Here is a 130,046-nt window from a genome sequence, read left to right on the forward strand (position 1 = left end):
CGTCCCCTTTGGAAGGAAACTTGGTCGTTTTTCACAGTATAAACTGATCAATTGAATGGGACATCAAAAAATGAAATTTGAAGAAGCAATTTTTTTGCTCTTATCCATCTTTGAAATACCACAGTAATAGCAACAAAGTGGTTTTTCCTCAAAAATGCAGTTTCTGCTGATCAAATCAGGATTTCAGGGCAACACATTTGAGAGTATGAACGACAGGACCCATCAGACTTAAGTGAATTATGACCCTGTTAAACCAGGTTTTAGTGCCATCCAAAGCAGACACATTTTCCAGCCTTTTCCTGTAATTTTTGAAAGCCTTTTTGCTGTAATAAAATATCACTTTTTCCAGCATTTATGCATTAAACGCCCATCGTCCTCGTGTCTCTGCTCCGATGATAATCAGATTGCATCTCGCTTCCTTTTCTACGCCTCTCTCGGATCACTCTCGATAAAGATGACACGAGGGCCTGCAAACTGGACCAAACTGACCTCGGTGTCTTTCTCTCGCTTCAGTTTTTCCTGCAGTCGTTCGTGTTATGATTACATCATCTAAAGAAACACTGAGGTGCTTGTGTGCCTGTCACCAAGGGCTCTAATGCCCCATCATGTAGTTCTTTACCCATAATGCCTTGGGACCAAGTTCCACACATATTCACCGCTCGGTAACTTGGTACACATCCAGCTATTACAGCACATCGGCACGTCACCAATGGCCGTGTTTACAAAATCCTGATGTCCCCAACAGGTCCTTTTACTGTGAGAGTGAAACACTTTCAGTTTTATTTATTTCTCTATTTCCCTCTTATTTCACTGTGGAAATATGATCACTGGTGATGTGGTAACTCATTGAGAACCATTGAAACCCAGCTGTGGATATTGGCAATTAAGTCAGGCATAATTGTTTGGAAATGAGAATAGGAGGCGATAAAACAGGATGGAAGAACTGACGATCACTCTCTAAATAATTCTGCTCACTTCAGTCTGCGATGAGATGGCTCACAACAGGTTTGATTCTGCATTACTGATTTGGGTTGTTCAGTTCACGTTAACAATAGTGCGCCCCTTGCCTCAGGTAGGCCTACTGCAATTCTGAGAGCGCTCAGGACCAGAGGCAATGATAGGTACCCATCCATAACCAACAAAGCTCAGCACCTGCTGTAGCTTCCGGCATCCATTTATTCTCGCAGCATGATGTCACTGCAGATTTGGCTGTCGTGAAATACATTGCAGTTAGGATTTAATTCGTCTCGGCCTCTGATGGCACACTCACCGTCCATTCTGTGACCGTTTGATCTATGTAGCACACAACAATTGTTGGCAACTGGCAGGAGTCTAGTAACAAAGAAATCTGCAAGGTACTGGGTTGATACAGAAGCACATTTAAAAAGGAACTACACTGAAAATATTTGGTGTTGGATTACCTTTAAAACAATTTTCACTCAAAAAGTGCCAGTAAATCAGTGTTATCTTTTGAATTTGAATGTAAGGACATAAAGTGAACAGAAAATCAAATAACTATCATATAAGTTACAAAGACAGACAGATAGATAGATAGATAGATAGATAGATAGATAGATAGATAGATAGATAGATAGATAGATAGATAGATAGATAGATAGATAGATAGATAGATAGATAGATACTGGGGGAAAAAAATGTATTTCTGTCTTGTTTTACGGTACAAATATCTATACATTCTTGAATCAAGATGCATTTACTTGAGAAGCAAAATTAAATTGTTTTCTTAAAACTAATAATAAAATGCTTAAAACAGAAAAAAAATTGACAACAAGGTAAGAAAACTATTTTTTCTCTTTGGAATTAAGTTTATTCGTGCGTGTGTGTGTGTGTGTGTGTGTGTGTGTGTGTGTTAAACATCTTTTTTTCAGGAAACGAGTTTTTGCAGTGTAAGGTGCTTTGAAGCAAATATCCACAAATATAACTGTATACTGTTTATTTAAAGTTATGTATGAGAAGAAAAAAAATCTACACAATAAATTCATTGATTATTGTGGCATCAACTTTTTTAAATAAACTTAAGAAAAAATCAACTGTGTGTGTTGTTGAACAATGGTAATTAACAGTCAAGCTTGTTATTTAGGGTAGCTATTATTGTTTTAGCTTGAACAAAAAAAAATGGAATTGAAAAAAAGTAAGAAATCTAGATTTTGAAAATGAACAGAAGCTGGGAGAGAGTTGCCAAAAGGATGAATGAATGACTAGACAGTTGATTTATTATGTTGCTGACAGTACATGCTGGCGAACCCATGACAGCTTTCCCTGATGGCATCCTCAACATATCAAACACCGCAGCACTCTTCCATTTCCTCACAATAGGCACTGTGTCAATCTTAAAGGACAGGCGGTACTGTCAGCGGTGGCTAGGTTGGATTAAAGACAGGCAGTAAATAAAAATATGCCACATCACCGTCACAAAGCTTCTCTGGGGATCAATACATCTGTCAATCACTGACTGCTGTCTGCCTGGGCCAAATGGAAATACATGCATAAGAAAACGTGTGATTTTAATAAGTCGAAGGCAAATATACTTTTACATGAAACATGAGTATAGCTGTCACTTTAAAAAGAAATGTGAAAAAGATTATTTGTATAGCTACAGAATGCATTATGTTCCTTCAACTCGTTGCTGAAAGATTAAAGCCATAAGAACCATATAAATGTTTGTTCTGAACACACCATTACATTTTTAACATGCCGTACTGCAAATATTTATTGTTCCATGCTATTCATTTGACTATATATACATTTTTAAACAGCAAACAATTCCTCTGAAACCTCTTATCTGTCGTATCCTCCTAGTTATTGATACAACAGATTTTAAAAGGGAAGGACATCAAAAAGGGCTGATCTGATGTGTTTTCAGAGGCAAATGTGAGCGTCTGTAACACTGTGGTTGATTCTTGAGGCTGTGCATGGCTGGCATTGTACATTTATCTGCATATAATAGTGTCTTCTGTGACGGTTTGTTTGTGTGAAAGCTGATCTGAGAAAAGTGCCATAGACGAGCTGCATCCACAGACTCCGAGGCCCTGAACTCAGAACAAGCTGAGATGGAAAAATACCTGCATGTTTACTACTTACCGTAGTAATCAAATCCTGCTTTCACAGGAAAAAGCTAAGTGAAAGAGTAGGTCTCTAGAGAGCAAAATAGAAGGGTTAAATGATACATTCCTGCAAATGGAAGTCCATGTCTACATCACTGGATTTCGTTTATAAGAATAAAGATTTAAATAAGATTGAAACTGTAAACTCTATTAGGGCTCTGCTTGCTCCTGCATTTGGATAAAGTAATGTTTTTAAAAACTATATCAACTAACACAACTAACAGGGAAGCCGGGGCTAGTTGTCACAGCAGCCATATCTCAACTAGTTTGAGTCAAAAGTAAAAAATGCTCCAGTTTTCTCTGGCAGTGGTTTTGGGTGTTGGTTTTAAACCACTTCTGCTGACCATTTGTGATGTTTAATGAATTATTTTAATGTTTTTTTTTATTATTCCTTATAACGTGACTGCTGGGTCAAGGTGTTTAAACCTTTGCAGGCCTACAATAAATAGGCCTATCTATCATTAAAAAAAAAGTATTTAGTTAAGTAAAAAAATGCACCCGGTCTCCCCTGAAGAGTAAATATTGTTTGTTTTACTCACCTATTGTTGTTCTTGAAGGCCTACAAGAAAAGCTATCAAAATAAAGCATTTTGATTTCATGCCACTATTTTGTAATAGTGGCATGAAATCAAAATGCTTTATTATTAATATTCCCTCTATGCGCAGCCCATGTGGTTATTTCATATTGGCCAGTCTATGAGCAGCTGGTTGTGAAAACACCAGTTAAGACTGTGCCACCCAATGCCACTGCAGAAAATGCACGGGCCCCGTTAGTAATTCACCGCCATTTCCAATTAGTGTGACAACAATAACCTTTCTTCCTGTCATTTATCAATTAGAAGAGAGAGAAAAAATCGTCCAGCTGAGCGCTGTGCAATAATGTGCAGCTGTGCTGAAGTATTCCGCGTCCCTTTATTACTTTGCGACAAAGGGGAGACAAAGACATATTTCACTCATTGCGTGACTTAATGAGGCCGCTCACAATCCATCATCTAAATGCCGCCCAACAGCAGACGGAATTCTCGCGAGAGTTCCATCAAAAGCCAACGGGGTTCTCGCGAGAGTTCCAGCGGAGAGCGAATGAGACAGCAGCACGCGCCACCTGATGGTGTTAATGAGGCATTTTCCATGGCTTTTTCCAACTTCATATCGATTCTGAGCTCTTTGATAGTATTAAAGCTTGGGAAATTTGCAATAAACTAACGATTACTGCATGATATTTCGTGGGCGTCGTTCTCCAGACACGAGGACAAGATCTCATTAAGCAAAATGAGGTAAATAGGAAATACAGGAACAACTATAAAATAAATAAAAAATCAAAATCTCGTTCTTGTATTTCTTTCTTTCTTTTTCTTTCTTCCTTTCTAAATATAATATAATACCTTAATTATTTTTTATTTCTAAATATAAATAAATAGGTTATAATTAAATTATAAATATATTATAGAAATATAATAATTAATGAATTAATTGCATGTTTTTAATTAAATTCACTGAATAACTCAAGTTTTTTATTTAGGTTTGATCCTCCAGATATGAATTTCTTTGCTCGGTATGAAATATCAAAATCAGCTGAATATCTGTCAGTAAGCAATTCTTTGCTGGAGTCTGTTTTACTGCAGTCAATATGATCTCTGTTCATCTCTCCTGTGGATATTCATGGTCTTTTTCATCGACCGACACAATATTAAAATGCTTCATTCACTGTCATGACTGCTTCATTAAGTCTAACGTCTTTCCTGCATGTTTCTTTTTTTTTACTTTTATTTCAATTTTCTGTTTTTCAGTTTATATTTTTTGTATGAAATCAATTCAGATGTTTTTTTTCCCCCTGATTTCTTTTAAAAATGTATAATACACAATGTCCAAATAATAGGCTACTGTCTTAATAATTAATATATGCTTATTTCATATTTTAGTGCAGGCTAGTGAAAATTGTGACCACATCCTCTTCTGCTCAATTGAGGTGAGTCTTGTGTTTACACTCTAGTGAAATAATGAGAGATGGAGTGTGTGTGTGTGTGTGTGTGTGTGTGTGTGTCAGATCAGGCTGGGCAACTGGTAACCCGACCCTGCGTTTTATTGAGATGTCCATTAATCCTAGCTCTCTGCCCATGACCTCTGACCTCGCCTGACCCCTGCACATGGTGTTGCCGGCCAGAGGGACTCAGGCACTGCTGCGTCCGGATCGCGTCTCCCGTCCTGACAGCAGCCCACTCTCTCCCATCGGAGAGGGAATCATTAAGCGCAAATCTAAAACAAGGGCCAGGGGAGAGCTTTATCCACACAAATACAGCCATGAGAAAGAGGCTCGGCTCTCATCTCCACAGATAGAGTTACGCTGGAGTGAGAATGATTCAGCTTTTAATTGCATTCTTCTAACTCCATATCACATCTTCATCCATCTCTCCCTCTCTCTCACCCGATCTGTCTCTCCGATTCTCGCTCGCCCAATCGCCTTGCGCGCTCCCCAACAAATGTCTTTTGGAGTACAAATCATTCCAAATTGGAATTCATTTTCAAAGGGCTTTTAAGAAGACGAATATGAGAGCCACTTACTTTAAATGATCCACTTATTTTAACGCTCAAAGTCGTATCGTTTACCTGCTGCCTATAAAAGAAAATCTTCACCTGCCACCAAGAGTCTAAAAATAAAAGCTGTCCTGAAAGCGGGGAGATAAGCTTTCGTTAGGTATCACTGCTTTCTCACCGACGGTCTGAAAGAGAACACCTGATTGGCTCGCTGTCTCTCCTCGAAGCTGTTGTCACCTATCCGAGCTCTGGTGAGAAATTACCTGGCCTGTCGGAATCCAAGCCGAACAGATTGAATTCTGATTGATTTCTGCCCAGGAAAGAGGAGAGAATTTAAAGGTCTTCTTTTTAATTGGGTATTTGGTGTGTGCTGATGTGAGGAACTTGTCTCTCCCCAGGGATCCTTTATGGGGCAATAATGGCGCTGAGAAACAGCCTGGTCTGCTCTCTCCCTGGAAGGCCATAACCCCACATTTGTCCTGAGTGCTTTTCTATTATGCATTGATAGCTAAGCATCAATCAATAGGGGAGGGAAGAGAAAGCCCAGCGAAACCAACTTCTTAAGTGTAAAACGCCTCTTAATACCAGACCTTTCAAACAACTTAACCTGGGTGCTTTTTTTTCTGCTCAGCGTCTTTGAGAAGACAGAAGTGAGGAGAGACACTGCTGATGTTTTATTCAACAACAGGGAATGGGTTTAGGGTAAATGCGTGCCACAGCAGCATCAATGGCCTTATTTTGGCTTTTAGAAAAGTCTGGCATGTGCACTTTTGCATAATAACGTTTGGCAATAACGATTTACCCTAACGGACTCTTAGCAAATATTTCAGATTTTAGATCACAAACAATCAAGCTCTCAATTTGTAAATCAACTATTTAATTAAGTTCTATTTTTGAGTACAAATCTCAAGAGTCAATAGAAATTATTTGGATTTATATACAATGCTCACACTTAAACAAAAACCCTTAAAAGGGCAATTAAAAATTTTGAAGAGTACACATTTTATGCTGAGCTTACATTTCAAACATAATAAAAAAAAAACATCTGTGTTTAAATGCTATCATTTTATAATCTCTGTATGTTACAAATACATATATCCACTCGGCAGGCCTTCGTAATCTTCATCATCGACATTCTCCTCTTCGCCTGATATTCTATAAGCTCTGTTTTCTTTTTGCCGGAACTCTTTGGTGAGCTGAGAACCTGGAAAATATAAAAAGAAAATGTTTGATTAATTGTAGCAATTATTTATGATGCAAAACAAAACAAAAAACTATTTATTTTTATTGTGTTTAATGCACCTTTAAAAATAAATGTTTTAAAAGGGGTTTTCGCAGCACGGAGGAACTATTTTCTGGTTCCCTAAAGAACCTTTCAGTATTTTTTTCTTAGTGTGAAGAGCATTTTAAAAATCTAAAGAACCTTTGTCTGCTATAAAGAAATTTTTGTCGTTAAAGGTTTTTAATGTAACCAGAGATGCCAATAACAAAACTTTATTTTTATTAGCACATACTATAATTAATATAGCCTACTATACTAAAACATTTTAGAAGATTTTTAATTAACAGAATGAAAATGTGGTGAACAGCCATTACCAGCATGCAAATAGGATCTATTTGCACCAATAAATCTAGGATCTAATGCACTAAATAAAGCACAGCACGTTTACTTTTGATCATATTAAGAAACCTCAGCTCAATATTTTTGCCCACAACTTCCTGTAAAAAACACACACTCTTGATATTTTTAAATCTTCTCTTTCTATTTTTCTCTGTAGCCTCTAAACCTATAGGAAAGGGTCTGTGTCCAGAGTCACCTTTCACTACCATCTATCCCAGAGTTCATAGCAGTCGGTACATTCCGGGAAGCGAGGGATGGGGAGGGGGCATTGGTGGTGAAGATAAGGGCCAGCCTACAGGATCAGACCCCCCAGAGAAAGAGATAACAGCCAGACAGTCACAGCAATGACCTGCCACATAATACACAAGCCCTTCCACCCCTTCTCCCTTTCCCTTCCAAATCTCCCCCCATCTAGGACCCTCTCGACCTCCTGTCATCACCAGCCTTTATGTTCCTGCTGGAGAAAGCCCTCGACTGGTGTACGGTTATCGTCAGCTCTGTCGGATTCTTGGAAGGCCAAGTTCACCTTTAGCGATGAGGAGATGATAAGCTTTGATAGTGGCATATGCGAATCGATCAGCTCCCACTGTTGGTGCGTTCGCATGTCTTTTCTGACCACGCCACAGACCGCAGAGAGAACATGAATAACCTACCAGACCTCTCTCTGCAGTGTGGATGGATATTTTTCAATGTTAAAGCAAGACAAATGTTCAAGTTAAACATTTGTTGTTTGCATTAAGTTAAATAGTCTATTAAAAAATGCCTTGCACTGCAACTAGAAGAGGAAATCAACTTGCATGACCGCAAAAGATAAATACTAGTCAACCAATGTACACACTCTTTAATATAATAATCAAATTATTTGTTTTTATCAGATTATGTTGTTTCAATCGCAATAAGATTGATATACTTGTATATATAATTATACATATTTAATGAAATAATAATCATTCAATTATATTTATTTATTAATATTTTAAATGAAAAAAATATTTTCTCCTGGACTGAAAAAAAGTTAAATAAGATAAATAAATTGAGAGCAAATGGAAATCTACGGAAGCGTATTGCATTCACTTGAGGAAAAAAAATCTACTCTGTTTTTCTGAATTAACGAGTTAATTATCTCAGAATTACGAGATAATTTTTCATGAAAAAAAAGTTTTTGCTCTGTTTTTCTGAATTAACGAGTTAATTATCTCAGAATTACGAGATAATTTTTAATGAAAAAAAAAGTTTTTGCTCTGTTTTTCTGAATTAATGACTTAATTATCTCGTAACTCTGATAAAACGTGTGTGTGTGTGTGTGGAAGTAGCCCCAACAATCATGTTTTTTCAGCTTGTTTGACCTCTGACCTTGTTTTCTAATGGCCGTGTCTATGTGTCTATGAATGAGTGTGTTCTCAGACATACCTCCACGTTTAACCTGTAATCTGGCGGAGGCAGACACCTCTCCGAAGGCGTTCCTGGCAGTGCATGTGTACACACCTGCATCGTTTGGCCCAACTCCTTGAATCTGGAGCCAGCCGGTCATTTCAAACCGCCGCGGACCCCCACGGGCCTGTAATTACAGAAACACACACACCATTGCACATTTAACAAAACCAGAACTGTTTCTGAGAATGTGACTGTAAACCTACTGTTTGAGAGGTAATTTGTCTGTTTACACTCTTAAAAATGTAGGTTATTTATTGACATCTATGGTTCCATGAAGAAACTTTAACAGCTATGGAACCTTTCCATTCCACAAAAGCTTCTTAAGATTATTGAAATATTCTTGACTAAGAAAAAATATGATGTTTCTATTGTAAAAAAGAAAAGACAAAAAAAATTGTTTAACTGTGTTTATCTGTTCAAACTTTAATTCTATGGACAATGCAATGAAAAATATTTAAGATTATGTGACTATCTGTGCAGACTGATGCCAGTTTGAATGGTGCTTCCCTGTGTATTTGATAGAATGTCACAGGGGTTGGTTACTACTTTTTTTTTCAATTTTATTGTCCACCATGTACAGATTATTTAATGTACACATACCTGTACAGCTGTGCTTGAATCATCAGCAGGAAAAGAAATAAGGTCTCCTTCTTTACTCCACTGGATGGAGGCCAATGGATACGATGACACCTCACAGGAAAAGATGACATCACTTCCTTTGGTTGTGACGATGTCACGGGGAGCATAAGTGATAACTGGTTCTGTAAAGTTTGCAGAGAATAGACAACTTTGAGCTTTAGAGTAACTGATTATAAAAATAATACATATTTTACGATTAAAAAAAACAAAGCATCCTGAAGCAAATCTTTGCTACTGGATGCTTTTTTCACACCAGCTTCTGTATTTACTGTAGCCATTTGTGCTGTCTTTTGATTAGCTTGGTTAATTATTTTAAGGTGTGAGATTGGACACTTACGAGCTTCTAATCTTAAACATGACGGTAAGGTAAAAACAAACTTAACGGCTGATTATTATTCTCACAGCTGAACAAATGGGTTTTCATTTGGCCTTTTCCATGACAAAACTTTTAAATGTGGTGATTTTGTTGGTACTCAGACTCTATCCATGACAATGGTTCCTCCTGAGACGACATTTACATCTATATATACATTTGCATTTACATTAGCAGATGCATTCATACCAAACTGATGTGGCCATTACTTTAGCTGAGGTCGCTGAGCAAACACATACTAGTCCTAAAGATAAATATCAAATGCCAGTAAGAAAACAGATGCATTACAATTAAAAACATTTTTAATAGCTGAAGGCCATTAGAGGGGTAAATCGCTGTCAGGACCTATCCCAGTCATATTGTCATCACCAAAATAATCATACTTTTAATGATCTTAGAAATAATCATATTTTGTTGAAATAAAAATAAGCTTATTTTAGGATGATTGCAACTGCGACTTTATTTTTATGACAATTAAGCACCCCACCCCAATTGATCAATTTAATATTTAAAGAGATTTACAATATATAAACTGTAAAATGTAATTGTAAAATAAATATATAAATAATATAAATGTAATAATTGTTGAGTGTTTATACATCATTGTAGTATTTGTTGTGCTGCTTTTAATCCATGCAAATTTTTATACTATATGTAATAAATTCAAATGCACTTTAAATAGTTGCAGTAATGAAAATCACGATTGAGGATAACAAGAATTACAATTTATCTTTAATTGTGTATATTAAGATTTAATCATAGTACATTTAGAGATACTCACTTGACTTGCAGGGTCCATGGTGCACCATTGTCAGCATCTGACCTTTGCCTTGCTTGTGTTGGGCCACCTGAAACTGGCATATATTTTTATATGTCTTTCCATCAGAAGCGCAGAGTGCTTCTTGCTTCCTGCACACACAGATGGCTCTGGGTTCACCTGTGGGGTTTCTGCGTGGGTCTCTGCAGCGCAGACCTTCAGCACAGCGCCCGTAAAAAGTAGACCCAGATTGGGGCTCCGGGTCACACAGTTGCCCCTCATCGTTTCCACATTCCCAGCAACACCGGCACTGGTCACGAACCAGCCCGGCTGGACAATCCTGCAGCTGCCTAACATCTGGACAGCTCTCAGGGTGGCACTTTTTAGGGCATCCCTCGTCTGGTCGAATGCTCTTCTGCCACTCAAAGGGACCGAGGTGCTCCAGATGGAAGGACTCAGATACTGAAACTTGGATCAGCACCAGTAAAACTAGTAAATAAACCATTGTCTGTTGAAGTCACCAAAAACAGATGGAAAAAGTACTTGTTTGATAGCAGAAGTAGCTTTTATGTTGATGTAGCAGGCCAACAAACGCAGTCTTGAAGGCTAGAATTCCTGTGATCATCAGCAAAGCCTTTTCTCCCTGCTCAGTCCCTGAAGTATCCTTACAAACTCAACTGTGTTGCAGTGTCACAAAAGTGCAACAGGCTGAATGAGCAAGAAGGTGGGAAAGAAAACACAGAGGTAGCTCTAGGTTTGGTGACCCCCTCTTAAACTGCAGGGTGCCTCCCCCCCATTTGCCCAACAAAAGTGTAAAAAAGGTGTGAGCTGGGGGATGAGCAGCAACCAATCAAAAGACTCAATCCTGAGTCAGGGTGGGGGTGAAACCTGAGTTTGAAATAATGGGTTTTAAACCAAACTGAACACAGAAATGGTCATAAATTAGCCCTCACAAACTTGGTCTCAGGTAGTAAATGTTTTTTTGTTTTTTTTTTGCTTACCCCACCCTCCCCAAGGATGTTTTCCCACATAATATGTGAGTTACAAGATAATAAAACATCAATTTATAAAAATGTTTAAAACAATAATGATTTAAATATAGTGAATATATTTGTTTAACTAGCTTAAAGATCACTGGCAGAATCAGAGCATTCCATTTCACTTAGGAACATTTTTTAGCCAATCACAAGAGTCGTAAATATAATATATTGCCAAAAGTATTGGGTCACCCCCTTCTAATGAACAGGTTTGACTACTTTAGTAAATTCCATGAGTACAAATCTTAATGTTTAAGCATATAATGATATTCTATGGAATTGCATGCTTCTAATTTTATAGCAACAGTTCGGACAGGACCCTTTTCTATTCTAACATGACAGTGTCTCTGTGTATAAGGCACGGTTCAAAAAGACATGATTGATTCAGTCAGTGTGGAAGAACTTGACTGTTCTGCAGAAAGCCAAGTCCTGATCCCAGCTGAACTCCTCTGGTGTGACTTTAAATGCAAACCTTGAGCTAAAAACTCTATCCACCAATGACTTGTACATACACTATATGGACAAAAGTATTGTAACACCCCCTACTTTAGAACAGAAAAAGGCACTTCCAAAACTGTGGAAGCAAAGATGGAAGCATAATTTACGTATTTAAAATTGTATTTCCATCTCTGTTGCAACAGTTTTGAAAGTGTCTAACATGACTGTACCCATATACAAGTCATTGGTGTTTAGAAAGAAAGAAAGAAAGAAAGCAGTTGTTGATATCAGACATGCTGAAGAAGTTCAGTAAGGTATTGCGTGTTTATTTAGACACATTTCTCCAGTCGTTAAGTTATCAAGTTATTTTTATTTTTAGTAGTTATTTATATAAATCCTTTACTGTTGCTCCAGTTCGTTCAACCAGCTATTTGTCATTTTGACCATGTCGATGTGAAATTTGTCTGGATTAAAATGGTTTGGATCTTGTTTGCATCTGAATTTAGTGTAGAATTTGTGCTTGAATTTTTATTTTTCCGTAGTGACACCATGAAATTACTAGTTTTCTTAATTCTATTTCGTATATATGATAGAAATAAGATATACCATGATTTGCTAAATTGCAGGTTGTATGGGGGGATTTACTCTGAATCTAGAGAGCACATATTTATGTGTGTGTGTGTGTGTGCATGTTTATGTGGTTTATGAGGACACAAATTTGTATAATGACATGGGTATGACAGAGGTATTACAATATGAAGGTGGTTTATGAGGACACTGCCTATGTCCCCGTAATTCAAAAGGCTTAAAAAACATACTAAATGGTGTTTTTTTTACATCTAAAAATGCACAAAGTCTCCTGTGAGGGCTAAGTTTAGGTATAGGGTTGGTGTAGGGCAATAGCACACACAGTTTGTTCAGTATAAAAACCATTACGCCTATGGAGAGTCCCCATAAACCACAAAAACCAACATGTGTGCGTGTGTGTGTGTGTGTGTGTGTGTGTGTGTGTGTTTGTGTACATATGTATGCATGTATGTGAATATATACCCTATGTACAAGTATATAGCCTACAAGTGTGAAGACAGATTAAAAGTCGCAAAACTCAACATTTTGATTAAGAGTGGACTAAAACACATTGAGCAGATTTGTTGTTGCAGGCCTACATGAAAAACAAAACGGTCGTCCATTACAAACGAGCTTATCTGTTCTGTGAAAGAAAGTGAGAAGACATTTAGCTCCTCTCTCTCTCACTAATGTCCTTAGTTTATCAGCTGTTCTCACCTCGCCACGTTAAGACAAAACAAACAATTAGGCGGCCATTAAGGGCCCATTGTTAATTGTAAATAATCCATCATTAATATTGATTAGCTGTGGCGAGCAGATCTCATTCACTTCTTACCTCCTAATGAGCGGGTCTTAGTGGGCTAATTGCTTCAGGCTATTTCTATTCAACACTGGAGAGGCTGCAGCGAGCTCTGGAGTGTGCATTGAGTTTTACTATTAACTAACACAGATTGAACGTCCGTGATATGATCAGACCCCACTCCAATTAACTTTCTCTGAGAATCTTTCCCAAGGTTACAATGTGCTTTTCTTATAATTCTCCGAAAAGCACCATAAATGCAGGCCATATGACGGGGGGGGTTGTTTTTTGGACCTTGACAGCTCCAGTGTGTGATGACATTTTCATTGTTTGATTAATCTTTAAGGACTTTAACTGAAAGATACATGTTGTCACTTTAATTAGATAGCCTTCAAAGACGGTATACAGTATTTCTGTAAATGCACTGTTAGAAAGTAATACTCAACCTGAGACTGTAACATCACAAGTTTTTGCTTGAAGGCAAACCAGCTGTCTGTAATTGTGTAAACTCTTGTTGAGGTGACAGCAATTTTCTCCCCATATGTTAGTTAGTGGAGAATGATGTCTGTTGAAGTTTTAAATATGTTGTCAAAGTCAAAAAATGTAAGCAAAAAATCTAAAAATTATCTTAATTTCTTAATATTTCTTAAAATATATGCCCTTTTCTCACAAAAGAAATGTATGTACTTGTCATAAATGTTATATACACATTGCAAATGTTTAAGAAAATAAGAAGGGACATGAAGATTTTTGCACTATTTTTCATGACATTGTGTGTGTGTGTGTGTGTGTGTGTGTGTGTGTGTGTGTGTGCGTGTTTTTGTGACAAATGTGGGCATAAATTTGTATAATGTCATAGGTATTAGAAGGTGAAGGTGACTTATGAGGACATTGACCCATGTCCCCACTTTTCAAAATGCTTATAAATCATACAGAGTGAGTTTTTTGGGGAAAGTTGAAAAGCACAGTCTCCTGTGAGGGCTAAGTTTAGGTGTAGGGTTGGTGTAGGGCAATAGCACATACAGTTTGTACAGTATAAAAACCATTACGCCTATGAGATGTCCCCACTTTTCACAAAAACAAATATGTGTGTGTGTGCGCATGTGTGTGTGCAATTTCCATTATTCTCAATGTTAATTCTTATTATGTCCATTAATGTAATAGAGCATTTCTTAGTATTATTGTATTTTTTAATTATTTAAAAAAAATAAGCCGATTAAAATCAACATATTAAATTCAAGGCACTAGAAAAATATGAATATTTCACCTCAGAATTTATTGTTAATGTACTTTATCATAACACAATAAATGAAAGTTATTCCGAATAAAAGTGAAGTGAAGTGTGAAGTGACATACTGCCAAGTATGGTGACCCGTACTCGGAATTCGTGCTCTGCGTTTAACCCATCCAAAGTGCACACACACAGCAGTGAACACACACACACCGTGAACACACACCCGGAGCAGTGGGCAGCCATTTATGCTGCGGCGCCCGGGGAGCAGTTGGGGGTTCGGTGCCTTGCTCAGGGGCACCTCAGTCATGGTATTGAGGGTGGAGAGAGCGCTGGACATTCACTCCCCCCACCTACAATCCCTGCCGGCCCGAGACTCGAACCCGCAACCTTTGGATTACGAGTCCGACTCTCTAACCATTAGGCCACGACTTCCCCTAAAACAGAAAGAAATGCAAATCTCACCCAAAGAAATGCAAATCTTACCAATCAAATATTCTTTAGAAAACCTTTCATCTCAATTAGAGACCCATGAAAAGAAAACAAAACAAAACTTGATATGTAAATCATTCTTATGCATGTCAATTTCTGTTGTCTGCTTTGCAATGTAATGGGTACTTTGCTCTTGTGATTTATTTTCAAGTGGACAGGCATGTCAGTTTCATGAAGATCAATTGCCTTATCCTGTCTGTCTGTATCTCTCATGTGTCTCACACTCACTAACACGCATGCTGTCTCACAGTCTTCATGGAGCCTCCACAAATTAAATTCCTTTATAACAATGATGTCACCAAGCGGAGGTCACATGTGGAGCAAATGCTTGTAAATCCAAATGGCTATATAGTGTATTAAACAGGGCCAGCAATGGAATTACAGGAGGTGAAGCAGGGGAGAGGTTCAGCTCACCTCAGGGATTAGATATATTGGTTTGTGATAACACTGAAGCCATGAATCAGCGCAGTGTGAGCCCTTACCATGGGCCTTTAAATTATGATCAATAGGATCTTTATTTCACTAATTTACTAATTTAAATGCTGTGGTTTGATAAGTTCCTCTACAAAATTGTGAAATCACCTCACAGCAAAAGCAGTCAGGGATTGTTTAACATTTCATATTAAAGAATTGTGTATTTCTTATTGTTTCTTGAGAATATATGGATGTAGATAGATAGACAGACAGACAGACAGACATATAGACAGACAGGCAGGCAGACAGACAGACAGACAGACAGACAGACAGACAGAAATACAGACAGACAGGCAGGCAGACAGACAGACAGACAGACAAGCAGGTAAACAGACAGACAGGCAGGCAGACAGACAGACAGACAGACAGGCAGACAGACAGACAGACAAGCAGGCAGACAGACAGACAGACAAGCAGGTAAACAGACAGACAGGCAGGCAGACAGACAGACAGACAGACAGACAGGCAGGCAGGCAGGCAGACAGACAGACAGACAGACAGACAGACAGGCAGGCAGGCAGGCAGACAGACAGACAGGCAGGCAGGCAGGCAGGCAGACAGACAGACAGACAGGCAGGCAGACAGACAGGCAGGCAGGCAGACAGACAGACAAGCAGGCAGACAGACAGACAGACAGGCAGGCAGGCAGACAGGCAGGCAGACAGACAGACAGACAGACAGACAGGCAGGCAGGCAGACAGACAGACAGACAGACAGACAGGCAGACAGACAGGCAGGCAGGCAGACAGACAGACAGACAGACAGGCAGGCAGGCAGGCAGACAGACAGACAGGCAGGCAGGCAGGCAGACAGACAGACAGACAGACAGACAGGCAGGCAGGCAGACAGACAGACAGACAGGCAGGCAGGCAGGCAGGCAGGGAGAAAGACAGACACAGACAGACAGGCAGACAGATAAAATAATAAAAATAAATCTTGAGGTAATATTTAATATGCCATATTGAGTTGCACATTGTTTTATTTAGAAAAAAAAAGATTGAATAAAACTTTGTATATACACAAAATTTGTATTTTGTGTATATACACTCACAACTTATTTATTCATTCATTCATTCATTTTTTGAGGACCTGAGGGTTGTGAGCCTCAACTTAGAGTTGAATTCAGATTTTTACTAGATGTAGTAAATCAGAATTAAAATTTAAAATTTGATTGGAAGTAGAATAAAAAAAAAACATTTAAATATATATCATAAAGAGATATGTAATCTGAGAAAAACCTGAGAAATTGCTAGTAAATTTCACAAACTGACACACAGAAACAACACACCGAATTAAACATGACATTTTGAACTAGAAAAAAAAAGTTTTATTTATCTTTTAGAGCTGCTTTACAGTAAATCTAAACTGTCTATGGCTATTTTTCTATCACTGTAAAAATAATACAATGTAAAGTACTAAGGAAATATCATGACTTTATTTACTACACTAAAATATATATTTTTTACAGTGTATATTCATATAGGTCTACCATATATACATCTAAGGTAGTTGTTTTTGTCATGGTGCTCTTGCTAAGCACATTTTCATAACTCTCTTGTTTGTTCTCCCATATAAAGATGCATTTCCTTGAGAAAGCAATATAAATCCCATTCAGCACATCACCTGCTGTGAAATCACAGTACGATGTTTTGTCAGGCTGGGTACGCATGCTGTGTTGAAGGTATTGAGTTTAGCGTAATGGATTTTGGAAAATATTTCCGTTGACATTTTTGCATTGTGTCTTAATTCACTTGCATCGTGTAGCCTGTTAGCGAAGGAAACAAGAATATTAAACAAAACAAGTCAAATACATCAGCGCAATCATTTTCTCCAGCCCATCTTTGCAAAATGCACCAATCCACTTTTATGGCACTTTTATTATCCATTATTTCCCATATTATGAAACACCTTATAACCTGTCAAGTCTTTTATCTCACCAGGCAGGTACTTAACTTCAGCGTTATTAACACAATCCAACTGCCGTAGACTCACCGCAGGATGCTTTTCCTGCAAAGTGCACCCCTTGATTTCTTTTTAAATTGTTTTAAAGTGCCTTTATTTTCCTTCGACAGACATTAGCCTCACAGCGTTAGCCACGACTTGAGGACTTGGCACGCTAGGACATCGAAACGGTCAATCAGAGCAAGTAATATTGGTCAAGGTGGTTGATTCAGTCTCTTTGCAATCTTCCAGTCCGTATGAATTGCTGAGACGGACCATTTAAGCAGCATAATTCCATCATTTTAATCGTTTTAATGCTCAACAGGTACACAGATCTGGGCAGCGTTTGCTGTGTTTCCCAAAAATCACACCCTGTGCCAAGCTGGACTTGAATAATTGAAGTGCACTCATTCATCTGAAGTGCTCTCTCATAAGTCTTTCTCCAGAGACGGATTTGAGCGGGAAAAGGCAGCTCTGTTCCTGCATTAATGAGAAGCTCTTTGCTGCATCCCAACTGGACTCTGTAAAGAATGGCTGTAAGACCCAACATTACACCATTTTTACAGCCATTTATCACATCAACCACAACTGACATACGTGTGTGAGTGTACACATTTTGATATCCAAAGAGGTTTTTTGGATTTATTTCACAGAAAGCTGTGGATTTGAACATTTAGGCTATCAACATTTTTCTTCATTGACGTAAACATTCAGTTTTCCCACTCCTCTATGACAATGAAAAGAACACAACTTAGATGCTTAGAAATGCATTTCATGGCTTTGGTGCATTAAGGAAAGTGTGTTTAAAGAGACTTAATTTACTAAAAGGACCTAATATGGCCACCATACTCATAAATATGCTCATAAAATGGATGTTATATAGTCAGGAAAACATAACCTCATATTAAGGCCTATAAATACAGAGGATGTCTGATGAAAGCCTTAAAGCTGGCTGAAAAATTTGATTTTTTTAAACAAAACTAGGTTTACTGAAGTTGTTTACCTATTGTTTACTTTAAGATGAAATAGTGAATATGATGTGTAAAGAAAATAGATATAAATCAAGGTATATATCACTTGTGGACATACTATTTCAAATTGGCTATTTTATTTTTTTACCAATAAACCTGTAAAAAGTGTACAGAATAAATAAAGTAATGGTTATGAAATTAACCTAGGCCAGACAAGTGAGTCTGTCATTTTGTTCCACCACATAATGCTATTAAACACAACATCTTAAAACATCAACTGAGATGGTAGTGGAAATAATGCTGGGTTCAATACAACCCAGCACTGGTTAAAATATGGACGAACCAGGTTATTGTCGGTTGGGTTATTGCCCAGAAGGTTAGGTTGAACATTTAACCCAACTGTTGGTTGAAAACAACCCAGCATGTGTTCTGTCCAATATTTACCCAGCACTGGGTTCTATTTAACCCAGCATTTTTTAGAGTGTGAGAAAAGTGTATGTGTGAACACCTGTTCGCCCCTCGTCAGCTGCACTATTTAAAGTCATCTTTTCTGTTCAGTTTTGTCGGTGATAGTTTATGTTAACAGTGTTTCTGTATATTTGCGAGTGATCATTAAAGTTCTTGTGGAATATATTCATCATTGCTGTCATCCTTAGAGGACATATATATATATATATATATATATATATTAGTGCAGGATATATATTAGTGCTGGGCAACAATTAATCGCATCCAAAATAAAAGTTTTTAAGTATTAAAAAAGTATTTAATATATAAACACAATATATATATATATATATATATATATATATATATATATATATACATATATATAAACATATATATATACACATACATATATATATATATATATATATATATAGGCACTGAAATGGACACCCGACAAACACAGAAGACATACTGACACACCCCAGCACCAGAACTTCTACTGTTACACAAACTTTGCTTTCGCCCCCTCTAAATCAAACCCCTTTACCAGCATCTGCCATCTGTTCCAGGAGAATCTGTTTCACTCCTCGAGCCAAGCAAGGCCGTTATTGGTCCTAATGGCGCTATCAGCTAAGCCGCTAAACCCAATTACTGCTTAAAAAGGGAGGCCACCCCAGCTAATCATGGCCGCCTAACCTGATTTGGCTGTGATGAAGAGATGGGATAAAGATCAGTTAATGCAGGGAGAATGATCTCACAAATACAAAAAACTCAATTCATTTCTCTGGGAGGCCAATCTGTCCGATTCAGCGCTAATGGAGTGGAGTTTCATTAGACTCGAGGCGTGCTGCTCGCTCTTATCAGCCTGATGACAAATAATATCAAATAATGGTGGTCTTCATTAGGGACATGTGTCTCAAAAAGCTTCGATTTGTGAGAGGTTCAAGCAAAATGTGTTAATATACTGATCGGGACATAATGGTGGTGGAACATGACTAACAAGTTTCTAAAGTGTACTTGTGTCTAAAGGGAATATTTGAACAAAGTCTAGGTTTTATGTTTTAGCATGTATTTGTGCATCACAGACATGAATCATACCTTTAAATAGCTTGTTGAAAAGAGTGAAGTTTTTGAAGAGACTTTCTTTAAAAAATCTTAAAAAAAAAAAAAAAGGACAGATGTGAAAATCATAGAGATTTGGGCCTGGAAGTAACAACCCGCCTGGCAACCTCATAGCAACACATTCAGAACAACAACAACATAGCAACATCTACACATTAATATTTATTATGCTTTTAGTAATAATTCATTTACTTTTACTTGCTACAACAAAAACTGTGCGCACTTACCATGATTTTTTTTTCTAATTAAAGCAAGGGGTTTAGATGCCATAGACCACCAGATATGACCCCATATTAAATTGTGTAAAAAATGCATATAATAATTTTGGAAAATATTTAGTTTTTTATTGGGTTACAATATTATGCATTTTTTTTCTACTCAATATACTGTCCTGTTAGATGTATTGTGGAAAAAATTGATTGATTGATTTTTCGATTTAATTTTTTTTTTATAAATTTGATTTGTGAATTTATAAACCAGGCAGAGAGGTTTTGAGCTTATAGCTTATACATTTTTCTTGTTTAATATTTAATTTAACATTGTGTATGTGTGTGTGTGTGTGTGTGTGTGTGTGTGTGTGTGTGTGTGTGTGTGTGTTTTCCTGTAAACTTTTCCATAGACCCCAGTTGGAAAACCTCTGAAAATCAATCAGGGTCGTAATTTTTTCTAACTTTTTTAACTATATTTCTATTTTTTTCGAATTTATTAAAAACTAGTTTCTAGCCAAACAGAAGCATCCTTGTTTTGCCTTATGATGAACATCTTCAAACGTCAGCTTTTTTCTTGTGTGGTTAAAGTCAAGTCCTCTTAACACACTGTTAACCACACCATCTGTTAATAGGTCTGGTCCGACAGCGAGTGTGCGTGCGTGTTCACCTGAGGCTACAAATTCATTTATTGGTCCGCTCTCATCTGCAGCCCTGCAGTAAGCGTGAGTTGTGCATGAGGCCGCGGGGCTGAAGGGCAGGTCTGGCCTAACAGAGCTGGGCCAGGCCTTACAGACGGACATTAGGCCAAACCGGAGTTAAAATCCTATTAGTTTCAGCTGGGAATCAGATTATCGTCGTCGAGAATCACTCGTCTGGCAACTAGGGTCTAATTTATGCCAATCAACAGCAATTATTGAGGGGAAGGGGAGCATCTATTAGGGAAGCTCATCCACTTAGCCTAATGAATGGGGCAGATTCAATCTCTTACTGAAGAGACATATTCGGGAACTGCAGCTGGGGCGAATGCACTGCATTCAAGGGGCACCACTGTTATCTGACTCTGTTTGTGTGTGTCTGTGTTTGTGGACTACATTCATTCATATAGTTAGTTTTATTATAGATGGCAGCCGTATAGATCAGACGTTTCAGTTTTTAGGATTGTGTAGTATATTGCCTTTGCAGTATACTTGGATCAATATATGACAAACTGCATTATTTGTTTTGTCAATATACTGTCAAACTGTTCATGAGAGAGATGTGGTTTACTGCAGTTAATGTACCCTGCTCCGACTTATTACCTAGAAGGAGAAAAAGTAGGAATAATAAAGCATTTTGCCTTTTATTGTTTTATTAATTAATTTAATGGTTTTAACTTATCAAATAATATGGCTAACAAAAAGTCATTGATGGGACATAACAGCCGAAGTTCTGTTTTGAGAGTTGGAGAGTTGGAAAGATAAAATTGGGAAATAAGAAGGATTGTTCTGCCCTCTATTGTTAGAAACCCGCAAGTGTTTGTTGCACAAAATTAATTTCTTACAAAAAATAATAGCCTATAGGATTTTGTACACAATGCAAAGATGTTTTTCCCCTTCAGGAAGATTTGTAATTATTATTATTTAATAATTATTAACATCCATATCTATCCATATCTAACATTTTTAACTTTTCTGACAGAACTGCAATAAAAATAGTGACATTTGTGCGATAAACCCAGGATTATGAGCTAATAAATCGCACCCTTTTATTTTTATTATTTTTTTTTAGAATAAAAAACTTCGATACTAGAGTCCTAATACTGTAATAAAAATGTAAATAAATAAATAAAACGTAAATAAGTAGTAAGTTCGTCTTATAACAATACATATTTTTCAATAAGTATTTTTTTGTGTGTGTTAGTTTAATGAAGGCTGTTAAAGGTTGTCGGACTGTATCGTAGTTCATATTCCATAACGCAAGATGTCAGCCTTTAACTAAAAAATGCGCCTAGAAAAGCAAGTGAATAAGATGAAGATGAAAGGCGAGTGTCCTTTGAAAACTAAGAGGAACATAGAAGCTATACTTACCAGCTCGTCCACTCTTCACTAAATAGTAGCCGTTATCAAATAAGCAATGAGGACGCTGAACTTTTACTCTAGGGTTTATTACTGAAATGGTTCATACATAACAGTAATTAAGACACTTATTTTGCAAAATAACACGTAGATAAGTATTTATAGTATTTATATTAACTATCGGTTACGTTGTATTAATGAAAACACTTCTGTATGCAACAATAGCTATTTATAATGTATTTGTAGATAATTGTACTCCTCCTATATTTATTATTTGGAGGTGTGCATTATTAAATATTGACTAATATAATTCTTGCGTAAGGTAAAATCCAGTAAATCGATCCTCAACATCTAGGAACCAATCAGAAGTGCTACTGCGAAGCATGTGACCTAACACGGAAATAGCTCCAGAGTGTCTAATCTCTCGTCAAGTTCTTTGTTCCCCATCTAGAAACATCAGCAGAGTCTCAACATGGCGAATAACAGCACAGGCTAATAACGAGCTAGCGCTTTTCCCCTCTCACCTCACCTACCGTTAAAATCTGAAGAATTAGTATGCATCAGCCTTTGAATATATCCCAGAAAGAGTTTAAATAATGGAAACGCGAGGGATTGAGCAGATGTTCGACTTCCAGCGGTAACTTACTCACATTCCAAGCTTGAAATGATAACTATTGCGGAGCTAATGTAATTAGCCGTAGCATGTTCAACATCAAACTCACAAAAACATAAGCGTATAAAGTCTGTTAGAGATTGTTGAATGATCTTCAGATACATGCATATGAGAATTGATAGCCAATGAATGTTTTCTGGTTCTTTTGGCACTTATGTAATTTAATACACCATATTTGCCATAAAGGTTATTCGAATAGTGCTAACGTTATCTGGTGTATGAGAGTGATGCAGTAACGTTACATAAGTCCAGCTGTGTTTATATTTCATTAAAATATGTTGCATAATAACACAGTTAGTCTTAATATTTGTGGTTATGTCAAAAGTAAGGCCTGTTGCATAAAATGATCTAATTAAAAATAATAATGCATGATCGTATATTAGCTGATTTTCCCACAAAAACCCAGATGTTCCCCCATAACACATGTTTCTTAGATTTGTCTTGCTGATCTCTTTAAGTAGCTCAAACATGACAGCAGAAATGAAGCTCTGGTTAGTAAACATGATTTGAAATGTGTGCACTGCTCAGGTTTCTGACATGGAGAGATGGATGTTAGTTTTTGGCCAACGGCTCTTGTCATAAATAGATCCTGAAGCTGGTTGCTATTCCTGTCGTCTATTTCCACAGGTTACCAAATGATCGCTTCATCCTGCTGTTATTGTTGCTGTACTCCCCTGTTGGCGTGTGTTTGATGCTACTGCGAATATTTATTGGTGTCCATGTGTTTCTAGTGAGTTGTGCACTACCTGACAGTATTGTCAGAAGGTAAGAATGCCACACAGAATGCCACACTGGAGCATTAATAGTAAAATTCAGAACAGCTAAAGACTAAATTTTAGCATTTTTATTATGTGTTTTTTTATTTTATTAGTTTTGAGTGTTATAAAACATTTCTGGTTAGCTTTAAGTAATTTTTTTTTACTTTTTATGTACTGTTTTTTTTATTTCTGATTTTTAAGTTAACAACAACAACACTGCTGCAGTGTGACATTCTCAAGCTTTTTTTGAACAGCATTCATATATAATTATCACACATGTAGATTTTTATTTTTTTTTACTTTTAAAATGTAATTTGTCTCAGACAAATTAAAGGAACACTCCACTTTTTTTGGAAGTAGGCTCGTTTTACAACTCCACTAAAAAAACAGTTAAACAGTTGAGTTTTACCGTTTTTGAATCCATTCAGCCGATCTCCGGGTCTGGCGGTAGCACTTTTAGCTTCGCTTAGCATAGATCATTGAATCGGATTAGACCATTAGCATTTGGTCATCAAAAATGACCAAAGAGTTTCAATATTTTTTCTATTTAAAGCTTGACTCTTCTGTAGTTACATCATGTACTAAGTAATAATCGTAATAATCAAGGAACTTTGCTGCCGTACCATGGGTGCTGCAGGCGCAATGATATTAAGGCAGCACCTGAAAGTAGTCCCCAGCTATATCATAACTAGTTACCCAGCAGGGGACTACTTTCAGGCGCTGCGTAATTTCATTACACCTGCAGCACCCATGGTACGGCTGCAAAGTTCCTTGATTATTACGCCGGAATGAGAGTATAGTTCCTAGCCATATCGGCCTACAAAACTTTTCGCAGCTTTTCATTTTCCGTCGGTCTTAGTACACGATGTAACTACAGAAGAGTCAAGCTTTATATAGGAAAAATATCGAAACTCTTTGGTCATTTTCGAGCAAGCTGCTAATGGTCTAATCCGATTCAATGATCTATGCTAAACTAAGGTAAAAGTGCTACCGCCAGACTCGGAGATCGGCTGAATGGATTCAAAAACGGTAAAACTCAACTGTTTAACTCTTGGGGAGTTGGAAAATGAGCCTATTTCAAAAAAAAAAGTGGAGTGTTCCTTTAAGCTTCAAACAAGCTAAAAGGTGGTGAATAACTTGTCCCCTAAAACACAAACTTTTCCTAATGCATGTGTTTAATTTGAGTTACTTTTGGTTTGGCCGATTTTGTTTTTGCGTTTGAATGTGTTTTTAGTATTGTTCATTACACATTTGTCTTTATTGTTATAGGTTCATAGTGAGAATAATGTGTTCAGTGTTGGGTCTGCATATCCGGCAGAACAGTCCACGCTTACGGGACAAAACCGCCAGGCTTTACATCTGCAATCACGTTACACATTTCGACCACAATATTATCAACCTTCTTACTTCCTGTAACACGGTGAGTGTATATGTGCGTCTCAGTGTTTTTTTTACTCTGCCCTTGACCTCTGTGTCTTTTGGTTCTTTCATTTGTTTACTCACACAATGAGGTCTATTTCTCCTTTGGCAGCTGTGCTGATTTAATGTTGGGCCAGAGGCCAGTGAATGTTCTCTGTGTTCTCTCTGTTTGCTTGCTTCAAATTATTCGCTTTGTTTGGTTGCAGGGCAGCAGGAATTACTTAAATTCATTTTTAAACATTAAGTCATGCTTGAATTCCTGTCTGCATGAGTTGACCTAGGATTTAGTTAGAAAATAAATGTATGCATAATATATTTTAAATGTATATTTTGGTTATAATTAATTTATTTTAACTGTGCATTACAATAAACATAAAATTGAAGATTCACAGTTAGTGTTAAATTACTAGTTAGTGTTAATTATCATTAAATTATTATAAACTTAACCATATAATATATCTAATTTACACAACTATTACAGTTTACATTATATACTCAGTATAGGTAATATGAATTTAATTTAGTACTAGATTCAAGTTTGGGTTCAAAAATATTTTAAATTTTTTCATAATATTTTTATTCTGCAGTTGATCAAAACTGACCAAATTTATAATGTTACAAAAGATTTCCATTTCAATTTGCTGTTTTTTGTTTTTATACTTTCTATTCATTAATGAATCCTGAAAAACTATCACAGATTTCACAAAAATATTAAGCAGCACAACTGTTTTCAGTAGGGATGCACCAATACCATGTTTTCCAGTACTCGTCCAATACAATACTTTTATTTTTGGTACTTGCCGATAACGAGTACCGATACCGATATTTTCATTGCATATGTACATTTTTTTAAATATTGGGTACAGAAACCAAAAGAGTATGTATAATGTTAATTGGTTAACTTAATTTATCAAATAGATAGTCAAACCAAAATTGATTCAGAAAGCTTTAACATTTCTCACATTATCACAGTTTATTTGCTATTGTTTAGAAAATGGTAAAAAATATGACAAGAACTCAGAGTTAAACCGTGTCAGAACAAATTCAGCTTGATAATGTCAGATAACTTTGATAGAAAGGTACATAATGGATTACAATCAACCAAAAATTAGTCACACAGCTGTTAGTATGACTATTTACACAACTATCAATACTCTGTTGGGCCACCCTTAGCCTTAATGACAGCCTGTAGTCTCCTGGGAATGCTGTAAACCAGGTTCATGCAAACCTGAACTTCAGTTTTTTTTCACAGACTCGGTCTGAATAATTTTTTGTCCCAAATTTGTATCAATTTTACTGGTAGTCCACTGTATGAAGAATTTTTGGTTATGTCACAGTTTACTTTATTTTGCTATCCTCACTTAATGAACTGTAGTGTCCTGCACCCACTAAAAAATATAAAAAATGATAACTGGTGTCTGAATAATTTTTGGTTTGACTGTATAATATCTTCGGTTATTTTCACACTTAATTATGCCCATTAAAATGTATTTTACAAGTATTTGTTACTTTCACTGTTAATTTTTTTGCTCTATGGTACATCATCTTTAATTTAATAGCATTAGAGCTGCTCCATTGCAGCGGCTCAGTACTATAATTATGCATTTTTCTGTAATAATGCAGGGAACCACTCGTTATAAATCTCCTAGCTGTGATATTTTCAGAACTAAAAGTTGCTTTTTTTTTTCCACCTGAAACATGCTGCAATTTATATTCCAAAGCCACTCATATAATGCATAATCACTCATGAAGCAAGCAAAACGCGCAACGCGTGCACATATTTGTACTGGTGCGGATTGAGAGGGACAAGTACAGAACGTAGCGCATTTCACACAAGCTGTTAGTTTCACTTTCGCCAGAAAGTCGTGTATGCTTAAGGTTGAAAATAAACGATGGTTTATAGTGAATGCCGCTATAAATTGTCTTATATTTACGATTTAGTATTAAAGCCAAATGATGCGTGTGCCAAGTGAGCGAACATCAATAAAGATCACACAACAGAAATGCACGCTCTCTCTCTCTCTCTCTCTCTCCCTCTCCCTACCGTTAAGTAACTTGTGCATTTGTTTTACTTGTTTTTGACATATCCGACCGAGCTACAAACTATCCAGTGATGTCTGTGAGAAAGGGATATTCACTCGACGAGCTTTCGCATCTGTGCTGCCGCGCACTCAATCCACTCAGCGTGCTTTGCTTAGCCCATCAGCTCGCGCACATCAGCTATACAGGCGTCAATACTGAGTGTTTGACATTAAATTCATTGCATACATGCACTTCGTAGACATCCTTTATCTCTAATAATTCTGCTCTCTGTTGTTCTGTTGTCTTTATTTCTTTGTCTGAATATGGCACTTATCACATGCTGTGTGGTATCAGCGTTTGGTATCGGGCATTTTAACCCAGTATCTGGTATCGGTATCGGTGCATCCCTAGATTTCAGCATTGACAATAAGGGTCATATGACTCTGATGACTGGAGTAATCATGCTAAAAATTCAGCTTTGCATCACAGGATTAAAATAACATTTTGAAATATATTAAAATAGAAAATAGTTATTTTAAATGTTAATAATATTTCTTCGTACCGATTTTACTGTATTTTTGATCAAATAAAATGCAGCCTTGGTGAGCAAAAGAGACTTAAAAACATATAGCTAAATATTTTTCCTGACCACAAACTTTTAGATGGTAGTGTATGCATTGCTTTTAAAATTGTATTTTAAAATGTACTTTTACCTTCACACAATGTTCCCTACTTGATTCAGCTTCTAAAATAAAAGAATAAGACTATATAGCCTTATGTATTTATTTTACACACTTCATTACTGTGGACTTCATGACTAACATCGTGCTATAGCTAATAAGCTACGTGTAACCATGTTTTCCTGTCTGTCTCTTTGTGTTTAGCCACTGCTGGAGGGCCCTGTGGGGTTCCTGTGCTGGGCGAGGGGTTTTTTGGAACTGGGTCAGGGTGTACAGAGCAGGGTGGAGCTGGCGGAGACCCTCCGCAGGTATTGCTCATCTCCTGTCGCTTTACCCCTCCTGCTTTTTCCAGAGGAGGACACCACCAATGGCCGAAATGGCCTCCTCAAGTTCAGGTACTCCAGCATCACACAGCTGCCAACAAAACAATATTCATTTTTTAATTTTGACTATTGTCAAAATAATTTACGTTTTTTTTTTTTTTTTTTTTCAGCTTTTAAAGCAGAAAATCATAATATTATATATTACATCTCATATATTTATATCTTAACTTGATGTTTATAGTCACATTTAGTAGATTGCAAGCAGTCAACTAGCTAATTGCGATATGTATATATGTATGTATGTGTGTGTGTATGTGTATATATATTGGGGCTGTCAACGTTAACGCGTTAACACATGCGATTAATTAAAAACCCTTAAAGGAACACTCCACTTTTTTGAAAATAGGCTCATTTTACAACTTCCCCAGAGTACTTTTAGCTTAGCTTAGCATAGATCATTGAATCGGATTAGACCATTTGCATCTCGCTCAAAAATGATCAAAGAGTTTAGATAATTTTCCTATTTAAAGCTTGACTCTTCTGTGGTTTCATCTTGTACTAAGACCGACGGAAAATGAAAAAAAATTTCTAGGCCAATATGGCTAGGAACTATACTCTCATTCCGGCGTAATAATCAAGGAACTTTGCTGCCGTACCATGGGTGCTGCAGGCGCAATGAAATTACACCTGAAAGTAGTCCCCTACTATGATATACCTGGGGACTACTTTCAGGTGCTGCGTAATATCATTGCGCCTGCTGCATCCATGGTACAGCAGCAAAGTTCCTTTATTGTTACGCCGGAATGAGAGTATAGATGCCGAAAGCTCCGACCGTCATTCCGTTTTTACTTTCACTTTCTGCATTGTGAATTGACTGAGATTAAGATGTTCACTGGTATAACTCTTGTGCAAAGTTTGCACGTTGCTTGTGTGATATCCGTTGGCTTGCCTTCATGGTTTAAAACAGAAATATTTCCAACATTGAGACGTAACCAATTACCACATGAACATGATCTTTACTTAATATCCTAATGATTTTTGGCATTAAAGAAAAATTTATAATTTTGACCCACACAATGTATTTTTGGCTATTGCTACAAATATACCCCAGCGACTTGGTCCAGGGTCACATATAATGTGTGTACAATGTACTAATAGACTATTTGAACTGTCTTTTTAAATGCTTCACTTATATATGTAACAGTAATATTATTAAAAGATATCAAACAAGTCATTCATTTAACCAACCAGCCATTCATTTATAGTGTAAAAATACCCTGAATACTGTTTGTCTCATCTCATCTGGTTTTAAATGTGACCATACTGTGTATAGACAGTCAGGTGCCTGATATAAATAATATTTGGTAAGTAAGGGCCACTTTAATGCGGAGTCTCTGGTGATTAAATGTGGATCTTTTCTGGGAGTGTTGCCAGGTCCTCTCTAAGCTTCCTTGAAGGGTCTAAGATGTGATCAAGGCTTTACTGATCCTCGGGTTTAGCCTTTACTGCCTGTAAATCAGCTGACACACACTTAGCCATTAGATTTAGATGACAACATTTCCTTTCTCTTTAAGAAAGACGCCATTTTTAAAAGACCAACTTCTACTCTCTCCTCAGCTCTTGGCCTTTCGCTGTGTCTGACACCATCCAGCCTGTGGCATTACTGGTGAAGAGGCCTTTCATAGCTGTGGTAATTACATTCAAAACCTCTTTTGTAATCCACTGTTGTCAAATGATTGGTCATTATGGATGTGACCCTTGTGGTTGCCAGGTATTTTTCTTGTAACCCTTTTAAATTCTCAAACATTACAACAAAAAAAAACTGATTGTTCTGAATGTGTATGAAATCCGACCTAGTTTTTTTGTCATTGCTGCTCTTGTCATTTCTGTAAATCGCTTCGCTGTAAAACCTTCCACCCAGGCATGTAAATGTGACTGAACAATCGTGTCTAGTTTCCATATCTTTTTTCATCCTCAAGTTCCTGTTAAAGCACACAAGAGGGTCTTTGTGAGAGTGTGGCTCATCAAGAGGAGATTTATAGCAGCACTGATAATAAGTGATTCACCGTGCAATAGAAAGACGGGCTGTCAAATCTCATAGTGACCTTTTGCTCCCATTACAGCATTGCAAAATGGGTTTAATTATTTTTGGGTGAACATTGGAGTATGTTTACAATCCATTCCCTCAGCTGCTGTATTACATCACAGAGTTTTCAGTCTTTTAGATGCCACATACTTTATGGCCATTTTAAAATTTATGTGTGATCCAATTTATGCAGTGATAAACTAATGTTATACTCATGTGTAACATATTATTTGGAAGATACTTGGTTTCTCTTGTTAGATGCCTACACTCTCTCCTACATTTTAATTATTATTTTATGATTTTTTGTATATTTTTACTGCTGTCAATCGATTTTAAAAAATCCCACATTTCTTTCTGAAATTAATTGCGATTAATCCCACCTAATGTTAAAGTTTTTAAATATACTTTTATAATGCAATAATTGCACATTCAATCTTCAAATTAATGTAGAAACAAAGACAGTATATTTTCTATATTTGTTTAATACCATCTTTTTTATGACTGAAGGCCAGTATCACTGATCCCAATACTACTGATGTCTCTATGAAATTGTTTTTCCCACTAATATTTTACCATTGACTATAGCCACACACCATTATAGTGTAATTGAGAGCTATCAATTTTAACATTTATTAGGCTTTAAAAAATAACAGCTACCTGTTAGGGATGGAACGATACACCTACCTCCCGATTCGATTTTGATTCTACGAGTATTGCGATTCGATATTGCTACATGTTGCAATTTTTTTTTTGTTTTTTTTTGTTTTTAACTCTAGACCATGGGAAAAAGTTGAATGATACACTTAAAGGGTTAGTTCACCCCAAAATGAAAATTCTGTCATTAATTACTCACCCTCATGTCGTTCCAAACCCGTAAGACCTTCGTTCATCTTCGGAACACAAATTAAGATGTTTTTGATTAAATCTGAGAGCTCTCAGAGCCTCCATAGACAGCAACACAACTGAAATGTTCCCAGATCCAGAAACGTAGTAAATACATCAGTAAAACAGTCCATGTAACATCAGTGGCTCAACTTCAGTTTTGCGACGCTACAAGATATTTTTTTTTTTTTTTTTTTAAATGTACAGAAATTGAATAGATTAATTCTTAAAGCTACAAATGTTATTGATATCTTCTTTTTTCTTTTGTTCTTTGAATACAGACATCACAGCAGCTGGGTTATTAGGTTGTTTGGCTGCTGTTACTTTAAGAGCTGCCGCTGCTGAACGTGACGCAGATCTAAAATGTATACTCATAGTTTCATTCACTTTTTAAAATGAAATGAAACGGGCTATAGCACGCTCTGTCGTATTTGTGTGTAACGTTACAGTTGAAGAGGACGCACTACGAGCACAGTATAACGGCTGACGGGACAGAAAAATAGTTTCTGGCCATCACAACATCTCATCTGACTGCAGTTCACTGTTGTTCTACTGAAGCTCCTCATCATCTGTACCGTTTCCACGCTCGTTTGACTACTGCCTTGCACTGAGGCGAAGTAGAGTGCATGTCTAAAAAGTCTCCCGTTTGATGTGGTTGTAAAAATGTACTGCCTTTAAATAAACGCAATTCTTGTCCAGAAAAAAAAAGAGATAGAAGCGGCAGTTGTGAGTAGGATGGCCAACCCTAGCTCTCCACCCTTGCGTTAACTGCATTAAATATTTGTAATGCAGTTAAACTGGAAAAATGAATCGTCTGATCAAAGTCTTTTGATTGGCTTTGTTTGTCATGTCATCGCTTGGTTTTCATGTTATTGTATAGTACAACAGTAGTCATATTCTACAGTTTTTAACTTTTTATTTGTTACCAGGCTTTCTTGCATCGAAGATATTCCTTATTTTAGTTTTGACTGACCATTTTCAACCTGTTTGGCTCTTTAGAGGTTAAACACACTACTGTAGCTTTAAGTCTTATATATGTAAATTACCTCTGTTACGATTTGCTTACCTGTTTGCATGTGAAAACAGCTGGTGCAGCTCGCACTGTCATTTAGGATAGGATGGGGCATGTTGTTCAATACTGTATATAAGTGTTTATGTAAGTGGGGCAGTCATATGTTAATGTATGGTTGTGATGGTAATTCCCAGACAGTTTCTGAATGACCTGATTTTGAAGCTCTGTAAATGATCTCTGTCAAATGGAAAGGGACATTTGCATTGTGAAAGTGAAATTATGTGTATATACTGTATAAGTTTCAAATCATCATCATGCACATAACTGTGTTCTGTTAAACACTAACATCTGGGATGATATAAAAGGTCTTTCTTGGTTTCTTTTTTTTTTCAGAGCACACCAGACTCCTCATGGCTGACAGAGCTGCTATGGACCTTTTTTGTACCATTCACAGTGTACCATGTAAGGTACTACATATTACAGTCTCTCCTTTGTCCAGTGGCAGTATTTTAAATGTACAATCCTCTATTGCTGCTCTCGACAGGCCAGCACTGGTAATACGACAATAATGAAGTTTTTTAGTATTTAATAGCCTCGGGAGTCTTAGACATGCAGCTTATATGATTGACAGTTTCAGTCCTGAATTTTTGTGCATACTTGCCTGTTGCTAAATATATTAACTTCATTACTGTCCCTTTTGAATATTTGGTCAGTAAATACTTTCACACCATTGTAAATATTTTGTTTTATTTAATGTTGACTTTTAAAAATAGATACTAATGTTTAATGACAATGTTTGGTAATGTTGAGTGAATGAAGAATGAATCAGAAGCATTCAGTCTTTCTGAATAGATCTCTGTACAAAAAATGTAAGGTGTAATTGTTTTGAAATGCTCTCAACCAGATGGCTTCCACCACTGTCTAAAGAAGATGGTGAATCCCATCTAGAATTTGCCAGCAAAGTGCAAGAGGTAAAACTCTTTTCTTTCTATCTTTTTGTGTTGCATTCTGTGTTTTTTTTTCTCTGTCAGATGTCGTATGGTGGTAATTTGCCATGATTGTTTTTATTTAAACAAAAAAGTGTTGCAATGTGAAGTGATAGTAGTCCAGGCCAGTTTTAGTCTGATTAACATGTATAAATGCTGGACAAAGCCGAGACTTATAATTCAAACGTTTTGATTTTTTTTTTTAACCTTAATCAAGAATGCATTAAATTGATAAAAAAAAGTGTCATTAAATACATCTGTAATGTTAAAAAATATTTCATTTTTGTTTTTTAAATAAATGCTGTTCTTTAGAACTTTGAACAAAGAATCCTGAAAAAAAGTGTCCACAAAAAATATTACACACATTCCCTATTACACAATGATAATAATAATAAATGTTTCTTGAGCAGCACATCAGCATATTAGAATGATTTTTTTAATGATTATGTGACACTGAAGACTGGAGTAATGATGCTGAAAATTCAACTTTGACATCACAGGAGGAGTAAATGATATTAAAATTCAAGAAAATTTAAAATACATTCAAATTCAAAACATTTATTTTGCATTGTAAAAATATTTCTCAATATTATCGTTTTTACTGTATTTTTGATCAAATAAATGGAGCCTTGGTAAGCATAAGAGACGCTTTCAAAAAACATTTAAAAAAATCTTACTGACCCCAAACTTTTGAATGGTAGTGTAGGTCTGTTATTCCAATTTTACAAAAAACAGACTGGTGTGATTTCAGTTGGACTAAATCGTTCTTATGAGAATTATTGCATTAGTCCTACTGAAACATTTGAAATGCACGTAAATGCATTTACCAATCCTCTGCTTATAGCCTGTTCAAAAATCAGTCATGCTTCTCTAGCAATAAACTCTTTCTGAAATGCCTTGAAATTGAATGGATTTGAAACCATTTTCCAGTAATGTCATACTTAGTCGAATTACCATTAAGAACAAACCATTATCTTATTGTCCGCTTACACAGCTTTTCATCTGTCTAACCTTCAGATCTATATCTTGTCCAGTTCAAAGCTTTGACTTGTTTTGGTGTGTCGTTTGATGTAATGTCCATTGTGTCCCTTCGTCAGCTGCTGGCCACCGAGCTGGGCGTGATCTCCACACAGATCACTAAAGCAGACAAAGCCGAGCACATCAAAAGGAAAAGACACACTGCCGCTCAGACTGCACATTCAAGTAAGAACGGATTCAATGGTGAGAAAGAAATTATGATGTATATATCCATTAACTTAGATCACTGAATCTATGTAGTAGATGTATTTTCTCTTGTAGTGTAACATGAAACTATATTTTTGTCTTCAGATTTGGGTGCCAGACCTCGCACAGTGGCCCAGGGTTTCCTGGGCTCAAATGCAGGAGCTGAAGACTCACGAGTAGCACGTATGGCGCAGCAGGTGAAAGAGGTGCTGCCTGACGTCCCGTTATCGGTCATCACCAGAGACTTGTGTATGTCATCTTCCCATAACTCCTTGCATTAACATGAATTATTATTAGGAGTAAATGACCCATTAAATGAAAATTGCTAAAAATTCACTCATTCTCAGGCCATCCAAGACAGGGCTCGACAATAAGGGTTGCCCGATGGCATGTTCAGGACAGTTGACATATTTGTCACTTGCTATGTTTTCATCCACCTATTTTTATGTGCATTTTGGCATATCGCATAAAAAAAACGATGTATGGAAATGCCAAGATGCACATAAATTCTAAAAATAAAGAAAACATTTGCATAAACTACGATGGAAACACTTTTACTGTGTTTTACTATGTGACTTTGAGATGTGACCGCATAAAATTGGACCAACCAACAGCTCAACCTCATTTCACAGCATCTGAAATGGTAGTTTTGTCATTCTGAATTCCTTGATCAAAAAAAGTCTAGTCAAAGTGCTTCATTATAATTAACTCCCAGGACTGCGTTCCAAAACAGCAGGCTCCAAAAATAAGATAACATGACTGCGTTTAATCTGTGTGCTGTGAAGCTCGTAATTTATTCTATACCAAAAATATTATATTGCAGTGCCTTCTCTTATACTGCAGCAAATGTCATTTTTTTTCATGATATTTAGCGCAAGTCAATCAGGAAGTGACGATTTTGTTCTGTTCAACTGACTGGATGGAAATGGTGCTTTATTCTCAAATGTTTTATGCAATATTCCAGTTTTGCGCAAAAGTTTAATTCGTAACTTTGGATGGAAAAATAACTAGTGGCCTGATCAAGCCACTGCTGTGTGCTCACGAATGTTTATCATTTGCATGTGTTTTTAAGCCTTGCCAATTTAAACATTCAAGTGATTTCATAGCAGTTGAGCACAAGACGACGCAAAAGACGTTCATTCAGTACTCGCGCGCTATGTTCTGTGTGTAAAGTGGCAAACAGAGGCTTGTCTCAGACAACGTGAGAACACCAAACTGAGTTTCTTTCACTTCTTGGATTACATCTGGCCAATTTGAACATTTGAGAGATTTTAAAGCATTCAAGTGCAAGAAGACGTGAATAACAACTCCAGTCAGTGTGTTTTGTGTCCAGTGCACACACAGAGCCGCATCTCAGGCAACGTTTGAGACCCAAATTGAGTTTCTTTCCATGTCGCCTTGCACTTGAATGGACAAATACATACAAAAGTATATCTAAATACCCATCTTAGTGGGTATCATTATATATGGACCACGTATTGTCTCTCAAAGTGACCGCGTCTAATTTACCAGCTGCTCTTGACTGAATAACGGAGCTTTAACAATGATTAATATATATTTAATTTGTTTTTTACATTTGATTATTCAATTTATGTTCCTGAACACCTACAAACCTAAAAAGCTAAAGTATTGTTGAATTTGTATCTTTGTTCTATTTATTTATTTATGCTGTAGCTTGTAATTTATTAATTTGTTCTTATTTACTGACCGTTTGCTTGTCTAGAACTTTTTGTTAGAAAATGAAATTGGTGTTTAAAAATGTATCATATAAGCTTATTTATTACCATACAAGAAAACATGGGCCAAAAACAACAATAACAACTATTTTATATTTTTGTGGGAGGACCAGTGAAAATTTTAACCACTAGCCCGACCGGGCCACTGCAAAAAAATCCTTAGCCTTGAGCCCTGCAAGATGTAGAAGAGTTTGTTTCTTCATCAGAACAGATTTGGAGAGATTTAGCATTCAACACCAGTGGATCCTCTGTAATGAATGGGTGCCGTCAGAATTAGAGTCCAAACAGCTGATAAAAACATCACAATAATACACAAGTAATCCACATGACTGCAGTCCATCAGTTAGCATCTTGTGAAGTGAAAAGCTGCATGTTTGTAAGAAACAAATTCTTCATTAAGATATGTTAACTTCAAACCGTCTGACGGCACCCATTCACTACAGAGGATCAATTGGTGAGCAAGTGATGTAATGATGCGTTTTTCCTAATCTGTTCTGATAAAGAAACAAACTCTTCTTCCTCTTGGGTGACCTAAGGGTGAGTAAATGTTCAGCAACGTTTTTGGATGAACTTTTAATTTAATTCAGACTAGCTTCATTTGCTTCAAAAAGCGCATGATATGCTTCAGTGGCTTCCACATACGCGTACTAATGCAAAGCTGGTTCCTTGGGTTTAAGCCATGCAGTTTCAGCCAGTTTCAGATTTGGTTAAGTAACCCCTTAATATTGTCTCTGTACAGTGCAGACCAACTGTGTGGACACAACCATAACCAACCTTTTGGAGAATACTGACCAGTTCAGCTCCGAGGCAGCTGTTGGCACACCTTCAGGTCCAGCTAAACAAGCTGCTTCTTCCACTGCGTCTGGAACAGCATCCACACCCAATTTGAAGGTACAGCTGACCCTCACATCAACCATTGAAATAAATACAGGAGCAAGACAGACTTTAATCTTGTCCCATACTAACAAAACCATTTTTTACACAAGATTTGCACTATTCTTCATTGCCCCACAAAGAAACAAGCCCTGTGTTTTGGATTTAACCTTATCCTATACGAATAGCACAATGGCCTCCTCCTCGCATGCCCTATATTAGTGAATTTACCTATAAATAGTACAGTCGGAGCCTTTTGTCTGACAGGATATTTATCTAAATATATCTGTGTATTCATCAACAGCCAGCTGCCAAATCTTTTGGGAGGACAACCATAGACAGACACATGTCTCTACATGAAAGAAAAGAAGCCTTATATGAATATGCAAGAAGGTAATTGTTTTAAAATCCTTAATACTTAAAACGTTTTACATTTTAGACATCTGAAATGTTTAGCACAGTAAGCACACAATGGCATTTGTGCTAAACAATCTTTGTGTCTAGGTGTTTGTATAATAAATGTATGTTGCACTCCACTTTTATTTGTTGAATTGAGTAATCTGATTCTTTATTTTCTATTCACCCCACCTGCAGACGATACATTGAAAAACATGGACTGAACAAACAGGACGATCTATGACCGTGGACAAAGACACACCTGAGGAATTGTTTAGGAAAGACAGCTGCATAACACAAAATCCACCTAGACAAAGGAAAAATTATAGAGCTCACCCAGAATTAAACAACATTTGAGTTCACCAAACATGCTGAGAGAAGACTGGATTTTTTCCCCCTTGTTTTTGTTTCTTTGTAAATCTTCTTGCATGGCAATCATGCATGTCTTTTTATTATTTCTCTCTGCAACAGAAAATTATTTTGGTAAACAATTTGTATTAAGACCCAGTGACCTTGGCACACTTCATATTATTTTTATAAGGTCCTTGGGTAGAGAATAGGCGATCAGAAACATGACAGTGAGCTAAAACACAACTTGAGGTTCATTATGTTGTTAAGGATACATGTTGATGCAATATCAGCTTTTAAAGATATTAAAAATCATATAGAAATGCAAAGACTGTTCTCATGGTGTCTGTTAATACATCTTGATGCATCCCCCCCCCCAATGAAAATGTGGTTGTGAAGGATAGATGTACAATTCTGAGCATAAACCAGGCATTTAATTTGTCTAATCTTTAAAACATTTTTTTTTTGGAAAGATTTATTTTCAGGACACCCATATGCATTAAAGGGCCATTGACTGTCGTCATTGTTTACACATTTACACAAGCTTCATAGATAAGCTTTAAACCTATTAGCGATTTTTATTTCTTTATTGCTGCCATATAAAAGAACTAACGTTATCTTTACATTGTCAGTGAATGAGGAGCAAATAGTAAGGTTAAACTGTCAAAATGGCCTCAGCGCTGATTTAAGTGTTGTTTACAAGCAAATACGTTTTGGAAAATATTCCTGCAGCCCCTCCTACTTCACGAAATCATTTGATTATTTTAGGTTTTGAATGTCGAGAGCCGTTATAACAATCCAGCCAATGGCCGTAAAGCCTTTCTAGTGATGCCAGCGCCTGTACGAACCAATCATAGCAATGAGCACACGAGAGCCAATTAGAATGCAGGAGAGGGCGTAGAGCAACCAATGAGAATGAAGGAAATGTAGGTGATTTCTCCAGACTGAGTAAGTAGGAGCACATCTCATTTTATGACCTCATTGTCGAGGGTTTCGAGTTAGAAGGGGTTTGTTTCGGTTACATATTGTGTTGTTAAGCAAGAAAATAATCAACAATGAGGGAGATTGTGCATTTACAGGCTGGACAGTGCGGCAACCAGATTGGTGCTAAGGTAAGAATTGAACAAAATAAATATTTTTACTCGTAGTCTATTAAATACCAATTGGGCTTTTGGGGGTTAAGTTAAATATAACTAATCCGCGGCGTTAGAACAGCAATTTGTTCAATTCTGGTTATGATTTTGGCGTTTCACCATTAAAAGCTACTAAATATAAATCTAAATATGTCTAATTTAATCTAAATATGGCCCCGGATTAATCTCACACGCAACAAGTTTTTAAAAAAGATCTTATTTTTTTATTTCTCCGCTAAAAATAGACAAACTTTAATTTTTTTTTTTTTTTTTTTTAAGTACATATCTTTATAGGTTTGAAAGAAGTAATGGTGAAACAATGCGTTAGTTTTAGGGTGTTGGCCGCGACGGACTGGCATAATATCAGGTTCTTTTTGATGATTTGGTAGAGCCGAGTTGCTCGTTCTCGCTCCTCCACAGCTGTCGCGCGACTGTAGCGAGTGTGACGCAATCGAATCACAAACAGTTCAAAGGAGTCGATTCGCTTGGATGAATCGCGTGTCGTAATGTGGCCGGTTTTATCTGCTTCGGCTCATGAAAAAGTGCGGGAACGCTAATATAATGACGCAGAAACCGTTCTGGCCCCATGCAAAGACTGAATACTGAATAACTCTGTACCGTTGAGCAATAACGAAGCTAATATTCGCCACATCAGTGATACTATGCCTGCGCTGTTTCTTTAAGATCCTGGGTGATGTAAAATGGCTCCGGTGACTTGGCAAACTCCATTTTACAAGGAGCGCGAGTAACGGGAAGCGCTGGCCATTCAATGTTGCCATTCAATTTTTTAATCACTTCTATTGACATTTTATAATGTAGTTCCATTTTAATATTTTTGTCCAAGGTTCAAAAACGTTTTAAATCTAAGCTTTCTTGTTCCTACTTTTGAATCCATCTTGTTTCAGTTCTGGGAAGTCATTAGTGACGAGCATGGAATTGACCCAACAGGCAGTTACCATGGCGACAGTGACCTTCAGCTGGACAGAATTAATGTTTATTATAATGAAGCCTCAGGTGAGCAGAAATCCGATGGCTTTTGTTAGGTTATTTCACATGACAACTTGCATATGCGCTTTACAACATTTGGTTTGACCTAAAATTCTGGTCTGTCTTAAGGTGGAAAGTATGTTCCACGTGCTGTGCTGGTGGATTTGGAGCCTGGTACAATGGACTCCGTGAGGTCCGGTCCATTTGGTCAGATCTTCAGACCAGATAACTTTGTTTTCGGTAAGTTATAATATGCGCCCAAAAGCAAAGTTTGACTGACTGTCAGCTGCTTATTGGGACATTTGACTTGGAAAGAATTGATCCCGCACTGGCTTGGAAAAAAAAATTTGAATGCCAGATTTTGACCTGATATAGATCTCGTTCCCTTTTGCATAGATGTAACTAAACTCCCGACCATTTTTTTTTGTTGTTGCTGATAGGCCAGAGTGGTGCTGGAAACAACTGGGCTAAGGGCCACTACACCGAAGGAGCTGAGCTGGTTGACTCTGTTTTGGATGTGGTTCGGAAGGAGGCGGAGAGCTGTGACTGCCTGCAGGGCTTCCAGCTCACTCACTCCTTGGGTGGAGGCACAGGGTCCGGTATGGGCACCCTCCTCATTAGCAAAATCCGTGAGGAGTATCCTGACCGTATCATGAACACCTTCAGCGTGGTGCCCTCTCCTAAAGTCTCAGACACGGTGGTCGAGCCCTACAACGCCACACTGTCTGTCCATCAGTTGGTGGAAAACACAGACGAAACCTACTGCATTGACAACGAAGCCCTTTACGACATCTGCTTCCGCACTCTCAAACTCACAACACCCACATATGGTGACCTCAACCACCTCGTCTCCGCCACCATGAGCGGCGTCACCACCTGCTTGAGGTTCCCCGGCCAGTTGAACGCAGATCTCCGTAAACTGGCTGTGAACATGGTGCCCTTCCCTCGTCTGCACTTCTTTATGCCTGGCTTCGCTCCTCTGACCAGCAGGGGCAGCCAGCAGTACCGTGCACTGACCGTTCCCGAACTCACACAGCAGATGTTCGATGCCAAGAACATGATGGCTGCCTGTGACCCCCGTCACGGCCGCTACTTGACTGTCGCTGCCGTCTTCCGTGGACGCATGTCCATGAAGGAGGTGGATGAGCAGATGCTCAACGTTCAGAACAAGAACAGCAGCTACTTTGTAGAATGGATCCCCAACAACGTCAAGACTGCCGTCTGCGACATTCCACCTCGTGGGCTCAAAATGGCCGCCACCTTTATTGGCAACAGCACTGCCATCCAGGAGCTGTTCAAGAGAATCTCTGAGCAGTTCACGGCCATGTTCAGGCGTAAGGCTTTCCTGCATTGGTACACAGGAGAGGGCATGGACGAGATGGAGTTCACCGAGGCTGAGAGCAACATGAACGACCTGGTGTCAGAGTACCAGCAGTACCAGGATGCCACCGCTGAGGAGGAAGGAGAGTTTGAGGAGGAGGGCGAAGAGGAGCTTGCTTAAGTTAACCATTCTGTTTTGTGTTCCATGTCTTCCTTTTTCCAAGTCTTGTCACATCATGTCTTCTTGTTTTTCTTACTGCATTTCCTGTCACTTAAAACCTTCGGTTGTACCTTTTCATGTTAATAAAACAAATAAGAACCTGATTGGTTTACAAGTGTTTTCTATTCTAAGGAAGATCTTGAGTATAAATAGATGAAGAATTTTATAAATCAAAAAGCTGAGCCTGAAATGGTCAGGGCTGCCTTTCCCAAAAGCATCGTAAGGTTAAGTAAAACTTAGGCTTACGATGCTTTTGGGAAATGCAGCCCAGGTATGAACCATTTTTCTAGTAACTTGTAGATTTAAGATACGGGTGCCCAATCCTGGTCCTGGAGATCTGCCTACCTGCAGAGTTCAGTTCCAACCCTGATCATACACACCTGTCTGTAATTATCAAGTGCTCTTTCAGATCCTAATTAGTTAGTTCAGGTATGTTTGATCAGGGTTGGAGCTGAACTTTGCAGGAAGGTAGATCTCTTGGAACAGGATTTGATGCCCCTAATTTAAGATGAGACTGGTGAACATGAAAAAAAAACATTTTTGAGTCCCCTAAAACTAATTGGTCAAACATTCAGAAGTACGTTTATGTGAACTGGATTCATGTTGTGGAAAATCCTCTCAGGCTGTTAAATATGCAAGTGTTTGATTCTGAATCAATCACTTTTGGCAATTGTTTTTCAATTATGTATGAATGGAAAATTAAATAATTTTCTTGGCATAAAAGCCAGAACATTCTCAAAGTTATGAGTCATTGTAGAGTGTTCAGTAGCATCTGCTTAAGTCATCTGGCTTTCATTTGAATCCAGTTTTGAGAAACGGTAACATGTTCAAACCTTTTTGCATTTTAGTTTTTTTTAGTTTAGATATGAATGTAGGCAGAGAATATGATTCAGTAACACCAAGAAGGTTTTTAAAGGTGCAGATTTGTATATTTTACAAACATGATTATAGGACATTCCAGAAATATACAAATACATAGCACACACAACTCCTGCATGGGCATACACATAAATGCATGATGAAGTGCAAGAAGCCATCAGCAATCACAGTCTGTAAACGTATATAAAGCATCTTTTATAATTCCCTGATGCATGTTGAAAATTCATTAAAGGAGACTGGTGTTTCACGTGAACATCTGCATCGAGCTGTTCAGCATTTGTACGAGAGGAAGTGTATAGCCACTGTCTTCCTCTAAACCAACCACTTACATTTGCATGGACAAAAGCCCAGGCCACAATCACAGCTCTGTTCTGTCTCCGAGGCCCTTGGCTACATGATGATTTCTGATGACCTAATCTAAACGTAAACTCAGCATGACAACATCTGATTGGACCACAGTAGCAATGGATTCAAAAGAGAATAAATAGTAATGTTAAGTGATTAAAGTTTCTCTTTGTCCAGAGCCATGGTTATTGCAGTTCCCTGGGTTCATTCGCAAAAAATGTTAAGAGATCTTGTTGTTGAGCTGCCCGGGATAATGTTCAAACTCTTTCTCAGCCTCCTCGCTGAATGAATCACCTGGAAGCACAAATAATACAAATTAAGATGAAATTGGCCACCAACAAGAAAACTGAAGGTAAGAGTTCATTTAGTGCTCATCTAAAATATCTGATTAAGCAAGCATGTCATTTCATTCCCATCAAATGTTTAATAGAATCAGGCAGGTCTGAAGGACCCAGAGAACAACAGCCCATCTCACCAAGATGACATTTATGCAACCAGACACGGTTGCCATCGTATTTGCAGTTGCACCGCATAGCGTTGTTGGTGAAGTCGCTCTCAGCTACCTCAAAGTTGGGGTTTATTATGACCTGAGAAAGAAGAAAAAGATAAGACTGATACTGGAAAACCTGGTTGCAGAATTGTACTCAAACTTGATCTAGCTAACAGAGCATAATCAGCAAAGCATGTGGACAAAAGTGGTCTTTTTATTAGTAAATCTTAATCTGGGGGGGTATTTCCCAGTAAAACCTCTACCCTCCCTCTGTGTACTTAAGGTTAATTGCATCATTAATCAAACCAAATCCTATGCCTCTAACCCTTACATTCCTGGACATGATGGTGAGCTCTGTGATGCATCTCCACCACTAGAGAGCAGAACTGCAACAGCCCTTTGACAACTATTTGACTTGCTGAAAAGCCCAAACAATGGGGTCCTACGGGACCAAAGTCTGCTCATGTAACAGTCTTTCCCCTTAGTGTGCTATCTATCTATCTATCTATCTATCTATCTATCTATCTATCTATCTATCTATCTATCTATCTATCTATCAGAAATACATTTCTACCAAAGTACCAAGGTGGTTACTCTTTCTGTAAGGTAGCACCACAACTGAATACCTGTAGAATGTAGTTTCCTGGTTTAACATCCGTAATGTCAATCCACTGGCAGTCAATATCATGTCTGTACACGTCCCAGCAGCCCACTGTGATGCCCTGCTCACCAAAGTTGGCACACTCATAGTGTTTCGAATCACCTGCAACAAGGTAAGCAATACTTCAATGGAGACGCAAGCCACTATTCTTGCTCAAGAACACCTTCAACTAATCAAAGGTGTTGTTCACAAGGAACGTGTTTTTGCCATGGTTTTTGTATTCCACCATGCTTCTTTTCCATTGTTTTTCTATTTAAAGCGTTAGATGGACATCTTTGACCGTTACTCTCTCGCCTTGCGTCCTTTGAAGCATCTCGTGGCTGACAATTGACCATATGCACGGAGCGCCATTTAAAACTTCCGGATAAAGATAAGCCAGCTCTTAATCTTCCGGTGAAGCTCATTTGATATGTGATATATATAGGTGGAGACTCTCACAGAAATATATCCTGCCTCATTCTTATCATAAACTGAGAAATTTTATATGCAGAGTCTGGTAATCCCAGGAAAGTACCCACGTAAGTATAACTGAACATTTAAATGCTGACAAATAAACACTTTCATAACTGTTTAGGCAGTTAGGCTAATCTCTTAAAGGACATTGTAATGGTATTCTCGATAATCAATATTGCACCTTCATAGCACATTTTTAAAATCGTATAAAATTTTAAAGCATTTATTATTTCTCAACTCTGTGCAGTAAAATTCCCATTATTAAAGATTCACTTTTCATTCATGAAGACGACATGAAGAAATGTGCTAAAAACGTATATTGGCAAAAATTAGACTTTTAAGATGAAAATCAAATTACCGTTATAACCAGGAGATAGCAGTAGGCTATAGGATCAATCATTGGCTGCAGCTTCCATTTCAATTTAGTTGAATTTAATAAATATTTTAACAAATTTAGAACTTTGTCGCAATGAAGTATAAAGTATAGCAAGTGCAGGAAGTCGCCTATAATGCTGAATTATTTAAATACCTATATAGTCCGATACAAATTAAATAAATTGGTATAACATAATGCATTCAATATTTTGAAATGCTTAGATTTAATTTAATAACTAGGCTACATTGTTTAAGTTTTATCAAACACAGACCCAGATTTGTTAGTCTGAATTTAGTCTGAATCACTTAATGCACAGCTTTATTTTGACATCGGCTCGTCAGATGATTCATTCCGATTGCGTTGCCACTGTCAATGACTCACGGCATGATTTAACGGATTCCCTCGCGTAAATTTAACATTCGCATTTTGTCATTCCTGAAACGGAATAAGTGGACGTTTGGTCATCTTAGACAAACAAAACTTTTCTCCTTGTGAATGGATTATGTAGAGAAACCGAGCAATGGGCGCTCCTCTTATGGCACAGTACACTTGACCGGAAATGACTGAGCTGGCTTATCTACAACCAGGAAGTAACCGTGCATAAGGTTAATTGCTTTTAAAAAAGCGTTAAAAAAGGTTATACTGCAGCTCAGCTTTGAAAGGCCTAGAGACCTCAAGCATCTTTTTTTTAATAACAGTCAGCGCAGTGGAATTAAAAACCTAATATCGACACTTTTATATTTAGCTTTTTAAATAGTGTTATGAAAACGTGGCACTTTCGAGTGCAATGACCGAAATAGAAAATCCATGGAACCCATTTCCACCACTGAATAAAAACAAAAAAAAACTAAAGATAATTGCGACTTCTCACAATTCTTACATTTTTTCCTCGCAATTGTGAGTTTACATCTCACAATTCTGAATTTTTTCTCAGAATTGCGTTATATAAACTCGCACTTGCAAGAAAAAAACTCAGATTTGCCAGATTTAAACTGGCAACTGCGACAAATAAATGGAGGCCCGTTTCTGCCACTGAATAAAAAATAAACTCGTAATTATGAATTTGTTTCTCAGATTGCGCGCTTAAATCTTGCAATCCTGAGAAAAAAAAATCAGAATTACAATTTTATTTTTTATTTAAATTTATAACTCGCAATTTCGAGTTTATATCATGCAATTCTGAGAAAAAAGTCAGGATTGCAAGAAAAACATTTGCAATTACATTTTTTTATTATTATTCAGTAGCAGAAACAGGCTTCCATAAAAAATAAGTGTTGTAGAAAGCAGAAACATGCTGTTTGAATGGTCTAGTTTAGTCAAAGGATGAACTAAACTGTTTTTAGATAATTGATGACCAACTAAATCAGCTTAGATCAGCTAAGCCCTGCAAACTACCTTTGGTTGGTTTAATGTCTTTCATATTTATTTATTCAAATTAAAAGTACTGTATAACATACAAGATGTATAAAGGTGACAGAGAAGGTTTACAGTAATGGCCATTGTAATGTGACATTATTATAACTGATAAATAAATACTGTCAACGTTAACGCATGCGATTAATCTAAAACTTGTAACGCATTAATATTTTTTAATGCAAATTAATCGTTTGATAAGGTTTGACCCCAATTCTTGCCATCATCGCAGCGCGGAAGGTCTATCATTGCCTGCCTTCCCAATGTGCATATAGGCTATCCATCCTAAATTCTGTGATATTAGTCATTTTCAATACTATTTAGGGCAGATAGGGTGGATAGTATGTACATTGGGACACAGGGATTGTGTGATAATGAGGTACTGGGCTAGACGAAAGTGAAGCGAACGCGGAGAGAGAGAGTATCTGAGAGAGAGAGAGAGAGAGAGAGATGTATACTCATAAGGGTACAGCGAACCAGTTTAAAGCCAGGATTAGGCCATAGTTAGGGCATTTAAGTAGTTTTTATAAACGTACCTTAGAAAGGGTTGGTTGGTTAGATTGGTTTTCATTTTACAGACATGTCCGGCATATGACATTTGACCTCTGTCTTACCTTCATGGCACTCTGTGTCCTCTAGGCAGAAGCTGGCTTTATGTCCATCTGCCACTTTGGTCCCATTTAGAGACAGTAGGTCATAATAGGTGAAGATATCCATACTATGATAGTGCCTGGAGATTATAAACACAGTCTGCTGAAATCTAACCATCCGAAAACCATAAGATATAGTTGAAATATGACTGGCTGTACAGAACAGAATTTTTAAATCAGTATCAGCTTACCAATATGTATGAATACAATAACTGACTTTAAGCTATCCTAGATACATTAAACTAGAAATCTGCCATTTTCATAGACAAAAAGATTTAAATGGCCTCGGAGAGCAGATTCAGTGCTGGGCCTGTAGGAGGGAACTGAAGCCATAGAGAAAACACTAGCTTCTCAGACACTGGCCTCTGTCCCAAACCCAGAAATGTGTGTCCTGTTAGCCTGAGCACATAACAGGTTTCCTCATCATCATTGTGTCAGGCAAATGCATTGGGAAACCTAATGTCTGCTAGGAAGCTTGCAGTGTAAACACAGACCATCACAAAGAGTTAATGGAGACTATTCAGAGCTACATTTATTCAACGCAAAAAGCATGGTGAGGAGAGTATGAAATTCACTATGTAAAAATATATTGGAAAAATAATTTGCTACACCAATGAATGCAGACTTCAAAGTGGTCTATAACAGTGAGCCACAATTTTAAGGGCATAGTTAACACAAAAATTATATTTCTGTTACTATTTACTCACCATCATGTCGTTTTAAATCTCTATGCTTTTCATTTTTCTGTGGATCTCAAAAGTAGAAATTTTGAAGAAGTATATCTTGGGCAGTTCAAATCGAACTCAAGAACCAGTCAGTGAACAAATAATTTGAGTTGGTCCTTGAACTGGTTCATATGCCTTAAAAATCTGTTAAATTCACTTTAGCTGGTAAGTTTAATATGTTTGAAAGGATTTATTTTAAAATATCTAGTTTCTGTTCCACAGAATCATGAGTGAATGATGACAGTTTTCATTTTTAGGTGTACTAACACACTGCTGGTTTTGCCATGAAAATAATTAAGGGTGTTAGTATGACTAATGTAAATCTAGCATTTTAATTATTGTTATGGTAATTTATTTTCCATCAGTTTTTTCACTTGAACTGTCGTGTGGTTGGACAACATCAATAAAACAAACAAAAGTAAATGTAACAGCAAGCAGCAATTACAAGGTAATTTTGAATCCTGTTCCAAATGTTGGAAAGGCATATGGGAGGCCATTAATAATTACTTATCATCATATTCTACAGCTATATGGAGCAAGCATGATATTAGGCCAAAAACCATGTTTTTGAGTATGTTTTACAAACTTTGACCAGTAGGTGGTGCATCCACCACCAAAGAAAAATATAATTATTCAATATGCAGTATGTGGAAATTGTAACTTGTTTGTCACCAGGCTTTTTGGTCCCCAATGATTCTCAGTAAGAGTAAACATTTTATAAGCTGCCATAGAATACCGAATTATAGAAAGCAGAATTATAATTTTTACAGATGCAAGAAGAAATTGTAACCGTGCAGACAGAAATATGAACATTTAAGCGCTTAGCCATGCTTCGCCTCTGTGTAGTTGAATGTTAGAACCATGACAAAACGAAACCACTGTTAGACGGATATAACAAGCCCTGGATCATGTCGGCACACATGTGTTCATTTAAAGCAGAGACCGCTAGCATGAACTTTCATTCACCCTGTAGGTTGTCCAGGGTCTTGAAAGCTTCTGCTCTGGTTTGTAGAAAGAAATTCATATTAGTTTATGACCTTTTGAAATCAGATGTTCAGCCGACATGACCACGAGTGCTCAGCGTTAGTAAAGCCATATGGGTCCTTGGGGCTGCAGCTGGATCAGAACGGAGCAAAAGGAGATACAGCAAGGCTGCCAGACTCTCAAAAGAAAAACACAGTTGATAGATCCCTGTTCAAAACAAGCAAACTGTTTCAAGTGCTCTCTGTGAACAACATTAGCATAAGTGCACATGAATCTATTTATGCATATTTCAGTCTGAGTTCAAGTCTTGATGCTGTCATGTTTAGGCCTGAAACATACTCTTTGCAAATACACAAATGCAGACATGAATGCTTGGCCAGTGCATTGAAACATATTTAAAGGGATAGTTCACCCAAAACAGAAAATTCTGTCATTGATTACTCACTTTCATGTCGTTCCAAACCTGTAAGACCTTTGTTCATCTTTGGAACACAAATTAAGATATTTTTTATGAAATGCGATAGCTTTCTAACCCTGCAAAGACAGCAATGCAACTGACACGTTCAAGACCCTGAAAGGTAGTAAGGACATTGTTAAAATAGTCCATGTGACATCAGTGGTTCAACCTTAATTTCATGAAGATACGAGAATACTTTTTGTGTTCAACTAAACAAAAATAACTTTATTCAACTATTTCTTCTCTTCCATGTTCACTACAGTAGCACGACGCATGCGTGTGCATTCCTCTCTTAGCAAACAAGCCGCAACACATCCGGGTCCTACATCAGAACGTCGGCTCCTGCATCAACAACATCACACACATGCGTTGTGATACTCCCGTGAACGCGCAGCGGAGACTGACACGGAAGAGAAGAATGGTTATTTTTGTTTTCTTTGTATGCAAAAAGTATCCTTAGAACTTCATAAAATCATGGTTGAACCACTGATGTCACATGGACTATTTTAACAATTTCCTTACTACCTTTCTGGGCCTTGAACGTGGTAGTTATATTGCTGTCTATGGAATGTCAGAAAGCTCTCAGATTTAATCAAAAACATCATTTGTGTTTCGAAGATGAACAAAGGTTTTATAGGTTTGAAACAACATGAGAGTGAGTAATCAATGACAGAATTTTCCTTTTTGGGTGAATTATCCCTTTAAGTACATACTTAACATGCATTCTTGCATTGCTGGGCAGTAACAAATCTCAGTACTGGAATGAATTTCAAATGAGGCATTAACTAAGTTTAATTAACTTGTTTATAATTTGTTTATAGCCTAAATTTAGCTTTTACTTCTGGTGACTGAATTTAACCTCATGTTAAGTGAGCGTTTGCATACTTAGTGTGTGTTCTTGGGTGTTAAACACATGCACTACATGCAAGACTGGGCACATAAATGGCCGGTCAAGTATACAAGATCTGAAAATGAGTCACAGCTCCAGCGTTTACCTATGGCATTCGTGCCACACCCAGGAGTGGCGGCTGAGTCGTGGCCGGAAGTCAGCCTTGCCAATGTTGTGTATCTCAGAGGAGAAGCGCAGCAGGCGGCGGTGGCCGTACGGCCAGTTGGCTTGAGCAGCTGATTTGGCCAGGCAGTTCTCCTCTGCTGCGCAGTACAGCAAGTGCAGGGGTCGGTCCTCAATGTAAACCGTCTGCTCCACCAGTGGAGCATTCAGCACAAGGTCCGAAGCCGCTAGGGATTGTGGGAGAAAGGGACCAATATTACACCCAAATATGATGGAATAACATTAGCTATTGCTTTACCCCTTCTCTTGATAACACACTTTTGTTTACAGACTTGCATATGACTTACTGTCTGAGCAAATGACGCCACCGGAGAACTGCGCTCCTGCTCTTTTGCAGCTGACGACAGAATGATGCTGACAGTCGGTCAGAGTCATCTCATCTCCTTTACACTTCACTCCACTCAGAACCATCTCCGTCACATTACTGCTGTCCCAGTACCATGTTTCCTTTATACAGGGGAGAGCTCATCAGTAGATGAATGAATGTAGTAAATTACTGAACACTAAAATGTTTAAAATTACATTCATGAAGTAGAGAAAATATACACTGTTTGACAGCTAATAATAAAAAATAAAAATAAAAAATATATTTTTTTAATATATATTAAAGTATACAGGACACACCTCAATGTTTTACTAACCTTATCTGGACTTTTTTAACTTCTACTGCCAATTTGTCTGTTAAGTAGGAAAATAATTCCACAAAAATGTAGCCTCTAGCTGATTTTTTTTTTTTTCACCGTTCAAAAGTTTGTGGTTTGTAAGATTTCTTTTGTGTTTTTGAAAAAAAAAGTCTCATGTTAAGCAAGGCTGTATTTATTTAATAAAAAATACAGTAAAAACGGTAATATTTTGAAACACTATTACATTATAAATATATAATATTATAAATGTTTTCAGTGTTATTATTTTTTAAAATACAATTTATTCCTGTGATGCAAATGATTTTCAGCATCATTACTCCAGTCTTCAGAGTTACATGATTCTTCAGTAAGCTGATTTGCTGCTCAAGATACATTTCTAATTATTATCAACATTGAAAACAGTTGTGCTGCTTAATATTTTTGTGAAAACAAAATATTCAAGGATTCTTCAATACAGCATTTATTTGAAATAGAAATCTTTTGTGACATTAAAATAGTTTTTACTGCCACCTTTGATCAATTTAATGCACCTTTTCTAAATAAATGTATTTTTTAAAAATCGTATTGACCACAAACATTTGAATCGCAGTACATTAATAATTCACATTTTAGGCTAACATGGGATTTCACAACCGATCAATCTGCAGTGCTTGATTAGCCAGTCCCATAGCGCCTTTCTTACTCACAGTGATAGCATGCAGGCAGTATCTGAGGCCTAACTGTCTGCACGCCACCATGGCTTCTCTTGTGGTCCAATTGTCACTGCATACAGTTCCCCACTTGGACTTGACCTGAACCTCCACGCGCCCCTCGTGATCCGTCCTGCCCCCCACTATACGGATCTGCAGACAGACCCCCACTGCAAGGGCTTAGCATGCAAAGTAGGCTAAATGCAGTGCTAACCAGGTATGAGCCAGCTATGCTAATGCTTCAATTACAAAGTTCTCATACTATCTAGTAGTCATTTTAGTAGATTATTGTGATCATTCTAGAGGCTAAAGAGTATTTTATTTGTAGGTGAATGTACTACAGGGATAAGAGGTGTTAGCATTATTTGAAAATGTATTGAAAATTTGTGTTTTCATGGCATGTCATTAATCCGCAAGTCGGCCATATTGGCAGCACTGAACTCCAGAAAAAACATCTGGAGTGCTATAGACTGTCAGAAGTTAAAACAAATGAAGGAGAAGAGTGCAAAACCTGAGGAAAGAAGGCATTTGTGGCTGACCGCAAAACTGAATATTCGTTTTTGTTCTTATTTCATTTCAGGTAGTAGAAAATTGTTTCAACAAAAAAATACTGAAGAACAGAAATAATTGCTTGCAGTGTATTTTAGCTGTGGCAAACCTGAGCACAGAACTGGGTAGTAACTGATTACATGTACTCTGGATTACGAAATCAGATTCCAAACATTAAGTACCTGTAATTAGATGAAATTACATTTTAAAATACTCAGACTAGACGAATCAGACAGTTACAACAGTTACAGTAATCAAACAGTTACTTTTTTATTGTTTACATGATTACATATTGTTCACACAATAGCAATAAACTAGCAGTAAACAAATAAAATATTAAATTTTTTAGCAAGTGAAAGTTTTTAAGAAGTTTGATTTTGGTTGATGTTATTTTCAAATTCCTTAATTTAATTTAAAATTTTTATGATTTAATTAATTATTAGCTTTTCGAACCCCTTGCAGTTCCTTCACGAACCCCAGTTGGGAAACCCTGATAATATAATGTCTAATGCACTTCATGTTGCAAACATAATATATTGTCTTACTCTTTTTTATATATCAATATGGTACCATATTTTACATTTGGAATCAGTAACGGACTACAATTTATAAGTAATCTAACCAGCTTTGCTTGTGCATGAAAGCATGAAGAAAAACCTTGTCACTGCTAACAGCCACACAACAGATGTGTAAACAATAACTTAATTACACGACACAAAATAGTATTCATGGATAAGCCTACCTTCCTTTATTACTTTCAAAAAGTAACCTTTTCTGTTCAGATGCAAAGCTCATTCAACAATCTTGTGAATTCAAAGTCTGCACAGAATTTGCGCCCACAGAAAGTTCAGCAGATTTGTTCCAGATTTTCCCACATAATCAACACAGAAAATGTGGAAAGCATGCAGATTCTGTCTGGGTCTACTTATTACTAATACACTGCAGGTTAAAAACTGTTCCAAAACATGCTTTCACCACTTGATCTGTTGGAACTGCCTAAAAACATCATTTTCAGATTTTGAAAACCCTTGCAACAAATTGTCTGTCTAGCTATCTCTTTATGGTGACACATTTCAACCTTCTGATTGCTCTGTCGCTATTACTCTGACTTTTGTAAATACAGATTTTCATATTGTGCTTGAGGTGCGGTTTCTGTGCAACCCCCCAAAATTCATGCTATATTCACCAGAACTCTTTATCTACCATATGTGTGTGCATATGTTTATGTTGTACAGCGGTTATCTTACTCTCAGACCACTGCTGGCATGTCCCAACCCCAGTTGTCTGCAAACTACCATGGCCTCCCGAGACGTCCATCCGTCCCCGCAGACCAAACCCCAGTCCCTCACCCCACTGCCTGTAGAGAGCAGTAGCTCAACCCTCCCTTCCAACCGCGTTCGACCCCCTGTCAGGCGGATCTGTGATGGGTTACAGAGCAAGCATTAGAAAGAATTAAAAGACTTAAGGACCTTGACTTTGATCATTTAACCTGAGAAGGAGTACTGATCTAGGGCTGTGAAAACTTGATTTTACCATCCATTGCATCACCTATTTGAATAAAAGCATGCTCCTTTTAAGCGACTTTACAGATTTTTGGTGGTGCAATGCTGTAGTTTGGAACAGCCTTGAATAGCATTGTTAGTTTTCATAGATGAGCTAGGAAAAACGTTTGAACAATGCACAAAAATGCATTACGTTAGTTGCAAATGAAGGCACTTTGATGAGAGCCTTAAAGGTTTTCTGTGTGTGGACTCGTACATCAGAGACAATTCTGGTTAAATATATTAATTGTTAAATGTTGAATAAAAGCCGATTTGAGGCAGTTTTTTTTCTCCAAACACATTATAGTTTACTTTAGCAGTGGAATCATGTATGTGTCTGACCGATTTCTCAAAGCCCATGTAGGGAATGTTGCAGATGACTGAGGCATCCTCCATGTGTCTGCAGTCTTCAGCAGTGATGCTCTTATGAGGACAGTCCCACAGGCTCTTCTCATCACCACGACACTGAACTTCATTCATGTAAATGGGACCCATACCTATGGACAACAGATCATAACAGTTTTTGAATGGGGAGCATATTTGTATGGATCATGGATAAACTATGATCGGCTGAACTCCTACTATCTATTAGTTATATGGAAGCCCACCTTGACCCATTCGTGCTCCGGTCAGAGCCTCTTTAGCAGTGCCGAAGCCCAGCTCTCTACACACCACACTGGCGGACTGCAGGTTCCAGTGGTCATCACACACCGTACCCCACTCACTCCCGTTTAGGACCTCCACACGACCCTCACCTGTCTTTGCCCCGCCCTTCAGACGCACCTGAGACTGGAGAATGAGAAGAAGCATGGTCACTGGAAGCCATAATGCAGGTGTTCTTTGTTATACTGTTGTTATTACCTTCATAAATCTTAATAATTAAAAATTAGTTATTAAAATGAGTTTTATCTGATCACCATTGGATTCAGCTTGATTCTGCGAGCTCTGCCCTGTGTGAACAGCGGCCCGGGCACACAGCTCACTACAGCAGCTCCTCCATCGGGACAGGAGGCGCTAGAGTTTGCCTTGCTGAACTCCATAGAGCATGCTGAAAGATGGGCCTCATTTCCTGTGCAGGCCACTGAGTGGATCCTATACACAGTCTGGAGACTGAACAGAAACACAATTGATCAAATGAACAAAAACATAGGCTGTATCCCAAAACAGTAGGAAGAAATCCTGCTGAAAGAATAATGACAATGACAGCAATTTATGTACCACATTCAGTGTAATACACCAGAAGATGTCTTTGAAAACTGAACGTTGCAGTGCTCAGAAAAGAAACCCGAACAGACAGCATGACAGATTTCTTACATTCTATCAGCTTGCTGAGAAATAGTAACTGGTCCAGCGTGAGCAAATAGGGCATGCTGACGTGGCTTTTCCACTGAAGGCCTTGTTTAATTAACCCTTAGAACAAAAGTTGGGAATAATTATAATATTTCAGTGTTTTTGAAAGATGTCTCTTATGCTCAAGAAGGATGCATTTATTTCAAAAATCACTAAATGAAAATAAAGTAGATTCAAATACAGTAAAAACAGAAATATTATTATAATTTATAATAACTATTTTCTGTTTGAATATAGTTTAAATGTATTTTATTAATGTGATGCAAAGCTGACTTTTCAGCATTACTGCTCCAGTCTTCAGTGTCACATGATCCTTTAGAAATCATTTTAATATGCTTATTTGCTGCTCAAGAAACATTTCTTATTATTATTCTTATTCTTATTATAAGTGTTCAAATCAGTTGTGCTGCCTAATATTTTTGTGAAAACTGAGATACGTGTTCAAAAAAAAAAAAAAATTATTTAGTGCATACATACACATACATACAAAGTTCTGTCATGAAACTCTACAGCACAGGAGGATAGGTCTAACTCAGTCTGACATTAATTATATCATTACTCACATGGCGCAGCTGATTGGTTTCTTTTGCATCAGCAGCCAAAGAGCATGTTTCTCAACATTCAAATACTCAGCTAGTGTTTGCTGTAGCAGACAACCCTCCACCTTCCCCGGCTCCACCTGTCTAGATTTGCTATTGGGTGATTAATGTATGTTACATATAGGGGTTATTTTATATATGTTATATGTGCAGCAGCAGTTTTTCTTACATGCTCACAGGAGCATGTCTGTGGATGTATTAGCAGTAGTAAGTCTTGGTACTTGCTCTGCAGCAGCAGCAGCGTAGCAGATGTATTACGCCAAAAAGGTTAATTTTCTTGTAAAAGATAATATCTTATTTCTTTCTATGATCTGAAGAAATATGACCCAGACATGTTCTTGACAGCTTTCCAATGATTCACCCACAGCATGTCTAGCTCACACTGCAGTATTTGCTTTATGAAAGGCTAGACTTTTACATTGATTTATGACATGTACTAGACTCTCACGCAGGCAAAGACATGACCATAAGAAATCTGGTGTGGAGTAATATTACTGTAGTAAGTGCCGGTATGAGGTTGAGTCACTAAGGTTTTAACACACTCCTGAGAGAGAGGATACTTTCCGTTCACGTGTGTGTGTGTGTGTGTGTGTGTGTGTGTTACATATTCATTCCAGCGCAAAGCAATCTGTCAAATTAAATGATCGAATAAAAAATCAAATAAAATATTGGAGAATAAGATCTATATACATTGGCCCCAAAAAGTATTTACACACTTACAAATGTCTGAATATCATTGCATAACATAATATAAAACCAAGTAAGCAAACAAATAATTTCACTGCAAAATTTCACTTTTTCAAACTGAATTTCTCATCTGAGAAGTGTAAGATATCCACAGTCTTCTGAATGTGTAGAGTGAGCTATTTCTGAAGTGTATCTAGCCAAGCACTTATGGCACAAACCTGATATGAATGTCATAATTACAAAGATGAAGAGAAGTACAGTATTTTACACATTTCCTTTCAGTAAATTGTCTGAGCCCACAATCATTTAAAAGCAATGGAAAAGATGAATGGCATCTTTTTCATCCACTGAAGATTACTTGTGTTTAGTCAGCTGGTAGACTTTAATATTAAGCAACATTAAGTGTAAATAAAATGGCCTTCTGTCAAGAGAGGATTTTTCATCAGTCAGAATGAAAAACAGCCAGCGGGAGTGTGTTTTTGGAGCTTAACTACAGCACTGCTGAGGACTTGAGCTCATTCAGTTTAATACACACGCAGAGAGCTCATTGGTTGAAATCATAGCTATTCTCTCAAACAATCAGGATGCACACGTGAATTCTCAGATGCTTGCTTGTTTTTCTGTCCCTTCACACACTGCTTACATTTCACCATCTGCTGTGAATCGGAGTAAGTGTCTCAGAGTTCAGATGTGGATGATTGTTCCAATGTAGATAGAGGAGAGAAGCCAGACAAGCAAAGCAATGCAATTACAACCTTATTATGGAATCATCAAAAACTTGCCGCCACAAGCTGGGGCGTTGTGGGTGGTTGCCAGAGCATTGCCTCTAGGTGTTCAGAGTGGTATTAAGCATGTTTCTATGCAGTTGCTTTGGCGTTGCTAAGTGTTTGGTCTTTTTGTTTAAAGAAATTAAACAATTAAATGGATTTAGGAATAAAGAAAAGACAAACAATAAAACATCTTTTTTGTAATCTGCTTGAACTATTTGCAAAAAATATTAAATATTTTAAGCATATAAGTAAGTGTGAATTTGGGAATAATGTGCATGTCGAAAACGCAAAATGATCCTTGATTTTTCACATTCAGTTATGAATTACATGAAACGTAAATGATGCATCCTATATTTTCAATTCAAAATGGAAAAATCTGTCAAAAAAGTCGAGCTGTTTGGTCATTTAAATTTCTATTGTAAAACAGTTGTCAACTATTAAATAATTTACGTATTACCTAACACTTTTCACAGTTAAAAACTGTCATTTTCAGAATTTATTTTTTCAATTGTGCTTATGCTATCTTTGTTTATATTAAATATCACTTACTTCATATTTAGTTTTATAATGCAGTGGTCCAAGTAGTTTTAGATAAACATAAATATGTATTTTAACAGTTAAAGCCACTTTGTGATCAAAACAGCCTTTTAAAAGCATCATGATCTGTTTGGAAGCCCTACATTTTGTTTACAACTTTTTGGCATCCTAATAACAAACAGCAGGAATTTGGCCATTTATAATCATATATAATATAATGGTTACAGCCTAGTTTGCAGTAAAAATGGTGCAGGATCAGATCAAATTAACATAACATTTGGTACATACCACTATATTATGATATTAAATCAGAATCAATCAGAGAGACAAAAACAAACACCGCAGCTCAGTATGAAATTCCCATCAGGGCCTCACTAATCCATATGGTACATTCTTCACTGGCACAGTGATAAAACTTCCACATCCCTCACACAGTTAAAAACACGTTGGCCAGCAGCCCAGTGGCCATATGGGATTGATTTCACTTTTTTCAGGGCTTTGTAAACATTCGTCATTACTTCATGTGACAATGCACAGAAACTGCTGTACAGACGGCCAGCAGAACAACATCACCTATATGACCCCACGAAACACTGGGGTCTGCAATAATGGATCATTCTCTGACACTTAATATATCCATCCAGATTTGTATGTGTGTGCTCACATATGCTGCCAGGTTTCATAACTACATATTCTGACTTGCATAAGCAGATTCTTACAAAAGTCTTTTTGGCTATAAGTGTATGATAATCTATAATGATTAATTGGCTGAGGTTCATGAAACAGAGACATTTTTCATCATTTTAAGAGTGCCTGAACACATGCAGTAACTATACATCTTCTTAATGGTGTATATGAGCTCTTCATTTCAATTATTTGAAGAAAAACTATCTATAAGCCTTTGCAGTAAAAAAGACAAAAATGCATTTGAAAAGATCTTTTGAATCTCTGGATGCTCTGGTTAAAATGCAAACACTAAAAATAGGTTTCAAATAACATATACATAAAAAATGCACAATAACGTCCCCTAAGAATCCAAAATAGTCTAGATTACACAGACAAATGATAATTTAGAGGAAGCCAGTCAGCCGCAAATTAGACAGTCATCTTCAAGGAATTCCAAACAGACCAGGATGTTTTTAAAAGGCTGTTTTGATCACAAAGTGGCTTCAACTGCAAAATACAATATTCATTTTGGTTTAAAGTTATAAAATACCTGAAACTGCCCCATAAACCACTGCATTATATAACAAAATATCAAGCCAAGTGGTATGTAACATAAAGAAAGATACCATAAGCACCCTTTTTGAATAAAACATTTCACAAAAGAGACGCCTATAAGTGATAAGGTTTTCCGTTCAAAAGTAATGTGCCAATTTGTGGTTGTCAAACATTAGTGGATCTCCTGTTCATTAATGTAATGAACAAAACCTGCAATTACTCTGCGAGGACATCTATGTGAGCTTGAGGATAAATTATATCATACATCCAATAAAAATCACCAGGTGAATTTGGTACTCTGGGTCTAGCCACCTATTTTTTTATATGCATTTTTTATTATTGGCATCAATGGTTCCATGAAGAACCTTAAACGGCTATAGAACTTTTCCATTGCTCAAAAGTTTGCACATAAAGTTGAAAACAGTTATTTAGATTATTAAAATGTTCTTCACACCTAAGAAAGTAAAGGTTCTTTTAAAGACTGCTCCATGAAAGGTTCTTTGGAGAACCAAAAATGGTTCTTCTACATTGTAAAAAAAAATCATAATTTTCATTTAAAATTAAGGTGATAATTAAAAATAGTGTGCATATTTTATTTTTAAAAAATGTGGTTCAGTGTTGTATTGCAAATATTGAGAAAATTTCACTAATAAAACCAAGAGATATGTTTTCCTAATTTTTAAGGAAACTTGAGCATGAAGCTTGAATTAAGGAACTGATTAAGCTGAAAAATTAAGGAAAGAATGCTACCTATTTATTTTAAGATAATTAGCTCAATTGTGCAGTTTTATTTTGGCGATGATTGTAAGTTCCCAGCATGCTTTGCATATGGCTGGATATGGAGGGTAAATATTGAAATTAACTGCTATTTTATGTGTTTTTGAGTGAAGGGAAGCATCTGTTAATGTTTAATGTTCAGTTATGTTTGACATTTGAAAGAGTTTCTGTTGAAGTTTCTGTCGATACCATTGTGCAGACGAGAGCTTATGGCTAGCTTGTGGATACAGTACCGCCGCTCTCTATACTCATAGTAGGGCCCAAACTCCCAGGGGGGGCACCATCCCAGATGCTCAAAAAAAAATAAAAAACCGTGACGCTGCATTCGCGCATCCGCAACCGCTCGCACCTCATGTTTTGCGGCTGAATGCAAATGATCATAATTGATGGACAACTATGCCCGTGAAAAGACATCAGCAGTCCGGCGCCAAGAAAAAATATGAAAACGAAGCCCGTGCGTCACTTTCAGGTAGGCTACATTAATAAAATCATAATCCTTTGAAACTTTTTTGGGTGTTGAGGTTAATAATGTGTGTCGGCAGCCATATCTCCCTGCAGCCCAAGACTGGTTGCCCACTGAAGCTAAGCAGGGTTGAGCCTGGTCAGTACCTGGATGTGAGACCTCCTGGGAAAACTAGGTTGCTGTTGGAAGAGGTGTTATTGATGCCAGCAGGGGGTGCTCACCCTGTGGTCTGTGTGGGTCCTAATACCCCAGTATAGTGACGGGGACACTATACTGTAAAAAGCACCGTCCTTTGGATGAGACGTTAAACCGAGGTCCTGACTCTCTGTGGTCATTAAAAATCCCATGGCACTTCTGGTAAAGAGTAGGGGTGTAACCCCGGTGTCCTGGCCAAATTCCCACCACTGGCCCTTGTCAGTCATGGCCTCCTAATAATCCCCATCCACTGAATTGGCTCTATCTCTCTCTCCTCTCCACCTGTAGCTGGTGTGTGGTGAGCGCACTGGCGCCGTGGTCCTGTGGCTGCCGTCGCATCATCCAAGTGGATGCTGCACACTGGTGGTGGTTTGAGGAGAGACCCCCCCGACATGATTGTAAAGCACTTTGGGTGTACAGCAATACACAATAAAGCGCTATATAAATGCATCATTCATTCATTCATTCATTCATTCATTTTAATGTCAGTAATAATTTCACAACCACCAACGCATCTAATATTCTCTCCGAGTTTCATGTTCACTTATAAAAAGCCATGGTTTTAACATGAATAAAACCAAAAATAAAAATAAATCATGGTTGTTGTATCCATGGTAACCACAAATTAACCTTGGTTTTGTTACTTCAAATAATAATATACAAAGAAGTATTAAGACAATATATTTTTGTGGTTATAAAAACAAACCTAAGCCAACAACAGTCTTTAAACACTGCTGAAAAACAAACAAAAAAACAATAGAACCATCACAGAAAATTCTAATTTCAAACCATCAACTTTTAGGGGCAGTCATGGCCTAATGGTGTATGCCCACTGCTCCGGGTGTATGTTCACTGCTGTGTGTACACTTGGATGGGTTAAATGCAGAGCACAAATTCCGAGTATGGGTCACCATACTTGGCCACACACCACTTCCCTTTCCCTTTAATCATTAAAACCATTAAAAAACAATGGATCTCTTCTGGTCATATTCCATTAGGATTTATTGGTTTTAAAAAGCCACCAATAGAAGGTGACCAGTAGAGACCAACAGGGTCCATTATGTTTCCATTAAAACCAGTACAAGTCCCATTATAACAAGTAAAACCATTACAAATCTTGGGATGGTTTTACTTGTTACTTGTGATGTTTTTTCTTTCAACATTACATGTTATAAATGCCTGTAAAGGGCGCCAAAGGCCTGGTAATTGCTATTGTTACTTACAGGATGAACATATCCTTGTTTAATAGGCTATTGACCAAACATTTAATTCAAATATCTACTTAATCTTTAATTTTTGGCCACCTTTTTGCTATAGATGACACAGCTTCTATAATTTCTTCAACAAAATACATGTGGACATCACAACACCTACAAAAATTAACCATGGTTTTATCGTAGTAAAACTACTTAATTTTATTTTGCGTGATTTCTGAATGCTTGAGACTTTAAAATCAATCAGACAACTGTATTCATAAAATAATAGCCAGGTAACTGTCTAGAGCTACAATTGCAATTTATAAATAATAAAATTTAATTACAATTTATTTATTCATTTACTTTTATATTTTATTAAAGTTCTATTTTGACCCTTATAGTAGTTTTTTGTTTGTTTGTTTGTTTGTTTTTTTACTTTAATATTTGAGGGAGGGGGGGCACAACAATACAACTTAAAATAAATGAGCACATTTCACTAACAATATTAAATTGTGTCATAGATTTAAAAATGTAGGAATGATTTATTCAGGTAGATTCGATTAAATAAATCAAGCCTTAAAAACTACTCAAAAATATTATGTGTAATATTGTTACCATACATTTTATGGTAACAATATTACAATAGTACATAGCACATAACATTTTTACAGTGTATGGCATCACTGTGAAAAACAACAATAACATAACAGTGCTTTCAAATATGTTTTCAAATATCACTAAAGACTACTTTTGTACTAATCCAATAGAGTTACAAACATTTGATAAAGAGTTTTTTTGGATAAGCTTACAATCTGACCTTTGAATTCTTTAAACGTCCTTTACCTGCTTGGCTTCTTCCCCATAGTTCTCTGCGAAGGGAATCCCAACATGCCACACACCACACGAGAGTTTTTGGTGGTCCAGCCAGTGTTGCAGATATGACCCCATCCTTCCTTAAACTTCACCTCTATCACTCCCTCCGTCACAGGCATACGGCCGGCCTGGGCACCAGAGAGGGGACGCAGACGAATCTTCTCCATTCGGTTTTCATCAACCTGCATCTAAAACATATGCAGAACAGGTAAATTGGATGTAGGGCATATACAGGCTTTGAGCTTACAGTTTTTCATGTATGTGCATGGTTGTGGTGAAGAAGTCTTCCAGTATGTTTTTCAGATGGTTATAATATGCCTTGGATATGTTTAACTAGTCAGCTACAATCTCCTATTCCATGAGTTTTTCATGAACGAGTCTGTCTCTTTGGCTCATACACGACACAAGTCATCTCACATGAGGGTTTTGGATCTTTAACGGCCAAACCACACCGTAACTGTGCAATGGCTAGAACACAAACTCTCTCCACCATTTACACAAGCACTTCGAAATGTCTGGCCAGAACAGTCCACAATGTCTGCTGAGCACCTTGCCATGAGACCATCAACTGAAATCTGATTTTGGAACCCAAGTTGTAACCTGAGGCTGAACTGCAAGGCAAAGAAGTAGCAAACCACATCTATACCAGTCAGCCTTCTCATGCAATGCATTGTGAGTTTAATAGAGTTTCCAGAAAGCTTGCTGGAAAAGCTCTTGATTTTTCTATTATTTTTGGACCTTTGACCTCTCAGATGATTTTGTCAGAGAGAAGTTATGGTGAAGACATTTATAATGTCTGAAAGATTTCTATTTCAAACAAATACTGTTCTTCTGAACTTTATATTATCCAGAAATCCTGAAAAAATGTGTCACACTTTCCACACAAATATTAAGCATCAAAAAAGATTTATTGAGCACCAAATCAGCATATTAGAATGATTTTTGAAGGATCATGTGACACTGAAGACTGGAGCAATGATGCTGATTTTTAGAGGGAATATGCTAATGATTTTTCTTAAAGTTAGTCAAACACAACTTTTAAATATAGTACAAACATGAATCATACCTCAAATCATGCAGCCTTTTTATGGAGAGGTGTGTTAGTACTTCTATAAGCTATTAAACATGATTTTTGACTCACATATGATAAAATGAGTTCTATACGTATACATAAGTCATATCTAGAGAAAAGAATATCAGTAAACAACAAAAAACCTTAACTGCATACTAATATGCTAAATAAAAAACAGGTTGTGAGTTTTGCATGCACAAGCACCACTCACCATTTAATATTTCAGAAAATGTAGTCATTTTTGCTGTCAAACTAAAATGCCAAGTTAAAATCCATTTTATAAACTTCTGCACATGTGAATACTCATCATACAAACGTTCAGGCAATTGAAACAATGCCAAAGACTGAATGTCATATAGTGAGTCTGGTGCTCAGATATTTCTTTTGTTTATTTGTCTGCAATGTTTTGGCTGTGTGTGTGTGTGTGTGTGTGTGTGTGTGTGTGTGTGTGTGTGTGTGTGTGTGTGTGTGTGTGTGTGTGTGTGTGTGTGTGTGTGTGGTTATGTCACAAGTCTACACCAGGAGTTAGGTAACTGACATCCAAAAGCAGCAGAAAACAAAACAAAATGACATTCAGTTTCAAACGAAATTGCATTTCTTTTAATCAAATAGAGTGCAAGTTATAATTAAGTTGGGAAGGTCTTTGGAAAGAACATTCTTCTTGTCAGTGTGTTTTGAAAAACATTTGTAAATTTGGATGTGAAATCAGTCATTTGCACCATTCCAGAAAACTCTGACACATCTGTAGTGTAACACAAACTGCAGAGTTTGCCAGAGGTTTGTCTGACACCAACTCATGTTCTCTGTGTTCCTTCTGCCTTCCGGACCAGAACACAGAGAAACTTGGCATGTAAACTGAGCAACGGCCCTTCCATCTCTTCACTTCTCTTCTGCTGTTCAGTCTCTAATTCTCCAAGCTCTCATATCTCTACATCTGTCTCTCTTTCTCTGGTGTGGTTCCAGCACACAAGCAGATCATCAGAGACTAATTTACAACAGAGCAAAGACTTTCAGTCAAAGCAGAGTGACATTTGCTGTGGACTTTCATTCTTTGTAAATGAAAGAGAAAAGGGGCAGTCAAATGGAGAGAGAGAAGATGAAAAATTAAGTAGGATAACACAGCTCAAGAGATAAAAGGAGTGCATAAACAGAAAGTAAATGCATTTTAAACAAGGTGTCATACAATTCTGGGTTGTGCAAGGTGGTTGCTTATTTATCCAGGACACAAAAACTCTTGCTTTGAAAAGTAACAGCCCACCTCTCCTGAAGATATTTAAAACAAAAACACATTTGAAATGTAACCCCCCACCCCCCCCCCCCCCCACCCCCCAAAAAAACATAATGGACAGCAAATCAAGTATGTTGAATCTATAAGCATCACTCCAAAACACCATCTCAATAAGCATTTTCATATTTATCAAAAGAGGAACAATTGTTTTGAGAAAAACCACAGGCTAACACAACATCATCAATAAAAAACAGTAAAAATGTGCTTTTGATTCTAAATGACTTGCATGTAGACTGAGAGAGCTTTGTTATTTGATATGCACTTCTCAATCAGCTTTACGGCACTGCACATACAGGACACTCTGTTAACCCTCTGGTATTGTTCATTTGGGGATCACAAGTGTGTTGTTCGTGGTCAAAACTGACCGAACACCTGAAATGTAACTTTTTCATTTTCAGTTAAATTGATGTAACACTTTTTTCTTTTGTATTTTGAGAGAATTTCATGGTACTCAATATGTATGCAATAATTATGATCAGTATTTTCCCATTGAAAATAATAATAGAAATACATTTCTATGATTTTGATATTACTTTTCAATTATGGCAGTATTTCGTGTTAAAATCGATCTATATAAAAGGCTTATAAACTCTCTAGTGGTTTTTAGGCATAAAGATATTTTTATTAAGTTGTGGATCTGGATATATATTTAGGTTTATGTTTAGATTTTTTTTGTTTGAAATTTTGGTTCGAAAAGTTTTTGCATTAACCCTTGTGCACCCTTATGGATATTTTTTGTCCATTTTAGTTTAGTTTTTTTGATAATATTGCCTGTGTTAATGCTAACTTCATAAGTTTTGGCTCAGGTGTGTATTTTTATTGGAATTTTAATATTCCACCCTCATTTCCTTTAATAAATCTATTTTACACTAGGTACAAAAAAGTGAAACACTCAGCACCGTTTGGACAAAAATGTCCCCATTGAAACCCATTAAAACTGCTATTTTTAATAGCAGTGCCGTTTAACTGTAAAATTGTGCAATTTTTGTTAATAGGCTTTCATTCTGTTGGCAAGGCTTCAAAATTATTATTTTTTTTTAAAAATTTTACCAGATAGTGCCATTTTTTCAGGTTTGGTCTATAAAGGGTCTATAAAACAAATACTCGCTTTATTCCTGTTTTCTGCTTCTGCATGTTATAGAGCCAATTTGATAAATAATTTTGTTACACATCACATCAAAATTCAACAAAAAATGTAACAAAAAATGAACAGGAATGCTTTATCAGAGATTAATCAATCTGATGTCAGCCTCTTATTTGAGTCTTCTGGCTCAATTTTGCCATACAGCCACACCAGTTCATTTGTGTGTATAATAGTGTGTTGTGTGTGTGCGTCTGTGAATGTGTGTGTGTCTGTTTTGTACTCTTGATGTTTTAGTGTGTAACCCCTTCCTTGGTGTCTGTGTTTTGACTGCATTTTTAGCCGAATTATTGATTTTATTTCATTCATTTGCAGAAACATGCTTTGTGTTACAGTCAAACTAATTCATATATGTGTGTCTGTGGGGGTGGCCGGAGTGTGTCTATTTTGCACTCTTGATATTGTGAATGATTTGTAGATTGTACACACAAAACATTCCCTGTATTTTCGTATTTTTGCGTATTTCCTATTCATTTCCAATGGCGGTCATTTTTGACCGCGAACAACACAAGTGTGACTATTTTTTTTAACGGCCATTTAGCTTTTTCAAATCAAGTCCACAATTTTTAATTTTTTTTTTGTGGTCACATAGCGACTGCCATAAAAGTCACCAAGTTTCATACCATTCTGATAAAGTAGCGATTTTTTTATTTTCCAGTCTAAAATGTTGCAAGACCTTGCAAACTATTTTTTTAAATCAAGACTAAAAGAGTCGTCAGGGGATAATGGTTGTGATGTCATTTATAGCCTACATTTAGCTTTTTACTTCTGGCAATTGAATTTAGGCTTCAAAATTAATAAAAGTTGTGTTCTTTCGTGAAGATTTTTATGATAAACAAATCATGAACTTTTTTTGGTCACATAACCTTATTTTTTGCAATAGTCCAAAAGTCAATGGAAAACTCCTATTGGGTTTTTACTGAGGGACCCAGGGCGATGCTAAATATTATTTTTTCTCTGTTTGCCAGAATCAGTGGAATTGCATTGGATGAAAGTGATCATTTACCTCAATGATGTTGGAATCTGCAAATCCTGGAAGTCTCTCATCTTTACAAACCACCCCTGCGTCCTCCTGGTGTGTACAGTCACTGTTCCCCCAGCCACGGGACACACATTTCTCTATGCTATTTTCCGATCCTCCACACATGACATTATCCAGCCAGATTTTACCTGCAGATTTTTGACCAGCCAGGTTAGCTCACAACAACTTTTCTACCTTTTTCTGAGAGTGTATAAAGAAAGATGACTTTCAGATGTAAAAAATACCTAAGCTGCACTAAAATGAAAATCACCTTTTGCTAATAAGATTAATTTTTAACTCACCAGTACCCGGTCCATACTTGGCACTATGTGACCAGCTTAGTGCCTCCACAAACCCTAGATGGCGACAGAGAACATGAGCATTGGCCAAGGTGAAATCGTCATCACAAATAGTGCCCCACTCTCCGTTGTAAAACACTTCCACTCTTCCTTCGTTGTGCTTGCGAGGGTATCCGGCCAGGCGAAACTTTATTTTTCCATCCTGAGAGGGTGAGGTGGTCTGGCCAAGACAGGAGGGCAGCCAGAAGCCCCATAGCACCATGGCAATCACCATATCCCACAATCCTCCTCTTAGCATTGCTTGAAAGTGTGAGAGATGAAGAGAGCAAGAAAAACTGAAAGAGAGAGTGTGCATTCATTTGCAAGGTTTTAAAATGTGCATTTTATTACAATAAAATGAAGCAAATCTCACTTTAATCTTCAATGTTTCCTGTTTCCATGAAACAGGAGAGGGCGGTAATAATATCAAACAATGTTTATATTAGGAAATGTAGAAATTAAATTCAAAATATTATCATCAGTGTCAAAATATATCAGATTGAGAAGTGACATCTTCAAATATCACTCATTGTTTATATTTGTATGCATTTTGATACAGAAGTTATGTTTTCGTATTCTTAGAAACTTAAAATGTGCAATAGTTAATTCTGTATTTCCAAAGGAATGACAAAATATATCAGGGCAAGGAATGAAATGAAATCGCTAAATTTTACTCATACTATCATGTTTACATGTATTTTATGTAATTTTCATAAACTTAGAAACTTAAAATGTGCACAAGAATGACAGAATTTAGAGCACATATTTCAGTTATGCGATTTAAACAAATTCCTGACCACAAGTTGGATCTAACACTGTAGCTACTAAAGCAAATCCTTCTTCAGATCTTTGAATATCATCTTAACTGAGTCATGTTTAAGATGACAACACTCAATTAACAAGTGAATTATAACCAGAAGTCCACAATAAAGTGAAGTTTAATGTTTACTATATCCCATATAGGAATATTGCATGCAACTATTGTAGTACTCTTTTTAAATAAAAAGAAAATGTTAATTTGAAATTAAAATTTTAGAATAATTGCATTTTTATATTTTAAAATAAATGTATTTAAACAAAAAAATTATCTAATTTCTATAGTGTCCATGCTCTACTTACGTGAATGCAGGAGACAGAAAGTTGCACAGATTTTCTAATAAGTCAATTGGTTGTGGGGTCAGTTGAGATCTGATCACAGTTTGATCAGTCAGTGGAAGCCCAGAACATCAAGAGAAATCACAGGACCCTGTTGCTGTATGCAAACAAAGAGAGAGAAAAAGAGCTGGTGGGATGCAGGGGTTGAGCTGGGACTGCCGTGTAACTGCCCAGTTCACAGGTTTATGAGGAGGCAGGTCTTATGTAGAGGTCTCTCTCAGAGTCACTGAATGGAAATGTCACGTCATGTCCTCTCCATTTCTGGCAGATCTGTTTTTGCATAATCTGGAAAAGACGCTCTGAAGATGCACGTGTGCAAGGAGTAGGAGGGATGATCCAGCATTTCTCCACTCTCTCCTTTTAATTTTCTGTTTTCTATTTCACATGCATTCATATCATTCTTGCATAACTTTTAAGCAATTTAAAGGTCACCAGTTTTAGACAGCATCTTCTAGGTTTGAAATTAAACATCTCACCTGTGTAGTAATTCTCACCTCCATCTCAAGGCATCTGACAGCTCCATCTCTTGGTCAATAGCGCATAGTACATTGAAGTTAATGCTCTAAAGAGCAAACATGGTTTGATATCATGATATTAATATTAAAAAGAGACATTAAGTCAGGACAAAATTAATATTTTATATTAAGTATTTATACAGGAGACCATGGTTGTTTGTTTACTACTGGTTTCAACAGTCAATGACTTCCAAACTGTATAATTGATTGAAAAAGTTTCAACTCAAGCCAATCTTTCGAATCAATTAGCTAGAGAGGTTTGTAAAAACGTTTCAGCCAGTCACAGTATGCTCCAATATTACCTAATATATATCTTCTCGAATCAGTTTTGAATCATTCTCGCGACAAAACGAGAAACGTTTCAAAACAAACAAACAAATCGCGGAATAAAGTGGAATTTACCTTCAATCTGACCAAACTTGCCAATACTTTGCACGGCTATCAGCGATAAAGAAGATTAAATTCAACCCCTGCATGTGAAGCTTGTGAACGACTGAGGTAACATAAACACTGTCATAAAGACTGTCAGTACTCTAAAATACCAGTTATATTAGAGTACCTTGATATTACCTTGACTTGGACACACACACAGCACAAGAGTATATAGCATTTCTACGAATTATATTGACTGTTTTTAATATTTCATAAAAACAGAAAATATCTAATGTACCAACATTGCTACGAATAACTTGTTCTGACATTTAAATTCGTCTACAAACAAAAGAAAATACAGTAGCCTACTTTTACATAGTAAAAATGTGTGTGTGTGTGTGTGTGTGTATGTGGTTTATGAGGACACAAATTTGTATAATGACATGGGTATGACAGAGATATTACAATATGAAGGTGGTTTATGAGGACACTGCCTATGTCCCCGTAATTCAAAAGGCTTAAAAAACATACTAAATTGTGTTTTTTTGAAAATCTAAAAATGCACAAAGTCTCCTGTGAGGGCTAAGTTTAGGTGTAGGGTTGGTGTAGGGCAATAGCACACACAGTTTGTTCAGTATAAAAACCATTACGCCTATGGAGAGTCCCCATAAACCACAAAAACCAACATGTGTGTGTGTGTGTGTGTGTGTGTGTGTGTGTGTATAGTACTGAATAATTGCCATGCAGATTAATATTTACATGGTACTCCAACCCATGGCTACCAAGTTAAGAAAATGTCTACCAAGAATCTGAACATTTCTTTCAAATTATTCTTGGCTGCACCTTACATTTTTGCCCTTTCTAAAAAATTAGGGATTGAGACAGTTTGATATGATTGACACCTGTTAAAGGCCTTAAACTAAGGCTAGCTCACACTGAATTACCTGCCCTTTTTCAAATGTGTTCTCTCATACTGCCTCAAACCTTTTAAATCAGCTTGACAAGTCATGCTGATGACAGCTTTCCTCTTCATTCATCTCAATGTGAAGTGTTGACTGCTGGTCTACAGGAAACGGGTGGGTACCCCCCCTGATCGGCTTGTCTTCATTCCCCTCACACCACCACAGGAAAAACAAGGCTGCAGCAAAAATCTGTCATTTGCTGCTGTCAGTCACTGTTCAGGTTTGTATACAGACCTCTTCAGGCCCAGAGATTTTTCAACCTCTGTTCTTCAGTGTTTTTTGACATTTTATTGAAAGTGATTGTAACAATTAGTTTGAGCTGCTACATAAAAATCTCTTGTGCTGAATAATTGTGTTATGGAACAGAGCCGAGAGGACAAATAGTAAACAGCTTAAGACAGCTAGATTCTTACATCATTTTTAAACCAATGTAAGTCTATGGACTTACTTTTTTATCATTCAGCAGGAATGTTATTTTGGTAATATATTATTATAATGTTTAATAATATTTTGCATTTGCTTTTATTTTTATATTTTCAGTTTTAGTACCTTTGCTATGTATATAATATTTTTTTATATATATATTTAAATATTTAAACATTTTAGTACTAACATTTACATTTAGTCATTTAGCAGACACTTTTATCCATAGCGACTTAAAAATGAGGACAATAGAAGCAATCAAAACCAACAAAAGAGCAATAATATGCAAGCGCTATGACAAGTTTCAGTTAGCCTAACGCAGTACAGTAGCAAGGTTTTAAATACATATGCATGCATACAACAACAACAAAAACAAGTAGATAGAATAGAAAAAGTATAGAGAAAGCTAGTGTTAGAGGCCTTTTTTTATAAGACAACAAGCAGTAAGAAAATGAATGTTAGAGTCAAGTTTTTGTTTTTTTTTTAATAAAAAAAGAAAACAAATTGATAAAATAGAATTAGAATAGATAGTGCTAGCTTTAAAGGGTCAAATAAAGATAAAAAATTTAAATTTAGGTTTTTCGTGTAATATTTATGTTTTAATTTATTTAAACTTTATTTAAAATACCTGAAATTTATATGAATAATTGTACTGCTTTTAATTGTTTTACTTTGCTTGAGTTAATAACACTACCATCCAGCATGCAGGCAAAAATGGGTTCCTTAATAGCACACCTCTATTCAACAAGCTGCATAATTTGAGACATCAATTATGTCCATTGCTCTAATGATGTGTAACGAGTTACATGCCAAAGCACTTAGTGTAAGAGGTTTGATATTGTGTAGTCATGTCAAACACTGAGTGATTTCATAGGCTTGTGTTTGGTTGCATTTGATTGATGAGAACTGTTAAAATTCTGCATGTATTTGTAGTCAGTATCATATTAAATATGTTGTGCTATCATAAAATCGTGATTTAAAACATTATATTTCAGTGTACGTACAGAAACCCCATTTTTTAAAGAAACCAGAGCAGTAAAATGTCATTATTCAAGCATATCTACATGTAAATGTTTGACGGTGGTGTTCTTTCTCTGGTTGATAAAGCTGCAAGTGCCAAATGTGACATTCAGTATGTCATTCACATGCACTGTGCTGCATACTTAACAGGCAGTTTACCTCAAGAGCGATTATTTCAGAAGGAAGGTCAATGTCACTTCTCTGCCTTCCACCATAAAATCAGCCACGCATGTTGTCTTAAGTGGCTGATGAACAGCTCTGTGTGCAGGTCTGACTGGTGTCTGTCGGAGTGTAATCATGGAGGGAAGTGTGGCTTTGGAGTCTCAGCGGAGTGTGATGGGCCGATGGAGTCGAAATTAAAAAAAGAGGATGAACAGTGTCATGGAGCGCCATTGAATCACCTGACGGGAGGAGATAAGGTGAAATCACACAAGGAGAGACCTTTTCTGAAAAAAAGGTGAGTGGTGATTATATGCAGTTGTTCTAAGTAGTTTTAATGTGTTGCTATGTGGTTGCTAGGGTGTTTTGAATGGTTGAAGAACCATTCAAAAGGGCCTAGTTTCTGTGATGTTCTGATCTCTAGATAGATGGCTAGGGTCCTTTCAATGTAAGTGTATGGGTTTTTTGCCCGTTTTATCATCCGCCAAGCCTGCTGAGAAAAGTAATAATGTCATAATTATGCTTTCTTGAACATATTCCAAAGAAAAAAGGGAGATGAAAAGGCTGAATGAGGAAGAGAAAAAGGAAAACTGTGTGTAATATCCACCGCTGTTATGCCCACATCCAGTGTTTTTTGTTGAAAGATCTGTGATTTTCAGCTTACCATACAATTACACAGATAGAGGCCAGTTACAGCATTATAATTTTCACTGCTGTGCTCCAATTACCTTCCTTCGCTCTGTTTGAATGTGGGTATTTGTCTGTGTACGGGTAAATCACTCACCATACATTGTCAAAAATAGGCCTTAACATGGGAATCACATGCAAATGCTGAATAAGAATGTAGATCAATCGGTCTATTCATCAACAGCGAGTAGTATTTAGACATCGCCAAGGCTACAGTCTTCAGGATCGCAGTAATTACTCATTGTCAGCTCTCAGCCAGGGGATTATCACCGAAAAACAATGGCCCTGCTTTTCTGTTTTTCCCTCGAGGAAGCCTATTGTTCCTCAGGAGGGACAGTGTACCTAGAATGACAGAGATAAATAGTAATGCATTGACATTATCGTCATCCAGATCTCCTGAAAAGCCACATAGGCTGTTGTCCTTCAAGAAAATGTCACCTCATAGTTGGATATGTTTTGATTCTTTTGATAAGTTTCTAGGCTCTAGAACAGGCATGGGCAAGGGTTGGAGCTAAACTCTGCAGGGACACCGGCCCTCCAGGACTTTTGCCCATGACTGCTCTGTAATCTACTGTCTTTCCAAAGATTTGACATCTTTTAAAATTTCAACACACAACCTGTAGCTTAAAAGCCTCATGCAACTTTTTTAATGAACATATCGTGGCTCAAACTTTCACTTTTCACACAAATTGTCATTCAAGTTTTGAATCTGGGTCTCTAACCAACCAATAAAAATTAATCTTAAGCAGATAACCATGTGGCTCCCTTTAAACATTACGTTCACTTGCTTTTTTTGATAGTCGATGTGTTATTCTATATCACATTGTGACTGGATTGCTAAAAAGCATCTGGAAGTGGTCTGTGATTTTGAACACATTTACAACGTCAATGCCATCTCATTTCCCTCTTTCCTAAGAAAGTGCTTTAAAACGTTTTCCCTCATTTTCTTCACTTTCAGTCCCTGTTACTTTCTTTACAGAGGTGTTCTTAAAGAGAGGAAATGCAAGAAATGACAGAAAGCATGTTCAATTATCCATCAGTGTTTTTTTCAAATTCTGTAAATGAATGAAATGTGTCAGTTAACAGAACCTCTCTATTAATATGTAAATGGTGATTTGCATTTTGGGGGGGTAAGTGCAGTCAGTTCACACTTGACACACATTAGAATAAAGGTGTACCAATGCATGCAGCTAAAAATATTCAGATACTATCCTGATATAAAATCCATCTTAATGCCAGATATAAAAGGTTGCTACCATTTGGAATGTGTTCCATTTGCTAGTTAATTTTAGATCTGATCTGGTTATCAATTTCAATCATACTAATCTATACAATTAGGAAAATATGAATCAGTCACAACCAAATGCAATGGGGAAATGTTCCAGATAAGCTTGTAATTACTCTCCATCCAGCATTTATTTCAGTATCCACAATGTTATTAAATCTATCAAGAAATTGTTTTAAAATCTCACTCTTATTTGCAATGAGATTGTTCACTCTGTTGTTCATTCAGAAATTGAAATACATTTTAACAGAACTGGTTATTGTTTTACTGCTTATCATTTCACTTTCAATGACAACCCTGACCAAATACACGTACATATGGCCCCTAGGTGGCGATATAGTCTACTGGGTGATTAATAAAGCACCCCTCTCTGTCTCTCTTTTTCGCCCTCCGTTTTAATGGTTTGGCAGAGATAATGTGAGAGTTACAGCTAATCTGTGTTTATTCCCATGAGACAATCACATTGTGTGCCTGTTCATTATTCACTGTGCCACAACATGCAGACATTTGAGTCCAACTCAATTACACCAGATAGTCATTTAGAGAGATCATTATTCTACTCAACAGCATACACATGCACATAACTACAAGAACAACCCAAAAATGCATCCCTCGTTTTCTTTTTCTATGGGTTTATAACTTATCCTTTGATCGTAATTATTTTTTTGGCTGCATGCTTTTATGTTAAATATTGTGCCGCTGTCTCTTTAAAAGGCAGGACTGTGCGGCTACACCTCCACTCCCTCTCTCATTCTGTTGATGATGTCACTGTGGCTTCCCTTAGACCTTGGACAAATGATGTGGGTCTCTGTTTGGCGTTCCTCCTCTTTCCCACCCCTCTCTCTCTCTCTCCCCCAGTGTCTCCATCTCATACTCCACTGCTCTCTTCACCAACAGAGGGACAGCAGCTGAGGAAACTTGATAGCACTCCATCCCCTTCTCTTCTCCTCTTCCCTTTTTCTTAATCTCCCTCTCTTCATCTCTCTATCCATCTCATTCTCCAGCAGCGATGTAGTTCTCTCTCAAACTTTAACAGCTGTTTGGCATTGAAGTCTTGACTGAGATCCATCACGCCTGGACCTCTATGGATTCGTTCCCTGCTTCTTTTTGAGATCTTTCCAGAGTCGCCTCTCTCTTCACTCTGTCTTCTGTTTACATTGTCGTGTCGGTGGGTTTGGACCATGGCCATGAAGGAAACCATACTCCCTATTAGCGAGGTGTCGAGTCCGTACCCAGAGGTCGTGGAACTCAACGTCGGCGGCCAGGTGTACGTCACCAAGCGCTCCACCCTGGTCAGCGTACCTGACACCACCCTCCACACTATGTTCACGCGGTGCAGCCCGCAAGAGTTGCCCCGCGACAGCCGAGGGCGCTTCTTCATCGACCGCGACGGGTTCTTGTTCCGATACGTGCTGGACTTCCTACGGGATCGCCAGCTTGTCCTACCGGATCACTTCCCGGAGCGGGAACGTCTTCAGCGTGAGGCCGAGCACTTCCAGCTGGGGGAACTGCTTAGACTTTTGGGCCCACGTATTGCCAAGCAAGGCTCGCTCAATGACGAAGGCTGTCAGAGTGACATTGAGGAAAGTTCGCAGAGTAGCGAGTTGGTGACTCGAACTGGAAACTGCGCCACCAACTATGCGACTTCCTCCCTGGACAAGAGGTCTGGGTTTATTACGATAGGTTATCGAGGATCCTACACAATGGTGAGGGATAACCAAGCTGATGCCAAGTTTCGCCGTGTGGCACGGATCATGGTCTGCGGGCGTATCGCCCTGGCGAAGGAAGTGTTCGGAGACACTCTAAATGAAAGTCGAGATCCAGACCGTCCGCCAGAGAAGTACACCTCCCGCTTCTACCTGAAGTTCACCTACCTGGAGCAAGCATTCGACAGGTTGAGTGAGGCTGGGTTCCAGATGGTGGCCTGCAACTCAACAGGAACAGCTGCATTCGTTAACCAGTACAGGGACGACAAGATCTGGAGCAGCTACACGGAGTACATCTTCTTTAGTAAGTGACAGAGCAGCTCTCGCAAACCTGCCTGTGCTGTACTTTAATTTCCTTTTCATGTAGCCAACCTTGTTCACAAGGGACATGTCATACATTTCACAACCCAACATATAGCCTTTTACCCACCAAAAAAGAAAGCATGCACTTTTATTTTGTGTGCATGCATGCATTTTATTTTGTGGCTTATGTAGAACAGGTGTGACTTGTGTACATTTCACTTTCTGCTCACTGCGTGCAGATTAAATCGAAGCATACTTTTAAGCACCCAACGTCTGTGGATAGTCAAATTATTTTTAATCTTTAATGAGGAAACGCAAACATTGCAAGACCTTCAAGAAGGAGTAATCAGCTTTAAATCATTGCACACTTGATAATTTGATCAATTTACAAGATTTTATAAGGAAAGAACATGGACATGTCTTTTTGACTGAACCAGCTGTTTTGGGTTTTTTTTTCATTTGCCAAAAGTTATTTTTGCATGCAACTAGAAAAAGGCTGATATTTTTGTTTAGACTACTTTATAACAGCTAATAGTTTTCTCTAAAATCAAGCGCAGTCGATGACCCTTGGATAGCTCTGATCTTTTTTTCTTTTCATTTGCAGTCTTGTTTTTTGCTATTCATCTGCAATCCCATTTCGCACCTTTAGCATGTCTCCCAATCACACTCTTTTTTTTCTCTTTTGAACACCTAACTACCCACACATGCTCTTTCTCCTGCTAGCTCCTCTTCAATATGTTGCGACTTTGATGCTGTAATTCATTGCAGTGCATGTAAATGTGTGTCATAACTGGGACAGCTAGTGCCTCGGGCCTGACATACTGAATAGAGAAGATAGTAAGGCACACTAGGCAATCCCACGTACCACTTGTGTCCAATCATAAAGAAGTCAAATGGATCAAAGCCTCCTCAGCCAATGTAAATCAGAGTTGTATTAAACGATTGCTGCTTAATTCTTATTGGTTGCCTCAGGTTAGTCATTCTTAAATTGTACAGACTAGTGCTAATCCACTGCAGGCTGATGCTTTCACACTGCAGTGACTGTGAGTTCACTTTTTTACAAGGTCTCAACCAAAATGCAGTGCAGCGTGAGGTCTCTGACTGAGCTGATGTGATTGTGGTGGGCCGAACCACAAGCTGGTTTGATTGATTTGTGATTGATTGGTAGATGGTTAATGGTGTTTTTTAACCCGTCTTTCATTGAATTTGTATGCTCTTGAAACTGCTTGAATCATTTAAGCATGTTTTAGCGGGTTCTGTGCATGTGCACGTTTAAGTTGAGATAAGGCATAGCTGCGTGGACAGGTATAGAAGTGTGAAAACATGCTGATAAGGAAAAGAAGGACTGTCTAGGAGGAAGAAAAATCTCACTTTGGTAGACTTAGGCGAGGTAATGGAACTTCAAGAGCTAATCCTACCACTGCATGTCGCAGATAATGAGGCTGTGTGTGTGTGTGTGTGTGTGTGTGTGTGAGTGAGTGAGTGAGTGAGTGAGTGAATGACTGTCTATATTTGTCTTTTAAAAGACTGTCTATATTTTAGGTTTTAAAAGATAATTGATGAAGATAAGCTGTCCGCTCTGTGAAGCTGCCAAATTTATTGACATAGTTGTTTAAAGATGATGTGTGCAATTATTCTGATGTTAAATTCTTTATTCTATTCCAACTCCAACATATTCTGAATATTTAAGTGTTTTTTTTTTCGTGACAGTTCTTTTAAGTTATGCAATTTTTACATTCGTTTCCCTCAAATTTGGAACATTGTTATGTAATTTTGCAGAGACAAATACAAGTAATATTTTTTTAGACTAGGCTGCACATGCACCCCAGTGGTGATGAGATCCTCCAAAACTATAAAGTGGCATAAGTGTGGAAAAAATCTCAGTTGAATCAGCAAGGAACAGAAGTGAGACGTAGTTTTCCGAACTTTACTTTTACCTTATGTATAATATTAAGTGCTCATCGGGTGTTGGTGAACTGATCAACAAACATACCAAACAACTATCCAGACTGGCTGTGTATCTCTAGTACATTTTACGGCATTCAGACTTTTGGACTGACTTATGTTTAAAATTGTATTTTGAAATCAAACTACAATTACATACACATTTAAATTGGTTTTATGTGTTTATCAAACTTCAGTGTATTATTTGAATGTTTTTGTTGTGTGTACTCTTTTACAGTTGTATTCTTGTATTTGTGTGTGTGTGTGTGTGTGTGTGTGTGTGTGTGTATCAGGGTTTCCACAGGGTCTTAAAAAGTCTTAAATTTAGTTGTATCAAATTTAAGGCCTTAAAAAGACTTAAATTGTACAAGAAGGTCTTAATTATGATTTCAAGAAATATTAAATTTGGAGACGGAAAAATAGGAATTGCAATATGGCTGAATGTGACGATTAAACTTCAAAAGGCTATGATTTCATTAAATAAACATGAGCGCTGCAAGTTCAAAGTCTGGAGCTGAGCTGTTCTGTGTTCTGTCTTTACCGGGAAAACCGTTCTATTTCTGCCAAAGGCAACACCTGCTGGCAGAGAATGAATCAGTTAACATTGGTTAAACTAGTGTGCGTATGAGTTTCACTGCACGATTCAGTCTATTAAAATACATTTAGAATGATCACATAATTTAAGATGGGGGCAGAAAATGTACAGCCTATATTTATATCATTTCATACTTATATCGCTTCATTCCTGAATGAATCAAACGTTTTAAGGATTCCGTTAAATCGCAATGACTCCCTTATTAACGCTGACTTGCTCAGACTCATTTCTATCGCTGCTTTGAACTGAATACAGAGAAAATTCAGGAGTCAGCTGTCCATGGTAATCTTTAAGATACCAGCACAATAACACACTCAACAAAATATCGTCTAATTATCATTATCAATAAAATCCCAGAAAATATCAAGATATAATTTTTCTAACATCTCTGTTAGAAATCTTATAATGGGCCAATAATCCAAACAGACAATAATCCAAACACAAACCTCAAAAACAACACAAAAATGAGTCACTGGGCACAAAACCAAGCTTCTGCTATGGCCATTTCAGTCCTCTGACCTGAACCCTGTAGAAAATGAGTGAGGTGAACTGAAGAGAAGAAGCACCAACCTGGAGCTGTGAATCTAAAGGATCTGGAGAGATTCTGGATGAAGGAATGGTCTCTGATCTCTTGTCAGGTGTTCTCTAACCTCATCAGGCATTATAGGAGGAAATTTAGAGCTGTTAAACTGGCAAATGGAGGTTTTTAAAAAATGTTGAATAAAAGGGTGCCGTTAATTGTGGCCAATGTGTATTAGAGAAAAACATTTATTACATAATGATATTTCCCCCCATTTTAAATTCTTATTATACAATGAAAAGTTAGATTTTTGTGATTTTTTTAAAATAAAAGATCAAAAGGATTAACAATGCAGATTAATTTTCACAGCCTTCTTTGATCATATTTACCAAGGGAGCCGATATTTTTGGCCATGACTGTGTATATGTATATATATATATATATATATATATATATATATATGTATGTATATATATATATATATATATATATATATGTATATATATACATATATATATATATATATATATGTATATATATATATATATATATATATATATATATACATACAGTGGTGTGAAAAAGTGTTGGTCCCCTTCCTGATTTTTTTGCATGTTTGTCACACTTTAATGTTTCAGATCATCAAAAAATTTAAATATGAATCAAAGATAGCACAAGTAAACACAACATGCAGTTTTGAATAAAGTTTTTTATTATGAAGGGAAAACAAAATCCAAACCCACATGGCCCTGTGTGAAAAAGTGCTTGCCCCCTAAACCTAATAACTGGTTGGGCCACCCTTAGCAGCAACAACTGCAATCAAGCGTTTGCGATAACTTGCAATGAGTCTGTTACAGCGCTGTGGAGGAATTTTGGCCGATTCATCTTAGCAGAATTGTTGTAATTCAGCCACATTGGAGGGTTTGAGCATGAACCGCCTTTTTAAGGTCATGCCACAGCATCTCAATAGGATTCAGGTCAGGACTTTGACTAGGCCACTCCAAAGTCTTCATTTTGTTTTTCTTCAGCCATTCAGAGGTGGATTTGCTGGTATGTTTTGGATCATTGTCCTGCTGCAGAACCCAAGTTCGCTTCAGCTTGAGGTCACGAACAGATGGCCGGACATTGTCCTTCAGGATTTTTTGGTAGACAGCTGAATTCATGGTTCCATTGATCACAGCAAGTCTTCCAGGTCCTGAAGCAGCAAAACAGCCCCAGACCATCACACTACCACCACCATATTTTACTGTTGGTATGATGTTCTTTTTCTGAAATGCTGTGTTACTTTTACTCCAGATGTAATGGGACACACACCTTCCAAAAAGTTCAACTTTTGTCTCGTCAGTCCACAGAGTATTTTCCCAAAAGTCTTGGGGAACATCAAGATGTTTTCTGGCAAAACTGAGACGAGCCTTTATGTTCTTTTTGCTCAGCAGCGGTTTTCGTCTTGGAACTCTGCCATGCAGGCAATTTTTGCCCAGTCTCTTTCTTATGGTGGAGTTATGAACACTGACCTTAACTGAGGCAAGTGAGGCCTGCAGTTCTTTAGATGAAGAGATAGAAAAGAAACACTTTTTCACCATGTGGCCATGTGGGTTTGGATTTTGTTTTCCCTTCATAATAAAAAACTTTATTTAAAAACTGCATGTTGTGTTTACTTGTGTTATCTTTGATTCATATTTAAATTTGTTTGATGATCTGAAACATTAAAGTGTGACAAACATGCAAAAAAAATAAAAAATCAGGAAGGGGGCCAACACTTTTTCACACCACTGTATATACACACACACACACACTTACACATACATACAGTGGTGGACAAAATTGTTAGAACACTAGTATTTTCACCAGCTTAAAAAAAATGGTTTTAAGTCAGTTATTTCTATCTTGTGCTGTAGTGTGTAACTAGGAAATAACAGTTTACATTTCCAAACATTAATTTTGCCTTTAATTGTAATAATCCAGTGAGATTTTTGTTTGCAGAAGGAGTCTGACAACAGCCAGTGCTTCACACAGAGATCTGATCTCATCATCATTCAGTCTGTCTGGGACGACATGAAGAAACAGAACAAACTGACAGACTAAATCCAGAGGAGCTGTGGCAATGTCTCCAAGATGATTTAAGAAACCTACCTGCAAAGCCACAGTACTTTTAAAAGTTTTAAGCACTTGTGTAAAATGCTGTAAATGAGGATGCTTACAAAAATAATGTCATAAATATATTTTATTTATCAATTAACTTCTATTAACTAAATTAAATCAACATTTGGTATGACCATCCTTTGCGTTTAAAGCAGCTTTTGCCCTTGATGCACTTGCGCATAGTTTTTCAGGTAGCTTTGCAGGTAGGTTTCTTGAAGCATTTTGGAGACTTTGCCACAGTTCTTCTGCATTCAGTCTGTCTCCGTTTGTTCTGTTTCTTCATTTCATTCCACACAGACTGAATGATGAAGAGATCAGATCTCTGTGTGAAGCAGTTGTAACAGGCTATTTTATGATAGGAAAAAACCTGTAGCATCTATTTTAAAATGCACCTATTAACATCAAACCTTACCTGCACCATTGCATTTGACATTTGTCTTACAATTTAGGATACACTTGAGGTTTGAGTTTGTTTTTGAAGTATTTGTCTCATTTTATTTGTAGTTTAAAATTGTTTATGATGGAGAAGGCGTCTCCCTCTCTATCTGTCTGTCTCTCCACCACACCCCTGTCAGTTTATATTGTACCAATTTGCGTATGTGATTGCAGAGGCAGAAGTGACGGAGAGCCTGAAGAAAGGAGGCCAGAAGTAATAAGTGAGAGAGAAAATGAGGGACGCAGTGTGTGTTGGGGCTGAGGGGGTGGAACAGTCACCAACGGTCCCGATTGTAGCGGGGCTGTCGTTCAAGCTTAGCGTGATGTGTGTCCGCCCCGCAGGAGCATCAACACTGGCTCCTTATCTCTGTCAGGATGCTAATCACAGCTCTGGAGGCTCAGAGGAAGAATCCGGACATGCCTCAACGTGCCAGAGGGGCTTACAGTGCAATAGTTACTACTTAACAATAGCAGCCCCCCCCCCCCCCCCCCCCCCCCCACCCCACCCTCGCACAACTATACAAGAGCCTAACATTTGTCATCCAGGGACAGTAACACAATAATTAGTAGTGTTTACTAAGATAAGCATCAATAGTAGGCCTACTATTGCTCATACTTAGTTAGAGATTAAACAACCTATTAACACTTTAGTATTAAACTTTGGTGTGTAACAAACATGAATGATTTTGTTTTGTTTTGTTTGTTGTTGTTTTTTTTTGAGGATATGAGTACTGTTACGTTAATAACTTAAGTGACTTGAAATTTATACCTGATGGACAGGTGAAACTATCTAGACTTCCATTGAATGAGGGATGAGGCATCCGAGTGATATATAGACTGGTACATTTACTTTATGAAATAATGTATATGTTATTCAAATTGTTTGGTTTTTTCATTACTCTGTTTTAGTAATGCATCCTTCATTACATTATTTATCTTCTATTTTCTATTTCCAGTAACTAACAACAGAAAATGTATATGCAGTATCGTTCAAAAGTTTGGAATAATTGCATTGTTTTCATGATTTTTGAAAGAAGTCTCTCATGTTCACCAAGGCTGCATTTATTTATCTAAAACTACAGTAAGAAACAGTAATATTGTAAAATGTTATTCAAATTTTAAGTGTTATCTGTTTAAATATATTTTAAAATATGTTTTATTCCTGATATGGCAAAGCTGAATTTTCAGCATCATTACATCCACTCTTCAGAGTCACATGATCTTTCAGAAATCATTCTAATTCTAATTTGCTGCTCAAGAAACATTTCTTATCATTATCAATGATAAGAAATGTTATGCAAACAGTTGTGTTGCTTAATGCTTAACACTACCATTCAAAAGCATTGACATTTTCAGCATTGATAAAAATAAGAATCATTTAACAACTGATTTTCAGTAATAATTAGTAATAATTGAGCAATAAATCATCATATTAGAATGATTTCTTAAGGATCATGTGACACTGAAGACTGGAGTAATGATGCTGAAACTTTTAAAATTGTATTCTTATATTCATAATTCAGTCATATTTTAAAATATATTCAAATTAGGGGTGTCTCCAACTAAGGTCGAATCGGAATTTTCAAATCTTGCCGATATTCGATTGATAATCATATGACAGTTATTAATGTTCTGCATTTCTGTTTTGTGTTGCGCGTGCTCAAGATGGCCGGTAGAATGAAGCTTTTGATAGCAGGTTTTTAATCAATGGGATTTAACTCATCATTTATCTCATATAGAATACGCTTCGTTATTTATACAACATAACGTTATATTACGACTTATAGGCTATCTGCACAAAATGCCCCAAATGCATAAGTGAACATGTCTGTGCGGCTCTAGTCTCAGCCTCAGACGTGCCCACGGACCGCTGGCTAAACGTCTGATGCATATGGCACACTTTTCTGGAAGCACTTCAGGAATGTCTGTATCCGAAATCGCCCCCTATACCTTCATTCACTATCCCCTACATTAGTCCACTCATACAGTTCACTTGAAGGAGTGAATGAAAACGAATGAGTGAATTCGGACACTGAGTGCACCGGAAGGACTGCCGCTTTTGCATAGTTTGCTTGCTGTTAAATAATCATTTGAAACGGGCAGCTTCAATAGTAAGATTGAAGTATATATCTTGAACTCTGTCACGGAAATTATGTATAAACCCTAATAGTCAATTTACAACTAATTTTGTACCTGTGTTGTATTACGTCGTGGACGAGTGCTTCTAAAATCAATGAATGGATGATTCACATATTGGTCTAATAAATTTCCTAATGCATTTGTCATTCTAGGAGGAGACTTTAATGTGTCATTTGATACAAATTCTAAATTCTTTTAGTACAAATTGAGAGCTTTTTAAGTTTGAGACAGGTGTTTATTTAAGAAAAGTTGGAACACTTTTAGCCAAAAAAAGAAGGGTTCTTGAAGACAACCTAATCATTAAATTATCTCGGTCTAATAATTTTGATTGCATGTCTCTAGAGGAAAAATCTGAAATTGCAGATTTGCAAATGAAATTGGATGAATTGTACTTATCAAAGGCTAGGGGTGCTTATATAAGATCCAGGAAAAAATGGCTCGAAGAGGGAGAACTCATTTCCGCATATTTTTTTAAGCTAGAAAAGCATAATTTTACCCTTTCAACAATTGAACAACTTTGTGCTGATGGCAAAATTGTTAAAGATCCAAAGGAAATAGCAAACTACAGTGCTAATTTTTATAAGAATCTTTATAGTTGAAGGTATTCAGAGCAGACAACATCCTTATTTCTAGACTCGGTTAATTATGTTAAGGTTATATCTGAAAGTGATGGATTTTTTTGTGATAGCATTGTTACTCCTGAGGAAGTACAAAGAGCAATTAAGAGTTTGAAAAACAGGGTGTGATGGACTTACAGCTGAGCTGTACAAATTATTTGCTGATGAACTTACTCCCTTTTTAACTCAGGTTTTTAGAGAAAGTATTGAAAAAGAGGCTTTACCTCCTACATTGATGCAAGGTATCATAACTTTAATTCCTAAACCTAAGAAAGATCTTACCAATTTAGACAACTGGCGACCCATCACACTCATTAACAATGGCTATCAAATTTTCGCCATAATATTTGCTAAAAGACTTAAAGATTGTTATAGATGAGACTCAGCCTGGATTTATGAGGGACCGACATATAATGAATAATATTAGATTAGTTTTAGACTTACTGGATTATAGTGATTTGCTGGAACATAATAGTTTTATTCTTTTCCTGGATTTTTATAAAGCTTTTGATTCAGCTGAACATAAATTTATATTTAAATCAGTGGAAAAATTTGGTTTTGGTGAATATTTTTGTAAGGCGGTAAGAACTCTATTTTACTGTAGTAGCACAATTAAATTAAAATATGGTACTTCTCCTAGACTTTACTGGTCACGTGGTATTAGGCAAGGGTGTCCATTATCCCCTTATTTATTTTTACTAGTTTCCCAGATATTTGCTTCTTATATTTCTAATAGTGGTCTTCATGGTATCTCTATTGCTGTCAAACAGATACTCATCAGTCAGCTGGCTGATGATACCACTCTTTTTTTGCAAAATGCTAATCAAGGTCCTTTAGCATTAAAGTATATCCAGCAATTCTCCAAAGCATCAGGCCTGTTCTTGAACCTCTCAAAGTGTGAACTGATGTCCATCAAAGAATGTAATTTGTCAGAAATTTGTAATATTCAAATCAAAGATCAAATATCTTATTTAGGTGTTATTATAACAAAAAATGAATTAGAAAGATGCTCCTTAAATTTTAATCCATTAATTGAGAGTACTCAGAAAAATCTGAATATGTGGCTCCAGCGTGATGATCTCTCATTGAAGGGAGGAATCTTACTAGCTAAAGCTGAAGGTTTGTCAAGGTTAACATATGCTGCTTTCTCTTTGAATGTTGACACTGCCATTCTTAAAAAAATTGATACAATGCTTCTCAACTTTGTTTGGAAGAATAAAACTCATTTTATTAGAAAATCTGTATTTATGAACACCATTGAGAAAGGGGGTTTAAACTTTCTTGATTTCACCACTTTAAACAACACCTTTTAAATAAATTGGATTAAAAAACTGTATCAATAAGCCCTCATGTATATGGAATCTGATCCCAAATGTTGTTTTTTCCAAACTAGGTGGTTTAAGTTTCTTATTAATCTGTAACTATAACATCATGAAAATCCCTGTCAAATTATCTCTTTTTCATAGGCAAATGGTATTAGCTTGGTCCCTCATTTTTAAACACAATTTTACACCTCACTCATATCTAATCTGGAATAACAAGAATCTACTGTATAAACACAAATCTATTTATTTTTTTAAATTGGTTTAAAAATGATATTATTTTTGTGTCTCAACTTTTCAATCAAAATGGTTCAATCTGTCTGAGTTTTTAGCTAAGCATGGAATTCCTGTTAGTCCAAAAGAGTTTGCAATTGTTGCTGATGCAGTGCCACATGGGGTTCTCATGCTTTTTAGAGGTCTTTCTTTACCAATCTCATGTCACTCAGTGGATCTTTGTAAAACATTTGTTGGAAAACAGTGCCTTTCATCATCTTAGTAAAAAAACAATAAGAAAATTAGAGTTTTGTTTCAGATGGAGTCTATTTCTGTGCCTTATGCAATCTCTTATTGGAATGGTTTAGTAAGTGATATTCCCTGGAAGAAAGTTTGGTCATTACCTCACAAATATTTAATTACTAACAAAATGAGGGACTTTATTTTTAATCAAATTAATGCAGCCTTGATGAGCATAAAAGACTTGAAAGATGAAAAAAAGTCTTATTTATTTGGAATGATTGTCTGGTAGTGTATTTTGGGGGTAAATTGGATTGTGACAAGTGGCTGTTACATAGGCTACCAAGAATTGCACTTGTGAGTTAGCTAAAGCAATGCCTAAAATAGTTGTTTGGCTGTTAGTTAACCATATACTATAAACACACCAGCAGGACACAAAAGTTGTTACAGAGGAAGAGCAAGTTGCTGCATTTTAATGAAAGATTATGTAAGCAAATATTTTTTCTTTGGAATAACATGCACAGATGAATCATTGACAATAAGACTAGGAACAAAGTAAACAATGTCGAGTTTGATTTCAAGTTGACTTTAAGTGAAAGACATTCACTGTGTCTGTGGATAATTGTGTGTGATCTATATTTTAATATAGTGTTGAGATTAGCTGTGGGCAGAATGTTTGTGTGTGGGTGTGTTGTGAATGTGCGTGTTTCTCCAGACATCCTCATGCGGTGCTGCTGTTGAGATGCGATGGTGATGAGTATGCGGATGGTTCTCACTCTGTCCGAGGACAAATCAAACCTCTGATTGCGAAGCCACAATGGCCTTAACTCACTCAGAGGACACAAGTAAATCTCTGTCATCTGTCCAACGTCGATCTCTTGGTGTCCTCCAAACCTCTTGATGAAGGAGCTGGAGCCAGTCAGTCATCTCTTGAACCACTGCTTTCAAGCAAAGTAAACAAGCTTGGAAGAAAATTGCTTTGTCTGTTTACATCTTTCTCTTTGATTTTTCATTATGTCCGAACTCCCCAGGCCGACAAAGCAAACTGAAATGTAAAATTTCCAATTTGGTGCCTCGGCACAGGAAATTACTGTAATTTTGACAGTGTTGTGGATGCTGAGTTACATCTCAGCGTTAACTGACCCCCCTTTTTTAAACTAGGAACAGCGTAACTGTTAGATCACTGCCTGTCTGTGTTAGTGAGGGAAGAATGAGCAGGTCAAGGTTGAGTATATGCATCAGACCCGCAGGAATATTTATACAAATTGATTCACATATTCAGCAAATATTAGCAAGAGTTTAAACAGCTATCACAGAGATTGTGGGAGACATATAGAGTGAAACCAGAGATGGGATGGATTAACTAGGGATGTGCCGTTACAGGCTGATGCTCAACAACTACACAATACATTGATAGTCTTGACAGACCACAGATATTTGACACTGACAGTGACAGTTAAACCAAAAATGAAAAATGTCATGTTATTCCAAAACACAATTATACTCTTGGTAGCTCGAGTGACATTGCGGTGACTTTTATGTAGTGAAGTTATTAATGTGGCAACTGGTCACTGTTGTGAACTTTCAGAATCTAAAACAGATTGTATTCATTTCAACTGATGAAAATTAGTACCTGTTAACAAACTATGTGGTGTCCAAACAACATTAGACTCCACTGATTTTCATTGTATTGCACTGAAATCGTGCGTTTTAAAGGGGTCATATGATGCGCTTTCTTGTTTTCCTTTTCTTTAGTGTGTTATGTAGCTGTTTGTGCATGTATATGATCTGCAGAGTTACAAAGCTCAAAGTCTCCCATAAAAGGATTTATTCTATCTAAAAGAGAAGGCTGATCCAGATCGGGATAAAATGCCTCATTAAAATATGCCCCCACATGTTTACGTCATGATGTGGATATATTTGCGTAATGCCGCCCAAATGTTCACGCAAAGAAAGAAGGTGTGGTTTCTTTATTTGGCCTTCCGAAAGTAGATGCAATTAGAAATCATTGATTAAGATTTGTTTACAACAGAACAGCACAATACAAATGTTCGAATTTGTGCAACGCATTTTATGGACAACAGTTTCGTGAACCTGGAGAGTAGACCTGCAAGGCTGGCTGTGCACAAAGGCTATTTCTAAAAAAAAAAAAGGGTAAATTCTGACTTTGCTATGACAATCTGGCGCTTCTGAATCAGTGACTGTAAGTATGTTTTGTTATTAGTTTAAGTATTTGCTATTGACTGTTCAAATGCAGAGTTTTGCGTGTTAACGCGTCACGTCGTGTCATGCGACTCACCTTTTGGGCTTGTACTGATGGTAAAACTAACTTGAAATCTGAAGCTTGCGATTATGGTAAGGGGAATTACATTTCCGACGTATTTCATTTCTCTTTAATGTCTTATTGTGCTTAAACTGTCAAATACACACAAGCTTATGTTAAAAACACTCATAAGTTACAAAACTGCAGTCAGATGTGTTTGGGAAAGATATTGCATGTTTATATTAGATCTGTGCATTAAGTGACAGCAGCTTAATATACAGCATACGGCTATTTTCACTGTTAATATGACTCAAACAATAAAATAAAAACAGAAAATTACTCCCTGCTCTGAACTGAGTAACTTCTATAGCTGTAATAAGACATTTCCTACTTAAATACTTCTTAACGCTCAAGCATGAAGATCAACATGGCGGATAGTGTGCAGTTCGCTCAGGGCAGGGTCTCTGCTAATAAGGTAGAGTCCATCAACTGTCGTGGTTCGGGCCTCTGCAAAGTTACATCACATTGTACAGCTTCTGCAAACAACTTGTTCTGAGTCACTGCTTATGATTTATGGAGATTCAAAAAAAGGAGTGGGTGGATGGTTGTGTACACACACTGCCAACAAACATTTATGTTCAAGTGAAAAAGTGAATTTTGCTGTTGGCGCCGACAGCCTTGTGGGCAGTGCGCCAACAAAAAGCACTGTTGTGCTAGGGGTGTCCCAAGTTCGAATCCTGACTCCAGGACGTTTCTCGATCCCGTCCCTATCCCTCTACCACTTAACTTCTTGTCAGTTCTGATCTGTCCTATCGCAATGAAAGTAACAAAAATAAATCTTAAAAAAGTATCTGTTCACTCATTGGGAAAGAAATCTTACAGTTGTTTGTCCAAAAACAATGAGACTAAACTGAGAGCAAATGGTGGCTTTTACTTGAGACACATATGTATCTGCTCTGGAGTTTTAGAGGACATCTCAACAATGTCTCTAAATGTGCAAAGAGATCTCAAGAGAAGCCAGAAATATCCGTGGTCCATTTGACCAAATGATCTGAGCTATCCTATCCACATTTAATGTGTGGTGTACCCTTACTGTATCAATTGTAACTAATGTGTCTTTATTTCGCCAAAAGGAACTTTAGGAAAAATACCTAAAAAGATTTTTACTTTTCATAACTATCAGTTTGTCACGGCTGATGAGGAACAACTTCAGGAAGACGAAGATCAAACAAAAGGTATTTTAATAGGTAAATCCAACAGGCAGGCAATAACTACAACTTACATAGACGAGAACGGACGAAAACTAAGGCCATTGCACACTGAGTCCGAATTTTTTGTCCGAAATTTTCGCACGTTGAAAAATAAATACGACCTCACGTTGTCAATCACGTTTGCACACTGCCTCCGAAATTTTCGTCCGTCGAAAAGAAATTCGGATCGGGTTCGATTTTTTGCGTTTTTCGCATCCGTATAAAGCATTTTGAGATGCTTTGAGAAAGTGTTTTGACAATTCAGAGCCACCGTACAAGCGAAAGCCAAAATAGTGTCAGACAAATTAATACACTTCGTCTTGCAGCACAGCGCACTTTATGACAAACAAATTGCGGAATACAAAGATACAGAATATAAAGAACTGCTGTAGCCTATTTTTATGCCTGGCGCGCACCTTTCCGATGCCGCAGTTCGGTTTGTGTGTGTGTGTGTGTGTGTGTGTGTGTGTCCATACCTCAGACAGTCTCTGTTCAGGATAAATTGGTTCACGGAAATTGGTGGTCTTTTTATTATGTGGATTCAGTATCGCTAGCAAAGTATCAAACTGAGGCACTGACATCCTGAAATAAACTTTGAATCTCTCGAGATAATCCCGCAGGTGGAACTCTCCTTCCTCTCTGCGCAATCTAAGGATTGGATAGACCCAATATTTCCTTTTTATTTTTTAAAAAGAGAGAGGACAACAAAATCATCCTCACTACTTAAAGACATTTTGTATAGTTTTGCGAATTTTTTCGCAACGGATTAATTAAAACGCATCGGACTCAGTGTGCAAGGTCTCTGTGCGTGATGAATTTTTAAGATTGCGAATGCGAAAAAACGCATGCGAAAATTTCGGACTCAGTGTGCAGAGACCTTAAGGGAGAACTGAGGACTTATAAAGCATGAACCAAACAAAGGAGACTAATGAGATCATTAAAACAGGTGAACTGAATGACTGATTAAACAGAATGGGGAAAACTAGGTCACAGGGGAAACAGAAAACCAGACATATAACACAATTCCAACCCAATTTCAATACATTATAACATGAAAGTTTTGTGAAGACATTCATGCATCTTTGTGCACAAAATTAATTTCCAGAATTTAAATGTATGCCTTTAGATCTAAAGGTTGTTAACTTTGCAAGTTTTAATTTTGCACCTTTTTATATGTTTGCGACTTATTGAATATGTCATATTGGTTGATCTGGATAAATGCATCTGCCAAATTAATAATTTGAAATGTAAAGATGTACCCATTTTACTTGTCAAACAGAATTATCTAACAAAATAATCATTTATAATCCCAAAACCTGATTATGTTATGTTTAACAACCATTTAAAAAAATATAAGTCACAATGTCCGTCTTGATTTATAGGCATATAATATAATGTAATTAGAAGCTGAGAAAGCCCACCAGAGCTCCATGACGGCCACTCATTTGTCTTTGTCACAGCGCAGGGTTGTTGTGGTGTGTAAACACTGATGATGTTCTGTCATTATGTTTGGATGGTTTGAATGGTTTTGTCACATCATGTAAACAAATTACTGCTGGGGATGAGAGATTACAGTCACTAAATTACTTGAGCATGAATTGATACTGTGAAAGGACGACAAAGAAAAGAGAAGAATAGCTGCATATTCATTAACAGGATGAGAGTAGTTACATGTATTGTTCTTTGTTTAATTGGTTGTTTTACAGATTTATTCGTTTTATTTATTTATCTATTTAACAATGGAAGCTATTTTCGGCCTCAAATTTAAAAAAGGAAAGTGTGACTATATGTCACCATTATGTAATTTATATATCACAGTTTTTGTGGTTAATACTTTCTCATAATAGTGATTTTATATCTCACAATGTGACTTTATATTTCACGACTTGTAAATTTAGTTTTCTTGTAATTGCTTTTAGTTGCAAATTAATTTTTTACAATAGGACTTTATATCCACTATTTTTTTGTTTGTTTGTATCTCACAATTGGACTTTTATTTAAAAAATGTAATTCTTATTTTAAATGTTCTCAAAATTATATATATATTTTTTTACTCTGAGATGAAAACAGGTTTCCACAGAAAATAGACTTCTAGTAAAGTTTTTACAGTTCAAATCTCGGAGCCTACTAGAGCAGATACTGTCACTTTTATCTAGCAGTTTGAGAAAACCCACTCAAGCTTCATCCATCCTCTGGTCAACTTATAAAAGCTCTCTCCATTTCTAACCCTCAGGGTGAATAAGAATATTCAGAATGAAAGAAATGGAAAAAGAAAGCGCTCTGACAAAAGAGCAGATGATAAGGTAATCCGTGCTGCCCTGCAGGTGAGGAACTGTGTTCTTCTCTCTACGGAGGAGCCATAAATGGCCTAAAAAGAACATTGTGCCATAAAATTCAGCGTTATCTTAATATAATGTAGGTGTTTTTTTTGCACAGTGAGCATTTGTAGTAATTCTTCTGCTGTACTTTAGATCTGGGTTATGATGATATTTCTGCAATATAACGCCATTAAGTGTATGATCCTGAGTATTGTGTCTTTGGAAAAGCCACTATCACTGTGTAAGTAAGGAGTAAAAAGGTTTTCTGACTGCTTTTAAAGGAACACTCCACTTTTTTTTGGAAATAGGCTCATTTTACTCCCCATAGGCTCCCCAAGAGTTAAACAGTTGAGTTTTACCATAAGCATCTTGCTCGAAAATGACCAAAGAGTTTCGATAATTTTCCTATTTAAAGATTGACTCTTCTGCAGTTGCATCGTGTACTAAGACCAACGGAAAATGAAAAGTTGCTGGGGACTACTTTCAGGTGCTGTGTAATATCATTGCGCCTGCTGCACCCATGGTACGGCAGCAAAATTCCTTGATTATTACGCCGGAACGAGAGTATAGTTCTTAGCCATATCAGCCTAGAAAATCACAATTTTTCATTTTCCGTCGGTCTTAGTACACGATGTAACTACAGAAGTGTCAAGTTTTAAAAAGGAAAATGATCGAAACTCTTTGGTCATTTTTGATGAACAAATGCTAATGGTCTAATCCGATTCAAAGTTGAGTTTAAAAAAAAAAAAAAAAAAAAAAAAAAAGTTGTGACGTATTGTCAAGTATGGTGACCCATACTCGAAATTGGTGCTCTGCGTTTAACCCATCCAAGTGCACACACACAGCAGTGAGTAGTGAACAAATCCACACACACACACACACCGTGAACACACACCCGGAGCAGTGGGCAGCCATGCTGCAGCGCCCGGGGAGCAATTGGGGGTTCGGTGCCTTGCTCAAGGGGTATTGAGGGTGGAGAGAGCGCTGGACACTCACTCCCCCCACCTACAATTCCTGCCGGCCGGGGGCTCGAACTCGCAACCTTTCGATTACTAGTCCGACTCTCTAACCATTAGGCCACGACTTCCCCAATGATCCATGCTAAACTAAGCTAAAAGTGCTACCGCCAGACCCGGAGATCGGCTGAATGGATTCAAAAACTGTAAAACTCAACTGTTTAAATCTTAGGGAGTTATAAAATGAGCCTATTTCCCCCCCAAAAAGTGGAGTGTTCCTTTAAGCATTTGGCTGTTACAAATGTTTGCTATGGTGTTTCTAAGGTGTTCTAGGTGGTTTCTTGCTTCTCTAATCTGTTTGATTACTCAGGTCTATAAATATGGAGTTTTTCTGCATTTTTATAATCTGATATGTGAAATCCATTTGTCTTAGTTCGAGAAGAAATAGTATTATTTTTTATAGCACAGACTATGGGATGTTACATATCGAACTTTAATGCTTAGCTGGGTTTCTGCAGGTCTTAATGTCTTAAAAAGTCTTAATTTGCATAAATTAAATCCCTTTAAATGGTCTTAAATTTGAGTAGAATGTCTTAAATTCATGAAGTCATGGCATTAAATGATGCATGCAATAAAGATAAAGTCTGGTTCTGGAGAAATTGAACAAAATTAGCATTTGTCGATTTTCTGAGCCCATCTGCAGATTGATTCTTGTTTTAATCACTTTTCTTTTTTTCATGTTGTCATTTTGTTTCTCAAGTAAATGCATCTTGATTTAAGAATCTTTAGCCATTTGTACTAAAATACTGAGAAACATTTTTGCAGGTAACATCAAAGTTATGGTTATTTCCTTATTCTAGTGGCTGGGAACAGAGGTATTTAAGCCTTAAATTATTCTTTTGTAAAATTAAAAAGTATTGGAGATCTGTTGAAATTAGTGGTTTTAAACTTTCAAGTGTTGCTAATACAACTCATTGTGTGCTCCCTAGACATTTATAACAAGAAAAAATATTGACGTATTGTGTTCCCTTCAATGTATTCCTTAAATTTTCTTTACTACTTAGTCTTAAAAAAAATCATTAAAAAGGTGTTACATTTACCATCATAAAACCTGCATGAACCTTGCTGATGATTAGGGCTTTTGAATAATGCAAGCACCACAAATTTCAGTATAGCTCCTGCTTTGAAATCTGATTTCATGAGCCACATTCCTAGCTATTGTAAAACAGCCAGTATTTTCATTGATATACAGTGTGTGACTGCACATGTTATTTCTGTGTTAATCCGACACATTGCTATACGTTTCTAAATATAAAGTTAATGAACTATATTACTATAGGAGAAAACAAAAATACATGCACAGTGCAAAGTGGCTCAGATGCAGCATTTAAATGTAATCAAAGCCTCAAACCTAATCTTGAACTTTTTATTTGCTCCCTTGCAAGCAGTGATATTTAATTCTGGCAATGCAAATCTTGATATTTACGTCCCGTTTATATTATTTCTGCACAACAAAAAAGTTATGCCTGTTTGTCTTGCACTTCCCCCATCATTGCTACATATAGTCCATCCCCAAACTCACGCCACACGTTACCTTTTGTAACAGGGCGAACAAGACGTGAGGATCTGAGTGCAAGCAGGATCAAAAAACGGCAAACAATATCCAACAGGCAAGGCAGAGAGATAATCCAGGTATACGAGCAGTAGTCCATGTGCAAACAGTCCAAACGGCAAGGCAAAGGGTAAACCCAGGAAACACGGGCAAGAATAAAAAAAACACTAGAAAAACAAACAAGGCAAGACTATGACAAAGTGGGTTCCGTATCACAGCTAAAACTAGGAGAGTTATAATTGCAGAACAATACTGGAACTAAACAGAAAAACACAGAATGGCTCAGTAAGGCAGCAAACACAAGGGGAGTGCTATACGCAGAACAATACTCAGCCAAGAGGAAGAGGAAGTCCATGGTTTAAGTAGGGTGTGTGATTGTGTGATAGTTCTCAGGTGTGAGCGTGATTAGTGCAATCAGCTGTATATGTGTTGTCAGTGCAATGGATGATGGGAATTGTAGTTCGTGGGTGAAGTGCAACAGTAGTGTGGTGCAAGAGTCAATGTGATGGAGGAGTGACCTCTGGTGGTGAGTAAACAGAAGTCCACAGACCAGATTCATGACACCTTTAATATTGGTAACTAAAAATATTTTACACTGTGCATCATGCTTAACAATTGCACTTCAGTGCACAACCTTTTGGAATTTATTTACTAATTATTTCACATTTAACAGCAAACAGTCACAATGACCTTCTTAATTTATAGCCATATAATATAATGTAATTTGAAACTTGATTAGAAAAGCTCCATTATGGATGCAACCCTTTGCAAACTGTAATATGTAATTCTAGCAATGCAAATTAACAAAAGTAATGCCTATTTTCCAGATAGGGGGCTCAGACAAAATATTTTAGCACTATACATCATGCCTGCTGTATGCTTTTGCATACTCAGGACAGAGTATGTTAGAGCAGGTTTGTGTCATGGCCTAATCTCATTCCCCATATCCTCCACTTTCCTGTCTACCTCTACTATCCTTTCAATTATAAGCAAAAGCCCATAAATGACAATGAGAAAAAGGCTTTATAATAAAGGAAAGGCAGCCGAGCTCCTCCCGCAGGTTCTAATTAACAGAACAGAGATAAGAGGCACCGCCTCTCTTTCAGCCCACTGGCTAAATTGCAAAAAGCTTCTAGGCAGCAATAAATTTGCTCAATTGAAGTAATTTGGGAATGAAAAGGAACCTCGCACAGAGCAAAGGACAGTCTTCACCTGCCGTTTAGCTCTAATCTGTTTCACATGTCCACTCCATGAAGTGTTCACAATCACTTCAGTGGTCAAAACGTAGAAACTTTCTCAAAACGATAATGGAATGTCATTCCAGTGGAAAGTTACTGCTGCAAATCTCACAAAGGAAAATTTTCTCTCAGGGTAGAAGATATGGCAGGACCATTGCTCATTTATCTGACTACCACAGGCCTCTATCTCGTCTCTAAGTAAAGAAGAACCAGGCCGTTGAAACATATGTAATGCTTTCAGTATCCTATCTGAGCTGCTAGATAGGGCTGCACTTTCTTTCCCCTGGAAATACTGGATTATTGTATGTTCTTGCCAAGGTGAAGAATGAGATGGAGAGAATCTGTTGCTCCTGCTGTGTATTTCTGATTCATCCAGACCTTGACATTTTTGGGGTGGTTTGTGGATTTGTGCACGCTATCCTGTCATATCACGAGAGAGAGCAAAAGCATGCAAAAGAGCAAAAACAATAAATAATAAACACCAAACTGCTCTGCACAACTCCCCAAGCACAATCTCATCTATGTTTTCATCTTTCTTACCACTCTGTCAGTATAAAACATCTGCAAGCTCTTCCTCCTTGTTACTTGTTGACATATCAAGAATAAACTCTCCTGTCTCTGTGTGCACGGGTTTCTGTATGAGAATGAATTCTGGGTTTGTAGCTTCAGTCAGGGTGGTGTTGTGTTGTATGGCATGTGCTCAGACAAGGCTCAAAAACAAGACACTGTGAGTCTGAGAGTGACGTGCATCAGTCTTGTAGAGGGCACTTGGCTTTAGTGTCAACTTCTCAGCCTGAAACTTCAACTTAGATTTACATGAAAGAAATCTCTGCTATTGCTCAACACTCCCTAATCCCTATCCTCAAACTAACCTGGTTGTGGTCTGCTTGCTCTATTCAAGATCATTTGAAACTGTGTTCGCTGGCATTTTTAAAATATGAAATGTTTCAGGAAACATACACTGGGATCCGAAAGTCTGAAAATGCATTGAAAATCTGAATTTTAAAATCTAGTTTCAACCTTGAAATTATATAATTGATATTAGAAGAGAAGTCAAAATGATTGGACTCCCTGCATGTTTTAAATAATGTAGCAAATGTATATACTGTAAATTAATTATTTTAGCTGTTGACCAAAACATATTCAAGTTACAGTTAGCCTATATAATGAATATGGGCTTAAAGTGCACACTCTGAGCTTTAATTTGAGGGTATTCTCATCACAATTGACCTATCAAATCGGGCCATTTAAAATGGACACAAAAGTTTGCTGGCTCGCTGACTTGCTTGAAAACTTTGGCTTCGTCATTTGATCGCGCTGCGAAGCGCCCTCAGCCATATACCATCTGGCGAGAATCCACACATACCGTCCAAGTTCCGACCAAAGAAACTTTAACATCTGAAGCCATAAGAACTCCAAACAAACTTCCTAAGAGCATTATCACGTCACAGAGAAGCCAACCTACCATTCGGAGGGGCATCCCTTGAAACGCATCACGCAACTACAACTACAGCAGCCAATCAGCAGTCGTGGGGTTCCCTCAACCAGGAAAGGAACGAAACAACTCAGAGCAAGTAACAAACTATCTTAATATCTCACTGAGCTGGTGGTCTTAATCTTTAAAAGTAAAGAGAGTAAGGCTCTCTGCTCGTGATCTGCCCCTGGTAGACCTTTTTGGAAATAGCAAATAGTGCTATACTTTAACTTTCTTCAAATCGCATTCCTGTATATGTGTGTTTTGTGTAGTATTTTATCGTAGATTAGCAAATAAACTTTGATTCATTCATAAAGAAATCTTTTGTCTTCTGTTGTGTAATAGTCAAGTCAAAACTCTGTCCAGAGCTTGCTACCTGCGCTCAGAATTTACCCAACCAATTCTGTATTATTATCGTGGCCACGAAATAAACAGAATTGCTCGTTGGACGAGTCGTTGATGAACTAGAAATCATACGTTTTGATTAATATCAATTAATCAAATCAATATCGAATCTCTAGGATTCGATTTCCTAAAGCTAAAATTAAAAATAAGAGTTAAATCACAGTGCTTTGTTATATGGAGCAGTTTATTAGATCGCGATCTATCTAATTTGTTTGTCTAATGAAGTGCAGATAGATGAATAAAAGTTCACAAGGTGCAAACAAGGCCAGATTAGACTTGGACAAAAAACATCTAAAAAAGCCTGAACACTTCTGCAAAAGCATTCTTTGGATGGCTGAAATTAAGATCTACCTGTACCAGAATGACAGGAAGAAAAAAGTATGGAGAAGGTTTGGAACAGCTCATAATCCAAAGCATAACATCATCTGTGAAACATGGTGGAGCAGTGTGATGGCATAAGCGTCCATGGCTTCCAGTGGCACTGGGTTACTGGTGTTTAGTGATGACGTGATAGAAGACAGAAACAGCCGGAAAAATTCTGAAGTGTATAGGGACATACTTTCTGCACAGATTCAGTCCAATGGAGCAAAGTTGATTGGGCGGTGCTTCATAGTACAAGTGGATCAGGGGTGCCCAATCCTGGTCCTGGAGATCTACCTTCCTGCAGAGTTCAGTTCCAACCCTGATCTAATTAGTTGGATCAATTGTGTTTGATCAGGGTTGGAGTTGAACTTTGCAGGAAGGTAGATCTCCAGGAACAGGATTGGGCACCCGTGAAGTGGACAATGACCCAAAACATACAACAAAAGCAACCCAGGAGTTTTTGAAGATAAAAATGTAGAATATTCTGCAATGGCCAAGTCAATCTCCTGATCTCAACCCGACTGAGCATGCATTTATCTTGCTTAAGACAACACTAAACAAACAAACAAACAACAACTGAAATCAGCTGCAGTAAAGGCCTGGCAAAGCATCACAAAAGAGGAAATCCAGTCTCTGATGATGTCCGTGACTTCCAGACTTAAGGCAGTCATTGCCTGCAAAGGATTCTCAACAAAATATTAAAAATGAACATTTTATTTCATGATTGTATTTATTTGTCCAATTGCCTTGAAAATGGGGTGGGGGGGGGGGGGGTATAGAAATGGTTGTAATTCCTAAGTTTATTATATTATATTTTTGTTCAACCCCTTGAATTAAAGCTTAAAGTCTGCACTTAAATTGCATCTTGATTGTTTGATTTTAATTCTATTCTAGTGGCATAGAGAGCCAAAATTATGAAAATTGCGTCAGTGTCCAAATATATGGACCTAATCGTATTGAATAAAATATAGTTTTTTTCTTTTCTTTTAAAATACTCCTCTATTGCCAAACTCTAACAGACAGGCAATCAGATATGCAGATATTGTTCTGACTTTACATGCAAGACATGTAAGTGGCCATGAAGCATCTGCCCTTTTTCGATACATGCTCCTGGCCTTATTGTGCACAGTTATTACAGACTTCCCCAACAGCAATTTCAAAGTCCTTCTGTTTCATATCTTTACTTTCATTAACTGTTGATTGTAAATTTGCTCTACAGACTCTGTAATGTTGTCCAGATGGCCGTCAATTAGATTTGAGTCCTTGTAAATTCCCTCTTCATTTCTGTGCGAAGCCATGGGGGTGGATCAAATAATGGTGGAGTTGTGTTTCCTGTTTTGTGCCCTGTTTTTCATCTTTCTTGTTTTCAGTCTCCCTTGAAGCTGATATTAAAATGGTTGGCCGCAAGCCTTACAATAAGAAAAATGTTTAGGTTACATATTGATGGTTTATTTATTATATGTGATTATCGTGAGAACTAAGCCTAATATTTCATTAATAATTTACATATATTTACATGCATTGTTTTATGCATTTGGCAGGTGTCTTTATCAACTTTCATTTCTGTTTAGAGAAATGAAAAACAAACTCTAAAAATAATGAACAAAATTTAGTTCAGTAACCGTAAATGTGTTTCTTTATTCAAACAGCACATAATTTACTGTGGGGAAATCAGCAGTATGCTGATATATAGCTATAGTGTGATTGGATGTGTAACGTTTGACATCATCAAAAGGATATGGGGAGCATTTTTTCCTTCCTTGAGGTGGATGACTATTTTTGCATCTTCTCTATGTACAATCATATGGTCAGATGCTTTTTATTATTTGCATTTAGCATTGTTTTTCCCTGCTGTTTGATCAGAAACCGTCTGTGTGCGAGTGAACTGAAATTTCAGCATATTATATTCATTTCTGGCAATAAAGCCACCGCAATGTCCTGTTATAAAAGGAGAGAAAACAAGACACCGTAGTTGTATTATTTACAGTTTGTTCCATCATGCTTAGTGAGGCGGATGAAACTGAAAAGCATAAATCATGGGCATCTGTGTCAACCAAAATATATCGTCAGAAATAAACGCTTCTAAACAATTCCATGCAAATGTCAACCTTTCCATGAAAAAGTTTTTACCAAAAGAACAAAACCCTGTTTGAGTTGTGCATTTAGGTCTGTATTTTACTGATTAAAAATTTTACTAAAACCACCAGTAGGTGGCGGTATGTCACTGATTTTATCACTGAATCATTCATTTAATTGATTCGTTTGAACGGCTGATTCATTCAGGAATGAAGTACGTGACTGTCTTTATGAATGGTTAATTGAATCATTGACTCACTAGATTCATTTAAAAACGCAGTTCATTCATAAATGAAACACCGCTGTGTTTGAATGGAGATGCGCTGCGGCTTGGACTTTGTTTGAAACTATTTTCGTTGATGAAATGGAGCAAAATAAGGCAATAGTGTTGTCGTCAGACAATATAAATCACTTAATATTAACTTCTTGTTTAATGAACTGTTGTATTAAATCAATATTACATTTGCAAACTCCCTTAATAATCATTAAAAGCTGTCACTCATCTTAGTTCATTGCGATCTCACAAAACTCCATTATAATCAACGAAGCTCCTTACACTGCACAATGAATCTCTTATTTACACTCCGTCTACACTTTCTTGTTATAATGAGAGGATGCGTCTGTGATACATTACTCAACGCTGTAAGTAGGCCTACGTTAGAAACCTTTAAAGCTCCCTCAGCACAAACACAAATATGCTGATCGGCCAGTCGCACTGGTGCTCCTAAATATTTGTTCATAGTCGCACGCAGTAGTTTTCAGTCGCAAATGCAACTGAAATGGTCGCACTGTAGATCCCTGTATCCAAGTAAAGTCTACTTTTAAACGAACCAATTCAAAATAAAATCAAATACTCTCTGGTTAGGCTAATCTGTGAATGCATTTCTCTCCGAAGGAGCCTCCAGTGGAGATTTCGTGAATTTCATCTTTGCAGCCGACAAGGACTCAAGAAACATTATAGGCCTATTATTAAATAATTCTGATAAGCTGTCGGACGTGGGCCGGGCTAGGGCCTGAGCGTCTAGGGCCAGGGCCGGGCTAGGGCCTAAATTTGAGGCCTGTGCAGGGCTCTACTGTATAGCCGATGACAGATCGCCAAAACATTTTTTTTTAAATATCATATAGGCCTAATGTTCATTGTCAATATTATCTTATTTAAACCTTTTATGTGTTTCAAATAACTCTTGTTTGCTATCTGTGCTGCATTCATGCGTAGTGCAAGATTTTGTGTGTTCTGTGAGCATGCTGCAGTTAGGCCTATCTTTTTTTTTTAATTATTATTTATTTATTTATTTTTTGTCTAAATATTTTTTTTCATTACAAATCTTGTTTGGTTCAATTTCGTATCATTGTATATAAAAATATTTCACTATATTTCAGATGCAAAACGTGAATCTGCAGTTTTATTCGCAGTCTATTTCATAAATATTTGTACAGTAGGCGGGCCTATTATATATTCAGCATATTTTACTTAACCTGTGTTTTATCTTAGTTATTTAATGCATAAGCAAGTCATTAATACATTTTTTTCAGCGGCATCCTTTTAATCTTGATCAACAACTGATCAGTTGGAGCTGGGTTGGTCTGTTAGATCATTTTAAAATGTCACATAGCCTTCAATTGATAGGTTATAACTGCATCGGTCTCAGATGTAGATTGGTGAAGATTTATTTTAATGTGATTCCAAACTCTAGCGTTAACCTATATAAATGTGCTACATTTTTGTCCCATATTTAAGTGTATGTGATAATGAAACAAATTAAAATCAGTTCGAAACTGATTTTATTTATGTAAATTCATAATGACACACACACACAAAAAAACGTGATTTTGTAAAATAATGAAAACAAACAGGATATGCTTTTTTTCTGTCTGTCACTGAACTGGAGCACGTCTCAAAAAAGAATCAAAACCCTCTCACATAGGCTACTAGAGAAACATAGCTATAGCTTGAAATGTATACTGTTAAACGAACCAATTAAAGACGAAATGAAATACTCCCTGATTATATAATCTGTATGAAGGTTACATTTCTCTCTAAAGGCACATCCAGTAGGCTACTGTGGAGACGAGAGTCAGCACTGGGAATTTCATCTTGCAGCCGAAAAGAAAACATTATTGATAAATAATTAAATTGTCAAATTTTTCTATACATTAATAATCATTAATTTAATCTACTTTTGCTTGCGCTTTGTGGAAACTGTAGGTGTGTGCTTGAGCGGAATATGGATTATAGGTCTATTGATTTAATATAAATGTGTGATTAATTAAATAATGGCTTAAACGAAGGACTAACTAGAAAAATCCTTAGTGGGGGGCAGCCCTACTAAACACCCTCTAGAAGTTTCAGTTAAAGCATTTTATAAGCGTTTCCATAGTCGGATAAATTCCGCTTTCAGAGCGGTCACCTGCGTAACGGAGAGATGTCACGACTCACATTGATTTTTCCTATGAAACGCAAAACACAAACTTAAAATTTATATTTTAGGTTTTATAAATGGCCAACCCTTCCCCATTCTGCAGATATTGTTGCTTCTGGTTTGTGCATTGTAATTCGCAGAAAGTCTACAAAATATGTTATCTCCCAGAAACTTGTGTCTTTTTTGTCACGTCCATAACGCATGTGTATTTCCCTCATTTAAAATATAAAACAGGTTTATAGACTGATACCTTTCTGATATCTGAACTCTATTTTAAGCGGTTTAGAAAACTATAAAGAGATGGTTCAATAAATTGGTAAAGAATACAATTTATGAGAATGTATATTTCAGGTTTTGACTGCGAATGTCACGTCCATAACGCTGCAATTGCTCTTCTCTCCTTTGAGGTTTGCAAGAGAAAATGAGAGTTAGAGTAGAGAGAGGATGGAGTGCTTTCTATGACAGTGGTTGTGGTGGAAACATGAGCACACACAATATGTTTACAAAGTTTTCATGCTAATTATTTCTAGGACACACTTCGACCCCCAGAGAAACCGATGCATGAGAACATCTGCTGTTTCTCTGTACAGGTTATGAAGTTATTTGTAGTAAAGTTTAAGGGCCCATTCACAAAAACTAGAACTATAAAGATAACTATAACAATAGCATCCACACTAACAAATGATAACATTATGTTTATTATGGATGTCAGTGAAAGTCATTCAATGATAGCTTCTCATGGCATAATATTCAGAGTAGTCTTAAAAGTTAGTCATCTAATTTTTTCTGCAAGATTAGTTTTTAAGTCACTTACATAAAAAAACATAGATTGGTCTGATTTGAATGCAAAAATTAAGACTAATTATCACTTGGTTAGCTGCCAGTTCTTAAGACAGTCGTAAATGGCATTAGCAGCTGTGCAAATGTGGCACAAATGTTTGTAAATTTTAGAAGGTTGTTTAAATCCCATACTTTATGCATTTCGTATAGTAATAGTAATATGTATTTGATTTGCCAATATAGTGGAAGAGAGTGGACACTTTTTTGCATGGAATCTTAATTAACATATATTTTTGTAACAGTCCCTCTGGCATTATCAGCTTCGCAATGACATCTAGATAAAGCACTGTTTCCTGCTTCCAGTGGAACACAATCTGATTGGCTCGTTTTATCACAGTCATCACGATTATATCATAACCTATGCCAATCTATTACATTATCTCCGCCTAAACATATTTCTATCAGTGCGAGTCAGTCCTGAAGGTCACTTGCTGTAGTTCTCATGCCCTGCTGTTTGGCCTCCCATCTGACGGCTAGACTCCTGTAATCCTGTGTTTCTCCCTGTGGGATTACGGCCTTATTGAAATCCCTATCAGATTTTTGCTTCTTTTCAATCCTTTTCTATTCCTTCTGCAGAAATGCTCTGCGCATCTCAATGATATCTATCTATAATGATCTCTCACCCCCCCATCGCTTTCTCTCTCCAATAATCCATTCTCCCCAGGCAAAGGTCAGGGTGCGTTCAGTAGTGGCGGCCTGGAACCACTGAGAAATGCTAAACAGATGAGCACAGGGAGGGGCAGAGTTTCATTCCTCGACTCTGAAATCTTCCAGCAATTGCTAAAAGTTTGTGTGGCATCTCTGGAATGCTTTCACATTAGTAATTTTATTATAATTACACACACACACATACATATACATGTGTGTATAGATATATATATATATATATGTGTGTGTATATGTATACACACACACGCACACACACACATTTTATTGCTACAGTATTGAATTATGCAAGTTTTCATTTTTAGCTGCAATATTAAAAATGCCTATATATTGCTAGATTCTGGTGGGACTGTTCTGTTCTTGCCCAGTAATTAAAAAAACATAGAGCAACTTCACTCAACATATTGGAATGTGTGTCCATTATGAGAGCTGAATGAGTCGTCAGAATCCTTCTCAAAAGAAAGGATCCTTCTAAAGCGGCTCGTGTCTCTGCCAAAGCTAATTGGTCTTTATTTCACGAGGGCAGAATGAGGGATAAACCTGTGTCTCTCTGCCAACAGCATTCTGACAGCTGGGAGGATAATTAACATTTTCAGCAGTTATTATCCAACCTTAATGCATGTGGTTTCACATTGTTACAAGAAGCATTTGGCATATTTGTTTCGTTTTTATGATTAATACTATAATATATATAGTATATAGGGGAACCAGGGCTATAGTTGTCACACTTTTTATTCCAATGCAAGTTTCTTGGAGTTTGTTTATTTTTGAAATGCAATTTCTATATGGACACAAACCTTACAGGAGTCATGAACTGAGAAATCAAAATTCCCTTGATCTTTTGACATAAGATGTTGTGCTATAAAAATTGACCATAAAGATATCCTGTAAGTTTCAGAACTCTTTCTCGTAAGTCTAACAACAATGTGGAATGTGCCACTTTATTATGTAGTAGTGACCACCTCTGCAGAAGAAAATCAACGCCTGTTTCTACATCACTGCCTGTTTAGCCCCACCCACTGATTTGCACATGCAGTGTAAATAACGAGAGAGACAAATACAGGTCTATGCAGAAACCAAACGATTAAGATGGCTCAGAAGACAACAAGATGCTGTACAGTGCCAAGTTGTGGTAAAACATAGACTTTGCATTTTCTTCCTTCTTATCCCAACGTTAGGAAAGAGTGGATCAATTTTATTTTTAATGAAGTTTCAGGTCGCATGAATAAGAACTTGGTCCTTTGTTTGCTTCATTTTACTTCAGATTTGTTTACAAACAAGGAACAATTTGACACAGGATTTTCAGAAAGATTGAAACCAAAAGACGATGCTGTGTCGACTGTACTGGTATGTATATATGTATATATGGGCTTTTAGGCTTTTTGAAAGTGTTACCTAAGATTAACTGTGATATGGAAGGTGTCTTAAAACATGTTTATACAAAAAAAAATAAATTAAGTTTTATATGAACTTATTGATCTCAGACCATCATGCTGCATCCTCAAATGACACACTTGTATGTTATGGGACAGCAGTTTTAGTATTTACCTCCTCTTCCATGATTTATCAGTCTGACCTCCATATGTCACAGCTCATGGCCTGGTTTGGAGATGTTTTACAATGCACGTTTTTCTGCCCGTAGAGCCAGTACAGTTATTACCTCTGCTTATTTATGTGTTTTTATGCATTTCATTAACCCAGTGACAGTTTGATATAGACTGTATTTACTCAAAGGAGAGAAGCTATTACTGTTTTCCTTCAGTCGGCACATGTGCGAGGCACAGCAGTAAGAGCTAACGGTTCAAAAAGACATGATTGATTCAGTCAGTGTGGAAGAACTTGACTGGTCTGCAGAAAGCCAAGTCCTGATCCCAGCTGAACTCCTCTGGTGTGACTTTAAATGCAGACCTTGAGCCAAAAACTCATCACCAAACACCAATGACTTGTACATAAGGGTACAGCCATGTTAGACACTTTCAAAACTGTTTCAACAGAGATTGAAATACAATTTTTAAATACACAAACTATGTTTTCATCTTTGTTGCCACAGTTTTGGAAGTGCCTTTTTCTGTTCTAAAGAAGGGGGTGTCCCAATACTTTTGCCCATATAGTGTATGTACAAGTCATTGGTGTTTGGTGATGAGTTTTTGGCTCAAGGTCTACATTTAAAGTCACACCAGAGGAGTTCAGCTGGGATCAGGACTTGGCTTTCTGCAGACCAGTCAAGTTCTTCCACACTGACTCAATCAATCATGTCTTTTTGAACCGTGCCTTATACACAGAGACACTGTCATGTTAGAATAGAAAAGGGTCCTGTCCAAACTGTTGCTATAAAATTAGAAGCATGCAATTCCCCAGAATATCATTAGATGCTTTAACATTAAACACTGTACTCATGGAAATTACTAAAGTAGTCAAACCTGTTCATTAGAAGGGGGTGACCCAATACTTTTGTATATATATATATATATATATATATATATATATACAGTGCCCTCCAAAAGTATTGGAACAGTAAAGACAAAATTGCTCTGTTGGCTGTGGAGTCAAGACATTTGCAAATATGTTTAAAAGATGAATATGAGGCAAAACTACAGAAAGTAACATTTTATTATTAGCCGTTTGAACACATACATGTTTTAACAAATAAAAAGACCAGCACTTTTAGAGTTCATCTCATTCATTGATGTGAGCATAAGTATTGGGACAGTTGAACATAAGGCAGATATAAAAGATTAAAAGCTATTATTTAGTTGCAGATCTCTTGGTCACAATCACAGCAGTGAGTCTGTGACCCATAGACATCACCAGACTCTTGGTCTCATCCTTTGAAATGCTTTTCCCAGCCTTTAATGCAGCCAATTCCAATTGTTGCTTGTTTTGGGGAGTTTCTGCCTTTACTCTCCTCTCCAGCTGGTGAAATTCATGTTCAATCAGATTTAAATCTGGAGATTGACTTGGGAAATCTAAGACTTTCCATTTCTTTGCCCTTATAAATTCCTTGACTGAACTGGCAGGGTGTTTTGGGTCATTGTCCTGATGCAATATGAAGCACTTCCCAATTAATCTGGTGGCGTTTTTTTGAATATTGGTAGGCAAGATGGTTTTGTACCCTTCCAAATTCATTCTGCTACTGTCATCATACATTAAGTCATCAGTAAAGTTGAGAGGGCCTGTTCCAGAGGCAGCCATGCATGCCCATGCCATGACACCACCTCCACCATGCTTTACAGATGAGGATGTATGCCTGGGATCATTTGTAGTTCCCCTTTTTTTCTCCACATTTTTGCTTTCCCATCACTTAGATAAAGGTTCATCTTTGTCTCATCGGTCCATAAACACAGTTCCAAAACTCTTCTGGCTCACCTTTGTGCTTTTTTGCAAACTCTAATCTTGCCTTTCTATTTTTGGTGCTGGTCAGAGGTTTGTATCTTGCTGTGTAGCATCTGTTATTATGTCTCAAAGTCTCCTGAGGACAGTAGATTGTCAGAGCATCACCCCAGCTTTCTGGGAGTTGTTGGTGATTTTACAGACACGTCTTTTAGGATTCATTTTCACAGCTTTTATGATTTGTCTGTCATCAACTATTGTTGTTTTCTTAGCCGATCAGGTAGTTTTTGGTTGCTGGTGTCGCTGGTGGTTTTCCAAACTCTTGATTTCTCCATTCCCTTTGTTTTTGCTATAGCTCTAATTGACTTTCCCTTTTCTTTTAGCATCCAAATTGCTTGCTTTTCTCTCAAAGTCAATTTTTTTCATAAAATTGCTTATATTTATGACATTCTCCTCACTCTCTGATTTCTTTACTCTCCTTCTTTTGATGACCCAGGTTGCTCATTTTAAGTATTTTTTCTCTCTCTCTCTTTCTCAGTTCACTTAGTCTAGTTCACTTACTTTTCTTGTAAGATCTCGCAACAAGTGCACCTTTAAAAATTTTATATTTTTACAATGTTAATTTTCCCACCTCACCTGAATATACAGAGGCAACTATAAGTAATCAATTTGTATGTTGATTTTAAGTATAAATAAAATTTCACAAAATCTCATTACATTTCTGTTCCCTATTCTGTTGCAAATTTACACACCTTTAAGTATTATTTGAGTTGTAAATCTGTCTAAATCATAATTTTTAGGATTTTTTAGCAAAGTTTTTAAATTTGATGCAATTTTACACAGAAAAGGTTAATAACACATTTTTAATGTCTTTTGGCTGTAATATTGAAATAGTATTTCAACATTCAACATTTCGACCTGGATTGATTTTCTTCCATTATAAGTGTCTCACTGTAACCAAGTTTTTTTGCATTTTTTAAGGAAAGAAGGGATGAGTTAAAATGAATTTTTATGGTAATTAACTATATGCCTCAAATGCTGTTGGTTGAGCTTAATTTATACCAAACCCAGAATATTCATGTAAGATGCTATTTGAACTACTTTTAGTTTTGTCAGTGTGAAACACATAGTGTATACATTTCAGTTTTACCATGGTGTGCAGTTGGTTTTACGCCGCTGTGGTCAGTGTCCCAAAGGTCTGTTAATCAGGGATCTGTGTCCAGCCAGTGGTCAGGTGTCCTGTTCCCAGAGGTCCTTCAATGATCTTCGTCCTGAAAAGCGACTGATGGAGTCTTTGTTTTCAGCTACGCCTGCATATCCACATTTAATCACCAATTAGCAGCTCCTCTGCGTCACATTAAGAGACTTGCTGAAGCGTGCAGATACAGCTGGCTCTTGATTCTCTGCAAAAATGTATTATTTCATCATTATGAGCTAATACAGAGATAACAGACAAGAGATAAGATGTAGTTAGTCGAGTTAATTGTGTTGGTCGTTTGTAAAGCTTGATTTTTATTTCAAAATGAGTTACATTTTCTCTTTTGCAGACAGAGAATATAAAAGCTATCTCAAAGAACTCTGAAGCCTGGAGAGCAAAGGACTTCTTAGGGGGGAATTAAGACATTAACTTCAGGACTCGTCTTAATCTGCACAGTGTAAACCACTTTGATATCCTCTGAACATATCTCTTATGTGTGTAATCACCACGGGGCCTTAATATTGCACTAAAATGTAGTCAGATACCATTTATGGACCACATTTCAATGTTTTTAAGCTGGACCCAAGTGCTTTGGTGTTTCGCTTGAAGCTGAATTACATAGCTGAGAACCCCTCTATCTCAGAATACATGCATGGCATCCTCTCACAGACTCCTTAAATGTGTGGTTAAGAGGGAATGCAGTAAGCGTTGTGTTGTGAATTAAAACACAGATATACTGAATCAATCTATTTTTGTGGGTTGATGAAACATAAGCCTGTGTCCTTTTAGTGTACTTCTGAATTAGGATAGCAATCTAGTTTAGGAAGACTTATATTCACAATCCCAACGTGAAGAGTTTTAAAATGTAGGCAGCAAAATTATACAGTTTTTTAAGATAACTTGTTTAACTTAAAGGTATCGTCATGTATTCTTCAATTGGGAATTTTAATGCATGGTTAAAATTTCAATGGAAAAAAAGTTCATTTAAGATAACAGATGAAGAAAATGAATTCAGTCCATACTGAAACATATTAAGAAAAACTGTTTTATTTAGGTCTAAACATGCTTATTTTTTACTCCAAATTTTTGTGTGCTGTGTATTTTTTGCTGGGTCCATTGCAACATGCAAACAGTTTCTCTGTTGAAAATCTGCTGTTATGCCACCTACATAGAATGTTCCAAATTGGTCACTAATGAGGTTACATTTCATCTAGGATGCTATCGATGTAGGCAGTTCACAAGGTATCGAAAGAATCATTTGTTTTTTACGTTATTTAGTTAATTTAGTTTTCTTTAGTTCATTAATTTCTGCTTAAAGTGATAGTTCCCCAAAAAAAAGTATAAAATCTGTCAACATTTAAGCTACTCGTCCTGAAGTTGTTCCAAACCTGTATGATTGTTTTTGTTGTTGTTGGAAAGGAGATATTTTGAACAATGTTGGTCACTAAAAAGTTGGCATAAGTCAGCCACTGACATCCACATAATTTTGTCTATACTATGGAAGTCAGTTGCTACCGCAAATAATTTGGTTACCCACATTCTTCAAAATATATATTGTGCTCAACAGACAAAAAGAAACTCATACAAGTACAACTTCAGGGTGAGTAAATGATGACAAAATTTTCCTTTTTCTGTGAACTGTACATTTAAATAGAATATATGAATTTACTCATTAACTTACATTAACATAACATTAACTTAAGAAGCAAAAAATTAAACATTAAGTTTATATTTTATGCTGTTGGCATTTTTTTCTTGTTGTAAGCTTGAATTTTGTTTGATTTAAAAAGTCCTGATGCAGTTTTTGCTTATCAAGAAAACATCTTTTTTATATTTTTGCGGTGTACGCATAACAAAACTAATGAAAAGAGAAGAAGCAATGGATATTTGGTGATTTATTGCAAACACTAACACAAAGGAGCTAAGCATTTCATCAATTCAGTCTGTGGGACTTTGACATTGGCCTGCAGGGGTTTCTATTGTTTTATCAGCTAATTTTTCTTTATCTATCCACCAGGACCAGCCTGCAAGTCAGCATCCCCCAAACTGGAGCGTGAGGAACCCAAGTCCGAGAAACTGCTGGATAAGGCCAGTGAGAGCGGAGCCTCATTGAACGAGCTCTCCACATCCAGCTCCGAGACACACTCAGAGGCCACGTCCCCCCAGGACGGGGGTCCCATCCTGGTGTCACGCGGTGAGGTTGTGGGGGGCTCGCTGGCCCCGTGTGGCGCCCTGCACTCTGTATCTCGACCGCCGAGCACTCTTACTCTGGGCCGACCGCCCAAGAAAGGTTCCTCGGTGCAGTGGATGGAGCTGCCAGATAAGAGGAGGAACAGTGAGCTGTTCCAGTCCCTCACCAGCGGGGTTGGTCCGCGGGACGGTGGGGGAAGCGGTCTGACTCGGAGGAAGACTCTGGAGAGGCCCAGCGTGGAGGAGGAAATGAAACAGTGTATCCGAGATTTCCGAAATATCAAGATCCCTCCAGCGTTCCCAGAGCGCAAACGGCAGTGGCAGTCAGAACTGCTTCAAAAATACGGCCTTTAAAGGAAACTCAGGATAGGCGACTGATTTAAACTATCCAACCGATTCTCGCACAATAGATTGCCCAACAGACTTTAAAGTCCTCAAAGGCCTTGATTCACACTGAGAAACCAAACAATTGAGTATCAGAAAAGAGAAAGAAGGAACTTGAGCCAATGAAACATGTTCCATTTTGCTCCATTTTTGTTCAGATTGACAGCACCATTCATATATTTGAACTAGACTTTAAAAACCTACCAAAAAGTGGTGATGGAGCACATTTCGATGAAAAGCCATTCCATCTAGTGTCACCTCAATAAACCTTTCCATTGTAAGGTCTGTAAACAGGGCTCATAGTATAAACTACTGGACAGACAGACAGCGTTGGCTATCTTTGGTGATATAGAAAAAGAGGGAGAGGAAGTAAATTTGTGTTGTGTCCAAAAGAGAGATGTCACTGTGCTTTAACTAGTTGTTCAGTTTGGTTCTATACAAATGACGCAGATTTAATGTAAATGCGGTTGTCTCTACCTACCTTTGTTTCAAAGATGAACTTAGTTGTAGAGTAAATGGTCTGTCTTTTGTATACATATATTAGGGCTACCAAACTATTTAAAATGTTAATCAAATTACCATATGCTGATTAATTCATCAAATTGCAATTAATTATATATATATATCAGCATTTGTTAAAGAAAGCCCCCATTTTTCAGTCAAGTCTGTCAATCAGTATGTATTCAATCAGTCTGTCCTAGGCAGACATATGCTCCATTTCTTAATTTTTAGTTTATGTACACAAGTTCCAGATGGGTGTCTTTGGATGTTGCATTATTTCTTATGTCACATCTGTTTTTTTCAGCATGTCACATTCAAAACTGTTTTATGTGTCTTAAGACACTTAAATGAATGTCTTGAACACACAAAAAAACGTCCTTTGTGAGCGATTTTTTAGTCGTTCTGTGCTGCTTGCTCTTGGTTAAGCGTGGTGATTAAATGTGTTCATTTTTGGAATGAATTACACTATACGGATGTTAAATTGACAGCCCTAATATATATAACTCTATACAATATAAATATATATATAAAAAAATAGCTGTATATTTGCTGAGAATCATCAAACTAGAATTGGAAGGTATGATGAATGAGTTATACATGATCTAAAATCTTAACTGGAATATGAGGTTGTTGGAATTTTATATTAGCTATGTATAATGATAAATTATCTACTCATTCCATCCCTTTAATTGACCCAATTGTTGCATTTATATGATGGACTACTATGAACATCTCTGCGTGTGTGTGTGTGCGCGCGCGCAGGTGTGTGTGTGTGTGTGTGTACATTGTCAATGTGTCAGTGTCACCAATTTATTTTTGTGGTGGTTCTGCATTGTGGATTATTTTATTTGACAAATTATAAGAGAGCAGTTTATATGGTTTATACACAAATTTATTGTGTGTGTGTGTGTGCGCGTCTGTCCATAGGCCTATTTGTACACACACTTTTCTTTATGTACTTTTCTGTAGAGTCATTTGTGTAGGAAATTTTGATTTTGAATCACAAAAAAAGAAGGATTGCTACAAATTGCTATTCATAAAAAACTATTGTTGCTCCAGAGCTGATAATGGAGAAGGCAAGGAGTTGATCTCCAATGATGCATGTCCACATTGGTTCCTTTACAGTTTTTCTCAGTGCAAAACCTTGATGTGAAATCATCTTTCAGAATTGATCTTCTTAACACAGATTAATCTAAATTTGAGCCTTGCGAGATTTATTTTTAAATGAAAATAGCCATGGCGTTGAGTCAGTAGCCTAATCCACGTGCTGAAAATGGTTCCAAGATATTGTTTATAGCAGAGCGTCATTCCAGACTCGGGGAATGATCTTTCCATCTGCCGTAGGCTGCGTATCAAATGTCAGTGAGCATTCACTGTGCATTTCCATCTCCATAAAGACTTGTATTTGAGAGATATTAGATGATTGCCTTCTAAATTATGTGTACAGTGTGCACGTTTAAAGCACAACATTCTGTTAATGCTGGCTCAATCCAGGACACAGGTTTGAAAAGCACAAGGCACAGTTGACTCTTATCCTAGAATTACAATGTTTAATGCGTTTAAATCAGGAATTAGTGTTAGTCTACTGTGGAAACCTGAATGCTCCAAAATTTGTGAAGACATTCGTTGTTACATCTGTTGATTTGCCTCAGTGTCCTGTAATAAAGGTGTCATGTTACGATGGGCGATTTGATTGAATTTGTGATTGAATGATTTTTTTAATCTCTTGATAATTTACTAAAATATTCACTTTCTAGCACTTTTATTCTTTGTTATTTGATTTTTCATTTATTTATGCTCATGAGAAGGTCACTACCAGCCTTAGTTGCATTTAATGACTTTTTTTCTAGAATAGTCACTAATTTTGACTTGCTAGTTCTTGGCAGCTGTCAAACCTCCCCCCTCTACATAATGTTTCTCATTTCATTATGTGTTTCTGCCTTTTCCAGAGCCTCCCCACTTAAATGGTGCATAAATACATGCTTTTTCCATTCCTGAGAGGGAATTATGTATTGACTTAGATAGCCAGTTGTCTAAGTTTTGTATATGTAACATTTTATTTATTTTTATTTAAAAAAATTTGAAAATATTTTATTTGCAGGAAGTTATAGTTTAGCTATGTGTGTTTTTTGCACTTTTTTAGTCAAAGTCATTTACTTTCACTAAATTTTCTTGGCAACACTGTGATGGTAAGTTGTTGTTAAAATACATCTCTTTTGTAAGTTTTAAGCTGTGTCTTCTCATTTCAACACAGTCAGAAATTATTTAAAACATCTATAAAATATCAAAGGCAGCCAGGATCCTAAAGATCCTCTTTCCATATTGAACCTCCAACAAGGCCACGCATCCTCTGGTGAGTTTTGTAGGTTCTGATTGGTTTTTTGTTTTTGTTTTGTTTTGTTTCTTAATGGTTTTAAATATTTATGCTTGCTTATATTTTCTGTCACAACTGTATCTCGGCTTTATCGCCCAAAGTGTATTGAAATAGTTTAAGATGTTTTCTCAATTATAACGTAAAATTAAATGCTATATGTTTCAGTGTTTATAAGAAACACAATGAATTGTAAGGAGGCTGCATCAAAGCAACCAGCTAGAAACCAGCTGCCAACTTCCACAACACTTTAAGATGGTTTTGGCTGGATTTTCCAGCAGGGATTGCTTCAACAAAAAGTTAATGGCATTTCACCTGTCTCAGATAGCTGGGAAGTCCTCGAGAGCATAATTATGCTGAGAAGAAGCAGACAGTTTTATTATTCATATAAGTGAAGACTTCATTTAGGCTGAGACTTAACTTTGTCATCCGAGGCTTTTCTCTTCAGCTCGGCCTAATCATTTCAGACATCTGAAATGATGCTTGTCATGGAGGCGCTGATACTTTTAGCCGTGTAATCAGTCAGGCAGATCTCACATAGTTTATTCATACCTGTCAAAATGACGTCTGTCTTATATTTGGGATACAGTATGTAATCAGTGATTTAAAGCGAGTCATCGTCCTTGTCATCCCTGAAGCTCTTTCCTCAAAGTGTTTCTGCAGTTGGGTTTGAGTTCCTGTCAAAAAAGAAAAAGAAAAAAGCTATAAAACTGCTATTTTGCCATGCATAAATTATCTGTAGATGGGTAGTCGATGTGAGGGTTTTTACAGGTTAGCTTGACCTGGTTAGCCCTGCTAGTAGATGGCATAACTACACCATCCAGACCCGAAATGCTTTTTTTCTTTATTGACATCCATTCAAAAATATCAGTTTCTAAATAAATATGTGGCCCTGGACCACAAAGCCAGTAAGATTTATACATCATCTGAAAGCTGAATAAATAAGCTTTCCATTGATTTATGGTTTATTAGGATAGGATAATATTTGCCTAAGATACAACTATTTGATAATCTGGAATCTGAGGGTGCAAAAAAATGTAAATATTGAGAAAATTGCCTTAAAATTTTCCAAATGTTGTTGTCCAAAAAATGTCCAAAAAAGTTGTCCAAATGACGTTCTTAGCATGCATATTACTAATTAAAGATTAAGTTTATATATATAAATATATATATATATATATATACGGTAGGAAATTTACAAAATATCTTCATGGAACATGATCTTTACTTAATTTTGGCATAAAAGAAAAATCAATAATTTTGAACCATAATGTATTTTTGGCTATTGCTACTTATGACTGGTTTTGTGGTCCAGGGCCACATATTATAAAGATTAGTCTTGAGAAGACAAAATCTCGAAAAATATTTCTCAAAATCTTTGGAAATTAAACAGACAAACAAATGACTACCAGCTTTCAAAGAACTAAAACCTTCTGACATGTGTGTGTTAATGGAGAAAAAGCTCTGTTTAAAAAAAATTCAAATGGAAATTAAAAAGACCTATTATTGTGTGGAGTCTGGCATTTTTAAGTGAAAGATAGAGAAACAATTCTGGGAAAGGCTGAGCACTTCTGCTTCCATTATGTACGAGTCAGTGTGAGAGAATGAATAAAATGTTCAGTAGGCCTATGCGAATTAAAGCCGTGACACACATCAATATATATTCCATTTCATCAATATCAGCCGTATACGAGCGCGCAACACCAATCTAAATGCAAACACACGGCGCCTCGAGAAGTAACAGATTTCCTGCTAAACCCTCTCTCGCGGTCCTCTTTCCTCACAAAAGCAAAGCACTTATATTTACAAATGCACGACACGTCATTGAAAGGATGGAACATTTAAATGTATTTGAATAGAAAACAAAAGACGAAGAATTAGCGCCGATTTTTCCCTGATATCTCCATGGCAACCTCGGAGTAAGTGGCTTCCCTCACCTGTTTTAGAAAGCCGATCTCGGGGGGACGCATGCATTACGCCTCCCGGTAAAATGCTCGTATCAGCGCTACCGCCTGTCACGCGCGGCTACGGTAGAGAGAAAATGACACGGCACTCAAAAATCCACTACCTGCGAAACAACCTCTCGTGACTGCTCCACTTGACACTGTAATGCATGAAAAGTGGCATTCCCTATATGAATTACATCTAATCCTATAGTAGGCTATGGATGTGCAAAAGTAGCCTACATATTGTGTCCAGTGACATGAAGAAGTTAAGAAAAGTTCAACGGTTAGCTGCTGTATTTAAGATTAATTTATTCCATGTTGTAAACGATTTATACATGTCACGTAAATTATATATAAAGATTACATATTGGGTTATAGCTGAACTAAAAAAAACATGATAATATATGTTTATATTAAAAAAGTTGTTCGTCTGAGATCACGTTGCTTAGGTTATTATAGCTTATTATAATTTTTTACATGATTGTACATTGTATTAAATTATTAAAATGATGATAGTTAAACTATTTTATTTTAGAAAGTAACATGCCTGGCATCATGTGTTTTATATTACATTAGCCTATATTATATTATATTATTATACATTAATTTTTACATGATTATATATTGTATTGTATTAAATTATTAAAATAATCATGACATGATAATATAAATTATTTTATATTAAAAAGTAACATATCTGAGATCATGTGTTGCATGTTATTATAGCCTATATATTATATTTGTAGGCCTATGCCACTCAATTTTCACATGATTATTGTATTAAATTATTACAACAATCATAATATAACTATTTTTATATTAAAACAAAAACATGTCTGAGATCATGTGTTGCATATTATTGTATGTGTGTATATACTGTATATACTGTATATATATATATTTGATGTGTATTTTATTTCTTTTATTATTATTATTATTAATTCAATCTGTGTGTTCAATCAGATAACCCAGCATATGCACTCTCTAGCCACAAACAAAGAGCTGCTTTGATTCATCTTTGATATGATGCTTGCACATGTTGCAACTTCTAAACCCTTCAAAATCACTCTGAAATGTTCTTTTTTGTTGTGTTTAAACTTATTTGATGTTAAGAAGGAATGACATGGAATGACATCTGAGCTGCAGTGACGTTCACAAGAGTTATTGGTGCAACCAGAGCTAGGTACACCGACTAGTGAACAATGTAAACAGGGGCTCTTCAGATCCTTTCTTGTGTTTGAAAACAGAGCACAACAGGTTAGAACTTAAAAACCCAGTAAAACCCTTTAATTAAACATTGGACTATTTATTTAACGTGATACAGCAAACAACAGCTTTGGCTGGAAGCTCTAAAATCACTGCGGCTGAAGATGTTTGTCTGATGTGCTCAGCTGTAGCTGTGATGCTTTAAATGGGGATGAATTTAAAGATACATGTTTTTCTAGCCTACCAATTAAAGCACAACCGCTAAAAGTATCAAAACTGAAGAAAAAATATAAACCTAGTTGACCATCATGACCCATCCGTATATAGTAAAAAAGCTTAGGCTGCCTTACAGCTGCAACTGTCCATGAGTGCTTTTCAAGAACCAATCTCTCTTTTAGACTCCAATCTTTTATTTGCATGAATATTTTATCCATTTTGTCAAGGATCATTCAAACCACCTTGAGCACCTGCCACGTTTGAACAATGTACAGAAACATCATGAAGACAAGTGTTTGTGTGTGTGTCCCTGTGAGAAATGATTGTTCTGCGCCTTGTTTTTTAATTGCGGTATTTATTATGCTCAAGGACAGAGATGTCACTCTTCTGCTGTTTAACATGGAGTCTGGGAATACGGTGCTCTAATGAGAGCTTTTCGATCAAGAAATTAATTGGCAGATTTTAGGCTTGCAGCACGCTCACACATAGTCTGGGATTCATCTCAGTCTTGGGTCTTCGTCACATGGGACAGTAATAGCTTGCAGGCGATTGTCAGCTGCGTTCAGTGCAAGGGATGTTACTGATAGAGCTATGATTGGAATGACAATGGAGATGCTGTAAAATCATCAATAGCGTCTTTGCCGTCTGATTGGCGGCCGTTCTCTCTCTAGGAACGGTGCGGAGATGCAACTGCGGGGAATTAAAGTGCTCTTTGATTGCAGCTGCAGTCAAATGCTTCAAAAGCACATGTATACACCTGCTAGAGGTAAATCCTTCAATTGAACTTGCTGATTGGTGCATTTCTGTTCCACATTTGCATATGGGAATATGTGCAAATGAAGCACATATGCTTTGTCCTGCACTTCTGACTGCTATTTACACACCTTTCTATTACAGTCAAGCCTGTTGAAATACAATTTACGCCGTTTTGCAACACTGCACCCTAAATAACTGTGCTTAAACACTCGCTCTCGAGGGAATAGCGACATTTCAGATCTGAAGTCCCTGTTCTTAAAGATTTAGCCTCTGATAAAGCGGTACTCCCACAGCCTAATATCCCAGATTGCTTAGAATGGTTTGTAGCTGTTGCTGCTCTGACAGAATATAAGATGAAATAATGATAAAATTCTTTCCTATTCATTCCAGTCTGATGTTTACTTTGGAATTTATAAAAAGCCGAGCAACTTACGAGTTGTGAATCATTTGATCTGGAGGGGAAAACACTGTAAATGTGTCCTCTAACAGACTGTAAATCTTCTAAGGGGGAGTTTTGAAGTAAAACAGCCTCAGCAGTTTTAAGTATTCTGCATCAGTAAGCAATAAAAGGCAGGGAGAAAAAAAAACATGCGTCTTGCTGAATTGATACCCTCCTGCTCAACGAAACTTTAATCAAGAGCTTTTAGGTGCAAGAGTCAGCGCTGTTATCCTGAAATGATGTTTGTTTCATAGGGCCTGTTTATATGGAAATCCAATTGAGAGTTTTGTGGCTTGTCTCTTTGAGGTCATTTATATTCCAGTGTACTCCTAAAAGTTGACACTACACTCTTAGAAGAAAAGGTTCTATATAGAACCTAAAAAGGTTCTATCAGGCGCTTCATATATGGAACCCCTAAAAGGTTCCATAAAGAACCGTATGTTTCTGAAAATGGAGCTAAAAGACTAACTATAGTATTGTTTTTAAATTTATAAGCATTAAATATTAATTTTACATTCAGATAAGCATTTAAACAATAAAAACAAAGGACCCACGACAATTTCAGCACTGGGAAGGGCTAAATAGTGCTGATTGAAATGAACTGAGTGATGGCTTTTGGATGCTCCATACTGAACAAAAAGTAGACAGCAAACAGATACTTCTGGCATCTCTGTGTTATTGGTCAGTGACGCATCCATTTTGATGCTAGGCTTGACATCCTAAGATGCTGATACAAGTCAGAGAAACATTTATTAGACCTATGGAGAGTACAGTACAACAGGAAAAAGAAAGGAATCTCTCACAATTAAATCAAATCTTAAAACTTACTTGAATTAGAGATGAGTGTGTTGTTTTCATCTGAATGTTGATGACCAAACAAATAATTCTGCTCTCCAGAGTCCAGACCTGCAGTGACAGTGCAAAATATGTATTTATTTATCTATCAATCATAAGAACCTGCATCATAAAAGGTGGAAAAAAGAAGAAGAAGAAAAAAGATAAGCAGTAACTTCAGATCAGCTGATCGATGAGTTTCAGTTGGTAACTGTTACTGTGAGGAAAAAGAAATAATGTACCTTTTGTGTTATTGTTTTGCAGCAGGTTGGTCATGTTTCTTCTGACTTCCACTTTTCAACACTCTGATAAGCTGGTGGTAAAACCTTTAAAAATGCTCTCTGAGTTAGATTAACATCTACAACAACCAAATACAGCGTGTTTAGAATAATATACAATTACTTCCGCAAAACAAATAATTATATTTTACTATACTATAAGTGCAAACACCAAATACTCACAGTTATCCACAGAAAAAAATGGAAACATCTCCATCAGCTGCTTCTCTCTTTGTTCTTCTTGGTGTGGATTCAATGTTTATTGATTCAACAGCAGTCTGACAATTTGACCGAAACTTCGTTTCATCTTTTCCTACAACCTGATCTCATAAAAATACGTACCTCTGTGCACTTTCTGTGCGACACCGTTTTACGTACCTTATTGCCCGCAGTTTCAAAGAGAAATGTCCACTGAGTGGCGCTAAAACACAGATTAAATACGTGAACACTGGCACGTTTTTATTATGTTGATATAGGTAGGTACTGCTGTGTTTTTATGTTGCTACAGGTACGTACTGCCGCGGTTCAGAATTCAAATATCTGGGGTCTGTCTCTAAAAATGAATGCCCAATCGTGTTGAAATATGCCCTACACCAAACCCAACCCTAAACCTACCTGATAGTGTTAACAAATGCAAAACTGGTATAAAAACGTGTTTGTTGATGCAACCGTGTCATTTCAACTTCCTTTCATGCAGATTTGAACTGTTTTGTCGAACCGTAGTTACACGGGATTCAAACCGGAGCTCCTCGCCTCCTAAGTACGGCTCCGTACTCCGTGAGCTACCGAACAAACTTACCGTCTATGAAAACCAGCCCGATCTCATGGCAATTCGTACATATTTTACGAGGTGGCTAATTTGTACGAATTCGTATGACCTCACTCGTACAAATTCATACGATTTTTGCTAAGTCATACGTATTTTATGAGTTGCCAATTCGTATGAATTTGTACGAATGACCTACACCTAACCCCGCCCCTAAACCTACCCATCACTGGGGTTTAGACGAATCGTAGTAAATCGTACAAGTGAGGTCGTACGAATTAGCCACCTCGTAAAATACGTACGAATTGCCGTGAGATAGCGTTGATGAAAACCCACAGATACGAGGCTGGATATGTGCGATGCTAACATTCAAAAGCATCAGTTTTCAAATCTCCCAGCATATTAATATTGTTTTGAAGTCGTAACATGATATTCTTAAAGTATTTGTGCGTAAAACTTACGGTTTATTAATCAAAACTCTGTAAATTTGTGTGAAAAGGAGTAAAAGGTGTCGGGAGTTTTACTGCCTCTAGTGTTTGTTTCTTTAGGAAACTGAAACTGCAGTAATATGTAGTTATTGGTACGTATTTCGTGTCTCGCTAAAAAGTGCACCCAGGTACGTAAATGCCATGAGACTAGGTTGTTTTCCTATAACGTTACGTACAGGTCCAATAAAATCTACAGGGCAAATAAATATTATGTTAGGCTATAACATGAACTATCGCCAGCATTATTAATCAATTCACAACTGTTTTTATCAAGATGCTTTAGGGATTCATGTTAAAAATGACAAGCGCAGGCCTGGACCACGCAATAAACCACCTTTCTTCTTTGAGCTTCTTGAAATAAACATGTAACGTTAGGCTAAAAATTACAAGGGTTTAGGTAAAAGTAATTAAAATAAGCTAGAATTAATGAATTTTCTCACTTACCAATGTAATCGTACGTCCTGAACCGTTGAAGTTTAAATTGTGGCGCTCGCGCGCTTTTAAGTGATCACCCTCAGCTGTGCAGACGGGACAAAACTGATCAGCGCATAGACACATGTTCAAGTTGTTTGCCGTTTATCATTTTATGCATCTGTTTGGATGGATGAGTTATAAGAATAGCCTTTTAGAATCTAAATGAAACACTGAAACTTGATATATGAGCATGTTGCTTGTCAATAAAAGAGCTGCACGGCATCTTACATGATATATAGAACTCGCAATCGTGTTAGTATCCTGATTAAATAGAAGACTAGCGTGTACTTATTAATAGATAAAACTAATCAGTTTGTTGGTTTAATAAGGTTGATTCAGTGCAGACCTAATTTTAAGTTTATTTTCTTTGGAATAAAGGTGTGTCAAAGTAGAATTGAAATAAAAACACAAATATAATGTAGTATGATCATTTTAAATAGCCTAATGTGTAAACATACATAAAGCATGGTTTAGCCCAAAGAACCCTTTTGTGCCAAGAAGGGTCTTTCTCCTTATATAGAACTTTTTTGGCTGAAAGTGTTCTTTGGAGTTGAGTAAAGAACCCTAGGGTTCTATTTAGAACCCCAAATAACCTTTTTTTTCTAAGAGTGTATATTTATATCTTTGAAGACAAGTATTAGCATTTATACTACTAGTCAAAAGTTTGGAATCATTAAGATCTTTTAAATGTTTTTGAAAGTTTCTTATGCTCACCGAAGCTACATTTATTTGATAAGAATACATTAAAAACAGCAATACTGTGAAATATTATTACAATTTAAAATAGCTTGTTCTCTATTTTAATATATTCTAAAATGTCATTTATTCCTGTGATGGCAAAGCTGAATTTTCAGTTTTGATATGTCAGAAATCATTCTGATATGCTAATTTGCTTCTCAAGAATGATTTCTGATTATTATTAATGTTGAAAACTGCTTAACATTTTTTGTAAACCAACGATCATTTTTCCCCAGGTTTCTTTAATAAGCAAAGTTCAAAAGAACAGCATTTGTTTGGAATATAAATATTTTGTAACATTTACATGTCTTTATTCTCACTTTTTATCTTTTTTTTATTTTACAACAATGCAATATGAAAAACATTCTGACATTACTTCTAATATATTTCATAGAAACAATAAATCTTTTAATACATTTTGAACATCTTTTTTTATAGATGTATTGTGTCCTTAATTATAATTATTATTATTATTATTCAATCATACATACTCAAATACATACTCAAAACTTAAGCAGCAAAAAGTGTTTTCAACATTGATAATAATAAGAAATATTAATTCATCTATATTAAATTATAATAATTCACAATATTACTTTGTTTTTACTCTATTTTTGATTAAATAAGTGCAGCCTTGATGAGCATAAGAGACATCTTTCAAAACATTAATTCTTAATTCTTCCAACAAACAATTGTATGATTTACAGTCTTTCTTTTCTAGAAAAAAATTACCAAAAATATGGATGACTTTTGAACATTTTATTGTCGTCTTTGTCAGGAAGTAGAAACAAAAGAGAAAGAAATATGAAATGTCTATATTGTAAATTTTATACCAAAATAACTTACACATTATAATTCTGAACCCATAAGTGCAAACTTCCTAGGAGGACTTGAAGGCAGCAATAGTGGGTAAAACGTACCCTACACTATCTTGTTTTGGTGCAGTGAATAGGTGTTCTCTGAATAGACAGCCTTGTGACTCACTAGGATACATTAGCACTTACAAATGCGAAGTGGCCATGTGCATCCCTGAACAGCACCAAAAGTGGTTTGCGTGATTGGATCACAAGATGCATTTGACCCCATTTCTATCTGTATTTATAGCTGACCACTTGTGGTTGGATGATTAGAGACAGATGTTAATACCAGGTGTAAATGGGGCCATACTACTGCATTGTTGGAAAAAGAGAGTTACTATAAAAGAGTAAAACACAGAGAGCCAAAAGTTCAGCTGTGAATGTGGATTAAAAAAGTTCTGCTGCAATTGGTGTGGTGTGGACATTTAATTGAGCTCTGAGGGACAAACTGAGGTTACTTGTCTGGGTGCCATACTTTTAAGAAAATAGTGCACCAAAACAAATTAATTATTTACTCGGCCCCATGCTGTTCTGTATCTGCATGACTTTGAAATTTGACTAAACTTAAAAAAGTATCATAAAAGGTAATTTGTATGACTTGTGCACTATATTTCAATAACTTTTAAGTCACTGTTCACAGACCATCTTCTCCTTGAAGGTTGTTAAAAGAATTGTTTTCCCGAAAAATTTTAATTTGCTGAAAAGCCTCAGGCTATCCAAGATGTACAGTGGGGAAAAAGATTATTTGATCCTCTGCTGATTTTGTACGTTTGCCCACTGACAAAGAAATTATCAGTCTATGATTTTAATGGTGGGTTTATTTGAAAAGAGAGAGACAGAAGAACAACAAAAAAATCCAGAAAAACGTATTTCAAAAAAGTTATAAATTGATTTGCATTTTAATGAGTCAAATAAGTATTTGATCCCCTATCAATCAGCAAGATTTCTGGCTCCTAGGTGTCTTTTATACAGGTAAGGAGCTGAGATTAGGAGCACTCTCTTAAAGGGGGTGCTCCTAATCTCAGTTTGTTACCTGTATAAACAGAAGCAATCAATCAATCAGATTCCAAACTCTCCACCATGGCCAAGACAAAAGAGCTGTCCAAGGATGTCAGGGACAAGATTGTAGACCTACACAAGGCTGGAATGGGCCTTGTGTAGACCATCGCCAAACAGCTTGATGAGAAGGTGACAACAGTTGGTGTGATTATTCGCAAATGGAAGAAACACAAAATAACAGTCAATCTCCCTCAGACTGGAGCTCCATGCAAGATCTCACCTCGGGGAGTTTCAATGATCATGAGAACAGTGAGGAATCAGCCCAGAACTACACGGGAGGATCTTGTCAATGATCTCAAGGCAGCTGGGATCATAGTCACCAAGAAAACAATTGGTAACACACTACACCGTGAAGGACTGAAGTCCTGCAGCGCCCGCAAGGTCCCCCTGCTCAAGAAAGCACATGTGCAGGCCCGTCTGAAGTTTTCCAATGATTCAGAGGAGAACTGGGTGAAAGTGTTGTGGTCAGATGAGACCAAAATCCAGCTCTTTGGCCTCAACTCAACTCGCCGTGTTTGGAGGAGGAGGAATGCTGCCTGTGACCCCAAGAACACCATCCCCAACGTTAAACATGGAGGTGGAAACATTATGCTTTATGGGGTGTTTTTCTGCTGGGACAGGACAACTGTACCGCATCAAAGGGAGGATGGACAGAGCCATGTGCCGTCAGGGCCAGAGCATTGAAAATGGGTAGTGGATGGTTATTCCAGCATGACAATGACCCAAAATACACGGCCAAGGCAACAAAGGAGTGGCTCAAAAAGAAGCACATTAAGGTCCTGGAGTGGCCTAGACAGACCTTAATCCCATAGAAAATCAGTGGAGGGAGCTGAAAGTTTGAGTTGCCAAACATAAGCCTCAAAACCTTAATGACTTGGAGAGGATCTGCAAAGAGGAGCGGGACAAAATCCCTCCTGAGCTGTGTGCAAACCTGGTGGCCAACTACAAGAAACGTCTGACCTCTGTGATTGCCAACAAGGGTTTTGCCACCAAGTACTAAGTCATGTTTTGCAAAGGGGTCAAATACTTATTTGACCTATTAAAATGCAAATCAATTCATAACTTTTTTTAAATGCATTTTTTAAATAAACTGTTTAAATAAACCTACCATTAAAATTATAGACCAATCATTTCTTTGTCAGTGGGCAATCGTACAAAATCAGCAGGGGATCAAATATTGTTTTCCCCCACTGTAGATGAGTTAGTTTTTTTCATCAGAACAGATTTGGACAAATTTATCATTACATCACTTGCTCACCAAAGGATCCTCTGCAGTGAATGGGTGCCGTTATAATGAGACTTTAATCCTTTGATGCACACGCTATGAAACCCCCTTCTAATGCACAACATGTGTCTAAAATGACCCATATTCTATGTTATTTCATGCTTCGTTGGACATTTTTTTTTTCTTTTTAAATCAGTTTATTTCAGCATGATAAAAACATCACAATAATCCACAAGTAATTCACACCACTCCAGTCCATCAATTCATATCCTGTGAAGTGGAAAGCTGCGTGGTTGTAAGAAACAAATCCATCATTCAGGCATTTTAACTTCCAACCAAATTTAGTCTACCAGTGCTTGATCTGTGCATATTTCTCTCCTGATTCAGAAAAGATTTGTTTCTCTTTTTTCAGTGATGAAAGCAGTCATGTGGATTACTTGTGGATTATTGTGATGTTTTTATCAGCTGTTTAAACTCTCATTGTGACGGCACTCATTCACTGTGGAGGATCCATGGTGAGCAAATCATGTAATGCTAAATTTCTCCAGATCTGTTCTAATGAAGAAAGAAACTCCTCTACATATTGGGTGGCCTGAATGCGAAAAAAAAAAAATTGGGTGAACTATTCCTTTAACAAAAGCTAAGGAAGGTGTCAAAATTTTCAGAGATAACAAATTAAATTTCATTATGCTTCTCACATAAACGTGAGATAACGTTCAAAATTATAAACGCAATACTTTTGTTTTTTTCCCCCATTTTTCATGAGCTGAACTCAGAGATCTAAGACTTTTTCTATGTACACAAAAGGCCTATTTCTCTCAAATATTGTTCACAAACCTGTCTAAATCTGTGTTAGTGAGCACTTATCCTTTACCGAGATAATCCATCCACCTCACAGGTGTGGCATATCAAGATGCTGATTAGACAGCATGATTATTGCACAGGTGTGCCTTAGGCTGGCCACAATAAGGCCACTCTAAAATGTGCAGTTTTACTGTATTGGGGGGGTCCGGGGGGGTCCGGAAAACCAGTCAGTATCTGGTGTGACTACCATTTTCCTCACGCAGTGCAACCCATCTCCTTCGTATAGATTTGTTCAGGTTGTCCGCTTCTCTTCAATGGCTGTGTGAAGTTGCTGGATATTGGCAGGAACTGGAACACGCAGTCGAATACGCCGATCCAGAGCATCCCAAACATGCTCAATGGGTGACATGTCCGGTAGTATTGTTTTTGGCGGCCTGTTTTAATTTTAGTTTTAGTCTAGTCTTTGTGTAAAGCTGTCATTTTAGTTTTTATTAGTTTTAGTCACGTTCATACTCTTTTTAGTTTAGTCAAGTTTCAGTCAACTAAAAGTCTGAGCATTTTAGTCTTAGTTTGGTCAGAATTATCCATGACTATTTTCGTCTAGTTTTAGTCAACGAAAACTAATGACATTTAGTCTAGTTTTCATAAATGAAAATTGTATTTTAGTCTCTGTTTAGTAATACAATTCTATTTAACCCAGTCAATATAGTGTAAGAACCTAGTAGTATAGACAAAACCAAAATTTTCTTTTAGCCAAACCCATTTCAAACAAGGTTATCTTATTATATTATTGTTACCTTATAGATTCAAGAATACATCCATTCCAGACACGGAAGACGCTCTGATTTGAATTTAAAACATTTATTTTACCAACCAAACATGTTAGAAGTACACACACACATCTCCCAAAGACGAACCCCCGCTGGCCGACCATCGGTCCCTTTCTCTGTGTCAGATTTAACTTTGTTTGTTGTCATCTTCTAAATAATGCCGCGAGTGGGGCTTGAGGAAACGACGTCGCCTGCATCTGCGCAGTGCGTCCTGATGCAGCCCCTGAAGTGAGACACAGGAAACTGCAAAATAATAATAATAACACGACTACACGAGACAAAATAACGTCATAACATTTAGTTTCTTCTCGTTTTGCTCAACGAAAATGAAGAGACATTTTAGCATAGTTTTTATTTTGTAAACCACATTTAGTCTCGTTTTTATTCGTCAACAATATTGCATTATACATTTAATTATAGTCATCATCACATGACCAGCATTTACGTTGCGTCTCGTCTCGTTATTTAGTCATAATTTTCATAACGAAAGCAACACTAATGTCCGGTGAGTATGCTGGCCATGCAAGAACTGGGATGTTTTCAGCTTCCAGGAATTGTGTGCAGATCCTTGCAACATGGGGCCGTGCATTATCATGCTGCAACATGAGGTGATGGTTGTGGATGAATGGCACAACAATGGGCCTCAGGATCTCGTCACGGTATCTCTGTGCATTCAAAATGCCATCAATAAAATGCACCTGTGTTCGTTGTCCATAACATACGCCTACCCATACCATAACCCCACCGCCACCATGGGCCACTCGATCCACAACGTTGACATCAGCAAACCGCTCACCCACACGACGCCATACACGCTGTCTGCCATCTGCCCTGTACAGTGAAAACCGGGATTCATCCGTGAAGAGAACACCTCTCCAAAGTGCCAGACGCCATCGAATGTGAGCATTTGCCCACTCAAGTCGGTTATGATGACGAACTGCAGTCAGGTCGAGACCGCGATGAGGACAACGAGCATGCAGATGAGCTTTCCTGAGATGGTTTCTGACAGTTTGTGCAGAAATTCTTTAGTTATGCAAACCGATTGTTGCAGCAGCTGTCCGGGTGGCTGGTCTCAGACGATCTTGGAGGTGAAGATGCTGGATGTGGAGGTCCTGGGCTGGTGTGGTTACATGTGGTCTGCAATTGTGAGGCCGGTTGGATGTACTGCCAAATTCTCTGAAATGCCTTTGGAGACGGCTTATGGTAGAGAAATGAACATTCAATTCACGGGCAACAGCTCTGGTGGACATTCCTGCAGTCAGCATGCCAATTGCACGCTCCCTCAAAACTTGAGACATCTGTGGCATTGTGCTGTGTGATAAAGCTGCACATTTTAGAGTGGCCTTTTATTGTGGCCAGCCTAAGGCACACCTGTGCAATAATCATGCTGTCTAATCAGCATCTTGATATGCCACACCTGTGAGGTGGATGGATTATCTCGGTAAAGGATAAGTGCTCACTAACACAGATTTAGACAGATTTGTGAACAATATTTGAGAGAAATAGGCCTTTTGTGTACATAGAAAAAGTCTTAGACCTTTGAGTTCAGCTCATGAAAAATGGGGGAAAAAACAAAAGTGTTGTGTTTATAATTTTGTTCAGTGTATGTATGTAAAGCTTTTTCATTAGTGAAGCAACTGTGATTTAGTTAGTGCTTCCGTTTGTTTGTGAACAACAGAAACAGTGGGAGACGGAGGGAGAAAAAATTGTGAAAATGTTTCTTGCACTCTGCAAGATGTCTAATCTCCATGGCAGTCGATTATGACATCACACGTTGAAAATGAAGTCCACTGCTGGAAACCATCAGGAAACCATCATCTACTCAGTACCCAGAGCGCTGGAGTGTTTGCCAGTATTTAGCCCGAGCATTTACTCAACCAGTCAGTAATCATGCTTACATAACTAATTATAGCCTGGATGTCGCTCCCCTGGAAGACCTTTTCTTTCAGCTGATTGTTTAGGGAAAATGAAGAGACAGCTGATTAGATTCACTACGCTGCTTCAAAGCCACAGTCCATTATTTCACCATGCTCCTGCGCAAGGAAGGACCTGTTAAAAGGCAATCATCCTGATATTCATAAAATCATGGGCTGTAATATCACGATGAATGCATATTTCATTCTATTTACGTCTTTTTGAAGCATTATGGTTGCAGTGATGCAGAGATGTGCGATGCGCCCACACCTGGACCCCAGCATCCTCTTCACTTGATTAGTGCTGTTGATGGTGGGGTTAGTGTGAAAAGAGTCATTGTGTCATTTTGCATCCATTGAACTGATGTGTGAAAATACGCCCCTACAAATATGAACATTTGGTTATCACAGTGTTCCCACACTGATGTGCATTCATTCTGCCACCAGAAAAGAGAAAGAGGTTTGTTGGGCCTGTTTCACACGTACTTTGTCTGCAGGGCCACTAGCGTCACAGCGCAATTTCAATAGTTCCTGTTTTAATATATTTTTAAAAATAATTTATTCTTATTACGTCAAAGCTGAATTTTCAGCATCATTACTCCAGTCTTCAGTGTCACTCTAATATGCTGATTTGCTGCTCAAGAAACATTTCTGATTATTATTCAAATTAGTTGTGCTGCTTTGTATTTTTGTGGAAACCTTTTTTTTTCTTTCAGATTCTGGCAAATAGGAATGAACTAATAACAGACAATTCTGACATATTACTTTTCTTCTCAGAATTGCATATTTATATCTCGTAATTTAGACTTCTCAGAAATTCAAATTGTGAGATATAAACTTACAATTGTAGGAAAGTCTAACTGAGTTTATATATTTTCTATATAAATGAGTTTATATATAGATGTAAACTCAGAATTGCAAGGAAAAAAAGTCTCAATAGAATTTATTTTAATTCCATGGTAGAAATAGGCTACTGTAATACACATGAAAATATTGGATAAAAAAAAACAGCAGATGGCGCTTATGGAACAGCAGCGATAGAACGTTTCCTTGGTTACCGCAAACAAAGCAGTGCCGCGCCATAATTACTATTTTAATATGCATTATACAGAGGTAAAAGGAAAAGAAAATACCATTTATACTCTTCTGAAGACAGTCAGTGCCTCTCAGAGATACCCTTATATAAATTCCTATCCCCAATTGTATCGTGATTCGTTTAACATTACAAGAACTGTAACATATATATTTACCGATTTTTAACCGACTCAAGGTGCATCATTACATCCCTAAATAATTGCATTATAAAGTAATAAGATGTTTTGTACTGCATGAATGAAAGAAAACCATACAGAAAGTTTGGAACACAAGGATGAGTAAAACAAAATGCTGAACTTTTATATATTAAGTGAACTGTTCCTTAAAAAATTAATTTTTGGAAATAGTCTGTATGAAGCTGGTATTTATTTTGGGCAAAAACATACTGGGTATATCACGTCAGCATTACCCATGACACAACCTGCATGTAATACTATTTCAGTGAAGAAAGATGACAAGATATTATGCCCATCTATACTGCAGGTAAACAACAACATGACAAAAACAATAATAGAGGAGATCATAAATCATGAGACATGAGTATTTTCAGGCCATTCACTGCAGTGGTTTGAAAACAGCATGACATGATGGATGCTTTTCAGTTATTGCCGCAAGCAAACAAGTACACAAACCCCCACACACAGCTTCCTATTCCCTCCCCATTTCACTTCCTCTGTTTTATATCAGTCTACATTATTTCTTTACGCCTTGTGC

At 37.0% G+C, this 130,046-nt stretch overlaps 5 protein-coding genes across 10 annotated transcripts; 3 read left to right on the top strand and 2 right to left on the bottom strand.

Annotated features, from left to right (window-relative positions):
- Window positions 1-6,738: 6,738 nt before the first annotated feature.
- LOC306853314 (kazal-type serine protease inhibitor domain-containing protein 1-like) lies at window positions 6,739-10,985 on the bottom strand (the record flags this gene model as incomplete). Its single annotated transcript, XM_079390634.1, has 4 exons — window positions 6,739-6,860; window positions 8,688-8,835; window positions 9,312-9,472; window positions 10,505-10,985. The coding sequence occupies 4 exons, from the start codon at window positions 10,983-10,985 to the stop codon at window positions 6,739-6,741; spliced, it is 912 nt and encodes a 303-aa protein (XP_079246760.1).
- Window positions 10,986-22,699: 11,714 nt separating this feature from the next.
- Window positions 22,700-38,134, top strand: LOC306853261 (lipid droplet-regulating VLDL assembly factor AUP1-like). Of its 6 annotated transcripts, none has more exons than XM_079390542.1 (12): window positions 22,700-22,902; window positions 23,566-23,668; window positions 24,966-25,116; window positions 28,022-28,212; window positions 29,758-29,830; window positions 32,514-32,587; window positions 33,025-33,091; window positions 34,204-34,309; window positions 34,436-34,579; window positions 36,806-36,957; window positions 37,244-37,332; window positions 37,534-38,009. In XM_079390542.1, exons 3-12 carry the CDS (start codon window positions 24,982-24,984, stop codon window positions 37,577-37,579), a joined length of 1,077 nt encoding a protein of 358 aa, XP_079246668.1. In that variant the 5' UTR covers window positions 22,700-22,902; window positions 23,566-23,668; window positions 24,966-24,981; the 3' UTR covers window positions 37,580-38,009. The 6 variants fall into 6 exon arrangements, with proteins under 6 accessions (XP_079246668.1, XP_079246663.1, XP_079246664.1 ...); XM_079390537.1 differs by having other exon boundaries at window positions 22,704-22,902; window positions 23,566-23,703; window positions 34,204-34,327; window positions 37,534-38,010; XM_079390538.1 differs by having other exon boundaries at window positions 22,711-22,902; window positions 23,566-23,703; window positions 37,534-38,134.
- A 289-nt stretch (window positions 38,135-38,423) lies between these two features.
- tubb4b (tubulin, beta 4B class IVb) lies at window positions 38,424-41,447 on the top strand. Its single transcript, XM_079391029.1, has 4 exons — window positions 38,424-38,795; window positions 39,722-39,830; window positions 39,933-40,043; window positions 40,244-41,447. Exons 1-4 carry the CDS (start codon window positions 38,739-38,741, stop codon window positions 41,302-41,304), a joined length of 1,338 nt encoding a protein of 445 aa, XP_079247155.1. The 5' UTR covers window positions 38,424-38,738; the 3' UTR covers window positions 41,305-41,447.
- Window positions 41,448-42,235: 788 nt separating this feature from the next.
- Window positions 42,236-68,226, bottom strand: loxl3a (lysyl oxidase-like 3a). The gene is made up of 14 exons (XM_079390159.1): window positions 67,919-68,226; window positions 66,764-67,095; window positions 66,447-66,610; window positions 61,910-62,127; window positions 54,189-54,381; window positions 53,880-54,060; window positions 53,614-53,768; window positions 52,978-53,148; window positions 50,136-50,295; window positions 49,772-50,015; window positions 46,575-46,690; window positions 43,684-43,820; window positions 43,043-43,154; window positions 42,236-42,861 (listed from the first exon to the last, which is right to left on the bottom strand). The coding sequence occupies exons 2-14, from the start codon at window positions 67,056-67,058 to the stop codon at window positions 42,788-42,790; spliced, it is 2,220 nt and encodes a 739-aa protein (XP_079246285.1). The 5' UTR covers window positions 67,059-67,095; window positions 67,919-68,226; the 3' UTR covers window positions 42,236-42,787.
- A 6,332-nt stretch (window positions 68,227-74,558) lies between these two features.
- On the top strand, window positions 74,559-110,506 carry LOC306852843 (BTB/POZ domain-containing protein KCTD8-like; the record flags this gene model as incomplete). The annotated part of the gene is made up of 2 exons (XM_079389953.1): window positions 74,559-75,387; window positions 109,980-110,506. 2 exons carry the CDS (start codon window positions 74,559-74,561, stop codon window positions 110,504-110,506), a joined length of 1,356 nt encoding a protein of 451 aa, XP_079246079.1.
- Between the last annotated feature and the right edge of the window lie 19,540 nt (window positions 110,507-130,046).

Source organism: Barbus barbus (assembly GCF_936440315.1).
Source record: "Barbus barbus genome assembly, chromosome: 33".
NCBI classification, from domain to species: Eukaryota; Metazoa; Chordata; class Actinopteri; order Cypriniformes; family Cyprinidae; genus Barbus; species Barbus barbus.

What these genes read in the sequence shown, in the direction of transcription:
- LOC306853261 (XM_079390537.1), top strand. Translation starts at nt 22,862, where the DNA reads ATGGAAACGCGAGGGATTGAGCAGATGTTCGACTTCCAGCG. An exon ending in TTCTTACTTCCTGTAACACG is followed by an intron (nt 25,117 to 28,021) that starts GTGAGTGTATAT and finishes CTTTGTGTTTAG; the next exon opens with CCACTGCTGGAGGGCCCTGT. An exon ending in TTATATGAATATGCAAGAAG is followed by an intron (nt 37,333 to 37,533) that starts GTAATTGTTTTA and finishes CCCCACCTGCAG; the next exon opens with ACGATACATTGAAAAACATG.
- tubb4b (XM_079391029.1), top strand. Translation starts at nt 38,739, where the DNA reads ATGAGGGAGATTGTGCATTTACAGGCTGGACAGTGCGGCAACCAGATT. An exon ending in TTATTATAATGAAGCCTCAG is followed by an intron (nt 39,831 to 39,932) that starts GTGAGCAGAAAT and finishes GTCTGTCTTAAG; the next exon opens with GTGGAAAGTATGTTCCACGT. An exon ending in ACCAGATAACTTTGTTTTCG is followed by an intron (nt 40,044 to 40,243) that starts GTAAGTTATAAT and finishes TGTTGCTGATAG; the next exon opens with GCCAGAGTGGTGCTGGAAAC.
- loxl3a (XM_079390159.1), bottom strand. Translation starts at nt 67,058, where the DNA reads ATGCTAAGAGGAGGATTGTGGGATATGGTGATTGCCATGGTGCTATGG. An exon ending in CAAGTATGGACCGGGTACTG is followed by an intron (nt 66,611 to 66,763) that starts GTGAGTTAAAAA and finishes AAAAATCTGCAG; the next exon opens with GTAAAATCTGGCTGGATAAT. An exon ending in CAGGAAACTACATTCTACAG is followed by an intron (nt 43,155 to 43,683) that starts GTATTCAGTTGT and finishes CTTCTTTCTCAG; the next exon opens with GTCATAATAAACCCCAACTT.